Source organism: Gymnogyps californianus, chromosome 1 (genome assembly GCF_018139145.2).
Source record: "Gymnogyps californianus isolate 813 chromosome 1, ASM1813914v2, whole genome shotgun sequence".
Classification (NCBI taxonomy): domain Eukaryota; kingdom Metazoa; phylum Chordata; class Aves; order Accipitriformes; family Cathartidae; genus Gymnogyps; species Gymnogyps californianus.
The window spans coordinates 77061362-77205540 of NC_059471.1; the positions used below are offsets into that span (position 1 = coordinate 77061362).

Sequence of the window (144179 nt, forward strand, 5' to 3'; positions counted from 1 at the left end):
TCTACTAAAATACTGTTTTCTGGAAGGCTTCATATAAAGCAGGCAAGAACGTATTGTTAGCAACAATATCCTAACAACGGACACTGTTACACGCTCATTCCCCTAGCTTTCCCCTTTATGTAGCCATGTTCATCTGCCAGCCGGCTATTCAAAAGGGAAAATTCATTAGAATATGCTTTATAATGCATCCACTGAGATCACATTCATTACTATTCTTGGTAGCTATTTCAGCAATATAAAGCAGACATCATGCTGACTTACCCTTCTCCAATATGCTTGGGGGTCTATTGTATTATTAAAGCAGTGGAAAGTAGTAAAACCACACCTATTTTAATGTTCATATAAAATATTAATCTCTATTGGATAAAGGTTTTCATTTTTAATGCATTACATAACATTCTTGACTTTAGCGGTGGAGGTTACAATACAGGTTATTTGAATTTATTTATATTTTTTGTATGAAAAGACATTTTCTCTTTGGCTTCTGTAAAAACAAGCAAAACTGTTGAGATGCCTACATCTTCTGGGCTCAATAAAGAGCCAAAATATTTGTTTAGTAACAAATGCAGTTTTCATTTCTTAACTGGTATATTGGTAAGTACAGTTCTCCTCAGTTCCCAGGTATAGGGAGGTACCTTAGCTCCATTCTGGAAAAAGATACAGGTATGCACCATTTCCCAGGAGTCTGATTTCTGTAGGAAAGTACATCAACATCTCCAAGAGATCCCCAGGATCAGGGGACCAAGCCTATGAAGCATGCCGATGAGGTCATAGCCTCACTCAAGTATAATTCTCATAAAAAGTATATCCTGGGGTTGGGAGACTTCAGCCCTTCTTTCTGACTCTTTTTCCTCCTCTAATTTTTCTGACTTTTTTTCCCTTTCACGTTTGATCTTTTGATTTAGAGCTGGTACTTGATACGTGTTAAGGACAGACCTCTTCAAAAAAAGGCAAAGGCAGGAAAAGGGAAGGGAAGGGAAGGGAAGGGAAGGGAAGGGAAGGGAAGGGAAGGGAAGGGAAGGGAAGGGAAGGGAAGGGAAGGGAAGGGAAGGGAAGGGAAGGGAAGGGAAGGGAAGGGAAGGGAAGGGAAGGGAAGGGAAGGGAAGGGAAGGGAAGGGAAGGGAAGGGAAGGGAAGGGAAGGGAAGGGGAGGGGAGGGGGAGGGGAGGGGAGGGGAGGCAAGGAAAAAGGGTTTGGGGAAGCTCTGTACCCTGCTGCAGTTCTCACATGCAATTTGTGCACACAAGGTTTCAAAGGCTGACAGTGCATTTTTTTAAAGAATTGCACAGCAATTGAGAAGGGAATTGAAAAAAAGGTAATGTTACTAGTGATTTTTGTTAATATTGTCAGCAGTCCTTGAGTCAAGGCACCATAAATCAGGTTATTTGCTTATCACTAATTTTACAAAAAGATTCTTTACTCCTCTTTGTTTTTGTTTTTGTCTTTTCCTCAATCCTTTCTTTCTCACAATCCTAAACAACTGTTTTTTTCTAGGCATTCTCCTTCTTTTCTATTCCTATATTCCCAAAACTTCATTTTTTTTCTCTCATGTTGCCTGAAGCAGGCACTAGCAGGAGAACTATTCAATAAATTAAGTGAAATGTCTGTAGATGTGGACTACCTGAAACAGTGTAAAACAAATTATCAGAGCCAGCAATGTACAGAAGAAATACAAACTAGATCAAGAGGGAACTCAGCACAACTTTTGTAGGAAAACAGTATACAATGCTGCAGTTAATAGCTATTTTGGAGTGGGTGGGATTATGAGATGCAGATGGCTTTGTGTGCTCTAAAATTCAAATTGTCAGAAAGCCTATGCAAAGTTTTCTCCAATTCAGAAATGTTTTTAAAAGAGAGGAACGTCTGTAAGACAGTATTGCACCTTCGCACAAATGCTTGGTGGCTGTGTGTAGAGAAACCTGGTGAAGTACTATGAGTGACAGGTAATCTGTGTAGTAATGTCACATGTTCGCCTAAACTAGAAGTTCAGCCCTTGGTCAGGGCCAGAGCCCAGCTTTTCTGAACACTGCGCAAGGACCTAGGCAAGAAGCCCTTGCCTCTCTGTGCTTGCAGCCGAGGGCACCTGTATTGCTTGCTTCTTTTACATAGCTTCAGGATGGAATGAGTTAAACAATCCCACTTGGCAACCGGACTAGAGATGCAGAGAATCTAGTGAAGGCAATGATAAAAATCCTCATACTGTCAAGTATGTTCCCCTCGTAACTCATTCCCGATACCCTGATCAAGCTTTTGGAGCCTTTATGTGTTACAGGCTCCCATTCAGCCAACTTCAGACAAATGTTAGGAATCAAATTATAAAAAAGTCAAAACAAATTACTGGTTTGTAACTCATGATTGAGTCTATCGATAATAGATAATGACAAGCAAGGACTTAAAGCCAACGCTCGTGGAGAATTGGCCTCCTCTGTGTATTCTGTTTGTTTTCCTCATTAGTTTTTCCATATTTATGTGCTCCCTTTATGTGGCTTGCTCATCTGTGCATTATGACTGTAGGTTGTGGGCTCTGTAGGGTGAGGCTACCTTTATATGAAACATAGCAGAGTAGGGTCTAACCAGGGTTTGTAGCTGTACTGCAAGGAAAATAAACATGACTAATAAAAGCATTTAATTTTATTGAACTTTTCCAACTTAAGAACCAAGAAAATGATTTAATATGTTATTCTGTTCACCAAGTGTAGTATAACCACGGATATTTTTTTTTCTCCTCTGACAAGTATATTCCTGCATATGTCAGGATTCTAGAAATACTATGATAAAGGACAGGTATTTTGGATTTCTTCATGTTATTTAATGTGTTCAACCCAATGGGATAAAAGGCATTTTTAAATCCTGCAATATATGGTTCTTTACATAAAACTAAACATCATATAACTGCATCTAAGGAATTTACAAGGTAAGTGGGAGTTTCAGAAACCTGTTCTGAGATAAAGCTGTCATGTTAGGAAAGAAAGATAGTTCAGTGCACACATATGTGGTAGAAATGGGATGCTACATCTGGAATATGTCCTCATGCTTATTACAATCTGAAATATCACTTCTGTACTGACTGTGTGAAAAACCCTACAACATCAAAGTATGATTTCGGGGAAGATCATAATTCAGAAAGAATAACTTACTGAATATGGAGTTTAAGTCCCAGAAAAAAATGGCAAGATGAGAAAAGAAATTCACAATACCTTGTAACGTACTTAGACCACCTAAACATTCCTTCTGTTCAGAAATAACCCCTTTTGGATAAGCTTGATTTGCCTATATTGACTACCTTTATTCCCTTTCACTGTATATTCATCATAGTGGTCATTTCTATTTTTAAAAAAACTGACAGGGAAGAGTCTGGTAATGATATGTTTAATTTGCATTTCATATTTTTTACAGTGCCCTTCTTGCAGAACATGATTTTGGAAAAGAGGTTGGTGGAGAGCAGGTCAAAAGCGCTCTGGGACCGGCCTGAGCAACTCTAGTGCAATGGGGTCTCCTTGGGGGCGACGGTAATATAAATAATAATAAAATGCTAACAATTCTGCCTGCCAGGCTTCCTTCTTCAGGATATTACTGCAGTGCATCTGAATGTGCTTTGACCTGGCCAACGGTTTTTGCTTCCCTATTCTGGGAACTATTTGTTCCTTCCTACACATTTGTGACTTTCCATTAAGAGAGAGATTAAATGATTGAACAGATTTAACCTTATTTTTGGTCAGCAAAAGTCAATGAATTGCTGAAGATTTCTTTTTAATTCTTGGTTTCACAGAAGCTTCAAATCTGCCAAGAGAAAATACTATACAAAACTTTCCTTCTGAAATCTTGGGAAAGCCATACCTTTAGTCATTTAGCTAAGTGTTAAGAAACCATCCAGATGCGGTTGCCGTAAAATTTATAACCAGAACCTACCTTTAATTAAAACCTTACTGCAACAACAGAGAAACAGTGGGCTTTTCCACCCAGCCAAGTGGAATCTGCACATTCTGGTTTATAATTCAATTTTTACAGTGCCCTTTTCCGTGGAGACTCTCCTCTCTTTCCTGTCTGTCTTCGATTATTGCTGGGCTGGTGCCACTATCACGGTCTGCGGCGCAAGACCAAATCTGAGTTTACGCAACACAAAAGAGCTGGTCCAGCTCCTCAGTCACTCCAGACTTGCATCTGACAGCACTCTGGAAGCACAGACCTTGCACAAACTGCCAATAAAAGCCAACCTTCCCAACTGCATTCCTTTAAAAGCCACTATTGTTCTCATTCATGACTGAACAGCTCAGCCTTCATTTCAAATGAAAAAAAGAAGTCCGGGCTGCATTGAACAACTTCCAGACGTTTCCTCCACCCTCAGAGCATTTCAATCCTATCATAAGGCTTTTGTGTGTAGTACCCCTGAAAGGGGTATGGTTGTTATTATTCTCTCCGATAGGACAAAATCTCTCTAATTAATGACAGCTCGATATTTCTTTAATCTTTTAAAAAAAAGGTTTTGTTTGTATTAACATGCAGAACTGGAAGGGCAGAGCAGTAAATACCCACAAGGCATAATTTTACTGGCAGACAAGTAGGTGATGGATTAAATCTGGTGATATTTCAGCTTCTTCGATAATAAGCCATTTTCATTGTGATCCTGAATTGTTTTTCTAAGTAAGTCACATTCTGGGTTTCAAAACAAGCGGTTATAATTTATTTTCATTTTACTCAGTGTTATGCTAGAAAAACAATGATGAGCTCCAGGAAGATGTCATGAATAGAAATGTTTTTAACACAAAGACATCTAGATAGCCCTTTTCACCTATTTCTTGATTATGTTTCTTAATTTATCCCTTTACTATAATTATTACCTAAAAGTATGCTACCAACTTCCAGTATGCTAGAAACCAAACAGAGGGCATGGTCCTTACCTGGGAGACATAACGATCTAAAGTACAAGGCAACTGGACAGTTAAATTGGTGCCGTATAAAACAACTATCTGCCAAAATATATATTAAAAAAAAAAGTTGTATTTTACCTCAGCTGTTTTCATTTTTGACACATTTGTATTAGGAAAAGAAAAATAGGGATATAGATTATCTATATTGCCTGATATAAATTTAGATTTGATACATATAAAAAAAAAAAAACAACCCGGGTTCTCTGCAGTGAACCAGCAGAGATGGAAATGCCCAATATCCACAGGCAGGTCAGACAGACTTTGGTGCTTTGCTTCCCATTGGAACAGGGAGCAAAGCACTGAGGCCTCCCTCCATAGCACAAGGGAAAAATCAGGTAGATTCAAATACAATTATTTAAAAAATCTAACCCTGTGAGTAGGAAAGCATTTACAGGAAAATGCTAAGTAGAAGGACATCTTCAATCCTGCCTTCTGGTGCTTAAGTGCCTTTTACTATGAGGAAAATCTCCTTACAGAAGCCTCTGCTAAAGGTGAGTCCAGGCACAGTTTTTCATTAAGCACAGCCTGTGGAGGATATAAAGAAAGAAAGCTTCTGTTGAGCACACTCCTGGACACAGTTAATCCCTCGGTGTGGGAGCATTGAAAATCTCCTTCCACCTGGAGGGATTCAGACCCAAAGTTCCCATGAAGCTGGGGTGGGAGCATGCCTCAGGACCCCCAGTGAAGCTGAGCATAAAAATCACTTAAAGCTCACTCTAAGAGGAAGTGTGGAGAAATATAGTGAAAGTGTGAATCTATAGCACACTGATTAGGACATTCAACTGGGAGGCAGAAGAGTAGTTATTGATTTCTTTTTTGTATCAGGTTGCAAAGTCAAATCCATATCCCCAGCAAAGAGCACTCCTATGAAATGCACAGACACCTAAGCAGGAGATCCGTACAGCCCTGTGGTGAGCTACTTGAGCTACCTAGCAGTAAATGCCAACACTAAGGAGTTGTCCCATGTCATTGGGATATGATGTTGTCCCAAATCACCAATATTTGTCCTGATGAATAGGGCACCTGTCCCAGCTATCTCTGGGAACCCTTTTTTTTTTTTAAATTAGCTACTTGAAATAACCCCTTTCTACACAAAATGAAGCAACTAGCATCTCTGATATCTAATGGTCTAGTTGTTCAGCATTTACATTGGAAGTCATAAAGAAGGACAACCTTGCAGACCAGCTTTCTTCCATAAAAGCAGATAAGCTGGGTTCCATTCCCCATTTGCTTGAGTATTAAAAAATTTTATACATAGTGTAAGCAGCATTAATTAATGAACAGGAAAGGACTTTCCTCAGTGGTACATCCACTGGAGAGGAGGTGATGTTGGTTCAAATCTTGAGAGGCAAAGAAGAAACTGAACTGGATCCTGCACAAATTGGCTGAATTTTCTCTCCACTAAAATGCTGGGAAAGCCAGGAGCCCCTACTTCGGGCACAGTCTTATTTAGTCTAGATACTCAGAACATATCTGTAAAACTAGTCCCTTGGACAACATTAGCAAAAACATACTGATTACTGTGTCCTGCTGGGACAGTGACGGACTAAATGTACCTATGCTGGTTTGGCAGTGGAAGTTACATGCCTATGAGATAAGGTGGCAGCTAAAGGAGAGTTTTGTGCATCTCACGAGCACATGATGCTAATGTAAATTCCTTCATGGCAAGGAGATGCAACTTGGCTGGGAAAATCTGTACATATTGGGATGAATAAGATCTGCTATCCTAATCTCTCCAGAAGAATACTATAGTAAAGCATTGTCTATCTCCATCTAAATTTAACACGAGGGATCCTTATTGTTTTTATTTAGTGGATTAATAGCTACCTTATCCAAACATCCTCTTCCCTCTCACTGTTTCCTTCCCTATTGCCTGTTTCTCCTCTACAGCTGGGAGGAAGCACCCCTTGGTCCCACAGGTCTGTCCACCAGGTCACATTGCACTTGGCCAGTGCCCCTCACCCCAATTTGAGCTGAACACACATATCTTAGAGGTGCCAGAAGCCTAAAATATATAGGCAATGGTAAATAAAGATTAGGCACCAGGAAGGGGAGAGAGAAGGAGGAAGTCTGCCATGAAATAGTGAGCTGAGAAGTTATCCGCTTTGTTCCTCTCTCTGCTGTCAGGAAGAAGGAGAGATGCTCAGGAAGGTTTCTCATTCAATACAAGGCTCTCAGCCCTTGCATTGCTGGAAATGGGTATCAGACAAACGCAGAGCTTTGTTTCCCTTCCCTGCCACCCGTGCCCAGCTCTCCTTTAGGTGCTAGAAGGGAATGAAGTCCCTCTTTTTCTTTCTCCCTGCTTCCCTTCCTCCCCAGACAGATGTTGGAGCACCCTTCAGCAGCTCTGACTGACACTCCCAGGTCACTGGCATGTGTGAGGGACTGGCATCTTTCAGAAAAACCTGGTGACACGGGGCCAGCCATTCTGCATACAAACCCCTGGAAGGTCCTAATGTGTTCAGCATGTGCAAGCTGATTAAGTTCTGACTACAGGGAAACATATAATCGTCTGCATATAGTTGGAGGTAGTAAGAAGAGAAGTTATTAAAGATGGTATGAGGGAGTTTATTAGGAGTAATAGGATGGAATTGAGAAAGCAAACACTTGAACATATGGAAAAACTGCCTGACAATGAGATCAACCCTAAGTACGAAAGGCTAGCGTAAGGAAGTGGTAGAAACCACATTTAAAATTAGACTTAACACTAGAAAATGTGCTGTGGGGAACATGCCTGCCCTGGCAGAGAGATGTGCAGATTGATCGAGTAAATCTTTTCTCTCCGCACCTAGCATTCCTGGATCTGAAAACAGGTCCAATCACAACAGATCCAGACTTCACGTTTTGAGGCTTTATGCCGTCTCTGCTATGATTAGGAGAAGAATGTTATCTTTTTAATATATGTTACCAGCTACTAGAAATTGTAGCTGAGCTGAAAGTCACAGAGAAGATGGGGAGAACAAACAAGGGAGATGAGGTCGTCTTTGCACTGATAAAGGCCAAAGAGCACCATACAGGACTGTAATAGTTATTTATTTCCAGACTTGCCATCACCTGTGGCTTTGTCTAAAGATTTTATTATGCATCTAGTATTTTCTGGATGAAGAGGGGGGTGAAAGGAAACTCAGATGTGTGAGATTAAGAAAGAAAGTCCTTAAAATCATGTCCAGGGTGTAGGAAGTGCAAGCAATATGTTTTGCCTTTCTTGCTTTCAGCTTAAGGGGAAGAGAGCTGTCAGGAAAAGTCTGGCTCGGTTATTTTTACAGCTATGCGACTATTGTTAAACACGGCATGTAGACACCGCCGACTGGAAATACCCACCCACCACCTACGTATTTATTGTGAAACCAAGGCAATAGCAGAAGGCACCAGTGTTGCTGTTATCAAGTCAGCTGGGAATACCAGCAATTCGCACGTCCTCTCAGCAGCCAGGCGATTCTGCAGCTCCAGCTAGGCAGTGAAATCTTGGTTCTCAGCTGATACGACAGTGCATATACGGGTGTAAGGCGGCTTGAATTAACTGTCAGACATTGCCTCAGGACACAAAGATGCATAGATTTTTCCATTCTCCTTTTTTGCAATCTCTCTGCTTAATCCCTCACAGCAGTTTCAGTGAAACCTGATAAGTCACTGGTGGGTTGCTTCCTACAACTCCTGTTTTCTTCCTCTGCAGACAGTCTCAAATGGAGCAGCTAAATCAGGTTTAAGTGTCTGGCACGCAAATAACAGAAAAGAGCAGAGGTTTGTGTGGATATATTAATTGGCATATTGATTTTAATGACTGAATAGTGCTTTTTAGGAGGTAAACACGGAAATAGCTAAAGCTATTGTTGCAATTTGGTATTTTTGGAGCGTATTCTGGTTTTAGGACTAGAGATTTACATTTTTGAAAAAATATCTTTCTTGCTCTATTTTATGCTATGTTGCAGTATTACACCCTCATATATGGACTCTGGGGGCATCTTTGGACTCTTGTACAATTTTTATGTACAAATCAAGAGTATTTCACTGTGTAAACACATACGCAAATGAGGCAAGTTGAATCATTTCTGTTCCCAATCACCTGCTCTATCTCAGAGTCCCTACAAAGCAATTACACAGCTGAATATAACGTCTGTGGAATTTGATGCTTTTTCATTACAAAATCTTGGCTAAGAAATTCTGAGTTTATATTTATCATTGTTACTGTTACAGACTCTGGCAGCATTACACAAGGAAATCAAGTAAGGTCAGTTTCAGTATTTCATCCAAATGATATACATTTTCATCATGTGGTTTGTAGAAAATATTGTAAGTAAAATGTCGTGGGGAGTTGATGGAGTACTTACTAATCAATATATCCAAAAAACAATGGCAGGTGGATGCTAAAAAAACATTCAGAAAATGGTCTAAAGAATTCTGAAGGTGTGTAACTTCACTGTTGTTGAAAAAACCCAATAATATTTGCATTAAACTCAAACATTGCTGTTCTTGATAATACTTCTATTCAAATGCATACATAACCAAAAGAAAATCAGGAAATACTACAAGTTTGTGTTTGTTCTTCTGTAAGTGAGAGAAAAGACCAGCGTGTGTTTACCTCATTCGAGTTATGTTTTCAGTCACCCTGTAAGTGCAACGAATTTGCCTTCACTTCCACGCAATCTGAAATACTTTTCCCCGTCTACGTTCCAGATCTGGCCTTTGACGTCAGCGCCAGGATGTGAAATGGGTTCCTCTTAACCATTGCGGAATGCGTTCTTAGAAGGTTGTCAAGAGTTATCTCAGCTGTCCTGAAGTCTTTGGTAACTCAACTCCATCATATTTCTTCCTTTTCATTTTAACTTAGATGTATGTGAACAGAAGCTACACGGTGCCTTTTTTTCTGCTGCGCTCCTGTGTCATCACACAGCGGTATTACCAAGGATTGGTTAGAGAAGAAACAGGCTTTGGAGGTCAGGAGTCTTGAATGGCAGGCTGAATTTAAACATTTAATTGAGTGACCCTCAGCAAGTCATTTCATTCTGCGCATCAGTTTTCCCTCATGACTGTCATTTGTAATATCCAGGACACTGAGATGTCTGGGTGGGTGGCACTGTTATTAATTATTTGCATGACTCACGTCCAAGAGCCCTGGTCACAGAGTCAACCCGTCTGCGTTGAACACAGTACAAAACTGACAAACACACATATACAGATTGTAAAATTGTGTGTTAGGGACAAAGTAACAATAATCCGTAATGCAAACAACATTAACTTTAGCTGTCTTTCATGACTCTTGCAGTAGAAAATCCTGAAGGAAGCAGAACTTTGAAAATGAGACAAATAGATGAAACATCCCCTAAAAATGACTTAGTCACAACAAGTTCCCTGCTCATCAGCAGATTGTTTTGAGAAGCTGCTATCTGGAATATCTGAGGCAAAGCAGCTGTTTCCAGCCACCCCCCTCCACAGTGAGCTCTGCATAGAAGGCGTACGGCAAGGATATGTGGAGCTAGTGCCTATACAATGTCACCCTGAAGCAATCAAACATCTGAGTTTTGTTTTATTTCATAAGGCTTTTTTTCATTAACAAAGCCAAATGTCATATTCTGTTATCCTAGTCCTTCCCACAAAAGGATTATAGCTGTCTAGTTTATCAGGGTTCCTTTTTTTGCTAACTGCCCACATTTCCTTCTCTTTACACTATGATAAGACATTAATCTTGATTTTCTACTAATCAGTCCAAGAGTTTTAACACTTAATACTTTATGCGTGGAAAGCAAAAGAACTGTCAGCACGATATAATTAAATTCTCTCTCATTGACCCTTAAAATGTTTAACAGCACCTCTTGCAGTCACATAATTACAGTAAATTGCAAGGAAAGCGTCCAAATTCAGTCAGATCTCCTGAATAATAACTGCATTCTGCATTCCTGAACGCACAGCTGTTAGCATTGCTGTTGAGATGTATTTAAAGAACCTTGTAAGAGTAACAACTGTATACCCATAGCAATACTAGGTAGAAAATCCTACTTACATCATTGGTGATTTGTTAGATATTGGAGACCTCACTGCAAAATGTTTGATTTTCCATTCAGAACACAGTATCTAGGATTTAATAGAAATGATTGACTAGATGTTGTCTCTCTGCTCTACTTTCTCAGTAACCAAATGTACACAAACAGACATCAATTACAAACATTTCTGATTAGAGATACTCAGGGAAGTATCAATGTCCCAGACCATGAGTTTCAAAAAAATGAATACCATCTCAGGCCATTGAGAGGTAAGATTCACGAACAGATATATGAAAAATTAAGTATCAAAGCAAGCTTTAAGACTGTCTGTCATTCTCACACACACGGAAAGGAAGCCAGGGTATCGATTGTCTGAGTCCTGGGAGAGCCCACCCTTTATGTCTGAGAGAGCGCCACCTGATACTACTGTTGCAGACATCCTAAAAGAAGATTTTTCTTTTTGCTATTTGTTTAAGATAACTAACTCTCAGTTTGAGTCCCTATATGTATAGGATTGCACAGACAATTTTGAACTGAAAAAACCAAAGTTTTTGTTTACTCAAATGTTCTCTTTCCCAATGCAGAACTTCCATGCAGTGACAGCCAGGATCATCCTACACACCAACCCCCCCCTGCAAACATTGTCATTCAAAATAACTTTGAGAAGACATTGGTTTGCCATCTGCATCCTCTGCAGGTCCATTTCCTGGCTATTGATTTATCAGAAATTCCTTCCCTCTTCGAGTCCTCCGTGCGGGACTGACCATGCATAACTAATTCACTGACCAAGTGAAGCAGAGGACCTGCATTTCAAGGGACCGCACCACTGAGCGAGAGCAGCCACCCTTCTGATTCACACCAGCAAAGCTCTGTTCTCCATAAATCTGATTTCTCTAGACTTTTCCTGCTGATTAAAGTATCGCCCAGTGATAATGCGGAGCAGAAATGGAGGTTACTTGGCTGCTGGATGCAGACATGACAGCACTCAAGGTTAACAGATGTTTTTGCTTTATCAGAAAATGATCTCAGCTTCCACCCCCTAAATTTCTCATGCTAGAGGAAAATCAGACCAAATCAATGGAGCAGATATTTGAGGAGTGGGAGGAGAGCTATGTTTCCTTTAACCTAGGCACCGTCACGAGCCCCGGCCAGCTCCGGCACATCCATCTCCCCTTACTGCTGTGAGCGTTTAGGATGGGCAAAAGCCGTTTTCCTCTCTGTCTCACTCCACAGCGTGTCCAGGGCAGTGTTCAAGGCCGTTATATGCCTCCCCAGCCAGACACAGCAGCTGGGCCTGGGGCCAGGAGTCCGGCTCATTGTTCAGAAATGTGATTCTGATTTGGACTTTGTGATGGGTGAGGGAGCTCCGCTGAGCTTCCTTGGGGAAGAAAAGAGTTTGGCCAAAGCCTTTGTAACATAATGCAAGTGTAAACCCCAGAGCTGGAGAACGTATAGAGATAGAAGGAGCTTTGGCCAGCCTCATTTATATCACTTGCAGCACTGCTACAGCTTGCAGCTGTACCACAACTGCATTGCATGTAAATGCTAATAGATCATCACTGTGTTCACAACTGTGAAAGGGCACAGGAACTCTTCGACATATGACCTAGAGCAAATGGCTCGCACTGACCTCACAGCTGTTTGCCCCTACTTTGGAAGAGGATTAAAACCACACAGAGAGCAAGGGAAGTGGCTCCATGCTGGTATTCTGCTTGTGCGGGGCCCTCCCCCTTGGAGACTGTAAGTGTGGAAGAGCAGAGAGGCAGGCAAGCTCCCCTTCCATGAACACTGGCTCTTTGCAGACTTAGTGGGGTCTTAGGTGGATGGGGACAGTGAAACTCAGTAAGCCAGGCTGCCAAGGCTTGGCAACACAGCTGTAATTATTCGAGCTGTTTGCATTTTGTTTATCTTCTTGATTGTTATATGATTATGTAAGTAAGTAATCTGTTTTTCATTATTTATTCCTTATCCTTTCAATTTCCTCAGGAAAGAAAGGAACAGAAGAAATTTAATAAGCAAAGAAAGGAACCTGAAGTATTTCCAAGGTCTTCTGTCCTACAGGCTCAGGACTAGAAAGAGAGTAAGTTCCCGAGTGTACAATTACAAACTACAACTACTACAAAAGTAGTTAGGATGCTGAGAAAGCAGGGATATGTGCTTCCCAGTTAGACTAGTTTACATTGCATAGAAATAATCTCTGCTGCAGGGATGGAGCCCAAGACTCCCTACCAGGCTGCAAACCCCTGAGCTTTTGCTCTCTTCCTCATCCATTCATACTAGATCCTTGCCCCTATAATATCACCTAGCTTCAAGAAAAAACATGGTCAGAGATGAGAAAGTAAATGGTGGCCTCTGAACTTCTGTTTTCATTTTTGGGGTAATCACTCTATTTTACAAAAGATGACAGTAGCACCATTTCCTTGGGAGACTGTGTTTTCATGGTTACCTGTGCCAACCTGTAAGAGAGGATTTGAGGCTTTCACTCAGTCAGACTGAGACATCTTGTGAGCGTGTCTGTGTGTGCCTGCCTAAGCTCAAGAAAGGAGAGGAAATTCAGCTCCATGAGAGCAGTACGCCTATTATTTCTAGCAGGAGAACTTACTTGCTTTTTCAGATACACACCTAGTTTTTGCCAGTTTGCCAGCCCTCCAGTAATTCTTACTATGTGAGTAACCGCATGCCCCATTTTGGCACTTCTTCTAAGGCGAAGTGAAAGTTTAACTGTGCTGGCCCTATGAGCGGGAAGAGCGGCATTTCGGATAATCGGGACTCTTTCCTCCGTCACAGAAATCTCTAGGAAATTCACAGCTCCACGTCTGCAGGTTGAGTCTTTTACCAGAGTTATCCTCTCAGGAATCACGCATCTCTTCTCACACCAGTGGAATCTTTCTTGACCTTGTAGGGTCCTAAAAAAGAAGGATCATTCTTTGTAATTTGCTAGGATCAGACAGGATCTGGTTATTACTCTAGGTAGGATATGACATTTTATGCTTGGAAAAAAAGACATTTATGTAGAGCAAGTAGAAGGTCTGGATTCATTTACACAGTAAGAATTTAGATCATTCTCTTTCTAAGCTCATCGCATTGGATTTTTGAATCTCATTTTAAAATCTTTCAAATAATTGCCCTATAATTTATGCTGATCTTTGCTTCACTCCTCCTGACCCGTACTTCTGCCACCACACTATCATTCTGCAAACAAGTGGGCACAGCAGTTCTTCTGTAGGAAGGCCAGAAAAGAGATAGAGAGACAGAGCAGGTAAGCAACAGAGCAGAAATTGTCCTAAGACTTCCAGAGAGGTTTTGTTCAGCTAACAGCAAAAGCTAGTTATTAGCAATTAGCCTGCAAAACCAGTTGCTTGCTTACCCCACACTACAATTTTTCCGGTGTTTTCTCCATCTCTGGCTACAGAAAAAGATTCGGTATCCCTGGCTCTAAGTAATTTTCTCTTCCCTCCCATTACAGTATTTCTACATAATTTTATCCCAAGAGTACAGAAAAACATAAATTCTCACATGGCAATGAAAGCTTTTAAGTACGTGAATGTACTGCTAGGCAAAGGTACCAGGCAGACACATGTACCCATAGGAGATACAACACAGGCAGCAATAATATAGGGTCTCACTATAAGAAATTACTACAGCTAATGAGATTAAGCTATCTATTTATACTAGGAAACAAACTGTAATTTACAGTTCTGGTGCTGCACAATGGATAACTGATACCTAATAAGTAGGCTCAGTTTTTATGGGAAAATCTGTGAGAGTGAAGGAGAGAAGCCTATGTTATTACATATGTAACTACAGTAATATATATGTTTATCTAAGTTACCCACAATAAAATAAAACAGTATTCATTAAAAGCAACCAAAAGAGAGAGGACTACATGGAGAGGACAAACAACTGCGCATTTACAGCCTCCAGAGCCAAAGAAGCCAGGGGTTCCCAGCAGGGCAATTAGCTTTGCTAAAGTGACAGCAGCAGCCACCAGAAACAGGAGCCCTGCCTGCTGAAGTGAACGGGAACACACTGCCGCAAAGCTGGGTGGGACGAGACGGGTCTGTCCTCGCTCCCCAGCTCCCCTCGGGAGAAGGGGATTTCTCTGCAGACCGACCTACGCCACAAGAACAGGCCTACTCCTAGAGAGCAACATGCTGAAAACACTTCAAAAATATTTTTCCTAAGGAGGTTGCTTCTTCATCCAAGAAGAGGCAAATGAAATCTCTCCATTCAAGTCTTTTCAGCCTCATTCCTTTTTAATTCATTTTGGCTTTGTGACAGCTTCCCTTTCCTACCCTGTTGCTCTTTCAGATCTCGCCTCTTCCCCCAGCTAGCTGTCAGAGCTCTGCTTTCTCTCTCTGTCTGCTATTTAACATCTTTGTGCAAGCCCCAGACCACAGGCTCTACCCCACAAGTTTTTTTTTTTTTTTCTTTCTTTCCCTTGGACCGTGCTTACAGACTCTCATCTTACTAAAATACAATGGAAAAAGACCACTCCTTATTTTGGCTCCCATATTTATGCTACCATTATAGAAACGGTCTGCTGAAAGACAGAAGAGACGTGCGGGTGTTTGGGTTTGCGCATTGCACAGCGGGGTGCTTCGACACCTCCACCACAAATGTACTTACTAAAAACGCCCTTTCGGGCTGCGCGTCTGCGGTTAGCAGGTACTGAGAGGTGGAGGTGGAGGTAAGTGCTCTGCGTCAGCCGGCCGGTCCCTGTCCCTCTGGTCCTCGCCGTGCCGCGCCACCACCGGCAGGGTTTTATCCTCCCCAGCACTAGCTCATCCGCCTCCTTCCACTTCATTAACGCCGGCAGATGCTTGCAGAGATAAAAGTATCAAAGAATTTTAAGTACCGATTTGACTCCAGAAGGACATTTACAGGGACTGCTCATGGCAGATGCTGGGTAACTGCCTAGAGGGTACTAAGCCTTGACTCAGGCTGAAATACGTGACTCAGGGTGCCAGGCTCCCTTCAGTACAGTGTCCGACAGTGCAAAAATCCAGCATACCACAGGCATTCAAGAGAATTTTTACCCACTACTTGGACGTATCTAGGATATTGTGTAAAGCTCAGATTGAAAAGGTCTGCAGAAACTCTTTATTGGATCATGGCACTGTCATTGTACATGAGGATGACAGATTTCCAGCCTGTTGAATCATACTTTTTTAATGATTGCATATGGGACCTGGATATGAAAATATTTCGGTGTATTAGTAAAGGATTTTCTTGTCTGTGAAATCATGTGTTGAAGCATTCTTATGAATCGAATCACTTTGTCCTTAATTTATCTCCCAGCTACTTCTCTGGGAGACTATTTAAAGCGAAAACCAGAAATTTTGATTCAGGTTTGGATTTTTTTTTTTTTCCTTCACAGTACTCTGGTGCTAGCCCAAGTACCATACATTTTTCCCTTCAAAATGCCTGATTTATACATTCAAAGTTAATAATCATTGCTTCATTCGGTTAAAACAGAAACATTATGATGTTAACCCACTATGACTGGCTTAAGGGCGATGGACTTGCAGACACAGGACGAAATTTATCTTGTTTTTGTGAAGTGCTTTGAAACTCCTAAACTATTACAAAAGAAATAATCTTCCCAATCTCATTACCACGTTCAAGTATAAGCCAAATTTACAGGTGCTGTTAATGTAACGACAAACCTATTTTTCAGTGAGTGAAGGCAACCTAAAAGGCTAGCAGAGCATATCAACATCACAGCCTTCTTAAATCACGTCAGAGCTACTTGTATGACCTTGACTTACCCAAACAGGGAGTCTTTAATGATTACTCAGTTAAACAGCTGCATAGTTTTCATCTGAATAAACCTACAATTGCCACTCTAGGTTAGAACTTCTTAGAAAATACCAGAAAAACAAATGAAAACCAAAATTACCTTTGTTTTTGAAAATGCTCCCATTAGATGCCTCCCAGTTAAATGGACTGTTTTGTGAGTGATGACTACCACACTCACTGACCCCAGTGATGCTGTCACTTTCAGAATCACTAGTATTTGCAAACATAAATATCACAAAATATATATTTCAATTATAAAATATCAAGTTTGGCAGGCTCACAAGCATACAATAAAAAATCTTGTGACCGAAGTCTCAAAACCCTTGAGCCTCCTTATACTCTAAGTCCACACTTAATGTCTCAAAGAAATCCTTGATGCCCCACGCGAGCGGAGACACAGCCCCTCCAGAGGTCCGTGCAATCTCCTTTCATCTAAGGACATTTTGAAGCTCCTTGGCCATGTACTTAAATTCTTGGGGCACAGTCTCCATCTCCTGATTAATTTACATCACTCCTTTTTGAATCAGGACCATCGGGAGGAATCAGAGCACTTGGTGCATGACAGTTGATGTTCCTGTTATCTCACTGTGCCTTGCTGTGCTTTTATTGCTATGTATTATACTTCTAAGATTGTGATCAGCAGCATTAGAAGGCAATACATAATGTATTCAAAACACAGCAAGCTGAAAGTGGAATCACTTCTGTACACAGTAGTATAAAACCATTAAAATGCTTTTAATAGCGCTGTGGCTCATTTTTAAAGAAAAAAACCACTTTTTTACAACACACACTGGATTATAAATTCATGCTTTTCATATGAGAAGGGGACATTCTGTGACCCTTGACGAAAAGGACAGTTCATGGGGGAGTAATGCTTGCCAAGTTAACTAAAGAGGAGCCCGAATTCTCATCAATTCAAACAGGAAACGAGAGAGGAAGTGTTTTGCTTTCCTGCACGTCTTTTCAAGATCAATTCTTTAACTCCAAATTTAGAACTGTTTGGAACTAAGCCTGGTTGAAACAATTGAATGATTTACTATTGTTTAAAAGTAAATACGACTCTGGAGTATACTATAAAAGTACTTCTGTGGTTATTTTATTCCTTTTTTTTTCCCCCTTTTTTTTTTAGAGGGAGAACAATTCTTCCTCTATCCTCCTGTCACCAAAAGAACAAGAACAATTCAGGTTCTGTTAATTAACAGTGGTCAAATGTTTCTTGACTTTGTCTGGAATATTTTTCTTTTTCATTATATGGTATTTCAAAAGAGGGGGATTAAAAAAATAGATGGTGTTATTACTGTATGTACACAAACTGATTGCTAAGTAAACGAGGAGTATATCACAAGACAGGCATTACTTGGAAATGGCATCAGTCTTCCTCTGTTTTCAATTAAACATATTCCAGGCCAATTCCCATGGCACGGTTTGCAGTGGAGGAGGAAGGAGATGTACTCTCTGTATTAGTAAAAGCCAAAATATTACAGGGAATTATTTTGTTGACATGAGGCACCCTGCATGAGCAATATGGTAGTTATACATTTGGGGTGCTTGAACAAAGCTGAGTGGGTGCAGACACGTCTATGTCTTTAGACCTATTGCACAACTCTGTCACGCAGCCCAAGGAACAGACGTGAAGCTGCTTCAGCCTTTGCCTTGAAAGCCTTTCCTGCCCAAGGTAACATCTTCTTTTCCGAGAGGTCTTGCTGTGCTCCATTCCTGTCTGCCTGTAATGAAGGAGTTGGCTGGCAAGCTGAATGCGATCATACTTGGGCTCATGGCTCCTGGAAGGGCTTTTTTGCGGTGACGCATTCTCTTCCCACAGTCCAGCTAGCCGTACGGGAGCTCCTCAGCATTTATGAATCATCCAGACAACCACGTCTGGTGGAAATGCAAGCACAATGTTACAAGACTTCCATTATTTGCCAGCTTGTCGCATCACCATAGAAAGAACTGGGTGGAAATAAGTTTCACCAGAAACTTCTTTATCTGACAGAGGCGTATTTTGAGCATCATCCAGTACTTTTTGGATTCAGTGCACATCCAGCAACATGTGAGCACGCCAGTCTTCTGTCCCTCAGTTTGCAAAGAGCTGGGTCCTGCACTGATTTCAGCCCCCCTCCACAAGCCAGAGAAAGGCCACACTAGCTTTCTAGACTTGAGAGAAACGAGGTTGAATGGCATGGCCATTTAAAACACCTCTGAGATAAAAAAATTTATGGACTGCTGGAAACTTGGTTCTACACATGGAAGTCAATGAGGTAGCATTCTTTCTACCATGAGCTGGTTGATACACAAAATCAGTTTTCTTCCAAACAAAATTCCAAAGCTGTCTATAGAGACAGCAAATCAGCACCACCTTCCAACAGAAGAACTTGCTTGTCATGAGCAACCAGTGTGCAGCAGTTGACATCAACACATAGTCCATTTCACAACTTCAGACCTCCATTAAGTCCAGAGAGGTTAAACAGCCCTTCCACAGCATTTGAGAAGACAAGGAACTGAAAAAATTCCTTAGCTTGTTATTTCAACTCTGCTGAAGTTAAAGTTGTGAGAACAATGAATTTATTAGTTTGGTGGCTGTTCGAAAAACTTAAAAAATGGGGAAAAAAATATCTAAAAATAAATGCTTTATTTTTTAGTGAAATACAAAAAAAAAAGAAGAGCATTGTATATTTTATTTTCTTAACTTTTGAGGCCAGTTCCAAAAATGTCATTTGGGATGAATGCAAAATATTGTTTTATTGTTTTGGCTCTAGATGGCCCTGCACGAGCAGGGGGGTTGGACCAGATGATCTCCGGAGGTCCCTTCCAACCTCAACCATCCTGTGATTCTGTGAAATTGTCAAGTGAAAGTCAAAACTTTTCCTAAGTATTTCCTTCCCCCCTTCCAAATTAATTTACCTAATTTGATCTTTGAAGTCCTGAGTCCCTCTGGTGTAATGTAAGGCACTAAGTATGAGATTCAGATAGAAAACTTTCAAAACCAAGGAAATAACACTTTCTCTCCCGTTCCTGAGACGTTGCTATTCTTTAGTTTCAAGTACTCTCTACACCCGTAGAAGCCGCATCTGCCTTAAATCAACTACTTCATGGGTGGTGGATTTTTTTTAGTTGGCTTTGGTTTTATTCTTATAGAAGTAAGAGGATACAGTATCAAAGGAAACAGGCGTTGAAGTTCTTTTTTTTGCATAGTCCCTTTTCCAATTTGAAAAAAATTAAAACCCTGACCAAAGAAAGGAACACTGCCTAAATGTGCTATGGTGATACCAGGAAACAAATGCAATGCAGATATATATTTTTCCCCCCCGCTTCTTGCCACCGGTAAAATTTGTTATGCAGTGTTACATTTCTATGAAAGCAGTTTGTAGAAAATAATTTTTTTCACTTATTCCCTTACCCAGAGACCTTCTTTTTCCAGCCAATTACATACACCCCTACTTACTGACTTCCCCCATTCAAAATGTGCAGAACGAGATAGATTGAGTAGATGGAACAAGTGACATTAATAGGAGAAATTGTCTTTGATCCTTAAGCTTTGTATCTTAAGACCTTGTTTTAAAGAGCTTTAACTTAATCGTGTTACTGGAAGTCCTTTTAAAGACTCTAGCATGACAGGGCTTTTTCTCTCTCCTTTGGTTGTCTACTTTTCATTCATAGTCTTTCATGTGACTCACAACAATGCATTGTTTCAATCTGTAATTTATTGCTGCTATCTCCTATAACACCTTGAGAAGAAACGGGATCAGAGATTTTTTCAATAGAATAAACAGAAATGAACTCCACTGAACGTCACCCTCAGGGCAACATGGAAACAAGCTTGAACATGAAGCAAGCACTTCCAAAACAATACAGAAAAATACAGCTATGCATGTCTTTAAAGGGAACTAGCTAAAAGAAGCCAGTAAATGCAACAACTTTTTGGCAATATATGAAACTATGCTGTAACTCAAACCTGATTTTCAAGGTGGCTTGTATTTTTCCTTCCAATACATCATATGCTATGGCCCTACGCAGAGAAAAAAAAAAAACACCCCCCACTTTTGGACAACATATGTTCTAAAAGTCATTGACTGTTTCTATAATCTTCTTGCAGCTTTTCTCTTTTTAGCTGCCTAAAGCTATGCCAATCTAAGATCAATTAAAGAGATTTAGAGAGAAAAAAGTTATGGACTGAATTATTTCAAGTAGGATGAAATCTCCATTCAGTGTACAGAATGCACTAGAAGCTTAAAGACATTACAAGGTAAATGTCTCCTCTTTTACATTTTTATTGTATTAATTACTATTATTGTTGACAGTTTGAAATCAGAAAAAAACCCAGAACACACAGACTCATAACAAAGTTAAATACGGAGGATATGTTTGAGTACTGTTCATGATTTTGGCACTGGCACAATAAGAAAGTCTATTTGTTTTTATTTTTTAATTACAATGGCAAAAATCATCATTCCACTGTTTGATCATTGAATCTTCTTATTTTATACTTGGGGATTCAAAAAAATCTTTTGCAACTCTCTTCTATCACCACAAGTCCAATGGAAGTTTGTTTCCTAGGCTGATAGGTTATCCTTAATGTAGGCTATTTCACTCCATGAATCCCATCCTCTGGTAAACTTATTACCTACGAAAAGATATCTACCCTGCAGAAAACCCAGAAGCTGAAAACTTGCTTGTATTGGCAACTTCACTCTTCCTTTGACATCCCTGTGTATTGCTTAATACACATACAGGAACAAAACCACTGAAAAAGCCCCGTATTTTAAAGCTGCAATGCCTCCTTTGCTTAAAATACGTGACATGTCACATGTCGAACTTCAAGCTATTTAACGTTTCATGTAGATACTTAGTAATTTTGAATGTAAAAAAAGATACGGTTAACACTATTAACTCAGCTGCTCCTTTTTCATCCAGATAAACATTGCTTTTGGGGGTAATAACCCAGATTTTACACTTCTATCAAAGACTTGAAAGTCATACAAAAGGCACTTGGAATATCAATGAATGACAACAACCAACAATTTGTTTTCAGGAGGTGACTCCCAACATGTCTCATCTCATCAATTTTTTTAATGAAAGCACCCTAGTAAAATCTGTCTAATAACAAAACAGAGGATAAGCTGTGGAGCATTCACCATGACCTGGATTGTAGTTTTGAGAAATGCCCTGGAGATATTTCAGCTTAACTCTTAGACATTAGCTAGTGCCGTAGCTACATTTTTTTCTACTACATGATTTTTGACACGTGGGTGGGAGAGAGGAATGGGTGCCAACTTCCTCTTTTCATTCCTCATTCAATAGCTTCCTCTTTTAATCCCCAGCTGAAGAATTGAAATCAGCCCACCTTCCTGATACCTGTTTATTCAGACATTACTCTATTTCCAATCTTAAAATATTTTACATCAAAAGCTTTGATATTTTTAAATATCTTGTCCTTAAATTGCAGATTTTCTTTATTTGACTGCCAAGTCACTGTATTAAAGTATTAAAATTTTAAACAAATTAACATTTTAATTTCAAACCTGTCATGTTTGGCATGTAAATAATCACCAGCTGTATAAGTAAAATTTAAAATAGTTAATTACTGACAGAATCTAGAGTCTCCAAAGAGACTTCACAGACATTTTCACAATCCAAAAATTCATTATCTCAAAACCAAGGGTCAACAAGAAAACCTGACTCAAGAGTAATGGTCACTCATGTACTGATGGCCTGCCGGCGGCGGGGAATAAAAATCTCCCTTTCCTCAATGGCCAGACAGTGAAATTAAAGAACAGACTCAGTCCCTAACAATGCTTATGTGACCCACCACCACACTTTCCTTCTTGCATCACCAGGATTTTGCTGGGGATTACATGAGTCACAGGAGCTTTTTGTAAATATTTTAAAATCAGTTCAAAACGTGCTGTTTGAATTTTGTGTTACTTTACAGCATATTGCAACAGTCTTGCTCCCCAGTGGCAAATACCTGCAGAGAGAATAGAATGACTTCAGCTACACACAGTTATTGGAAATTCCTTTTCAGCTCAACTAAGTAGAAGTAGCGCTTTTGATCCAAAGTTCAGTTCACAGCAGGAAAACATTTCTCATAGATCAGTTGAGTTAATGGGCTCACTTATTGCTGCTATGCGGATGATGGCAGACCGGCAGGAGGAAGCAAGTGTCATGGCACAGGACTGCAGCGCTGCATTAAGAGACAGCCCAGTAAGAAAAATCCTAAATCTGAATACTCTCAAACCATGAATGTATTAATCTGGAACAAACTTTGCTGTTACTTGATAATGCGTTTACATATGTGCTCCCAGCTCAGAAAGATGAAATAATTTAGCTACTTCTATTTACTTACCTGTGCTTATTTTTTGCAAAACGTGTTATTAGAATGGGTAAAAGCTTGACCAAAAACTAAGAACAGAATGTTGAGTAATTTAGTTAGCATGCCTCAAAGGAAACTGTTAATCAGAAGAAGTGAAAGACATGCCACTTGTGAAGGTTTTACTACTACATTAACACAGTCTAGCAGCCCTACTTCAGTTAAATATTTTTATAAGCACCTTGACTAGAAGAGGGTGATAAATTAACTTAAAATTTATTCTTAATTGAAAAATTAAAATCAGGTCAGAGAAAGTACTAGATATTACACACACAATTTGAAACACTCCATGTTTATGACATTTGTTCACCGAACTTCAGAAGCACCAAACAGCTGAGAATCTTTTGGTTTTGTATCCTAAATCAAAAATTGAGCTGTCTAATGCTTAACTTCTGAAGAAATGTGGACTTAAAGAACGCTGCCATTGAAAAGCTCAGAGGCTTTTCTAAGGCTCAGTCTTAATATTTGCTAAGGTGCTCAGTTACACTCTCACAAAGCTGCTGAGAGAAAAAAAAGACTTGGTCCTTCAAGGTGAGAAGACTTAAGTTTAGGCTCTGAAGGAAGCCTGACACGCCACATGCTCGAGCGAGCTGCTCTTTTCTTCACGTGAGTTACAAGAGCAGCAGCAGTCAAAGCACAACCACCTCCTCTGCACAGCTTACGCTTGCGCAGAACAGAAAATTAAGAGGATGATGACTGTAAAGCACTTTTCTCCTTCTCCAACCAAGGGGTTTTAGTCTCAAAGATTCTCTAGACTAGACTAATTACTAACTAAAGTTGAAATAAATTCTGGCTCCTACAACGACCTCTTTATACAATATTGGGAAGAAGAGCAGTTTATAGCCTAGCAGCCAGCATAAATCTAGAACAGGCACAATTTCCTCTACAATCTTTAGTGATAGAGCAAGTACCTGTACAAGTACATAGTGTTCAGGCATATCTTTAGTGATAGAGCAAGTACCTGTACAAGTACATAGTGTTCAGGCATACCAAGTTATTTCTTGGATTAAAGTCCAATTCAAGCTTATTTGGTTTCCCCAAATAGTCTTCTCTCTTCCATTTGCCTTCTTTATTACCACAGTCCAGAACATGGACAATATGCTGGAAACAAGAAGAAATTAAAAAAAAAAAAAAAATCTCAGGTTGGTTAGTTGTTTAAGCTGGAACAGACCACACTTTTCAAGGTATCTATGATATACTCTCATAAACTATGTAAAAATCGGTGCAGTAGAAACAGCACCGGCACAGCACCTTAGTTTCACATACTAGAAGTAAGATAGGCCTGCATTTTGGTGCTTCAAGTTACATATAAGTTTTGGAATTTCCCCGAGACACTTCAGTGGCCCGTGTCCTAAATTACAGATGCAGTAAGAGATGCTTGCCTCTCAACTGCCCCAACAACTCATTCTTATTGGCACTGAAACAAATGCAGCAAATCAGATAAAACTGTACCCTACGTCAAAGCTGGTATAATAGCTCTACTTACTACTGAAATTTTCTGTTGTCACAGTTTGGAATATTCTTGCACAAGACTAGAAAAATATCTGGATACATTGAAAGAAATTCTTACAATTCAGCTTGGTAAAATTTTACAATATTCCTGGTTTCAAGGATAAATATGAAGCTTGACAGACATTCACATGTGGCATTTTTTTGAAAGGTAGATGGAAAGAGAGAGCTAAAGAGAGAAACGAAAGCTAGACTCTTCTACTGAGGACAGCAGAGGAGCCTTTTACTTTCCCTGTGAAAAGCTGCCTAAATTCTGAAGCTGAGATTGTAGCAGCTAGCAGTTCACACAAGGAAGAGCTTGATATGTGAATTATATACCAATTCACAAAGTACTGGGCAAGATCCAGAGTTGCAACAGTGCCAGTTGCTTTCAACCATTTCTTATATCATACTGTCACTAGTTAACAGTCAGTCACAGAAGGGTGGGTTCTTGTCAAATGCTCTTTTAACAGTGTTTTGCAGTAAAAAGGGCTAATGAATCATGGAAGTGAGACAGATTTGAGAGTAGTGAGTAACGCTATGTGAGTATGGTCCAGACAAAGTTATACACCAGCAAACCTTACCTGCCCTGCATGAGTGAAAAAGCATATTTAAAATGGCCTTTGTTGGATAAGATCCAGAGTTACACGTGCAGTCAAAAAAGATCTAGTACTCAGGTTAGAACAAATGAACAAAAACTTTACCACGTGGCAAAAGGCTGGGGTAAGAACAAGATGCCAAACGAAATTCTTTACAAACATCCTGGATACTTGCTAACATTCAAAAATTTGGTATGTTTTAACTGAGCAGTTCTTTTGATTCATGTCAAAGACATGACTAAAACCTTGCCAGGGCTCATTGCAGTGTTCCTTCACTTACCATTAGCAGTTTCTTGAAGCACATGACAAGAGGAAAAATGTCAATGCACAAAATTTAGAAATAAGCCAGACAGAAAGAAAGCACAAAGTTCTGTGTTAAAAAAACAACCCTTAACTAGTCCAAACTGTATCCAGTTGGTTCTATGCCTACGTAATTATCTCTGCAAGATTAAGCTACCTAATGTGTAATTAATAAAACACAATTGACCCAGGAGAAGTAATTTAACACCAACAGCTAAACAAATCTTGTTAAAAACGGACTTTTGAAATTCTTGATGGAAGATGAAATAAAGGTTTAGTTAGGTGTGCCTGACATCATAAGAATATTTTTTGATGCCTAAAGAAACAGACTTAAATGAGTGTTCCGGACAGTGTTCAGGTCATTAAGTTGTGAAAATGTTGAAGCAGTTAGGGTCATATAATCATAGTTTAATGAGAAGTCTGAGCTAACACTTTTCATTATTGGTGCACTACCTGAAATGAACTTGAAAATATACTTTTTGGTGTTTCTTCCACGCCAACTGAAATATGTTCCACCACTTGTGTCTTGCTCTGGAAAGACTTAACTCTTGAAAAGAAGGAACAGTTGTTTTTCTACTCCTCTCCTCTCCATCATTTTTTTGGATGAAGAACCTCTACCTCCTCCCAACATAAATGGAAGCAAACTAGGTTTAAACATTTAAAAAGATATAAAGGTTTATTAAATGAATCCAGATTTGACAGATATTACATAAATTAAACAGCAATAAAACTTTACTAGGGTTTATGTACAGATCACAGTGATTTTCATTGTGCAATGAGGGCTGACTTTATAACTTTGAACAGTACTTATACATGTGAGCTACAACAAGCAACCAGCAACATACAACGTTAGTCCAAGTTAACCTCGCAAATCTAGCAGTTCAAACTCATTATGCAGTACACAAATGCCTGCTACCACTATCACTACTTACTACACAATAGAGTATTTATAAAGCAGTCAAGGTTTGCCATAGAAAAGTGCAAAACATGGAAAGTCTGTACACAGTACAGTACAAAAAGGAATCATGCTACAGTCATTGAAAGCTGAAAAATAATTCTATAGCATAGGAAGCACTGCATCACAACTCTTCTGAATGGCAAGCAGATGGGCTGAGGAACAGCCATATCTTAATTGCTTTCAAAACTGCAAAATCCCTGTTCATCCATTTAAACATAGTTTAGTACCTATATTTGATCCATTAACAATGACTTTCTACAGTGGAAGATCACATTAGTTAAAGCTCAGTAGCACACATATTCATTGATCAAGCTAATTTACAGGAAAATCTACAGCATGTTCTCCATTGAAATCATGAAGCTTTCATATCATTTGGTTACAAGGCAATTGAGTTTACAATGCACATTTATCACTTAAAACCTCAAATTGGGCAATTAAAAATATATATATATATATAAAACTCAAAAATAAAGGTTGTTTTTTAATGTTTAACATTCTTGTTCACTGAAGCAGAATACCGAAGGCCTATGGGCTCTTGCAAGAGAACAGTCCTTATGCAACAGTCTATACGCAAAAACAGGTTAACAGAAGCAACCAAAATAAAGTGAACTTCAAAGAATACCATACTTGAATAGAAAATAGTGTTCTAGTCTGCTTAAAAGAAACATAAATCCAGAGTCCTTAGTGCAGCGTGTATCCGGGGACTTCTGCGTGAGCACTCAGACAGAACTATGTTAGTGGGCCATGAAGTCCCAGCAAAGACTTAAAATAAAACAGATTCACTTGTGCAAATAAATAAAATGGGCAGGTAATAACAGCTCATTAAGTTCAAGACTGTAGAGAAAATAACTGATCACTTAAAATAATGCTTCAAAAATGTTTTGGTTTTTTTTTTAGTTAAGGATTTTAATTAAAAAAATTTGAAAGCAGTTTTGTACTAGAAAGCATGTTGACGAGGTCAGTAGTTAGGCATATGTACACATGGCTCTGGAAACAATGTAAAGTCAATGGATTAGCATTATTAATAAGATTGTATTCATTTCTTTAGTCTCTATCATAATGAGTGTCAGTGCATCCACTGCCAGCAATGGATAAGATTCATAAAAAGAAAATCCACGATCTCCTGTTGTTCAAGCATTCAAAACTTCTAACCACCAATGTGGCACATTAGTCAAATGCAACTTCATTTCCTCAGCTTTGAAGACTTAAACACAGTGCAGTTTTTAAATTTGAAAAAAAAAAAAAAAATTATATTTAGCACACTTGCTTGTTGCAATATGTACATTTTTAAATAAGAAATTAGTTTTGTAGTACTCAGATTCCATAGAATACTGTAAGCTTACACATTAAAAAAAAACCCTGAACTGTGCTTGTTCCCCTTAGACAAAGTAAGCTGTGTTTTATGTGCTTCAGTTTTTCCGATGGATTTGGAATGACTAATTCCACAGAAACAAATACAGTGGACCAGATTCATTTTTTCAAGAGAATAAGGTATTTTTACCAGGTTAAAATGATCATTTTCTATGGATTTTCCTGTATTTCATTATACACTCCTACACAGTATTTACCGAGTGGCAGCTGGGGCCATCAACTGGTGGCACTTGCATAACATCAAGAACACCTTGTGATATTCCAGAATTGCCACTTTGAAGTATCCTGATTTTGTTACACATTGTGCATTTTTGCAACGAGTTATGCAATCTCTTAAAGTTAGACTTGCTTTATAAAGAAATAGATCTAATACCCTAGAAATTGCAAGTTCTCAACAGCACTTCTGTACTCTTTAGAGCTAAACAAAAGAAAATGGAGGTCACTTTTCCATGAGGAGACTCCAGCTGCAGATCTGTCATAAAATTATAAACATAGTAATTTCATTAGTGATTACTAGAATGTCTACTTCATAGGCATTCAGGATTTAGTTCAGAAAAACGAATCTTTGGCCTACATTTCCTATGGCATTTCAGATTAAAAATGTGGAGAGCAGTTTGTGGGAGAAACTGTCTGTATGATCTACTTAAACAGTTTTATGTAGAGCCATCAGTCATAGTAGTGGAACTCCAGTGAGCTGATGTGCTTTCAAAAAAATATATTTTCAGTCTAAATATCATAATTTCACTAAAAGTTATCTAAAATCACAGCATCTGAAAGAATGTAATTACTTTTTGAAATCGAAGCACTTCAAAATCAATTCCCCTACATTAACACAAGGGTCCCAATATGTAACATGAAGAAACCCTAAAAAAGATCCTGACTTGTATACAATCTACCTTCATGTTTATGTGTATTCATATACATAGATACATACACATGCACATACTGATATTTGGTGCTACTTAAAATGAAGCAGTATTGCAAATACTTCCTAAATACAGTGTACTCAAGCTGCCAGAAAGATATTAGTACAAGATGAAAAAAGAGACTCCTTACATCTAAGGTTTGAACCCTGTACATATGGAATTCCTGGCAGCAGAGACTTTAGGACATTTCCAAAAGCAGGAGCAGAAAAATCAGGCTCTAGTATATATTCAGTCTTTCCTCTGATATTCTGAAGTGCCAAGCATTCAACAACAACTACTTCAATAATGAAAAAAGTCTGTTATGGCTCATGCTTTACATTTGGAGAAGACAGTAAGCTTGAGAGAGAATAACTCCTGTAAGAGCCAGTTAGAGCCCTTTTATCAGTATGCACTGAATTGCATGTTTACAGAGAGTCTTCATGTGAGGAATCTCATTTCAGACAGTGTATAATCACTCAATATCCTGGTTTGTAAAGAGACATCACTGTAACAGAACTTCATAAATTAGCCATTAAGATGCATCTTAATCAATAATAAAACATGCCCTTGTCTTTCTGCTTTCAAGTACTATGGTTGCAAGTGTGAGGCATTGGAAATTTTAGGTACAAATCTTTTTTAAAACTTAATTATTTTTATTTTTTACAAAGAATTATAAAATGTATATAAGATGATGAAAAACTCATTTATCCTTTTAAGATTTTTATTCCTAGAGAACTTCTTGAAAAACATTATTCGAAAAATAAAAATCATAGACTCTGCAAAGTACAAAAATTTACATCTTTGCACAGTTCCTGTGCTTTAGCTGTACTGTATTCATTATATACATATATACTAATTTGTGCTTTTAATTACACAAGTTTAGTATAAACTTATAAAATTAAGTCTATGGAGTTAACTATGCAAAAAGGATCTGGGAATAGCAGGAAACTTAACTAAACCATAAGTTAAAAAAAAAAAATCCTAAAATATACCATTTTAGTGAGTCTACTTCAGAGTAGACTATCAATATTACAATTTACTAAACTAATGTCAAATGTTTACAGCAAAAAGTTATTCTTGCCTGCCTCCAACTCTTTAGATATTTACTATATACTAATATGCATATCTGAATGCAGTATCATTCTTATCCACAAAAAAAGTCTTCATTTACGTATGAACTCCATTTTTCTTCAGACTTGCTCTTAGCACTTCAATTTCCTTCCAGTTTCTAAGACAAAAAATAATGAGAAAGGAACACAAAATACAATATGGAGCATGTGAATTGAATGACAAGTATCAACCTATCACAGTTATAAGGCAGAATGCAGGGTACAGAATTAATCTGACGATCTTATTCCTCTAAAGTCTGCATTCTTAACACAAAAATCTTGAAATCAAGAACAATCACATTTCCTTATCTGTCAAATCAATCTAGATATTTGCTTTTAACATAATATTTTAAAAGTTTTAAGGACAGAAGGACTTAAATATCTGTACACTAATAACTCTTCATCACTGTAGAACACCAAAACCTGTGAGATAAATTACCTTTGTCATTCCATAAGCCTGCTCTACAATATTTTATTTCAACAGTTTACTTTATACTATCTATTACTGCGATTCATGTTGGTTTTATGAGCTGTGAGGAAGTATTAATCACTGTTATGAATCAGAAGATGTCATTTCTGCATATGGCTCTCGATCACAGACCTGCAATGTTTTGAAGAGGACTCCTGACATTTGGACATACCTTGTCCACTGAAGATGTCGCATTCAGAAGTTCTTGAAAATTTCTAGATCTTTAGGGGGTACTGGAGGCGTCTTGTTCCAGTCATCTTCAGGATAAGCTTCAAAATTGGAAGTATCCCCATCATTGGATACTTTCGGTACTATGGGAGGCTAGTCAGAACAAGCACAACAAAAATGTACAGTTTCGTCAATGAGCTCCTCTCCATCACATTAAAGCAGAAATTCTGTAAAAGACTGATTAAACAAAAGGGGTACATATTTATAAAAGTTCACCTTTTTCGCTAATAACGAATAGCATGAGAGAGAGAAGCTTGCAGCAACACACACGTTCCAACGCTTTGTCTGTATTGCAGTTAAATATTGTGGTGAAAAGACACTTACAATACAGATACCTCTTTTATTTAGCGCTCAAGTTCTAGCTGCTTTGCAGACTGAAGGTAACTACTGCAAAAGATTACTACAACTAAGCTTCCAGGCATGTGCCGTTACAGCATAATCTGCCACTCTCCTTCCTCACTCCTCCCCTCTTCTGTGGCCTATGAGCAAAAAGGAATGTAATCACATTAGGTGCCTTTCAACTAAGAAAGAGTCTTAATAGCAGTGTGGGTAACTGCTTTCTAATTGAAGGAAAAAAGCCTCCTCTTCGTTGCTTTCAAACAGATTGACCGCTTTTAAGGAAGTTGAAATGACTAACTTGTGTATGCCTCACACTACCTACTATGCTTTCTCCTAGCCTAGCAATAAATTCAAGCAGGTAAAGAAATTACTGCACTGTAAAAACTCATTTCACAAGGACGTCTGTAAAAGCATCTTAATTCAAATGGATCTTTTTAAGGAAACTTGGAGGTACCAAGAGAAATATCTGTTTTCTATTTCTTTCCTCAGAGGATCCTTTGGATTTCTAGTATTGCCCACCAGCTTCACAGTACCTGTAGTTTTTCCTTGTCTTATATCTAGCATCGAGATTACTCTGCCCTTCTGGCTACAGGCTATGAGATAAAGTTCCTTTCTGGAACATTTCCTTAATCACAGGGGTTAATGTGGGGCAAAATCCTTTTCTTCTCTCAAGGGACATTCATCTCTCTATCCCCTTCTCAGTAACAGAGAGTTTAGCTATCATCATGAGTCCAACAAAACAATTTAGGATGAGAAAACCTTACGGGTGATCACCAAACTGGCTCATAAAAGTCATACCACAGACAGAACTATAAAGTACAGCAAAATGTTATTCTGCATCTCCTCAAAAAGATAAAAGTCTGGCTTCCGCTAGCTCTGAGATCTTACCTGATCTTTTGGGCTTAGTTTGAAACAATGCCATCAGCAGGTTTTCAATGGGAAAGAAAGGGTCCCTGAGGGATGGTACTTCTAAGCTTCAGCCAAAAGCCAAGTCCTACTTTTGCATGTGGCAGTCACAGTATACTGCCCAGATGCTTAAGAAAATGTGCAGAATCTCCTCTACTCCAGAGAACTATCTGTTCCACTGTTACCCTCACCTCCCTGTAAGCATTTTGGCAGGAAAACCAGTTTTGTGAAGTGACACACAAAAAGAGAAAAATTAAAATAATTTTGTTAATCTAAAATCGAGGATTTTCCTTTCTCTCTCTCTTTTTTTCTCTCTTTCAGCCATTACTTTTTATAATACTGATATTTAAGATCCTATCAGGACCATGAATCAATGCTCCATTTGTACTATAGGCCAATTCACACTTTTTACAGGGAAAATGGAGCACTGTATCCATTATTTAATATTTTCAATCTCTTCATCAGTATGAAATAGAGTGAGACTGTGAAAATTAATTCTGAAGAATATAGCTGCTTCTAGAAATAACAAAGTAAATTTCTGACCCAATTCACATCCTTGCTCTGAAGTATAATTAAGCAGCATTTCATCTTCTAAGAGCTTAATGTAACCATCACAAAGATTAAGAAACAAGTTTTGGATTCATAATAATCTGAATGCCACGGTGACTCTTTTTTTTTTTTTTTAAATAAAAATGCAACACAAAGGATGTTTGGACCTGAGACTTTTGATTTGTACCTCTAACATTCAGGTTTTAATACTATTTGTTTGTTATTTATTTGGTAATACAGTAGGTTGTCATAAACTTCAGAGTTGAAATACTTATAAAACACGTTATCATCCAGTTTGTGTTCTTTGCAGATTTGTGTGACCAGATTTTACAGTAAATAATTTGAAAAATGTGACTTTATTACAATAGACCTACGTAAAACATCAACTGGGAGTAGTAATCATTAAAAAAAGCCCAAACCCCACCCCACACATTTAAAACAATGTAAACTTTTTTTTTTTAAAGAAAAAAGTCACCTACAGCTTTGTATTAGATGTTGTCTACAAGAATACATCAAGAACATTTTCGTCTCTTATCTATATTGCAAGAACTCAGTTTGAGACATCTAGCCAGAAATTCATTGTAAGAAACTAATGCAAAGAAAAGGAAAACATTTAATCAGTACTTGATTGACTGCATATGGCAACCTATGTTACTGAAAATCACTCCTAGGAGTTAGAAATTTGAGGAAGGAAAGAAAGAAGGCAGTTTACTTCCAAAGGACTTTAAAAAGCATTTTGCAGTGTTGATAGCTTTTGCAAACATCTGCCCTCATATAATAGTAGAATTCAGTGCTGTTAAAAAGTATGTTAGAATTACATTCATAAATCCTTCTCTCTCACCTTCCCTATTCCTCCTACTCCCATATGCTTTACATTTTATTAAAGCATTTACCTGAATTGAACTTGGCACACAAATTTAAAGCCCAGAGTAAAATACTTCCACAGATATAAAGGCAAGGGAAAAAAAAAAAAATCAAAAAAAAAAAAAAATCAAACCAACAAACCGCCAATCCCCCCCACCCCCCCAAACAAAAAAACACCTACAACAAGTAATTACTTACAAAACCCTAAAAGTGAAAATTAAATTTTAAATTAACTAATCAACTTCAGCAAAACAAAGCAGGGATTTTTTTTAGACATTTCATATATAGACAAAAATGCAAGTAGATATTCATATAACTAATTCTGCAGTGTAAAAGGACAAAAATACATGTAATTATTGATGTGTGCACAGACACACGTGCTCATACACACATATGAACACACAGATGCAACAGGCAACAAAACCTCAACAGATCAGCTTAAATGAACAATGATTTCTTCTTGTGATGTCCTATATGGTATTTTGCAGAACATACCTTTAGTCTCCTTTGAGGTACAGCGTCCCAATCTATAGACCTGAACCATCGATGTCTCTTCACATCATCTGCTCCATTCTTTAAAGAAAAAATCAAAATAAATATTTAGTAAGTTATATGTATGCCAAAACATGTATTTCATCATAAGAACTGTGGTATCAAGGCAGACTACTGGTCCATCTAACCTTTTTTCTTTTCTCAGGTGATAATCATTAAAAGATTCTAAAGGATAAATTCACAGTATTATTTCCCTAGCAGCCTGAGTTCCAGCAATAAGATCCAAATTTCTTTTTTTTTTTTTTTTAGCAGCATTCTTCTGACACAAGGGAGATCAAGAATAGGCTTTAAAATACCCACAAAACCATTCACTGCAGTTCTATTCACTTCTGTTTTCTCCAACATTTTAGAGAATGCCTCTTATTCAGATATACTTTCTAATTCTTACACTAATAAAAAAAATAACTGAGGGTTGATGGTGTCAAATAAAAATTATGCCTGGGAAGCACGTAGTTCTATCAAATATTACAGATGTTTAGTGCCGACAACAAGAGGTTCTCAATACTCTTACAAAAGTATATATATAAAAACATTTGTTTTCATTTTAGATACACGGTTAAAGGCATATTTGTCTTGTAATGATTATTCTCTCTGGGCTGATTGTTTTGATTATGCACATAAAGAATGAAAATGTCTTTTTTTTTTTTTTCAGGGAAAAAGTTTTTAGGGAAACTATCATGAAGGACAGCATTAATCCAGACAAATAGGAGTATGATTTCCAGAAATACACAGTTAAACTTTGCATTTAGGATTGCACAACTGAAGTAATGTATGGGAAAATATATCTCAATCTCATGCTTATAAAACCAAAAGCCATAGAAGAGCTGTTCTACATCTTTCCTACAGAATTCTTTTGACCTTGTGCTATGTTCTGCATTACACCTAACATTTTATACCGACCTTCATATTGCCTAATCGTCTTGTCCTGTCAACCACAAGCAGCTTCTTAATAAGGTCTCTGCAGTAAAGAAAATGTTCTCTGTTAAACAAAAGTAATTTATATTTGACTGTCATGCAAATGTTACAGAATATGAGCATACTTCCCTTTGACTAGCTAATACCGTGTATAATTTACCCATTCATTTCCTTCATATTTTAGGACACTTAAGAGTGAATGATAAAAAGGAATAACCTGTTCTAAAAGGAACTTGCAGAATTCTTGCAAGTTCCTTGTAGACTCCTTCAAGAAACAAAGGAGAAAAATATCTCTCTCTCTCCTCACTTGCCCCCACAAGTAGTACCATATCTTTCTTTGCATTTGTGTATTTTGCTGGGCATTCCAAACCTCAAAATGGATCTCAGACCTATTTGGCAGAACACAACTCTAATATATATAAAAAATACAGATAAAGCCACACCCTCAACTTTATACATTGACATTTAAATTCTGTGGCAGCTAAATATTCAGAGAAACCATGGAAGAGCTAGTCATCTGCTTAAAACTAGTAAGATCTATAAGCTTTAATTTCATTGAAAATGAAAAGCCTCCCCTGAGATTCTAGTTCATTCAACAGTTCCACATAAAGCTAAATCAACATTTTAAAAGATGAATGTAAGTTTAGAGACATAAAGGACTTCCATTTTTATAGCAAAGCGCTTTAAACATTAAGCACCAAAAAACTCCAACATAAAGTGAGTATCACAATTTATTGAGTTAGCTTGATTACTTTTGAGTTGAGAGAAAAATCTGGCTTCACATTTCTATAAGCAGTTACTTTTAATCTCAAAGATTACTTTGCTATTTATTTTTAGATTAATAGCATTCTGGTCTCATTGCATAAAGTACCAATGACAGGAAAGAACAAAAGTTTAGCCATCCTTCTTTCTACAGCCTCAAATCAACTTGAGAGATGCAACACTGCATGAAATGCTGGGGATGTACAGAGTACGGCTAATTCCAATTTTTAACTTTGCAGAAGGTTTAAAAAAAACCAACAGCTTTATTTACAGAAAAGAATGCAAACATATTAATGACACACCTGCCTCTCTCCATCTCTAACTGTAACACCTACTATCCCAAAACAAAACCAGTATTCTGTCACCTATCCTTGAAATCACAAAAGTGTATGCACAAAGAATATATGAACTGAGAGTGAATGTGCTAGACTGTTTGAAAAGCTGTCGTATTTGGCAGGAATATAGTTCTAAAATTCAACTGGAAAAATATTTAATTGCCAGATAAAAGGAGAATAAAAAAGTCAAGGTAGAAAGCAATTTTTAAAACTCTCATGATCATTCCAGCCAATCAATGTTTGAATTGGATTAAATCATGTGACTGACTCCTTTCGCAGTCACCTTCGCAGAAATACCTTCTCCTAGTTCTTCACGGAGAAGACTATTCCTCATGGAGAAGGCTACAAGAACAGCTATAACCAGACTTTAAAACAGACTGAAAAGAAAACCAGAAACCCAGAACTAGATTCACAGGCTATATGGCCAAAGATAAATCATGGAGTTTCCTATTCCTATATAACCAGAAAACCAATGGATCATTCTTGGCTTGCTTCAAAAATTCATCTTAGAAAAGAACAGTTAAGAGATGAGCTTGCTCAGTGATACTATGTTGTCACTAAAGATGAAGACATTTGCTGCATTCAATAGAACAAATACCCATTAAATTGAAACAAGTAATAGATAATTTATTACATAGTTTCTAAAGAATAATTTAGAAATTATCATGTTAAAGTCAATCCAATAGATATGTTGCTGTGTGTATTTGGGGAATGAAGTTCTACATCAAGGTCTTTCCAGACCAATAATCATTAAACTGTTGTAGCACTGATGTTTCATTTTATGTTTTCCAAAACTGCCTTTGCAAAGAAAAGTTTACAAAAGCAAAGAAAGAAAAATATAAAGAAATAACTTATAAACTCATTAGTGGCCAAAGAAATAGGTGGAGCATAATTAATACTTATGTTTTATCAGAAATTAAGTAACACAAAACTCTGCTGACAGCCTCATTTTGGAATTTCTAGTTGGTTAACTTATTATCATCATCATGGCAGAAGCTGCTCTTCAGAAGAGATCTGAACTAATGGTCAGATATGTCAAGGACTTCATGTATACAGGACAAAGGACTTGGAGAAAACATCTGATCAAATTGCAAGGCGGCTAACAAAAGGGACACAGTAGAGAGCAGTGTGAAGAGCTGCTAGCTCAGGCCAGAAGAAATAGCACTTATACAAGACACACAGCAGTTATACAGCACAGTAAGAGACAGTGAACACCATGCAGCAGGAGGGAAAGCAGAAGTGGTACAAATTCAAAAGGTAAAAAGCGCGGGAGGGTGATAGGGGGTAGGCGGGTAGAAAAATGTCAATCAGTAAGTTTATGTAGTATATCTAGGTAGAAAAGTTTTCTCAGAGTTCAAAAAGGAAAATAGTTTTGCTGCCTAAGAGCACAGAGTTAAAGTTCAATTGTTATAAACACTGTATAGCACTAATACTTCAGACATAGCCTGGATGTGACAGGACCCAAGATAGTCTTCAGCCTTGCTGAGATAACAACTAATAGGAAGAAGAGAGAGAAAGCAAATGGGATCCAAGTAAGGTAAGAAGCAGGCTGTCTTCTTAGGACAAAATAATTTTGGCACTTGGTTTAAGCTAATGGTGCAGAGATGTTAAAGACTATACAGTTCTGCATATAGTGGTTTAAAAAAGGAAGAGGGTTGATGGAACAAGAGAGATACATTATGCTAACAACTCACTGCAGAAAGCAGGTGAATCCACACAAATGAATGAGATCACCCAAAACCAAGGTGTGAAAGGAAGAAAGCCCAAGCTAGAATCCCATGAGACCCCTTAAAGGCAGGAGTGTAATGGGAATGAGCTGCCAAGCATACACTGAAAGAACATCTGGATAAGAAAGGCTGGGAGAGAAGTGTGTCAACAACTATGTTGATTAATGTATCCTACAATTCATTGGCAGTCACGTCTAGACTGAAGAGCAAAACCTGCATATACATGCTTACTACCATAACCAGGAAACTTCACAGCATCAGGCAGCTTCTGGATAGTAGAAATCAATGTTGGTCTGTGAATGTTGAGCACAAACAGAAGCTAACAGCATCTCTACTTTTAAATGCTTTCACCATGTTAGACAGGTTGCTAGTGATAACCTAATTTGAGCTGTTCACCTTCTGGTCGCACTCTTAATACTTTAGTGCACACAATACTATGTGAGATACTCAGTTTTCTTCGTAAGACAGAGTGGGTTAGGAAGATCAGACAATGAGACTACATTGAATTGGAAACAGCATTGACATAGTAAGGGAAAACTGTTAAAAACAGACACAAATACGAGACACTAATCAGCCTAAGGTGATGTAGACATGCTTGCATTCAGTGCACCTGATGATTCAATGGAGGCTTAAAAAATCCTCCCCAAACGATTATTTTTGCAAGAGAATTCATAAAAGTTCAGAGAAAACTGGACAGATTTCATTAGATTTGCCATACAACATTTTATCTATTTACCTAGTGGTGACAGTAAGCAAGTGCCATCTCTAAGGTCACTTCTTCAAAACACCTTGAATGATTAACCTGGGATGTAAGAATAACTTCCTGTCCTCACTCACTCAATCATCTCTGCTTCTGAGGAGAAACTTCATGTTTAGAATTACACTTCTTCTGTTCTAATGTTTACTAACAATTATTTCAATTATGGAATTTTTAAATAGGGAAAAAAGCATTTCATCTGCAATATACCTGTAACGATTGCAAAATACTATGAATAAAACCCACACATGCATATGTAAGACTGCATATTGAACTGGGGCCCTGCTATCAGAAGTGGAAGTTGATTTTACACTGGAACTTCTGAAGTATCAGAGAGTTAATTCAAGCAGTTACGTTGAGAGTGATTTAACTGGTTCGTATGCATACAAAGGAACAATTTAGTGTTTGCTTCCTGCTCTCCTATTTTTTACTCATATTAAAATTATCTCCTCATATTTCTCCTCTTTTCTTTCTTCCAGGCATCAACCTGGTACCAATGAGCTTTGTACAAGGTGGAAAAGCTTTTAATATTCCAAAATACGCAGAAAAGTAAGAGAGGCAGATACTATCTTACAACTGTATCTCCAGCTTGAAGTCTACCAAACACATAATTTTACTTGGACTGCAAGAGTAAATGTAATCTAAAACATTTTCCAACATGGTGTTTTAGAAAATCAGAATCTGGTATCTGGTCTTCTATGAAGATCCTTTAGAAACAGTGCTCAGGAGGTGTCTAGAATACAAAAGACAGTGTTGGAAGTCATGGACTTACTTTACATATAAATCCAAATGCCTCGGGAAATCAATTTTGCCAGCAAGAATCTTCTGATATATACCAAATGGATTGTCATCAAAAAATGGAGGAAACCTATTTTAATACAGCAAATTTTTAGAGGTTAGAAAAAGAATTTCTATAAAAACATATAAACAGTATTATGTTATAGTAATTCCTCTCAGAAATCATTGATTATATAGTTCTTTTTGGTAGGGCATCATCAATCAAATACTAACTTGAAGAATAACTTAAGGCTGCTATTGCAAAACAGAAAACATTTTTGTATGCAACACACTGAACACAGAATTAAAACTGAAGTATTACAAGAGAGATTTTTGTTATATTAATACAGTAAAAATATCAATTATGAAACAAATTTTCAGTGTTAAAGTAAAAAATACTTTGCCTTTATCTATAAAACCCAAGGGTATACTTTCCAAAACAGCATTATCATTTTTGATCTTGTCCTGTAACTGCAGGCATACCCTTATTCACTAGTTTCTATCTAAAGTGTCAAAGGACCCTCATATGAATACACTGTCCAGTTCAGTTATTTATTGTACTTCTTGAATTCAAGTACATGTTTTGTTAGAGAAGGTTTGAAAGAGACAGACTGTTCAGATCCTGAAATTCTCCCAAAGTGCTGCTGTCTTTCTGTGTTGGACAGATAAAGTACTTATGTCATAATCTTCCCAAGATGATGAGTAAATCAAGATGGAATTAAAATTCAACATGTACTATTTTCTAGAAAGTTCTTCATGAAGTTATGAGCTAACAGAGAGACTACTTCTTGTCTTACAGCTACAGTAAGAATTGAGAGAGTTTTCTGTTGTGCTTCCTTTACTAGTATAAGACATATCCTGATTACTGCCAGAGGCTCAGAGTATGGGTGCATCAGTACAGCCGGTATAAGCAGCTTAGCCCACATGCCAACAGGTTTTCAGAGTGGCAGACACCTTCTTAGAAGTTACTACAGGAAACCTTTTAGGGGAATGGAATAACTACCTACTCATTCACTAATCTCAGTCCCACCCTGACTTCCCTAACATGACCAAAGCATCCCTCTTACTATGCTTCTGTCTCAAAACCCCTACAGAACAGAAAAAAGGGATTTTGAATATCAACCATATTAATAATGTCCAAACACTATTACAGTCCAACCCTTAAAATATTTTCACGTCTCCCTAACATTTTATAATTACTTTCTAAGAGAACTTAACTACGTGTGTACACACAAAAATACAGTGTTGGTGGCTTTGGAAATCATTGGTAGCACAAACGGGGGTGAAAACAACCTTTCTTCATTTCATATTCTTTCCTTAATTTTATGCTACTCAAACTAGCTTATTCCTCAACAAGTACTATATATTATTTCCATTATGTGTTTTCAGAAGTACTAATTTCTGCATTATTCAGCTGATGGTCAAGTGGATTAGCATTTCCTTTGAAACACTGTAAAATTCATCCACTGACAAAACCAAATTCCATCAGAATAGTTAAGTAAAGCTGTCTGTATGCATAAGGTAAAAAAAGTAATACTTCAAAGCACAGAAAAGCATGACAAAACTATCCGGGTTAAGGAAAGACTGAAGAACATTTGTTGGTGTTGTTCAGAAAGCCAGAGTAGTTTCATTATGAAAAATTGAATAGTCTCAGCTAGGAAGAAACTGGAAAATATAAGAATCTCAGGAAAAAAATATTTGTGTTTTTATAAATTCCTGCTTTGACACTAAAGAACAAGGAAGACGTGATAGATATTTAACATGCACAAAATTTTCCCACACCAGAGAGACTATCATACAAAGTTTCTTTTTCAGTTAGGCAACATTACGTCCTTCACATTCTCCAAAGCAAGTTGACAAACAGTACACTCAATTTCCAGTTTTGTATTTGTTATTACATATTACCATCTATAAATGCATAAAGCAATTAGAATGAGACGTTGTAACTATGTATTACAAAGGTGCCAGCTGCAGTAAGCAGATTGATATGAAATGCAGGGTTTTTTTCCTCCATCTCCAAACATTCTGTACACTACTGAAGTGTGAAATTAAGAAGAATAAGAAGTATGTATAAGTTTTTACATATTTACATATGTTTAAATTGCTCTTTGCTTTCCCACTTTGAAAATCCAAAATTACTATGTCTAGAGTTCTTGAGAGAAATTTAAGTCACACTTGGCTATATAATAATTTAATGGCAATACTGCTTAAAGTGCATTTGAACTGTATGCAAAATGAGAATAGCTTTGAAAGATTATATAGTTTTCTTATGGACAAAGCAAATAACTTGAATTTGATACTACTTGTAAATGTCAATCTTCAACACAGCACAGATTTTTAGACAGAATAATGTAAGTATTGTGCTGGAAGCTACCTAATAAATCAACAAAACCCCCCTTGAGTTTCAGACTGTCTTCACACCGTAACACAAATACAAACAGCTGCCTTTTTTCCACCAACTGAAAAGCAGCTTAAAAAAAAAATCTCTGTATATGGGACAACAGCTGCAAACCATTCCTTTTGCTAACTGATGCATAACAATGGCACTGACACTGGTCTCAAAGATAACAGATAGTTTTAGCACTGAAGAAGAGAAGTTGTAAAACCTCAAGGGAAAACACACAAGTCTGAGAACATGAAACCGTAGACAGGAACCATTAGCTACCTAAAATGACAGACCAGCACATCACATATGACCACCAAAGCAAAAATGAAAAACACAAAGCCCTCATTAAATGAGAAAATTCAGTTAGCTACACATCTGATGACAGTACAATTATGACATAACATATCTAATGATAAACAACAAGTATATTTTCCTCTATGGTAGATTGTAACAGAACACATTTACTCAAAATAAATAGATCTTTCAACTCCTATTGACAGTTCATTTCGCTTGTTAGATTAACCCTATGAACTCGATATTACTAACCTGTTCTGTAAAGATTTCTTCTCACCCCTGGTTCTCCCTGTTCTTTCCCCTTCCTATATTTTACTACCTTACAACTAAATGGGACCTTGCCTTAAATCTAGTGTGTGCAGAGCTAGAATTCCATGGGCCTCTAGAGATTAAGTTAGAGAAATAAGACACTGCAGAACAGGAAAGTGTGGTTTTGTTTGTTTGTTTTTAGAGAGACCATTTCCTTATGCACACATCTACCAATCTTTTCAATTGCTTTTGGGATTCAGAGAGAGTAACTTCAGGAAATAACTACCAAATGTCTTAAGTAATTTACTTGCAGACAATAACTTAGTCTTGAAGTCAGGTTTTGTTCACCTTCAAGTAGTTTTCATATTTCCTAAATCTTCTTTGAATTTCAAGGGATAAAGTTACCTAGGACTGCTTTTGCATTAAAAGCCTTGATAGTAAATATCAAGCCGCATCTTGAGTTGGTGAGGAAAAGTGTTTTAAAACACTACTGCCAACATCAGTGAAAAGCTGATAAAATGCTAAAAGCATATGCCCTATGTGACAACCTGCCCTCCTAAAGAAAACACACACAAGCCACAATCACTGCCCCCCTCAACCATCCAAACCCCAGAATCTTAAAAATCCTAAGCAAGTAGTACCAATCTATGCCCCCCTCCTCGACCTCCCCCCCCCAAAAAAAACCCCAAGCCAACCCAAAACCTCCAAACAAAAAAACCCAAACAAACAAACTGGGGTGGAGTCCCTATTCCACCTTTGGATAGGGAATCCACCCAAACACTAAAAAATAAAAAGAATCACCCAATCATTATGAAGAGCATGCCTACAGAAATACTGTAGTAAAAACAGTTACAAAATCACTTGCAGCAGACAGCTGCTCTGTCAATCAGCCTATATAACATCTCAGTTGCCTTTTAGAAATTTGTAATTTATCTCTATTGGTTAAGAGTCTCTATAGCCAAAGTGTTTATATTAACCTTGGGGGAATCCAGATCTCATCACTTGAGCCATAGTGTCAGGACACAGAAGATCCTACATAGAAATGATTGCAGCTGCTCCCTTTTTTTATGAAGGATATATACCGGTCATACTTCAGTAGAATATATAGCAGTCATACTTCAGCGCCCTGCAGTCTTGAGGTCTCACTGACTCCAGAGATGAGATCTTGCTTGACTATCACCTGTAGTCAGTATGTTAACTTTGGGAACCATGTTTCTGTTACTGCTCTATCAACATCTCTGTAAGGCACAGAAAGGAAAAACACCCAATATCCACTTACACTGAGACCACACAGACCAAACAGAGAATGGTCCCACCGAAACCCATGGCAGGAAGGTAAATCACTCAGACTACAGCTGGGAGACTGCAGCACCTGCGCTCGTGTTACAGCACCAGGCACTTTTATCTACAGTCTTCATGCTGTCTAGGACTAAGATTAGTGGCAACAAGGCTGCTGGGAATCTCTTGCTCCTTTCATCCCTCTGAGAAGGATTCCCTTGACCAACCTGGGCCACTCACCCTTACAGGGAGCGGTGGAAGAAAGGTGAAGCCTGGCCTCTGCACAGATCAGCCTACATAAATAACGACTTTTTATTAGACCAGTCAGCCAAGCCTGCCTGGGTCAGTAGGTAACTATTAGTACATTTTTATGCTTTTTCTTTCCAGAAGTTGCCCTGAGATTCAAAGTAAATACATATGCAAGCCTTCAGGACATTAAGAAAGCAAGCAGTGGGCAGCAATGCTGTCCTGGGATAAAGTTTTGATGCTACTGGGTGGACTTCACAGCAAACACGCGATGGATTGGAGCTCTGAAGTGATCATCCATCAGGGGAACTGTCTGCTCAAGCAATCTGATGAGCTTGTCGAAACACCAGAAGAGTCACCAAAGTTACCCTGAACTGATAGTACTGTATAGAGAAAATGAAGAATAAATCCATGCAAGGATATTTTTGTTCCGACCACTCTATGGGGCTGCAGATCCAGAATGAAAGGCCACAGAGGCAACCTGACGCACACTCAGGCAGTGAGAAGGCACAGAGCACACTGGGCCTGGTACCGAAAAGAAGTTCTAACGACTATGAAACCAAAAACTGATGAAATATACTATATTTCTTCCAAAGCTATGAAAGCCTTGCTTTCACTTGCATTTGTTCTACTGCACCAACCACGGCAAAACCAATTTCTTTCAAAATTCCCACTTCCCCCCCCCCCCTCCCCCCCCAGCAAGTACCTTCAAAAGATACAGCCAAGATAAAAAACAAGGAAAAACATGCGGATGCCTTGTTCGGTACACAAGCAGAATTTCACGTTCTCCCTAAACCAGTTATTTATTTTCCCGAAAATAGTATTTCTTTTTTGAAATCAGAGCAAATTAAGACAATTACTTTCATCTACCTAATATTTCAAGTCAGAAACAGTTAATTATATTAATGCCAGAAAATGTCTCTTCAGTTTGAATTTCTATCTTTTGAAAACACTGCTTATCAAGCAAATTCCAAAACATCAAAAGTAGCATTTGAGCAAACTGACTTCCAAACAGACCTTTTAAGCTTTTCCCTGTTCTTTTTTCTTTGGTTTAAAGAAAACCAGTGCTCAGTAGTAATACAAGCTGTACTAATAAAAGTCTTCCTACTTGCCACTATGCATTTTTACAGACCAAAGCTCCCACTGCAAATATTATTTCACTATGCTAGAAATTAATTACAGAAGTTTCAAAGAAAACTGGTAGTCCTCCTCTTCACCCTTTAAGTATAAAGGATTTTATGTCTAAAAATCTAAACTTCAACCAAACCTGAATTTCCAAAACAAATAAGGAAAAGAGCAGCTGTTAAAAAATTCTTAAGTAAACAAAACAAAACAAAAAACCCAAAACCAACGAACAAAACCAACAAACTCAAAAAACCTAAAAAATCCCCATAACAACAGTGATATCTGTTCTTTTGTACAGCTTCCCAATTCCTTTCTTCAGAGTCAGAAATGAAACTGGTATACCAATAAGTTTAGCCCAAATTTGCTATTCCAAATATCATAAACGGAACTAGTAAAGAATCCTGTATTACTGTATTACATAATATTGCTGTGATATAGTAACCATTATCACTTACCCTGACAACATCTCAAATATAAGAATTCCTAGGGCCCACCAATCCACAGCTCTTCCATGGCCTTTGCTTTGTATAACTTCCGGTGCGAGGTACTCGGGAGTACCACAGAGCGTCCATGTCCTGGGAGGAAAAGAAGAAAAAAAACCCACAAAACAAACAACAAAACCAGACTGAAGTGAAACTGAAGTAACAGTAATAGAAAAAAAAAACAAACCACACACACACATAGGAAGTACCCAACATATACCTATGTATTTATTGTATATAGGAAAAAGAGAAAGAAGAAAGACCTCTACAAGATCTAAAAAGACTGCTTTGATGATGCTCTCCAATTCTCCTGTAACAGAGATATATGGAAATTAAGAAACTTCTTGGCTGCAGGAAATATCTGTGCACTGAGTTTCCCCACTGCTGGTATGGTACTCTATCCATTAGGCTATACGTTGTTCTGAAATTAACAGTGGTTTTCACCCTGTAAGCTGCAGACCCCGGAGAGTTCACAGACTACTTCTGACAGGCCCAGCAAAAGGCAAGCTTATTGGTCTTTTCCAGCGAAAGGAAAAATTTTTGTTTAGAAAAAACAAAGGGAAGAGGGGGAGATAAAAAAGTAGTAGTTTAAATCAGTAAATAGCTGCAGACATAAGTAAGATTCCTTTTACAATCTAAGTAACGTTTTTCAAATAGTGTTGAAATGTAACCTGTTATCACTTCAACAATATCCATTAAAAGGAAAACATTTTGTATTTCTAATTATTTAAAATATTTACAAGATGTAGTTAAGCAAGTGTGAGATATGTAAGTAATACTATTTTTGATCTATTTTAATGTCATTTTTAGTCACAGCTTTCTTAATATAAGCTCAGGATATAAAAGTGTTATACTGCTACCTAACTGAAAAGTGTATTTCAAGTTCTATAAATTCATGAAATAAATTGAAGCTAAGCAGTTAATGTTTACAAAGACCAAATTACAATTTGAAACAAAGAATATTCTGAAACCATTTCTTTCAGAAATGTGAGCTCTTCTTTGTAAAAACACCCATGTAGAATTTGCCTTGCTTCACTACCTTGACTTATGTTTAAATACGCATTAGACAAAAAAAAAACGTACTTTCATTCTCAATAAATTACACTTCCCTGATAGCAAGTCAGAAGATGAAACTTGGAAAAAGTGCTCACCAATTCAAGAGAGGATGAAATAACAGCACAGAATAGGAAAGAAAAAAAGTGTGTTGCATTTTAAGAAGAGTTCTAGTAAGATATGACAAAGAGTACAGTCACAAAATTAATGGTCACTGCACACGATTTCTAACTTGCAGCAAAAGAAACTCTAATTGTTTTATTTGTGAGTGCAGGAAGAATCTTCTCCAATTAAATTGGTAACATGGTCCTGAACAAATGCATTAAGATGAATAGTAATCACCTTTAGAAGTAATACACGCTCCTTTCAACTTCTAGTTTTTCCTTCCACTGTTCTGCTAAACTTAACAAACCTTTTTCCTAACTGTAAATTGATATTCAAAATGCACCTTATGGAATCTCAGACTGTCAACATTTTTTTTCTCTCTTTTTGTTTTTTAAAGATTAAATAATACATTTTTCTGAAATTGCAGAATTATTTTAAACAGAGCTTTGGGGTATTTTTTTCTTGTTTTCCTGTTGTTTGGTTGTTTTTTTTAAGCCTTATCCTTGATTCATAAAAATACTTAAGATCAAGGAAGAGGAGCTGTACAGTCAGTCAAGACTTTAAATGAAGATTTATGATGCACAGAGTTGAATTTCTTTAAGCTTGATTTTAATATGGCAAAAGCTAAATTACTCCAGATAAACTGTCAGAATGCGTTAGACACACTATGCACCCATGTGCTCCAATGGTTCTTGAAACTACATTCATTAGTGTAAAGAATATATCTTTAATTTTTATCATAAAAGGGTGGCATAATTTTTATTGCTAGAAAATATAAACTCACATTTTCTAAATCAAGCATACTCAAGAAAATTCTTACATACAGCACTGCTTTACACACTACTGCCATCTAGCAGTTGCCTAGATCAGAACTAGGTAATTAAGAAAAACAGCAAATCTTTGTTGTCTTTTAAAACAAAACAGCCCCCCCTCCCCCACATTTAAAAAGCTGTATTACAATCCATAGTATGAATTTTTATTCATATTGATTTAGCCAGCTCTGCAAATGAAGCCGCTGCCAGTTTTACTGTATTTGGGAAGAAAGGCTGTACAAATAAAGCAGACAGGGCAGGCACATTTGTTTTAATGGACAAACTAGACGATTTGCAGGACAATACCCGACAATGGTCATCCTTTCCTCCCCCAAAATTGCCAACACTATGAATGCCCAAATTCAGCAAAGATGCAGCCTTTGGTGGTTTTCATCCCTTATCAAGGTCATTTATATACAAAAAAAAAAAAAAAAAAAAATCAGTCTAACGTTTGACCATAACTCTCAGGACACACATAATTTGATGGTGACAATGTAACTAAAATGACCCTCAACTACCATACAGGTTAATAACAGGAACTTTTTTATTGAAGCAAAAGGAAAACCACAAATTAAGGAAAGGCCAACATGACTTGAAGTCCCCTAGCTGCATTAGGAAATAAAATTTATTACCGCCAGCAGGTAATCTACTTCTCTTAATTTCAATCAACAAATTTATGTTTACTAACTACACAAAAACTTGGAGGAAGCTCGAATTCTTTGTCAAGCTGTGTATTTGTGCCATAAGATCATGACTTGTATTTCCTCTTTTGTTGGTCATGAAACAAACTATTTAATATTTTGGAAAATGTATCAAGTAAATTCTATAAAAAGATCAAATCGTCTTAAGTATTTTTTTTTATCATTACTATTTCATGACTGTTGCATATTCATCTGAAAATCTAGATCACCCTTTTGAAGATATATTATAAAGCAGAAAAATAAGAATAGACTGTTTCCTTCAAACTGCTACAAAAAGTCCACTGCTCTGGGTTTTCAAGATAAAACCTGAAATACAGGTAAGCAACAGTTGATAAGGTTGAACATGTAATTTTAAAACATGAAAATAAAACAAAGAATCTACTCTGGTCACAAAGATAAGCTACAAAATAATATTTGCATGACTTGTTAAACAGTATTATTTGAAGAAGTTAAGTCTCGATGGTTAAGGTATTTTAGTGTTCTACACCATTCAGCATCCACCTCTGTAGTCCCTGACAGGCTTCTCGCATATGAGCGAGAGATTAACAACAATGTCCTTTTTGGTATTCTCTTCTGGAAGTTTCTCCATAATTATATTCAACGGAGATTGCTTTGTTTCCAGCCCACAAAAGTTTGTTCTGCAAGACATTCTTGCTTCTACGGTGACAAACAATACACTTTGCAAACAAGACTTGCTGTGTCTTGTTTCTTCTCTTCAATCCACTCTGCAGAACAGTCATGAGGCACATCCAGCTTAACAGTGCAGAAGTATCCCCAGTATCTTTAAGGTTAGTCACTTCTCAAGTTTCTAGGAAGACTTTCATAGTTTAAAATTATTTATTTTTTTTAGGAATGTAAACTGAACAAACTAAAATTAACAGTGAATAATATTCCGCAAAAAAAAAATCATGAAAGTCCTAACTTTACCTAAAACTTTCATAACATTCTGAGTGAAATCTGTGCATAAAAAAATAAAAAATTCTATGAACTTTAGTTTTATGCTTCTCTGAAAGACGACAGGAACTAAAAAAAAAACCCCAAAAAACAAGTGAGAAAGATCAGAAACATGTTTAATGGACATAGTATACCCAAAAAGTGGTATATGCTTTCCAGAAAAAGAAAGGTCTAAAAATGTAATGGCTATAAAGTTCAAAGGCTATAAAGTTCAAAGCAAACCCTTTCTACATCCTTCAGGTAACAATCATTTATAAACACGCCCTCCCCATCTTTTTTTCTTGACATTGCCCTTTTTTTAAAGTAGTGGCACATCTATTTTATGTGAACATAGTTACAAGAAACTGAAAAGGTTATTAAGTCTTCAGTTAAGCAACACCAAGGTGGAAAAGAGAAGAAATAAACAGCAGCTGAGGCAAAGACACATTGTTTTGGAGAAAAATTTAGAATTTTTAAAAGTACACTATGACCGAAAAGGGAGGAACAAGGATAAACAGAAGGACATATCAACAAGGAACAGAAGGAGCCAAAAAACCCCTCCTTTCTTTCCTCTTTCTCTAGGAAAAAAAATATTAGAGTCTAGCCCTTCAGAAAATGTACTAGTAAGAAAGTAAATGTGCAGGCTGCTTCCCACAGTGGGAACGTGAGCTACAAGCCAGCCACTCTCTCTAAAGAGCAGCTTAATTGTAGATGGACATGGTGAACACTTCACCCTTCACACATGTTAATGGGAAGAAAGGAAAACGTGTACAGAAAAACCTCAATTAAGCAACTACAGAATCATTCATGGGAAGTATTATATATCAAGAATGTGCAATTGTATTGAAGGTCTTCTGCAGACCATGTTTTATTTTACATATCTTCTGTTCTCTAGGAACACATTTGTTGGTCCTAAGTGGCAGGCTTCCTCACAGCTGTTTGAGAAACATACATACTTTGTGTTTTATTTTCACAATTCATATATACTATATATATATATGTATACATATATACACATACTCACATACATACACATGTAAGTACATGTGTACTTCCTGTGTACACACTTCATTTTTACACATAAAAATGACAAAACATCTCCTATACTTTTGATCAGATAGTCTATGAAACAAAACCTACTGGAGTGCATTAGTGGATAAATCGCTGACAACTATGTATTTTTACAGTGACAAAACCAGACTTGCATAGGTAACTACCTGTGTTCTAACTGATAAAGTCCTTGCTCCTTCCAACTTTATGTTCTGTATTTATATTACCCGTTGTACATTTATAGGTAAATCAGCTACAAATATAAAACTACTATAGTGTTCTATGATTCAATTCAACACAAATTGATCAACTTCACTGCTCCCCGCCCCCAGCAATACGGGACGCAAAAAACCAATTAAAAACAGTAGTGATAACTTGTTTTGATGTCCTGAAATGTATTTGAACAAATTTACTCTTATAGATTCATCTTCCAGATTGAAAAATATGCTCTGATGTGAACTATCATCTTATTTCATGAAGGGTTACTTCTGTTGTGTCTTAAACCCACAGAAATCCAAATTAAGAATAACCACTAAGTGGCAGTATCTACATGTAAAAAGGAAGTCATAAGAATTTGTATGAGAATGTCTTATAAAGAGATCATCCTACTTTCTTACATGGAAGTAGCCTTACCTCTTCCTGCAAAGAATTATTTTTTAATTAAAACCAAAATATTAAAAAAAAGCGCCAACATTTGTAGACCTATCTGCTTGCCCAGTGGAAACTGAATTCAATCAAACATGTTGATATTAAAACACTATGGTTTTAAAACAGACTTTTAGACCTTAAGGGTGAACAGAACCAGCGTACTTAGTCGCCTACCATTCTTCTGTGCCGAGGCAACCCAGCACTGTGAGCATGTAACCCACAGGGAAGCAAACTTATGACCTCCATAACATGATTTGGTTTGTCTCATCTGATGTTTATTTCATGAGGGATCCATTAAGAGTAGCTCTCTCAGATCCACCTTGATTTCAAGTTGATCTTGTAGAATTTCACCCCCACACTGAACTGTTGCAAAAGCAGCATCAAACAGGTAAACAGATTAGTAAAGGGGATGAGCACCTATGTAACGCCTAATTTGCTTACTAGGCTGCCTCAACTAGAACAATCCGATATGGTCTCCCTCAAGAGGTGGCCCAAGGGCATAATACCAAACCCTGTCACACTGCTTTTCTAATATGACAGGCTAGTTTTTTCCTCCCTGTTTTTGAATCCCAGTGACAGCTCTTGCTTCCTTTTAAGAACATGTATTATCATCTTGGAAGGGTAGTTCAAACGGAGAGAACAGAGAATTACTGGGGAAAAAAACTGCAGTATCAAAAAGTTTACATACGCTAGTAAAATGGACGTAAGGCTGACAGTATTGTAGAAGTTACAGTTAAATAAATCACTGCTGCTGAAGCTGGCCTTATTGTTTCTGTCTAGACTCTGTAGTTTCATTTTAGCAACAGGCTACTGAAAACACAGTATCCAGTTTTAAAATGTTATTCCCACATTTCAAAAATCTCTCTAAAAGGAAAGCAGAAGGAAACACGAGTTACAAAACATTTAGCAATTCAATGTGTATGGAGGATTAATGTCCCATTTAACATACTGATGTATATATCTCAATATTTGCTCATATTACTTCACTGAACTCCCTTTTTACAACATGACTACTGAAAACTTAAATATACAAAACTACTCATATAAAAATATTTTTCTACAGTAGCTCATCTGTGATATTGCACCTAGTTATACCTAAGGTGTAATACTGGTTTCCATGCAGCCATTTTAAGACGATCATTTCCTTCATATTAAGGGATTTGACATGTGTGAACCACACAGAGTATTAGGTGAAATGCTAAGCTCTGAAATGAAACTTTTTTCTTCCAACTGTTTAACATGCAAAACGTAATTACCATAACAAAAACCTACTTACCTATCCACCAGTTTTTTAGCAAATCCAAAATCAGTAAGCTTGATATGTCCTTCTTTGTCTAGTAAGATATTTTCAGGTTTTAAGTCTCTGTAAACTATTTCTTTGGAGTGCAGGTATTCTATTGCACAAATAATTTCTGTAGAGTAAAACAGTCCTGTGCTGTTGTTGAAACGCCCCATGTTGCGCAGGTAACTAAAAAGTTCTCCTCCTGGCACATATTCCATTAACATATATAAAAAACGTTCATCATGGTTGGTCCAAAATCTGTAATAAAAATATTATTTTATTGAATAAACAAATTATCTCTCTGATTTGCTTTAGAAGTAAATTTCTGTAAAATGATCTCTGTTGCCCGAACTATGTACATAATTAATTTATGGTTCCTATTCCGCAAATATCAAAACCCCAAGAATCTAGCAGGATTATGTAACAGACATTCAAGTAGCTGACTTAACCTGAAAAGTAAAACAGATAGTTCAGGATGCGCGCAGCACAGGCCAAGAAAGAAAATCTAACTGATAGACTCCGTTGTACAAAACGGGTCTCTGATAAGCACCTAATAACTGACTTAGAATACTGCCAGTCTGCTAAGACCACACAATTCTTACGCACCTTACATTTTATTTAATCAAATATTGCCAAAGTGATGGGGGTGAACAGAATCTGCTTTTGTAAAGATGTTTATGACAGTATGTTCAAAAACAGGACACCAGAGAGTTCTCCTTCCCCTCTCCTATCCCTTCCTCCCTGGAAATATACAGCCCCAACTATGGCATCAGATCACAATGCTTGCTCTTCTATGGTATCTTTAACAAAAACAATAGAAAAGCAAGAATGACAGCAAAACAAGATTCATTTCTGTACCTCAGAATTAACGTAATGATAAGTACCTTCCATTCCTCAGACTGTTCCCTTTAATTTAAGAACTATTATTGTGGTACATTCATTACTAGAGTGCAGTAAAGAGCAGCTAAGGAAGAAAGAAAATCATTCCACGTGGCTTTCAAACGCTTCATTACAGAATACAGGAATCTTCTCTCCCACATTCCCCAAAACTAAGCTGTTTTTCTTTCTACCCACATTAAATAACTCATATACCACACACCCCAATGTAACTCAACAGTTAAGAAGAAAATAAGTATCTGGTAACATCTTAAAGAATATTCTTCCATTTTAAAACAAAGAGCTATCCCTATTACTATGATAATAGATAAAGAACACTGTATCCCTACCTACTTTATTGATACAAGAATAGAAGTTACTTTAGCTTCTAGCAACTGCTTCTGCAGTATCACAAGAATGGAAAGATCAAATATCTTTTTCTTTGGTTTTTTTTTTCCTTCATTAGCTGGTTCCTAATCAAGGCATAGAGTCTCAAGAAAGATAAGCAGAGCAAACTGAGCTTCCAAACCCATGAGTGACTTTTGCTCAGTAAGATTTTCTTTCTTGATACCAGTGCTGAGGCAACCAAGAACATGAGACAGACTATCAGACATCAGCAACAGCTCCTCCATTCCTTCAAAGTGATGAAGAAAGCAGAGCCCAGGCTTGCCTTATGCTTTTATCTACCACTTCCCTATCACAAAGTCATCAACATCATTAATTGGCTATTGATGATGTTCATAATATCTTTATTGACTATGTAAAAACACTCCTGAGATGTATTTTAAGTAGTTAGGCAAAGTTGCAACTACAATAAACAAAGAAAGAGGAACAGGAATGGGCAAAAAAAAGCAAACCACATATTTAAAAAAACATGTACCGGGGAGAGGAAGGGCAAAATCTGACAAAGAATACAGAGGAAAAAAATGGAAGACCTAGACCATTAAAGTACACTATTTTTACTGAAATTAATTTATTTAAGAACTGACTCTTTAAGGTTTGTCTATCCACAGAAAAATGGATACGTTATTTGGTATATCTGAAAAACTGCAAAAAAAAGAACTTTAATATTTGCAATACAGATTGCTTTAAATGGTATTTTAATACAAAAAAGGAAAATATCACAGAACCTGCGATTAGAATAATATGCATGGTGTCATGTAACTTTACAATTCAGCTTCACTACGTGAACTTTGGATGCCATTGTGAACTCTTACAGACAAATAACCTATATTAGCTTATAGGACTGTAAGACATAGTTGATTTTTATTAATTCTTGTTCTCTTGAAAAAAAAAAAAAATCAAAGATACATGTCAAAATTACAGCACAATATGAACTGCTGCACCCACAGAGATATGATACGTCACTCAAACATGTCAGTAAAGATTGCCTAGGAGTCTCCAGTGACCAGTTGTTGCAAGAGCATTTCCAAACAAGCATTTCCAAAAAACAGTTTAAAAAATAAGCAGATAAATAGCTTCAGTATCTACACAAAAACAGGACCTCCCTATATGCAGGAAAAACATTTCTCAAAAGTAACAGGAAAAGAAAAAAAACCTCTTATATAGAAGTCTTTATATATAGGAAGATACAGGAAGGATGAACATCAGAAATAAATTATGTGCAGCATTACTTTAAAATTCTCCATCATAAAGCGCTAAAAAAATATAGTATTATGCTGCACTGACACATATTCCTTGTTTTGCAACCAGAGGAAGATACTATCCATGTTTAAAACTGTGAAGCTAATTGAAAAAATAAAAACCAGACCATGTAGATAACACAGTTCAAAGGCACTGAAGCAGAACTAGATAGAAAATATTTTCCCCTTTTTGTTGATTAATTATAGTCAAAGAATTCACGGAAAAAAACCCATGTACTGGGCAGGGGAGGAGGCAGCTGAAAAAAGCTGTTAGCCACACAAAAAGCTGCAGAAATTTTTATTTGTCATACAGTCAGTATAATCATCCATGAATGCTTGTTTAACCTAAAGCACACAAATATTAACATGACTTAAAATTTCACTACCTCATTTCAGCCAGGTTGCTTTGAGTCAAAGGCATCACATGGACAATTACATGAGCATAGCTGATGCAGCATCTCATTGAACATGTCAACAGAAAAGGCAGAGAGCTAGAAGACATGAAGAATGTTTGCCTTGCACACAAGTGAACTTCCATTTGAATTGTGTCCTTCCTTTGGTGATTTTAAAAATCTGATACTTTGGAAATAAGGCATGAATGAAATCCAAGACAACGTATCAGTTTGGATTTTTGATCACTTCTGTATGGACACAAACCCTCGCATCTCTGTCTCTGACTTCTCACCTAAGTTTCGCTATTCCCACACTTGCTGCACTGTTCCAGATGCACAGACGTACTGGGTTGGTTTTTTTGTTTGTTTGTTGTTTTTGGTAGGTTGTTTTTTTTTTTTAATTTATGTACGTACATAGATATATATATATAAAACCCTGTTCCCCTTGTTCCGTCCATATTTTAACCAGTCTAACCAGATGTACTCAGCCTCTCCATCTTGCTTTCCTGCATGCGTCTCAAACTCCACATACCCTAGAACTCATCTTACTGACACTATGCCACACACAGGATTTCTGAACACTGGCTGGAAACTAACAGCATCATGATGCTGGAAAAAGCAACAGCACAAAAAAAAGCCTCCTCCTGCAGGGCTCTTTCCATCTTTTGGATAACTACCATGCTTTTGCCTCTTCTTTTCCCGCTGATACTTTCTTAGCCCCGGGAGGAGGCTGCACTCCCCGCAGCTAGGGATTAACTAAGGCTAATTTTGTCTAATTTTATGTAAAACTGATTAAGACAGGTAAATGCAAAACAAATCTTGGTCAATGGCCCTGTATCCACGCATGAGAACACATAAATGGAAATTAACTGTGCAATTACCCAGAGGTTTAGTTATCCCATCAATAGATATGGACTCAGATACAGAAAAGGCGTTGTGGTGCTGTGAATAGAAAAGTATGATGCCTCCTCTCCTAATAAAGGGATCATTGGGATCATCAGAATCACCACAATTCCACAAAAAAAAAATATTCTTCATGAACTGTGTTTAAATCATGTTTCTCAATAGGTTCCATCACTTAACCTCAAATACGGGAATAACAAAGCCCAAGAACTGCTGCAGTCATTTAAACTCTTTAAAAATAAAGTTTGCAAAAGTAAAGTTCAGAAAAGTTTTCAAAAAGCAGATACTTAAATCTAATTATATCTTTATCTAGGTATCTACAGGACATATGTATGTAGAAATACTTCTTTTCTCACCATTCTAACATCAAGAATCATTCTAGAAGTCATTCTGATGAGCTAATCCTAACATTTCTTCATTAGTATTTTCCCCTCACTTAAGAAAATTTCTCTTCTGCAGTATGAAAATAAGCGAGAGTAAAGCTTACAATACATTATTGCTTAAATGTTTAAATTATGCCTCTTGATTTTAAATTCTCGATTCTTCTGTGATAAATATTTCAGTCTGAAGTCTATTTTAGTCTAGATTACATAATAGAAATTAAATGGTTGGTGTTGGTTAAGTACGTAAGAACTTGCAGTGAGACTCTGGAACACTTTAACTGTACTTTATATATGAGTTAAATGAATTTAAAAAATACAACAACTTACAATCTGATCAAAAAGGGGTGGTTGACTTCTTTCAAGACTGACTTTTCATTGTGCACATGTTGCTCTTGCTTCAGTCGAATGACATCAGGAATGCTCATTACTTTCAGTGCAAAGTAACGTTTGGCCATTTTTTCCTTCACCAGATGAACACGCCCAAAGGTACCCGTGCCTGAAAAGTTGAAGAAGAAATGTCACTTATTGTAAAAAAGAAAAAAAGCAAAGATAATTTACTAAATTAAAACCTACAGGAACTCAATTCCTGTTTTGTTTTTTTTTTTTCCCCTCATCAATATATCAGTATTACATTTTTTACCTGTTTTCATACAATTTCGTTCTTGGGATTTCTCAATTTTTAGTGATAATGATTTAATAAAAATAATGGATTTGCAATACTTCCACTCTTTGGATAGATACCTGAAGCATTTCTTGCAAAGAAGAGAAGTGATCCTGAGAAGGGGTAAGGGAGATGTATTTAAAAAAAAAAAAAAAAGTATGTAGTATATAAGATTCAAATGTAACCAATATAAATGAAACAAGCAAAACCATTCTCAAGTGCAGAAGAAAGGTGAGGAAACACTCTCTTAAATTTCAGAGATCAGTTTTAATTTAGATCGAGTAGGGAGGGGTGGGATAAACTCAAAAGTCGCATTCAGCTTATTATATCCACAGTGTGTGGCATAAAAGAAAAAAAAAAAATCATCACTGACCAAGAATGTAATGTTCAATTGTAATGGATTTAATAATTCTTCAACACAAAAAAACTACTTAACTTTCCATGTTTTTATTAAAACAAGGTAGCTAAAAATCAATCAGGGTTTAAAATGTAGGAACTCCTAACGTGAAAAGTAGAGAATATACAAAAATGGCAACAACAACAAAAAATATCAAAATATTCATCTACCAAGGTTCAGTGACTGAGAACAGCTGTCTGCAATTATTCAGGTGAGGAGATTATTCCCTTAAATGTGCACAGAGAGGTGAAGTGATTCAGTTGGATAAGGGAGTGATGGGAAAAAATACTTAAAAGTTGCTGACCCTTCTAAAAACAAAAAAAAAGCTGCTTATAGTACTGCATTGTTATTTCACATGGAAAGAGTAGATTTTGGGCACCCTTTTTTTTGTAGTCAATGCATTCTTTTTCAATTCACTCTTAAAAATATAAAAGGAAAATAAAAACGTATTGCCTTTTAAATAATGTATTATGCATTTCTCTATTCAATACAGTAGTCATTAAAGTTCCTTTTAAGTGCATTGCACTCAAGACAATTATACATAACTGAACTGAGTATTTCTTTTCATTTGAAATGAAAACTAAAACTAGCACATTTAGCCACACTGCTATTTGTACTGCAGCACAGTGTTATACATTTGAAGATGAACACACATTTCAGCTCGTTGGGTGGCTGCTCATTGTTTTGTCGCTCATTAAACAATGTCATGTATGTTCCATTGGAACAGTACACCAGATATTTTTAATCCTATTCTCTGACAGAAATATGTGCCACTATAAAGGACGCTTGGCATTCAAACCAATTGCCTAACTTGTAAAAGGTCACTCTCTTGTTGAGAAATGCCTTCCAAAAAAGTCAAAATCTTATACTTAAGCTCACAATCATCCCCTTCTTTGCACATACCCTAGGAGGGCAGCCCGTAGACCTGTTTCAGCATTATTAACTGGTATGTCAACTGATTTCAGACTGCGCTGACCCATTATGATCAATCTATACTACAAGACAATTTTCTAAGATGTGTAGTGGGTGCAGGGAGATGAGTATGTACATGAAAGGAAATAGATTTTTGAGAGAAAGGCGTGGGGGAGAGACCAAAAAATGAACTTCCAAAACCGCATTACTTGGGGAGGGGAGAAAAAACAAGGGAGTTTTTGCCTCTAGTACGTTCAAGAAACTTGAGAATTTATTAAAAAAAAAAAGTTTGTTTTCTGTATGTGTAGTCTCATTTAAAACATTTACATTTTATTTAACAGTTAGTCTTTCCAGTCACTTGTAATATTGTTTAAGAGCATGATGTTTACTAAAAAACAAAACAAAATACTCATATTACAAACTAGATACTAACAAGTTCAGCAATCCAGTTTTACGGAACTTGCAGCTCCGTTACCAACAGAGCTTCCAAAACCAGCTTTCGAGATAAAACTTCTCACTGCACAAACCCACCAAGCATTACAGTTGTCCAAGCACAAAAGATTCTATCAAAGCAGTTTTAAATTCCCACCTGTCCTGAGTTACAGTTCTTTAACAATGAAAACTGTAAACAGGTCTCAGATAAAGCCTGCTGCTATAGTTAAGTAACCCATCACGCTACCCTGGAAAATCTATCATGCAATTAAATCCTTTAACAATGCAGTCACATTACATGACTATACCTGTAAACAACCTTATTTGCATGGGCATGGGCTTATGCAGTAAAAAAAAAAAAAAAAAAACATACAAAAAAGGCCCAAAAGCTTCCAAGCAGAGCCATCTGTTCAAGCTACTTAAAATACTGATTATTTACATCTATATTGAATGCATAGACAAAAAATTAACTTAGGTTATTTCAGAATTAGGAGCTGAAATTTCAAGTTCTGAGTAAAAACACTGTCAAGAATAACTATAGTTGTACTGCACACGGAAACTAAAAATAATCTTAAATTTTTAAGTCTTCCAAATGTGGACTCAGGGAAATTAACAGTACCAACCCCATAAGTAAATGCTGGTTTTATATGCATTTTGATACTTATATGAACAAAGTGCTTCCATAAACATATTCAACAGGGAAGTTAGAAGTGAACACATACCTAATTGTTCCTAGGTCTCTAGTGATCTCATGTTTCACGACTTGTTCTACTTGTCCTAGAATTTTTTATTTTAGAATGCTTTAATTTTTCCTTATGCTATTGGTCTAACTTTACAAATGGTGCCGCTCAGAAATAATAACAGTAATAATAACAGCAATCACAAGTTCCATCCATTTTCAAAGAAGGACCTGTCAGGGACTTATTCAGCAATAGTTCTAACTTTGGAAACACGGCCTCTTTAAAAACGTCTCTGCCAGGAATGGCAAAGCCTGGCAGGCTATTCCAGAATAGTGGCAAGCACCTAATCTAGAGAGCCTCCGGGAAAACCAGAAGACCACACAGACAGGCGAGAACATACAACCTCCCTAACCAGTTTTATTGTTGAACTGATTGCAGGCAGTCTTTTTTTCAAACATCATTAGCCCAATTTCAAGCAACTATGGAAATCAAGAAGACATTACAGACCAAGAAGCCATCTAACATTTGTTTTCAGACGTCTGTTCTCATAATATGAATTTTCTCCCATTCAAGTCTTCTCAGAAAATCCATTAGGCCTACATCAGTTGTAGTGACAATACCCAGACACACAACCACCACCCTTCCAGCACTTTTGACAAACAATATGCTTTGTTAAAGCCCTAAAGAAAAATAATAGTGATGTTCTGGAATTTACTTACACCATTTAGGCTGTTCAGTCAAACTCTTCTCACTGCAAAGAGAAGCAAAGAGCAAACATGGCGAGTACCACGTATCTTTTCAACCAAGAAAAAAAAGACTTTAACCACGTGGGGCCATCAACAAGGGGGAGCATGGGAACTTGCTGAAACTTAAAAACAGTTGTATAAAGTATGCAAATGGGGTTTAATTTATGCTTTTGCACAGCCACATACAGGACTACTTGTTGAGCTTTTTTTTTTAATGCTTCGCCAGTCTTCAGACAACCAGATAAAGTTCGCATACAAAGATGACTACAATTCAAATATCTCACTTCAAACTTTTGGTCTGGATCTCCTGCTCATGCTTTTAGCCATTTCTGCAAAGATTTTAAAAATCCTCTTCCTTGCAAATGGCTGGGGGAGAAATGAGATGGGACATGATGGTCAAGGTGGGAGGCTGCAACAAGGTGTTGTTATGGTTGTTCAGCACAGTCAAGAAAATCTAGCTGTTTTATAAAAACAGGTCTTATTGTTGTGAGTAGGTGGAAATTCTGCCCCTCACATTCATGGAAAGAAAACTAAAAAATTGAAGCAGTGAAGTGACAGCGTGTAAGACGGAGGCCCAGCTCCATAAATTTGAGGGAAGGTTTTTTGGAAGCAGAAAAAAGTAGGGTTAATGGTTTTCTACCAGAGCATCACTGCCTTCTGCCCTCCAGGAAGGAGCTCATGGAACAGTTTCTGTTAATCCCCATGAAAGAATTGTTCAATTTTTTGCCCTGATCACCTCAGAACTCAGCTGTATGAACCGGCTAAATTTGACCTTCTGTGACAGATAAGTAAATATTCCTTAGGATTACCTTAAAACAGAAATATTCTGTACTTGCCCATCTTGCATGTAATAATAAAATAAAATACAGTGTTTACAGATTTGCACAATATTCTACTGACATTAATTTAATGTTTAGTTCAAACGAAGAGAACTTCAGGGACTGTGTACCATTCTGGATGAGTCCTGGGATCTATCAAGCACTATCCTGCTGAAGGAAGAGCAATGGCTACACACACGCACACACACACATGCATATCCCTACCTGTCTCTCTTTATTATAGCACATAATGCCAGAGTTTCAGAGAAAAAATGCACTTACATCAGAAAATTATACCTCATGAAAACAGCTGTTATTAGAAGGTTTGAAGGAGGATTTGTAGTTTATTTGCGCAGTCCCCTTCTCCCTGCTAAGGCATATAGCAAGTGAAGGTTTCTGGCCACAGTAACAAAAGCAAGTGAAGACTGCCTGTGCTACTTGCAACATGCAATACAATTCAAGATTTTCAGGACTAAATGGGCAAACAGAATAAAACGTGCAAATGCTAACCACTAATCCAGTATAATCTGTTTACAACAGAAACAATACAAATCTTGGATCCCTTTGCAAATTTAATGTGGTTGCAGAACTTGAAGGAATGCCAGCAATCTTCTCAATTAGGTAACCTTCTCATGTTAAACACACACAAAGGGAGGAGGCCAAAAATGGCAGAGGACCAGCTCGGCCTAGGTATCAAACGCAAGAAGGGCATTCTCAGTCTTACAAAACAAGCTGGATTCCCTAACGCCATGCCAAAATACCATAGCCAGTTTCCAGGATTTTACTCTCTTTGAAGACTGGTAGAAAAGAATAAAGAATGTGGGAATATTTCTGATGCAATTTTAGATACTTTTGATGCTAGGAAAAGCAATCCTGCAACTTTTGATCAGCTAAAACAATTGAGTGAGTAGTCATGTAGTGACTATTTCACTATTGATGTAGGTGACTAATTTAATGCCCAGTTTACCTCTTTATTTGCTCCCATTAATTAGGCCCAGCTGTTCCAGCTTCCCAGCTTCCCATTCTTTTAATCCCCAGCTCTTTCTTAAAACCAAGTTTGCCTTGCTCAGATAGGTACCATCTGTTTTAATGAAGAATAAACTAGGTCATATGAGATCCATGACCCTGAGGGCTGCTTTCTGAGTCCCAAAGGGGTTGGTCCTGACTTCCACAGATGCCTACAAAAAGCATCAGATGTTATTTGCTTTTATTTACAGTTAGAAGAGACATTTCCTACTGTGCCACATATTAGTCTTTATTGGTAGCCACAAGCACAACAGACTTAATTCTGTTGAATATCAGAGATAAACTAAGTGAATTGTATCAGATTACAAACTCACTATTAAATGTCAAATTTGTCTGCCATTTAATCTCTGTCTCATCTTGAGACTCAAACTTGAACAGCCTAGCAATACATGTCTTAAAACGTGGAGTGGGGGTTGTCAATAATTCTTGACAAAGAAGAGGAAGAAGTGCACAGCAAAGGAAACCAGTCTGCCCAAATAGACCAGTAATCAGAAGATTACCACTTGAGAGAAAGATAGGGGGAAACCACATGACACAAGCAACTGTGGGCTTCTACAACAGATGATGTAGTTGGCACATAAACAGGGCAATACAGAACGAGGATGATTTTGGACATCATAGTAGCCAAGTTCACATTTTATTTTTCAACCCATAGACCAGTGTCAACTGAAAATGCCTTGCAGACTACCACTCCACGTTCTCAAATTCAGTGTCTTCACACTGTTCCACAAACCAGCTGTAGATTGCTCACCATAACTCTTAGACCACTGCTTCTATGCTTCTGTACCACTCTAGAGGGTTCTGATCTAAACCTGGAAAACATGCCAGAGAAATAAAGAAATTTAGAGGAGGTTTTACAGGCTGCCTATTGTTCTGTCTAGAACTGCATCTCTCATACTATTGAATATAAGAAGTAAATGTCAGACAATACTTTTTGCAAAGCTTTTGTATATCCTTCAGTGATCATATATCTGAGGACACAGTCTGATTAAAAGAGCTTAAAAGCATAGAAAATAAGAGATGCCTTGTGTAGTGTTCACCGTGTGCAGCTCTGCCGGAGCAGCTTGCTTCTATGACTTTGTTCATTCATCCATTGTGCTATGGTTCAGTTCACACTAGGAACTCCTGGGATAGAGAAAATGTCTTTCTACTTAGCAATAATGTGAAATACTACACAGTAAGAAATATGCTTGCTACATTCCAGGCAATATCATCACTTTTCAGACTACCTGTCCCAGAAATTTTATTGCCAGTGGCATAACAGTGGTTCTCTTCTGTTTTGGATTCTAGATTCATCCCTTGTCAACCCATTTTTCAACTGAAAGCTCAGTATCATTAATTCTTTATCCCAGCTCAGCTGAAGTCAAAAAGAAAGCAGCAATGCATGTTCGAAGTACAGCCTAGCTTTTGACTCAGATGCTGCTGTAAAAAATTTCTACCTCTTTGCTGCTTCCAGATTCCAAAGGTCTGCCATATTTTCAGGTTCTTTCTTACTTGGTATACAGGGAGCCTATAACAACACACCACTAAAACTACATTTAACAGTCTGGAATTTGGTATAGTCTCTTTTCAACTTCGCACAAGATTTGATATGCCAGAGAATAGCAAGCATTTATGTCAACAACTCTTGTTTTTGACCCACCCAATTAAATCTTTCTGAATTACAATCCTTAAGAATTAAGAACACAGGAATCACCAGGCTCATTAACACCCATCAGTCAAGCTTCCCGTTTTTCACATAGTTCAGAGACAGGTTCCTGATTTCCAAAAAGTGCCATTCAACAGAACACCCATGACAGGAGTTCCTTTCTAATTCCAGATATTTTTTTTTTTCTGGCTCACAACTTATTGGGTCTCTATAAAAATACTGTAAATATCAGGGTGTCTTTACACAAAATAAGCAGAATCCTTGAAAGTTCCTCCTCTCTCTTTATTCTTTATTTATTTATTTTGAAATACCAGGGACCAATAAATAAATGAGACCAGAAAGTCACCAGCTTGCTGGTGATAAGATAACCTTTAACCCTTTCCATTTCTAAACAGCTCTTAGAATACTGAATTTAAATGCATGTCCATATCCCTTCACAAAACATCCACAATCTTCAGAACAATTTCATAAAACTGGTATTTCCCCACTTGATTTTTCAATGGTATTTTTGTAACTTTCCCATGCTTTCTGCTACCTGTGATTCATGACATGTTGATATCAAGAATATGAACAGATGAGTGGATGAAAAGTTTTTCCTCCGTATTGAAAACAGGACATTGCAAAGTCATTATTACTCCTACTTTTACCTATTTAAATATTGCACATGAACTGCTGATAGGCCTCAACTGCAAAACTGTTTTTTTTATAAAAACAGCTCAAATAGAAACCTTTAAAGATGTACTCCTTTTTCACCTAGAAACTAAGCTCTATACTACTTTTGCTGAACTAAATTTAGGAGGCCTGTTGAAACAGCATATTTTAAATGATACCAAACCCCTGCTAAAAGTGAAGCGTATCAATCTGTATTGACTTGATTTTAAAAAAAGTTGGTCTATCACGTTTTAAAAGACAAGCACAGTTAAGCTAAGAATCAGGTACCTGTCTGGCTAACAACACATTCCAAGTTAAAACACCAGAAAGCATTAAATTATCTATTTAATCTGGTAAGAATTTCAGGTAATTAAAGCATTATCAAAAAGTGTCACATTTTAATAGTTGGAAATAAATCTGTAAATCAGAAAATATACTAGCAAGATAGGCCATCTTTGGACTTTTTAAAGTTAGAAAACGTCATTCAAATCCTATTCACAGAATTGCTTCTTTCAGGTAGGGAGAGATTAAAATAAGCATGTTAACTGAGAACTTCTTGGAATGCAAATATTAAAGAGAAGGATGTTTTTGTGTTGTTTTTTTCCAAAAAATCTATCAAACAACAAAAGCCAGACATACAAAACCCAACATCTAGCCACCTCCTGTCCATTAACTGGTGCTCAAAATTCCCATCAAGTTTAAAGTAATTCAGGATTCTTTCTGAATGAATTTGTGCTCAAAGTTAATCTTTTATAATTGCTTTAATTATTTTTTCTTTAAGTGTTTAAAAACACTATGAAACAGCTTCCTTAAAATGAAACCTAAAACAAATTGATGGACATTGTCGTGGTTTAACCCCAGCCAGCAACTAAGCACCACGCAGCTGCTCCCTCACTCCTCCTCTCTCCCACTAGGATGGGGAGGAGAATCAAAAAAAAAGAAGTAAAACTCATGGGTTGAGATAAGAACGGTTTAATAACTAAAGTAAAATAAAAAATAATAACAACAATAAAAATATAATAATAATAGCAATAAAAATGAATATAACAAAAAGAGAGAAATTAGACCTAAGAAAAGACAAGTGATGCACAATGCAATTGCTCACCACCCGCTGACCGATGCCTGAGCAGCAATCCGCCCCCCCTGGCCAACTCCCCCCTGTTTATATACTGGACATGGCGTTCCATGGTATGGAATACCCCTTTGGCTAGTTCGGGTCAGCTGCCCCGGCTATGCTCCCTCTCAGCTTCTTGCACACCTGCTTGGTGGCAAAGTATGGGAAACCGAAAAGTCCTTAACTTAGGATAAGCGCTACTTAGCAACAACTAAACCATCAGCATGTTATCAACATTATTCTCACACTAAATCCAAAACACACTGTACCAGCTATTAAGAAGAAAAGTAACTCTATCCCAGCCAAAACCAGGACAACATTTAGGCTAAAAGTTACCATTTTTAATTAACGTGTGTTACACTTTCCCTTACCATAAACAAAATAATACATGAATGCATCACAAAGTAACCAGACTCATGCACAGCTCCTACTTCTTGAGTTGGGATTAGTACTACATTCAAAATTTTGAACTGGATGTACCAGAAGCAGTCTAAGCTAAAAGGGATTGACCTCTAATTTTCTATGAAGACGAGTAACTTGCAGTTTATCTCTGGTAGTACATAAAGAATCAATTCCAGTAAATCATTAATACACCATTTTTCACTTATTCTATTCTGATGATGAGCTAGAAGCGCTTCCCAGTGATTTTCTTCCCCTCCTACTGAAGGTAAGACGACAGATGGTGAGTAAAATCTATGCAGGGACATATTAAATTGGAAAAACCAGCTCTGTTGCTAAGTTTAATTCCCACAATCAAATCTTTACCCAAGAGGACAGGAAAGCTTTCTCTCTCATTGTTTGTCAGCACTTCTATCTTCACCTTCAGTTTCCCTGTTTACAGGAAGCATTTACAAAACTGATTTGGCTAGTTGCGTTACTCAAATTCAGCATGGAGATATGTAGTTTGGTTTTACACAAAAAAAAAAAAATCAAAACAATTTGCTGTGTCACAAAGTCAAGGACAGACTTAAAACCTTTTCAAGTAACTTCAAATAAAAGAAACAGTCATTAAGGACTTAAAAGTTTAAAAGAGCACCTCTGTAGAAGATACACCACAGTTCAGGTACTTAATAGATTGTTCCAGTAGCTTTTGCTCTGTCAATGACTACAGTTGAATGTATTAGGTCCTATATGTTGCTACGAAACTACTGTATGGACAAAGCTTACAATCATACCCAAAGAAAATAGAAAACCTTAAAATAAAGTTGACCAGCCAAACAACTACAAGACATGGCTGTGCCCAAAATTCATGTTCTCATCTAAGAAAAATAAATAAAAATAACATTTTGATGACTAAACCCCAAACACTTACAAATGCAATAAGCCATGAAGGACTTAAGAGAGTCACTTTGTTCCATAGGAGTTAAAGTTACATGGAGTCTGATAAAGATCAGACATACATGCAGCAGCATGGGTTGAAACTTTAACAGCAGTCCCCTCTGAACTATGTGAGGCTAAATAGGGGAACTTAGTAGGTATCTAACACCTGATTAGCCACTTTCCTTTTCAACCCAGAAATATGTGCCTCTACACACTTCTAGGATTTTTACATTATCAGCATATTTTTGCCTGTCCTGAAACTCGGCTCTTGCAGATTTCTTCCTTTGTTTTCTCTGAAAGAACTACTTGATGCAAGTCAGTCCCATATTAATGCAAAGAAAGTATCAGGCTTAATATCCTTGACTGTGTCCTTTTAAAAAGCAAACAAAAAAATCTTGTTAAAGTACAAAGGTTTATTATTGCTGAACGAATGTAATAGAAGCCACATTGTTTGTATTTGACCAATTTCCTCCTTCACCAGTGCTGGAGAGAAGCCTTTGAGGGACTGGTACCTCTTATAATACATTCCTTTCAATTACTTTTCACTTCCATCTTCATCTAAAGTAGTGCTAAAGGAGAAACAAATCGAGGGGGACACGTCACACAGTGCACAAACACTGTATTTTGAAATACTTTTGAAACAGATTATCTATTCACTACTTAATATGGTATTTCTACAATGCTTTTCAAGGATAAGATTGAAGAGTAAATTATGTTGAAGAGCTCCTGGATGAAGACAGATCAAAGACTTTGACTTAATTTAAATACACTCAGCACGTTTTAGTTCTCTTGTATGTTTCAGGAAATAGCTAAATAGGCAACTAATAGAAAACTGTTCAAGATTACCTATTCCCTGCTATTTTGTGTGTTACCACAGAGTTAGGCACAGAAGGCTCTAGTCCGGAAACACACTTGCATATTTACGCACATGTATACCAGCAAAATTGAGATTTAGCTGGAAAGGCCAGCTTGAAATCCAGATACAACAATATTCAGAAAGCACATTCTATCAAATTAGCAGTGAAATTAAAGTTCAGTGGCGGTCAATACCTACTTTTCCAGTTTTTTTGAAGTTTAACCTTTTTTCACTCGAGAATTTTGAGTTTCATTTTTAAAATTTCACTGACCTAGAGCTAGCTCAGGGTAACAAAAGAAAAAAAAAACCTCTGGACATTCATGTTGAAGACAAAGCCTGTCCACTGAGTAGTAGTTAAAGGCCTCAAAGCATCAGAAAGTTCATTCTTCACATTCTACCTTCAAACCTTAAGACTGGTATTTTTGAAAAATGACAAACTGGAGTTCTTTCTTCTTTCAAAGATACAAGATTACCAGAGGACCACGTAGCCCATATCATCTCTTCATGGTTGGACACTAAAAGATACAATGGATATATGTCCTGAAAGGCTGCCATTGTTCTTGGCCTGTTGCAATTTATGGTGGGAACTTACAAAAAGTCTTTTCACAATACAAAAAAACGGAAGTAGTAAAGTTGCACGCCAACAGTGTACATGCAGTAACTCAACAGCTTGTTTGCACCCCAAACACAAGCTGAGAGACAGAATTTCTCCATCTTTTAGGCAAACAACCAACAGCCTCCCCAGACACCTTGAGTTGGAACTTCCTCACTTATTACAGAGCTCACCTTTGGACCAGCCAGGTGGAATTCTTTCCAAGTCAACAGAGGGGAAAAAAAGGCACTGCTATATTCAGTTGAGCAGTTTTACACATCCAGTTTATGAACTCAGAAGTACCTATTTCCCTCTGCTGATTATAAAGTGATTCTACACATGTAGCTTTGATAGTCATTTACACTGCATAGGTTTACATTCAGACAGAAGAAACCAACCTCGAAGTTATATGGTCTGGTAAGTGCACATGGGATTTCATGACATGGAAATTATTGACACAGAATATGCTCATTTGTATAAGGAAGTATACATTTGTGAGGTTTAAAAAAGAATTGTTAGCAACTCACTAAATTCTTCATACATGTCACCAAAGCTATGCCAAATGATACCTATACAACTTTATAATCTTCAGCACCGTGACCCAAACAAAACTTACTGGCACAATATCATGTATGTGCTATTAAAAAAGCCAGCTCATTCATCTAGCAATTTTTTAAAAAATACTGATAAAGTTAATAAACAGACATTACACACCAGAAAGAAGAGATATAGTTTTTACAAATAATCACAGCTCAAACCACATCCAATTTGCAAACTTGCATTTACCCATATAATCTGTAATTTTACATATGTTATTCAAGTTTATACAGCACAAGAGAGTCTTAGAAGGTACTTAAAACTATTGTTGTGTTTACCTTACACTTGAGCTGTTATGCAGACAAAAAGAGAAAAAGATTTCTGATACAACTAAGCCCTTTTCTGAAAATTTTATTTAGGTTGATCTTTGTTCTGAATGGGTTGTACTGAGTACTAGAGATTTTATTATAATATGCACAAAGGACTTAGTGTTGTAACTACAGCAAAATGAATATCTTCCCAAAAGACTCAAATAATTTCTTTGCATCTATAAGCTATGAACAGTGTGCTGGGCCGCTGAGACCCTGTATTCTATCTTCCATAAATTAAGTTTTACAAAACAAAATCAAGCTACAAGCCAGTAAGAATCTTCTCCTAAAACACTATTTCAATCTGGAACAAGCACTGCAAATGGATTTGGTTTTGGTTAAGGGTTAATACACTGAGAATTCACAAGTGGAACAAAATATTCCTCAAAGGGAAGGCTTTGTTTATATTCATAAGGCAGTATCAACTGATATTCCTGAGAGACTACAGAGTGAAGGTGTGTTATGTATCTAGAATTTACTTCACGTGTTCATTACCTTTCCAAATTCTCTCATACTATACCATACAAAAAATAGTAACACTGTCCAAGGTAAGGTGATGAAATCACTGTTGCTTGGCACTAGAATGGACATCATAATATTCTCCACATAAAGAGCTATTATGCGAGAAAGAGGAAGTAAGTCTAGAATATCCAAATAAAGTTATATCTGATATGGAACTGGAACAAATACACTAACACAAATATTAAGTTTCAAAATCCCAGTCTCCAAATTCCGTTCTCAAATATAAATTAAACATTTCAGAAGAAAATCTCTATAGTGCCCAGGCATTACATCAGCGATAGAAGTAAAAACTATTCTTTGTATAAATACCTAATGTTACTGAAGACATGCCAATGTTAATTTAACAATTATGTTTAGTGTAAACACTTAAATACTCTAGCAGAAAGACTGTGGTCTTTAAATTTTTCACGCTATTCAGGATTGTATGGACCACTACACTGTTGTTTTTCTATAATGCATAAAAATAAGTCTAAACTCAATTAAAATTCTGCTCTAACTTCAGTTCAGCCTGCTATGCAACTGAAACACAGAATGGATAGATTAGTTTTTTCTATTTTTACTATGCAGCTTCTTAGTAGGAAAGAAAAGCCACTCTACCAAGCTTCCATAGTTAGAAGCCAACGACCCTTGTCAGTTTTACACACACACTTTCCTTTCCCTCCCATCTCCAAACTGGGATCCAGTCTCTCTCCAATATTATACCTCTGAATATCATACCCAAGAAACCCACCCAAGCCAACAAATAAGACTTTAAATAGAAGGTTGTGGATAATTGACAATTATTTAAAGGGACAAAGATGAACCAGGCTGAGAACATTTGAGAATTTATGAAAGAGTACACTCAAACAACCTACAATTAAATTCCTTTCATGAAACAATCTTGATTTTCAAAGTGACTCTCAAGAAACAAACTGTACAAGAAAACGGAAATCAAGAGGTGAATGGGTCGCTACAGTCAATACTAAAGTAAGTTTCAGAGGTTACGGCATATATCATAACAATCATAACAATATGATTAATTTTGCAACAGTAAGGATAGATTTTTTGGCTTATACCTGATGAATTTTTTTGTGCTGGACATTGTTTCTGTACAATTTTTCCTTTTTTTTTTTTATTAAAGCATAAAATCATCTAAGGTACAACATTTAACACCATGTGCATTAAATATAATTTACTAATTTCATACATCTAAAAACACAGGTGGGAAGATGCAGTATGTCACAAACAGGCAAGGATATAGGTGAACTCCCTAAACAATAAATTCTTCCCCATCCAAAAGCAAGATTGACATACAGGGTTATAGAAATAAATCTCATTTGCAATGACTATTAGCCGCTCCTGAACAAAAATATTTAAAGAGTAAATATACATGTATAATAAAGAATTTATCAGATTCGAAGTTATTCATGTGTTACAATATGAAACTGAGAATTCTTCATACAGTCACATGAAGAGAAAAGAGAAGGATAAGGTTCAAAATTAAACATCCATGACGTAGGAAAATAAAATATCCTACAGTACCTATGCTTCAATCACACATAGGCCAAGGCTTTTAAGATTCCCTAAAGGATGCTTTGTTTGGACAGGTGAGTACAATTTAGCTTACCTCGATTTACGCTTACCAAGCTGCAATATTCACTCCTAAATTTCCAAGCTAATATAAACACCGGAGAAGAGCTAAGCTCGTTACTTCTTGGAAAATGTATATCAAAATGCAAGTAAGTTACTTCAGACCCATTTTACACTATTCGATAGCTATGTTTTATAGAATGACCAACTTACCCAATATAAAACAGTATGTGTAGTGCAAGAAGGCTTAAATCTAAGAAAATCAAAACCTGTATTGCAGAACACTACTAAGTCCCATTGATGGCACAGTATATGCTTCTTCAAATTGTACATAATCTTTCAAAATACAGATCTTGAGTGTCATTTCTGATGCCAACTGTGTCCAAATTTATGATTTCTAAATTGTTTATGAGTAGGCCTTTCTTAAACATTATCTGTCAAATCAAGGACTGGCTCCATTAAAATAAAAAAAAAAAAGTCACCTCACACTCATGTTGTAGGATTTGAACAATACCATAGACAAAAATCCGTATAAATCCAGAAGGAAAACAGTAAGCACATACATGAGCACGTACCCTACACAAATCTTTCCATAAGACCCGAGAACTTGCCATAAAATCTGAAAGTGCTTAAAACACTGTCAAACAAATTTAGTTCAGTTTTTAAATGCATTGAGAAGAAAAGACCACGTAACTCTTCACGTGTATTGAGTTTGGGCTGATAAAATCTCATCCTTACTAATGACCTAGTGTTCAAGACACCTCAAATTGCAGAATCTCAGCTTAACAATTCATTGGATTCACCCACTAACCTGATGGTGACTAAGCTCAAAGTAGTACTAGTGGCAAATCACTTAAGATGTGTACACAAGAGATGTGTACATCAATTGAGATGTTAAAAACTGCTTTTCAGGACAACTGTTTGGACAATACACTGACTCAATACACACAGACAGCTCTCCTTCCTAATTGGACTAACTAATCTAAAGAACGCCTCAAATGGAAAACAAAGCTTTAACAGAAAACAAAACAAAACCCCCCAAAATCCCTCTCCATTATCTGCGACAGTCAAAAGCTTCAGAAGATCAGAACCTTGAGATCTAAAACGGATCAGTCCATGATTAGTGTTACCTGGTTACACCCTTTCTCACAAACCTCTACTCTAGACACAAGAGTTTAACTTTAACATATAGTGTATTTAGAATACTGCATGGAAACCAATTCTCAGCATTAAAGACATCATTTGCTCTATTCCACAGGCCATGAGGAGTTATTTCCTAGATCTTAACTCATAATGCTCTGTATGGTCATAAAGAGTATCAAGTATATTATATAGTAGTAATAATGGTGAAGACTACTAGATAGACCTTACTAATAGAAACAGAATTTCCAACCCATCATATCACAGTTACAGTTACAAGCTAGTCAGCCATACAGAGCCCTTTTTATATCCCCAGTGTTCTTGCTTTCCAGTCACTGAAAGCAGTTAGTCATTAATACTCAAATCTTGAAAATAAGACCAAGTTCTCTTTTTTCCTAAGAATCAATATTCTTTTTTAGATTTTCAGTTATTTCACTCTGCTATCCTACGTATGTCTTCATCATATACCAAATTTCTTAGCAACATATACCCATATATGTAGATATATGGGTAATATATATACACATACACCCATTTACCCAACCACAGGTTAATTTATTTTGTTATTTACTGTCATAGTTGCTTCTCACTTCTACTCTCTCCCATCCTCTCACCCCATAAAATCTTGGAATTAATTATCTGAACCTAGTCTGATATATTTAAAAACAGGATCAGAGTCTGCAGTTAAGACACCAATGAATAGCAAATCCAACACCACCTTGATAGGATAGATTAAATCACAGCTAATTGAATTCATGAGCTGTAGTTCACATGCCAAGATACTTGACATGCCCTTGTAGACTGTTTATCCAAAATTGTAGCATCATTGCTTACTAAGAGGTTCACTCGCTATTATCGTTGACATAGAACACCTTTCAACAGAAATGTATTTTAAATTATTCATTTTAAAGAATAAGCATTTCAATATAATGTATAATTTAGGACTTACTCTTAAAGAAACAGTGCACAAGCACAAATGTGCTAAAATTAGAAGGCAGGGCCAGATATACAGATCAGAAATGAACACAAACCCAATCTATCTGGGCCGGGTCCTCGGTTCATATATATAACTGAAATCAGTTCTAACTGAAAGTTACTGGTATCTGATGGTTATTAGTTTATCATCCATTAACGCTTTTTACAGAAGCTGAAGTACACTAAGTTTTCAGCAGCAAAGATAAAAGGCATACTTCTGCCCTGAAGAGAGATGAAATATGCCTAACAAGAAAAATTATTAGGCATATTAGCTATTTACTGTTCTATGAAGTGAACTGCAGTCTGTTTCAGATGCTTGCGTGTTTCCTAGGAACAAGTAACAGTCTCAGAAGACAGGACAGAGACTGATGAAATTATTATTTCATATATAAGAGGTCCTCCTACATCACTGATGGAAGAGGAAACTAGCGTTGCACTATCCAAAATATACCTCCTCAGGAGGTACCAGAAGAAAGCTGTGCCAACGACTAACACAAATATCTTACTTCTTGACATAAAAACTAAATGTTATCCTTAATAGGATTTGCCAGTACACAAGTTAAGTACCATCAATGTTTAAAGAGCCCCTCAGCACCTGTTTTCACTGTATTGCCCTTTTTAGTCAAGTCAAGTTTACTGAGTTCCTCAGTCTTTAAAATGAGGTCTGTGTACGACATGCGAAACTCTTTAGAGATGACTGTACTTTATGGTAAATTATTCAACAGTTTGCACCAAAAAAAAAAAAAAAAAAAGGTTTAGTTTTATAAGCAATACAAATCCAGCTATGCTATGGAAGGATCTCCAAAGCAAAGTGATCAAATAGTACGGCTTTTTTCCTTCTCTCTGCTCTCCCCCTCCCCCAAGTGTCCTCATATTTCTAGGTTGGTTTTTTTTTTTCCCCTTTTACTACAATCATTGTTTAATTTTATTTCAAGAATCATATTTCAGAGAACCAAGGGAGGCCAAGCAACAAAGTTGTGTTTGTTCTCAAACAATGCAGCTCCTAACATCTCTATCAAAAGTGAAAGCCAATTAAGCTAGAAATCACAACTAGTCTGGGAGTATCTGGAGTTCTGAATCTCTTCCTAGCTGTTACATCCAATTGCCAGCTGGAGAATTTTTTCCTCCTACGAATACTTTAAATGCCAAAACATGTGAAGATTAGAAAGAGTTCATCAACGTATTTTATTACGGGAGATAAACTGGCAATATATCACACAAGAGTGCCCAACTTTAGGATATCAGTGATTCCATAGCTGGCTTATTTCCAGATGAAGCAATAACATAAAGTTGCTGACATCATACACTCAGTATTAACTAGCAACAACTACAAGTTCAGATATACCTACCAAATCAAGCACTAGTAACATTTGTTTCCTCACATACAATCATTTAGAATACCCAACCGTGCTCCTAGCCAGAATTTCACTCTGTTCTACTTGTTTTCCTCTGAAAAGAAACAATATCAAGGAAACACAAATCTACCTGAACAAAATGGAAGTGTGTCTCAAAACAGCATTAAGTCCCCTTATCCTACTCTCTTTTTCCAACATCATTTTTTGGTTCCAACATTCTGAATCAAAGGTACAGCCTCACCTATGCATTCATCTCCGTTACTGCCTGCCAGCCTTCACTGACTATTCATCCACTTTGTCAGTCCCCATTTCACTAAGAACCCTCTTTATTAAAATACAAATAGCCACCATGCAAAGAAGTCAGTAAAATTCAAAAAAATTTAAAATTAACACAGAGGTGTGAACCCTTGTCTGCAAATACATAGTGTCAAACCATTTCACTTGCAATTAAACATTTAAGATCAAGATTCAAAGACAAAATTATTTATATGGCAGGCTTTTATCACCAAGGTACACTCCTAGGAAACTCTTAAAAGCAATGTGAAACAGGCATACTCTAACCTATGAAATCAATAACTATGCAACCAACTCCTGCTTTAGTTTTAAGTTAGATGGGTTTACCGGCAGACCTGTCAGAAAAAATAAAGATAGCTGAGGGACTGGCTAATTAGCCACAAAGCCAGTTGTCTTCTGCGTTTCCCATTTCACAATGTTGCTTCTCTGTTTACTATTAGCATGTATTACAAGCTCTTCTCAACAGATAAAGAATTCACTGATAAGTAACATCACCTGCAGTATAGTACAATTCATACATATTTCATGTTAAAAGAATATTAAAAATCCTTGCTAAACAAGATTTTGAGTTTCTATTTCTCAATCTGCCTCTGATGTCAGTCAGGTTGAATATTTACGGAATTACACCCTAGCCACATCTTCTGCTCAACTTCCGCTCACAAAATTAAATCATGCTACACTTTTTTTGGGGGGGGGAGAGGGGGGTGGGGTGGGGAGGGAAAGGCACAATTCCAAAATACCCTTTAGATTTCAGAGGTCAAATACTGCTATTTCACAAAATGCACATGACCCACTCAAATTGTTCTATCACTGATTTCCAGAGCATTGTTTTCCCAGAATTATCCCAAATCAAGCCAACAAGGCTGTACTCTGCCTAACCTACAACCGACAGTGCAGTAGGAGCATTGAAAAATTTAGGCCTACCTAACAACAAAGGCAGCAAAAAGGTCATCTCTACCACCACCAAAATAAATCTTTTAGCTCACAATAAGTCAAGCGTTGCAGATAAAAAGAGTTGAGATAATTCTAGAAACTCTCTTCACTTAAGACATTCAGAACAAAGGATATAGTTTATTTTATTAAACACATAAAAGGGATAACTTTCACAGACTTTACAGCATGAGGAATTGATGTGCCCCAATTTGTTTCTACTTTTCAACTGATGAAGGATGAAATGTATACAACTGAAATCCAAAAAATTAACTTAAAAAACCACCTTTTTTCCCCCAGAAGAAATATATTTCCGTGTCTTTTAAAATATTTTGCATTAACTTTGGTGTTAGCTCTTTTTTTCAGATTCCTTCCAAATCTCAGTCACTTTGTTTTCCTTCTAAAGCTTCTGTCTTGTAGGACACATTGTCTTCCTCACAGTTTCTTCCCGGCTGCTTTTTCTAGCAGAAAAAAAAAGTAACAAAACCAACCTTAATCAAGGAAAATTTTCCATGAACAGATCCAAGGAATCACTGCTACTCACTGTGAAATTACTAGAAGAGATGCAGAAAGCTTTTAAACAGAATAATTAAGTTGCAATAGTGGGAAACTTTTATAAATATTTTTAAGTTTATTATATCCCAAATGACATTATTTCCAAAGATATTAATGAATGAGCAATTTCTACATATATGGCTGCTAACATGAATTTATTTTAAGTGGATTGAACTATGTCAGTCACTAAAAAATGAGGAAGAACAACGTTGTTCATTCAGTATAACTTCTATATCCACCACTTCTGAATATGACAACTGCGTTGGTTAAATAAAGACACACTGCAGAAGTCTTCATAGGCCTTTGAAAGTCACAAAAGTCACAAAATTAGTGGCCTCAGAACACAAATTCAGCATACCGACATGCAACCTGAAACATTTTGATGAAAGAGGGGACAAGAATCCCAGTTTAGAAACAGACTGACCAGTAGCTGTCCTCATTGTTCGTTCTCCAGGGACAGACAAGGAGTTACCCACTAATCTTCCTGAAAACAAACTAAAATTTTACAATGCATACTCTGAAGTTATTTTTGGCAGGCCATGCAAATTAAAACTGTACAGGCTATCATCTCCTGCATCCAAGGCGCTGTAAGAAGCCAACACCAAGCTGGGGGGAAGAGGTCTGAGACTAGAAGTCTGTCATCGGTTTTGGGGCAGGTGGCTAGAGGAGTCTGCTATTATAGCACCCAGAAGTTTTACATAAACACAGTCAGCTCCCAGCCTCTTGTTTTTTATATTTGCCATTCATATAGCTATTACAGTGCATCCTAATTAGTAGATCAGCAAAGTAAAAATCTCACACCCAGTTTAGCCTGTTTTTGAAGAGTCTATGGAGGGATAGCTCTCTTTTAACGTCTACCTAAACAAATCTGGAGCATTTAATTTACTGACTGGACCACTACTGGAGAGGCATAAAAAGCAATACTAACTAGACATTTTGCTTTAATTCAGAGAGCTCCCTGCACCTTCAATAATAATGGCAGTGTCACTACTGAAAATATTTCAGATTGCTCCGAGTCCCCATATTCCCCAATACAAACAGAACAACACTTAAGCAAACGCCACGAATGCTGTTTAAGAAGCTACGTTTTAATGAAGAACCACACCAAAACTCAAATACTGCATAGTGGGCACCCTAAATGGTCACTTTATATGATTTTGGTAACAAACCATTACCTCCTATGTAAGAATCATGTTAAAAAAACCCAAGCCAAAAAAAAAAAAAACCACCCACGCCTTGGCAGCTCCACATGCTTTCCTCTTGTATTAGACAATGTCAGAGATTATATAGTCGATTTTTCCAGGCAAAATAATATATTGCATTGACAGCTTTAGTGCCTTTTAAAAGTATGTATAAGACAATGAAAGTGTACACAAGAAAAACAAATGCACGTGTAAGTCACAGGTTACAACTGCTAATGATAGTTTATATTATATAGCTCTTCTGTCTTGAGTTGCCTTTCCCAAGTACTCCAATAAATACAAAATATAAATCATTACACCTAAATTCTTGCAAATTGCGTGGTAGAATCAAATTAACAAATACCAGATATGTGACCTTTCATGAAAAATTAGCTCAGAATCAATCCTTTAAGGAAGTCAAAAATATCCTAGTTAAAAAAAAAAAAATTGCTACATGCTGTATTGTATGAATAGTTTGCAGAAACAAAGAACTGCTAAGTGCAATAGATAGCCAATTAAGAAGTCCTATATATGCTGACAGAGAATGAGCAGAAGACTTTTCCATATTCTCACTCTTTTTACATCAAGCTGTAAATTGTAGAATTTATGTTTTATGAGTTTATATAAATTTAAATACACATGCATATATATATATATATAAAATTTATAATCCAATAGAGAAAGCTGTAGCTGATACTCAAACTGAATATCCAGAAAACAAACAAGAGCAAAGAAGATTTTACACAAAAATTAGTCTGTTTTAGACACCATAAGCTGTTGGCGTAAGAGCTATGAAATATATTGCAAACCAAATAAAACAATATAACCAATCTACTTTTACTTTGGTATTAAATAAACACTCCCCAACAAATAAAGAGTCACAAGACTAGAAATCCAAATACTTCACAAAGTATTCAAATTGCCTGAGGGGTGCAGTTCAGATTTACTTAACTGTAATGTAGGTCAAATTGAGCTGGACTTCCCTGCTCCCTCAATAGACTAAGAAAAGTTGAGGGTCAAAGCAAGACTTTGGGAATGGTTCCACTGACCAGATCAACCCAACAGATAAGTCTAACATTCCCTCGCCACTGTTATTACGCAGAAATATGTTATACCATGTAGTTTAGTCACATGGAAATGATGCTTCCTGCATTAATTTTAATGTGTTTCAGTTATAAATAAATAAATAAAACACACACACTAGCAACTTTTCTGAGGTGAAGCCTATCAAAGCAGACCAATTGATTCCCTGGAGAAAAATGACCACACATTTACACAAAAGTTACTGCCAATCAACTAATAGACCAGCTATCAACTGCTCCAAGCTGGGACTGAAGTGAAGAAAGAAGGCAGAAGAAAGAGAGCAATAGAGTGGAAAGTTTTTTATGAGCAAATGCCACAGATCACCACAATTTAAGACTGGATAGGGCAGCTGTCAGAATTCACCAAAAGAAAATTTGAGTGTCCACACATTTGAAGAGCAACTCTGCAATGCAAACATCTTCAAACTACCTTAAAATAGGTATGGATCTTAATACAAATCCTTCAGCATGAGTAGCACACAGCAGCTCAGGCAAGCTTATTTTACTAACCCAAAAGCACAAGCATTTTAGCTAGCAGTTATATTGAAATTAAGTGAAAACAGCTTAAATCTAGTTTAGGTGTGTCTAAAAGGAGAACTGTAATTGTATATTCTACAACGTAGATATGTCCAGAAGAGCACATTCTGAATACTTCTAATATGCTAGGACTTACAGTTTCAACACTCTTTTCCCTGCTCCAGTCGTCTTTTAGCTTTTCAGTGAAAGAGCTTAGGTATTTACATAGAACAGTTAAGTTGCTTAAACTGAATTGTAAAAACACAAAATTTAGAGTTCAATAAGACTGTGGCCCTTAAACTGTGTAAAGACAAATGCTTAAGTTAATCCTCATAATGAAACTGCTATTTTACTATTTTCAGAATGCTCTTCAGAGTAGAATAAGATGTTTTCTTCAAGTTCAAAGAAGCTTTCCAAAATGATAAATCTGTATTATTCTCAGAATATTTTTTTTTTTTAGATTATCAGTGGGTTCAGGGCAAAACTGCTCACAGAAACACTGTATCTATTTTTACACCCTGTCCCTCTAAACCTTTAGAAGAAAGCAAACATCATTCACTGCTTCAGAGGTAACATCTCTTCAAACAGCATCCCCTGAAACCCCTCAAGAATGAAGTCTTTAATTTGCCAACTTACAGTCTTACCATCACAACTGAAATTATTTCAATAACCTTGAAATATATTATTTACCCAAAATAAAATGGTAAACATAATACAAAGGGCAAAAATCTGAACATTTCTTTTACCAAAATTAACAAAGCAGGACTACAATTATCCACAGAAATACAATAATGAGACTGACATAAGTGTTTTTTGAATATCTTCTCATTCTGTAACATTCCACTCACTTTCCAAATATAATGTGTTTTGTTAACTACTTTCACAATTTACTCACCTGTCTCCCAGGTGAATTCCTCTAAATTTAGTCTCTATAGTAAAGAGGAGGCTATACTAAGGGAAAATCTCTGATTTTTTTTCTCTCTCTTTAATACCTTCAGTATTAAAAAAGAATAATAATAAAGCAATACGTATTTCAAATAAAAACTGAATCACTGCTCTAATGTGAAGTGCAAACAGTGGTTAAAAGAATGTTGTATCATATACTTTCCCCTCCCCCCCTTAAAAAAAAAAAAAACCAAACACATTTGTTCATTCATTTGAGAGGTAGTCTTCCTGTGGGAAAACAGAAATACAGTCTAATTTTAAGAACTGCTCTTCCCTATCACCTGAATATCCCAGGTGCAAACTAAAACACAGAACTCAGCAAAATTTTACTTACCAACATCTTTGAAGCTGCTAAAAAACCTCTAAAACTATGTAGGAATGGGAAGATGCTTTCCCAAGTAAAGAGAGCGTGTTAAACTACTCCGAGTAGTACAAGCTAATGCTGAAGCTGTTCTACACTGATAAGCATCAACAGTAAGGGAATTGTATTGTTTAACCTAAACTAATTTGGTTAAGAACAGCTTATGCCCAGACAAGCCCTTGCAAGGCAAACACAAAGTTCCCATCTTTTACTTCACAAAAATTCACTCTTTGTTGCTGTACACATGTCTATGCTTCATATAACAAACAAAAGTGGTACATAAACTCCACCACCCTTTTCTTTCTTCTGATATTTACATATTCCATATCACCCTTGAAGTGGACCACACCAGGATTAAGTGCACTTCAGCTTGGGGTTCATTTCCCTAAGTTTTCATGATGTAAAGGCCAAAATATCAAGACATCCATCTCCAAAAGGCTGCTCTCCCTGTCCACTACAAACAGTCCAGACATGCAAACTCAGGAACCTAAACACAGAAAAGGTGAGTCAAGCCCTAAGAGCCTACACGCTGTCAATGACCAGTACTTTAAGTTCATATCTCTTCCCTTTGAAGAAAGGGAAAAAAAAAAAAAAAATTCAAAACTCTATTTCTCTTCTATCTTTTTCAATTTGGGCTGACACACAACACTTTTGATGGAAGAATTTTTCAACAGGATCTTCACCTGAAACATTAGTTTTATTTAAGCATAAACTTGGCAGGGGGAAGTTGTGGTGTTAGATGCTTTCGATTTTGTGGGAGAGGAGTTTTGCATACTTCTTATTTCTGAAATATTAGCACTAGATGGGTTCCAGATTATTTGATTATTTGCATTGCAACAGGCACTTTTGGGCATCTCTGGGCTATTTATAGGACTTAACAAATTATTTATCTTCAAGAAGCATATTTGAGTGTCAAAGCCCATTTTATAACATACCATCAAGTTCACAACATCAGAGAAAGAATGCTGAACTTCTTTCCGCAATGAGTTAGATATCTAAACAAGATGAAGGCAAAAGAAACAGGTGACAGGCAAACACTACCCATTTACCTCAACACTGATTTTAAAGACTGAAGATACAAAAGCAGAAATGTGAACTTTCAGTTTTCACATGTTCAGACTTCTTCCATACACTCTCCCTTTTCTGACCTTTCTGAAAGATAAAAGAGAGTATTTGTTTCAATCTATTTTTTCCAGCCTAATGGGAACAAGAACCTTATGGGAAAGGACCTGTTGCTGCCTACTCCACAATAAACATTATGCTACTGAAATTCCCCTCAGTAGTGGATAACAGGAAAAGCAAGAGAAGAAAGCTGAGTCACACCTGGTCATTTTCTCTCTAGAACATCAGCCATAACAATACTAAGGATTTATTTTGGGACAAGTATGATCTTGTGGGAGGGAAAAATGAAGCAAGAAAGACATTCCACAGACAGAGAGTGAAAACAAAATCCAAGTCATTTAGCTTTATGACTAAAGTCTCAAAGATGTACAAATGTAATGGTGAATTCAGGTCACCATTACAGTCACAACATTCAGACCATGTTTTCTTTCAAAACTTGTGGTATTTAAGGACATGGCCAAGTAAAATCATGGATTATTATTTATCATTTCAGTATCAAGAAAAGGTGACAAACCAGGGAAAAAATGCTCACACATCCCTTAGAGTATAATATTTTTAAATAGGTGAGGACCTTGGTAGTGAAACCAAAAATAACACTTGGTAAGAAACAGAACTAATTTGAGCACCTTTTAAAAAAAAAAAACAAAAAGCCACCAGTGTTCTTTGCTAGTAAAGAACTTAGCTATTCTGGTGCAGAATTTCTTATTCAGACTATACACAGGGAAAATAGCACTGTAATGTCCTATACAGGAGCAGATTCCTTCTTACAGCATTAGACCACAGTTCTGTTTCTACTATCCTGCTGATATAATGCCATTTGAAATATATTTGGCTAGCATATTTTGTGTGTGAACACAGTGAAATTAAGTATTTAAAAATATGTTGCACCTCACTTTTCCCATGTACTTTTTAAAATTTTCCCATGGTCATAAAAATTAAAATACTGGTTTGCCCAATTTTTTATTCTGCATTTGTTTAGTGTAAAGCACTTCATGGGAACAGCTGTTTAAAAGAATCTTTTTGAATGAAAATACTATTACTGAAATATTTCAATTAATTGAATAGATTTAGAAAACCCAATTTACATTTATAAAGCCTGCTATGGAATTCATTGCGCTTTGAAAAATGGGCAGGAAACAGATCTCACAGGAGAGAGGGCAAGAATAAGTTTGTCATCTTTCTCCTCCTAGAGTTCTCTTCCTTCCCCCTTCCCTATTACCATACATTTCATTTAGGAATATAACATTTGTCCTCCCAACTTCACCTACCCAAAAGTGAAGAAATATCTTCTGGTTTTCTTGAACTTATTATTCTAGTTTATTTGAATTACTTCTTCATAATGGCGTAATTAAAAATTTAATGTCTCCATTTCAGGATATATCTCGGGTGTCCAACTGCAGCCCCTCTGGCTACTGGAATAGGAAGGTTGCACTTATTAAATGCTCATCAAAACCAAGGATGATTCAGAAACTATGCCACTAGTGTTCATAGTCTCTCTCTTCCACCGACCAGACCTACAAAAAGTTTGAAATGGGTTCAGATAAGCATGGGTGGGCCATGAACTTTCAGCAGTTAAGTTTCAACGAACACAGTGGTCATGGCATATAAATTTTTGCTTCTGTGCAGCACAGAACTACCTCAGTCTTGGCACAGCTGAGTATGTAAATTCAACTGAGATTCACAGAATATTTCAGCCTGGTCTGAGCGGCAGTTTCTGAGTGTGCTGAGCAAATATTCGTATTTTGACCTCCTTGAAAGGATAATTAATTCAAAAACAGAAGTGGACAACCAGCCATCTTCAATAGCTCCAGCGGAAGAGCACTCACCTTTCATATAAGAGGACTAGTTAAAAAAACCATGCACCTCAAAGGCTGAAAGCCACATCTTCAACCTCTCCGGAAGTACCCTCAAAGAAATATTCTTCCTGTTCAACCTCTCTTAGTGCCAGAAACCAGTATGCACCCCACTCCTGTGCCCTCACGAAACTTGTAACTTCACTTTATTGACTAAACATTAGGGTACTTCCCCCAAAAGCATACATGTACTCTAGTCTCTGCTGCCAATGCCTTTTACCAAAGAGCCCACAAACACCAAAACAAAGGTCGAGTCCTGGGATGTTTGGGGGAGATAAATGTCCTCCCAATCATTATGCTAAACTGTTCTCCCCTTTTGCTCTTTCTTCCCTCACAGTGAGTTCTTTGCTAAACCAGGCACAGTGTCCAACAGAAATCACACAGAACACGTCCAATCCAGCCTGCATTACAGTGGTCGGATTAACAGAGGTATTTTAATCCTCTTAGACTATGAAAGATATTTAAAACAGTAGCTATTATATTCAAAGCAGGAACTGCTTCCAATTATTTTTTTTTATTTTTACATGAACTTTATTCCATCCTCCAAGAGAAGGTGCCTGAAGTCAGGGATGACCTCAATCTCACAGACACCAGCATCATTTTGTTACCTTAAATATTACTCATAAACAGCTGTAAGAGCATGGAGCTCACCTCCCTATTTTGCCACTTTCTCAAGCTGATAGTTTCCAAGGCCATACTGTTTCTAAGCCTGGGTATGTCTATAAGCAACAATGATTCTAGTAGGGAAGATACCAGAACTTCCTGTCCTGAAAGTTCTGGGTATCCCCCTCCCCTCCACAAACATCTCCAAATATCTCAGACAGAGCACATAGCTTTCGAGAACATCAGCAGAAAGAAAATGGCTATTCTTATCACAGCAATCAAACTGTAGACGACTCTAAATTGCTGTAGTGAAATTGATGACAATACATTAATCTCATCTATTTGTGCAGGGAGATCAAAACAGATAGGGTAATATTGACTTAAACCACTGCTGAAAAAAACCCTGTAGATATACTCTTTTAGTACATGTGATATAAACCTAAACTGTACTTAACTCAGTTAAAAAAAAGGTTTAAGCCAAGCAAAAATGAGCTTTTCAAGCTAAACTACACATCTACATAGTATTCTGCAGTATTCTGCACCGATTGTAAGTTGCAGCCCATTTAACTCAGGAATGCAGTGTAGCATATTAGTAGGTGCGTACAGAGCAGCCCAACCTCACGCAGTTACTGGCTCAGATCTCAGATGCACTACAGACACATTAGCAGGGCACTGCATCTTTTATAAACTCTGCCACTCAGAGGCAGGTGTAAATGTGCTCAGTTTCAGTATCACTTTGAGGCTGCTGTATTGCTTCCTGGTCAGGAGCTAGATCCCTTCCCTCCTCACAGCCGTCTGTTGAGGTGCATAGGCATGTCATAAATTCATTTTAAAACCAACTTACAATAAGCCAGCTCAGCTTCTTTGATATGGTAAGGCCTTACATATTTATCTGTGCGCATTTTTGTACCCGTCAAGTTTCGTGTTTTGTCTTCCTTCCTACAAAACAACCAATGCCACGGTTCATAAGAGATGCAAAGAATGGTCAACTTCTCAGACCTGAGAGCTATCCGAGAGAAGAATAAAAGAAAAAAATCAGGCGAGGGAAGACAGAGAAGGGAGGGATACTGCTCTTTAAGTATCCTGTCAGTGCCCTGATAGGCAGTTATCTGCTCCTTTTACATTTTATTCCCTTCTCTGTGTCTTCATATCAAGCAGCCTCACTTTTTTTAAGTCTCTCTCTATACGTCATGGAATCACAACTTTCCTCTATCTTAACCTCTAAGGAGCACCTTAAAGAACACTCTACAAAGATACGCTGTTTAAAATTGACACCAGGATTATTTCCACATTTCTTCACTGGCCTCAGGAACATTTCCATTACTATTATGCCTTCTTTAAAAATTACTATTTTTCTGCAGCCTATGCTTCACTTGAAGTCATAATCCTCTGTGATGACAATTGTATCCACAGCAACTAGTCATGATGTAACAAACAAGATTAACCACTTCTGGTGGAAAAAAAAGCATCACAAACCTTTCAAGCAGTCTATTAATAATCTCAATTAATTTCTCAATAAAATGCTTGTTCACATTTCAAATTGGAAAAATTATCTCAAAAACCAATACACTTCAAGAGAAGATAACGTGGTCTTCACTGATCACAACATTCTCGGGCCTTTCCGACTTCATTTTTAAAGACCTATTAAAACCATCAACTTCACTAAGAAAGGGTTTAAATCCGACCTTTTTGGCTGAAGAGAGCTTAGGGGAAATTAAGATTTACAGCACTTACTAGAATAAATCTATCCAAAATCATCTCACAGTCCTATAAAGAAAAAAAGAATAAAACTTCCATATAGTTGAACACACAAGCCTTCAAACCAGGTGCAAAAATGTATGTAACTACACGTACATACATTCAAATACAATGCACAGACAGATAGAGTGGATATGAACACAATGAACATCACTGATGTCTGAAATGCCAATTTATTAAACACATGCATTTACGCTGCAATGCCGCTGATTACAGGCGGTTTTTAGTAAGTGTGGCAGATGTGAGATGCAACCTTGCCTTCTACCAAAATTCTACACACGCAACGCATCTTTGCGTCAATATTCAGGGCAACAGCGTGTTGGGGTTCTGAAATATACTTAGCTGTGTTCAGTTAACCTGTTTGATCTCTTCACTGGCCCGACAACTACATTTAAAATGACGAATTTTTTATCATGATGCAAGTAAATGAAGTTAAACCAGATAAATCAGGGTTTTTTTTGAAGTCTTTCGGCTTCAGCAGTGACTGCCCCCGCTTCACGGACAGGCCAAACCCGCTTACAGGCTCGTTCAGCTGCAGATCAAAACCAGGACCTCGCAGCCAGAGACGACGACACTGGCAGCACGGGGGCCCGTCCGCGCTCCCGCACAACCGCGCCAGGGGCGGACAATGCCAACAGCCTCCCGCAGGCTCGGAGCACAGCTCCCAAACTACACGACGGCTGCGGCGCGTCCTCCTGAGCCGCCTACAGCCACCGCCGGCAGCCCCGCGGCGCCCAGCAGCCGTAACACCACCCGGCGGCCCCCTCCCCAGCGCCGCGGTTGTGTGTGCGGGTGTGGGTGCGGGTGTGGGTCGGGGGGGGGAAGGATCGCCCCCAACGGCACCTGCCGGCCGTTAAACGGCCGATGGTCCAACCCCGCTGCCTCAGAACAGGCCCACAACGCCCAGCGGCCGCGGCTCCGGGGCGCGGCGGGGAAAAGAAAGGAGAGGAGGACGGGGGGGCGCCCAAAAAAAGAGGGCGCCCAGGAAGGGAAGGGGGCAGACGGCCGTTGGGGTATCTGCAGGGGACGCGCCCGGCGGGAGGAGGGCGGGCAGCTGCCCGCCCTCCTCCCGCCCGGCACGGCCGCAGGCAGGCACCTGGGCAGCTCCTTTGTTCCTCCCCGGTCCCGCCGCCTCACCCCCTTCCCGCACTCACCCACGGTGGCTAGGGTCTCCAGGTCCTCCAGCTTGTAGGCGGCGGGCTCGGGCGCGGCGGGCGAGCCGGGACCGGCGGGGCTGGGGGCCGGCGCGGCGGGCTGAGGCGCGGCCAGCCCCGCCGCTGCCGCCGCCGCCTCGCCGCCGCTCTTCGCCCCCATTTTGGCCTTGGCGGCGCTGAAGGCGTCCATGGGGCCGAGCGGGCGCCCCGCGGCCGCTCAGCGCATGGAGAAGGGCGAGCCGGGCCGGCGAGGGGAAGGGGGAGGAGAGGGAGCGGCGGGGACGCAAAGTTTCAGTCTTCAGCAGGCAGGGTGGCTGCTCCCCGGGGCTGGAGCCCGTTCCCGCTGCCGCCTCTGAGGGGGCGCGGAGCCCTTCAGCATCGCGGCCAGCCGCCGCGCCGCCCGCCACTCGCAGCAGGGACCGCCGCGCAGACAGACAATGGCGAGGGTGAGCCCGGCCGAGCCGCGCTGTGCCGTGCCGTGCCCTGCCGTGCCGTGCCGAGCCGCGCCACACGCGAGGCGGAGGGGCGGGGTTTGCCTTCCTGCCGCTGCGGCACGGTCCCGCAGAGGGCTGGCGGGGCGGGGAAGGGGGGGGAAGCGCGGCCCCGCCGCACGGCGGGAGCGCGGAGCTCGCCCCCCGCCGCGGGCGCAGCCCGGGGGTGTCTGGTAGCGCCGGTGCTCTTTGCTCGTCCTTCACCACCCCCGCGTCCCGCCTGAGAAGCAGCGCGGCGCTGCCGCGGGGGAGGGGGGGGGAAGATGGAGGGGGGCACTGGCGGCTGCCGCGCCTGCCCCCGCACTCCCTCAGTGCTGCGGCTGCCGGGGGACGGGGGAAGGTCCCGTCCGCTCCCCGCGGAAAGTTAAAAATGATTGATGGGGCCCTTGCAAAGCGGCTTCCTGGCCCGCCTGGTTTCACACTGACAGCTCCGGGAAGAGTCAGTCGTTCCCCACGCATGGGAGCGCGTGTTCGAGTAGCTCGGCTGTTTCAGGGTTGGCGAGTGTCCCTCACCCGCAGCTTTCAACGGGTTTCTCCCGCGTTATTTTGCTCCCTGCTTTCAAGTAGGTGTGGATATTGCAGCGGCCACAGCCCCTCCGCGTTCCCTGCTCGAACCTGCAAAATATTTAGGTGACTGGGGATGGCTGGCGGGTGCGATGAGCTGTGCCGAGCTAAACTGAGAAGGCACCTAATGTAGCAGCAGTCGAGTACCGAATATAGCTCCTTCCACAGTGGCCAAGAAACTGTTGACAATTTTGCTGAAAGACGGGGAAAATTGGGTGTGTGAGCCAAGTCACTGAGAAGCGTTCTTGTCAAAATTGGGAAGGAAATCCTAATTTTTTCCATCCCTTGTTTTGGCCCAGTTTTATACTGTTCACAGCTCCTACACTATGCTCTAATAAGCAGGATATCTGTAAAGCTGATGTGTAAATCAAGTCACACAGGCGGCATTTTGCATCTCCTTTTTATTAAATGTGAAAGCATGGGAATATAAGGCCTACTAGCTTTTATGTAGATTAGGTTCAATAATAATGAGAAATAATTATGTGTTTACAAAAAATGAGCATGAATATATAAATTATATATAAGAGTTACAAATTTATGTACATCTTTCCTGAATTTTAAGAGATCCTTACAGTCTCCTTTATAGTCACGATACTCAGAGGATATAACATGTATTTTTATCTTTTAGCTTGTTGACATGAAGGGTTGTGACTAATTCGGAAAAATGCTAGGTCATCTCTGCTTCCTGTCAGCCTGTGAAAAGAATCACCAGTCAAGGAGGATGACGTCATTTTTGCTACAAAATTTCAAATTTCATTTGTGTGCTCTTCAGAATGCAAGTTTTGCGCTTCTGTTTTGCTTCACTACTTAATTTCCTTTTGTATTGTGTTTTGTACGTTATATACAAAAATTATCGTGATTCGTGCCCTGAATGGAATATTTTAAAGATTCCTTAAATTGCAAATTGTAAATGTTCTGGCAGGCTGTAAGGTTAGTTCCTGTTTGGTCAAAAGACGAGCAAGCCAACAAACCTCTCTTAACTATAACAGAAAATTTTGTTTAAGATAACAGTTTGAAAAATAAACGTTCATACATTGAAGAAATCTCAGTGTATATAAAAATGTAACTTTGGTTTTTAGTCAAATAATTGCAAATTGAGATGATTTTTAGGAAAAGGTACAAGCTAATTGTGATCATCATTTTCAAGAGAGAGTGAGTACCTTAATTTCAGTCTATCCAAGAAGATCAACATGTGATCTTCCTGAAACCTTTTTTTTTTCATAAAACCTAAGAAATCGTTCACTGCTCAGATGTTAAAAAGGACATAAAATACTTTACAGAAGGTATTGATGACTTTCAACTGATATTTCTATTTGTGCTACAAACTTTACTTAGTGATTAAATTACTTGCTTTCAGGAACTTAAAACTTTCTTTAAAGAGCCTCCTACTGCCATGCTTTAACAGTTGGTGGCCTGTATGACAGCACACATTCAAAAAGGCTATGATTCAGCAAGGTTTGTAAGCACAGGATTAGCTCCATTCAATGCAGTGTCTCTTTTCTTATGATTAAAGTTAGCTTCCTACCTTGCTAGACTGGCATCCAAAGCATTCGCTAGTTGTAGTCGTAGAAATATAATTGCAATGTTTATATTTAGAATGTCAACATATTATCAGTGTGCTTTACCACCTCTGTATAACCTACTTAGAATTTATCTTGCAGATACTGATTATGATTCACAATATTTCTGGGAAAGAAAATGCTGTTCTTTCTAAATACAATGAGACTAAGAATCAAAACTCATAACTTCATAAATTGCATGTGGAAGTAGAGCTGGCCACTGGGTTGCAACAGTGGATATGAAACTTAGTTTCTTGCCCAATTTGGCCACACTTCGTAGGAAAATCTGCAGCCCTGTTCTCGTTTTGTCTTTCATTTTTGCCACTATTTTAACTTAGTATGTGAACATTTGGTCACAGGTACTTTTTGAATAACCTTAGCCTTTCCCTTGCCCTCGGTAATTCATACTTCTCGTCTTTTTCACTTTCCCCACACAAGCAGTAGATGCCTACAGCCAGGTTCCTTTAGCTTAAAGCAGACTTTAGTGCCTTATGTTTCCATTCCTTTACCTTGCAGGTGCTTACACCAAGGGTTAGCTCTATTTTCATTTTCCCTTAAAAGTGCCAGATGTTACAGATGATTCTTTCCAAAGATAATGAACGCCTTACTAAAAGAGATTTTATTTAAAAAAAAAAAAAGAGAACAGTAGTTTAAATAGTTTGCTCAATATTCTTGATTTTAAGTGAGGTTTTTATTCTTCCATTTCAGCTGCAAAAAGTGTTCAGTGTACTTATATTCCTTTATAAGCTCAGAATTTTGGGGGGCCAAAAGGGTCCCAGGTGTCAATTTGGTTACTCCATGCTGCCTTTCGTGTATGTACATTTGCTGAACTTCAGTTTGCCGCACGTACAGCCACACCGGTAGTTCAATGATTCTTTGGGTGCTAAATTACTAACCTAGCTCCCATTCCTTCCTTTTTGTTTGCTTGTAGGGTTTTTATTCCCCCCAGGAAACCTTTGGTTAACAATTTTAAACTAATGGAAAGGGTGACAAACTTTCTACCTGACTATCTATGAATTGATATAAGAGATTATTTCTCTGTGATTTTGAGGGGCTGTTGTGATACACGTATGCAAATGGAGTATGATTTAAGCACCTAACTCTTGGTCTTTTGGTTCTCAGAGAAAGGAATTGGTCATTTAAATGTCTCCATGACTGCAGACAAAAGAGTCTTTCCTGTGGTCTGAGCAGGTTTGCGTTTGTCTACCTGAAAGCATGCTTTTTTCTTCCCTGCAAATATATAATTTTCCTTACAAATCTTGGTAAAGCATATCTTTACCACCACCGTCATAGTAAAACTACTGCAACAAGTTTGTTAGAGAACCTGTTCAAACCTGTAGGGAGGAAATGGAGAAGTCCTTCAGTGGTGGTTATTACTATTAAATAGCTCCCTATCTTCTCCTTTTGTCACGTTATGTACAGTGCCTAAAAACGTGGGACTGCTCTGAGGAGGAAGAATAACTAGTAAAGATAATTAGTACTGGTATGTGCTTTTCATTTGTTTTGTTTTGCTAAAGAAGCTCATGATCAGGCAAGTTTTATGAAGTAAACAAGCAGCCTTTCGTGCAAGAAATCCCTGCCTGTGACAAAGGAAGGGGGAAATTGTTCCACCCATCTGAAGTAGTGCCTTCATAGTATGGAAATAAGACCATTCGTATAATGAACAATCACACATCGTGTGAATGTATCTACACATTCATAAGGCAACTATCACGCTTGTATTTTAATATGATTATGTTCAATGTTTTTTTAAAAGCATTGAAATGATTGTGAGTATAGTGGCTGAATCCAAGTGAGAATTTAAGCACCAAGAATATAACATAGATGCCTACATCCACAACCGTGATTCTGTCGAGTCTTGCCGAGTTGATGCCTCGCTTCGGAAGTGCATCGACTTAGCCAGTTCAAACATGGAAATGCTGTTACTAGGGTGTCTAGACTTCCGCCCAGTCTGAGCAAGTTTGTGCCTGGCTTCTGCCAAAACTAGATTGAGATCTGGAAACAAGACGTTGCTTTGCCTACGTTTGCTGAGGAACTTGTTCTGTTAAGCATTCTGAAAGCATATCTCACATGCATGCAAAACTGCTCTCCTCACAAAATTAGGTCGTGACCGCCTTTTTAGTAAAAAATGTTGGAGGAACGCTGTGTTGTCTAATCGGAGACACTGAAATACCAGTGTGCTGGACAAGCTCTTCAAAGACAGATGGTGATATTTTCTTCAGATGGAAGACAGAATAGAGTAGCAATGCGCTAGGACATCTTTTTGTTCATTCTTTTCCCCGAAGAACTAGTTATGTATATTCATACTAGCACATCTCATTTTGAATATTCAGGATAGCGTGCTGGTTATAGCAGCTACTCAGCAAATGGAATATCCAGCATTTTTGATCTTAACCGTACGAAGGGAGTTCTCATTCCAGCCTCCTTCCTTTAAATTACCGAAGGCAACTGCAGGACGTATTCTCCCGTATTGTGCATTCCTGCTTCACAAACACTCCTTTTTTACTGTGCCCGTGAGATGAGGTGTTTGGTTCACTGCTCTGTGGAATGCTGCAAAAGTCGTAGAAATTAAATATAGTACAAGTCACATTTATTTATACCATTTATGGTATGTAACTGTGGTGTGTTTTTACAAATCTTATCCAGGTTCTGCAAAGATTACTGTAAAATAATAAATTCCACAAATGATTAAATTGGTATGAGCTTTATCAATTTTTTTTTTTCTGTAGCAAGACATGCATTATGTGAACTTTATAACATTCAGGGTAATCAAACAGAATAATAAAACCAATCTGTTGCTACCAACCTCAGGGAACTAAGCTATCTCATCAAGGAGTCCTCAGTTAGATAAATGTAAAATCTCTGTGCCAAACCATTTTCCCCCCTATATTTACAGTAGTTAAAGAACTTTTAAAGTGAAGTTGCATATGATGTCTTTTCTAAGGCAGACACATCTAATGCATGAACAGAATAAATCTTGTAATTCAACATTTTTTGAAATTCTACTTGGTTTCATGTTGGTATCTTCATATCCAAGACTAAGGACTTGCACAAGGAAAAAGAAACAGCTGAAATCTTCCTTCAGTCACAGGCATCAAAGTGAGAAAGATGCCAGGCTTAAGAGTCCATCGTATCTTCATTGATTTAGTGTCAGGTTTCCCCCGTGTCACAATTTATGCGGGCTTCAGGCTTCGAAAGGTGTGGTTCATTTTAGGCTGATCCAAATCCAGGCTGCCACAATTCCGTCGTCCTCCTCCCTCTCTCGCATCAGCAGTCCCACTCACGCCCTTCCTTTTGCTTTTGCCATTTAGGTAGCTCCCTGGTGAGCCAGTTCAGGAATTACTTCAGGGATTTATTTATAAAATAAAGTTATTAGGGTTTTTAGCCAGATCGGTTCCCCAAACCATTGCCACGCACAAGGTTTTAGGGCATTCAGTGCCCTAATCACTCAGCTGTGGGGAGAGCTCAGGCAGGCTGTGCTTCCATCAAGCTGGTTCAGCTTTATCCTCCAGTTTCTTCTCCTTATGCGTTTGCTGTCCCTCCCACTGCCCCGCGAAAGAAAAAATCAGCACTTTGAATACTCCATGGATGTACGTGGCTGCTGCTGAGGTTGGTGTTTCCCGTCAATGGTTTTTAAAGAGATCTTCAATCAGTGTTCTGGGTGAATAAATCACTTCACAGTGGCATTGAGGCCGGCCATAAAACCAGAAGAAAGAGATGGGCACCTCATTTAGATTATCAGGATTTCTTGTATTCTGGAGGTATCTGCCTAGCTCTATCAGGAAATATGTAGTTAGATTTAACCCAAATTAGCTCCAAGCAAGAGGCTGGCGTTCTCTTTCTTACTTTTGTAGCACTTAAAATCAGCTAAACAAAGTCTGACCCTTACTTACTCCAAGTTTAGGCAAATTTCTACAAATCTTTGCAGTTTATCTGTAAAATGAAGATGACACCACAGTCCCCAGAGTTTTACAGATACTATCCAAAGATGTTTTATAAATATTTATATTCATGGCTAAATGTAAGCAAGTCTTGTTACTTATTTTTTGAAAGCAAAATGCTTGCATGCATGATAGCTACATCTTTAAAAATGGAATGGAATTGTGAAAAGAAAGGACATTATCAGTTGAATCCAGCAACATTAATTATGCCTTTATTATCCATAACTGATATCTTCTGCTGTGAAGTACTATATTATTTTCTTAATTTGTTCTCTGGTGTTCAGTAATTCATTAATTTAGTTTAATTAAAATATTATAAATTCTGTGAATTCATTCTGTAATGACACACTTACTTACCACTTTAACACTCCAAGCTGGCCTGATTTATACTTTTGTCTTTCACTATCAGTTAATATCCTTATAGAAATGTGAGCTAAAGTGGATAGAAAAGCCTTCAAAATATTTCTGCTGATACTCTTACAATCTGATCACTGCTGAAGGTGAAGAAATAGATTTTAGATTTCTTAGAATTCATTTTTGTATTCTTGTGTATGAAATAAACTTTACGTATGATTTTCGAACTCTTTTTCTGCTAATCAAATATGTATTTTGCCAAACAAATATAAAGTGATATAACTGTGATTCATTCTTCTGTTTACAGTTCAGTGCATGAACTGTTCAGTGCATAAGAGTTGTTGCAGACTCATTAAGCAAAGCATTTAAGCACCTACTTAATTTCTGTTAGTTTTAAGCCACTGCCTAGATTCTGTTAAAGCCAATGGAATTAGTCACAAGATGCAATGTTTCAATGACTATGGTTGAGTTTACATGCATAGTTAAAGTAATGCATGCACTTATGTGCTTTTATGAACGGGAGCATAAACCAAAAAGCATAAAACTTTTCAAGCAATGAAACCGAGAATGAATCTATTTTCAAATATAAAATGGAAATAAATTTTACTCAGGCATCTTGCCCATTTAACTATGAACTTCAGCCGAAACAAAGCATTGTGGCTCTTGGGAAAAGTCAAGTTAATATATGATCATTATAGATCTGTGCAAACCCTAGGTTATGTCCGAGCATATATACTACATAGCTGGTCACACTCACTCCTGAAGAAGGACAATTTACCATCAAGGGCTTTACATGTGAATTCATTTAGTGCTCTCACATTTTTTGCTAATTTATGGTGCATTTTATTTTTCCTTGTATATTGCTTTTGTGTAGTATAAAATCTGCAAAATAGTCAACATGACAAATATATAGTGCAGTGAATGTTGGGCAATACAGAATATGAACGTAGATGAGTTCAGCAACATATAAGCAGACCAATAGTTCATTGATCTTGCAAAATACCTAATTACATAACTCCCCTACTATACTCAGCAGCTGATCTCTGGCCTTTGAGCTGATCTTGTTTCCAGTCCATGTGTTTGTTGGAAGGCAATGGATCATTTCTCTGGACAGCTAGAGTGGATCACTTGTTCATAGTTCTGTTAAGGATGAGAACTTTTAGAAAGCCAAGGTTTGGTGCACAGCCATTCTGGTATCCAGGTTTCAGACTGATGTTAGTTTACAACCTTTATACAGATGAAATTAGGATTATTTAATTAAATGTAAAATCCGACAGCTGGAATTCAAGCTAATATCATTTCAGGAGATAGGAGATAGTGCATTCAGCTGACACACTGTCAATGCAATTTCCTGCAGGTCCGAGGAGAACGAGGAAGACAGTGGCTTGAATCAGAGGAAAAATTAATTTAGGAAGAAGAGATGCTTTAAGTCAGCTAAAGATAAATGGAAGTTTTCTTTGCCAGCTTTGAGCTTAGTATATCTAGGAATCAGATCATGTCCGTCATGAGGCAGAGAAGTTATTCTCATCGTTAACAAATTCACTTTATCAAGGCTTATACCCAGTGTTTTGGAAAGTTTCTCAACATGTTTATCTCTTTTTGCCATGATTATTTTTCTTCTTCCATCCATCTACTCCTCATAGGCACAGGGATATTTCTGTGATGACAGAGGCTTTGTATCAGGTATAATCTACATACACTTGGGGTGGGTTGGTTGATTTTTTTGTTTGTTTGCTGTGATTAGTTAATAATGACACACTTCAAGTATTAAAAGATGGTTGTTTAGATACTGATTCAAACCTAGTGGAAATTAATGTGAATCTTGCACTTACTGATATCTGAGATTAGTAGATAATATGATTTTGTAAAAGAAGAAATTCTTTTTGGGAGTCTCAGCTTACAGGAAAAAGATCTTTAGTTCTGATGTTTCCCTCTCTCCATTTTAGTAAATTTCTCAAAATGTATTATGTGCTTATTCACATTTCCTACGATGTATATCTATCTCTCTCTAAAAAAATGACAACTTTAAGTTGTATTAAACATTACTTTGATTATTGTAACTTGGAATCAAATTTTAAACATTACCATTTAAACATACCAAGTGTTTTCCTTGCCATTAATATAGGCAATTCTTGTAATACTTCAGGTTTGTCTGAAATGCTGTGGATGCCTTTTTGCATGCATGTGTCCATTCCTCTTGTGCAGAAGGCTCTCACTGGCTCCGACTGTAGCTTTTTTCCTGTTTTGGTATATTTGCAGGTAAAGGAAACTGCAGGTAGAAGAGATGTTTAGGAGAATGTACTGGAACCGCAGATAATCCTTTGTAGCTGCTGCTATCCTTTATAAATGTGATGGGCAATCCTGCTCATGTTGAAAACAGGAGGAGTTTTGCCATTGATTTTGCTGGGCTCACCATTTGGGGCATGGAGCTGAGCGCTAATCAGCGTACCACAGGGCAAGAGACACCTCTGTTTGAGTTTTCTATTGGAATGAATTGTGAGGTTTTGTTTTCAGCCATGGCTTGTCTCTTCACAGTCCCCAGCTGCTCCAGGTGGGTTTCACAAGGTGAACACTTGGGTCCACAGCCTCTGTTGAACATCTTCCTTCTCCATTTCTTGCCATCCTTGAGAAGGGGACACAGCAATCCCCTAGAACCCCTGTTCCTTTTGGTCTGATACTGCGATGCATAAACGGATACTGAAGAATAAGGCAATGACCTTTCTTTTAGGTATGGTGTAAGGTATGACATTTCTTTTATTTGTGCACCCTTACTATTATGTATTAATTTTTAAAATATATTTTACATAATGTATCTGTAATCTATTTTATCTGATATATCTGCACTCACTTTTTTTCCACATATAAGTTTAGTTCTTATTGCTATTCTGCTTTCAGATATGCCTGTGCATGTCTGCAACCTATTAACTAGAAATAGAAGGATTTGGGATGGGGGAGAGGACAAAAACCATAACAATGCTCTTTCTGCACTTATTTCAGAAAGAATTTTTTTTTTATTTAATCAAATTATTTTCATTTTGAACAGTTCTTTTTTCATTCTTTCTCTTTCCTGTATATGTGTCATGAAAGCCACACAGACTTATATATAATCTATTTTACTAAAAAACCTCTAACTATATATATTTTAACAAAAATATAGGTTTTTTGTTAACTCTGTTTTTAACTTGGGCTGCATTTAACTACTTGGTAGGTCCTGTAGCATGGGGATAAGGTTTTGATCTTTGTATGGTTACTCCTTTTTTGTGACTGTTATTCTTCAGATACTTTACTGCCTTAGCCACTTTATCAGTGGTGCTGCTTTCATGTTATAAGAAGCTGTTCTCCTCGTGTTTATATACTGTGAGTTTCTTATCTGCTTCTGTTTTTACACACCCTTTCATCAGACAGCCAAGCAGTCTCCTTGCTTAGAACAAGGTTCATATCTCCCAATGACACTTACACAGCTGAGAAGGTTACTACTAAAAAATGAACAGAAAACTGTGCCAGATGGCTTCATCGTTTTCACATTCTCCATTAAAAAGGATACCCAAATTCACTGTAGAAAAGCATAGTATGTGAAAAATGACAAATGTAAATAATGAATAATAGCAGACATATAGGCCAAGGAGAAAGAGTGTTCCTGTTTGAAAACTGAGTGAAATGCAGGGTGGGTAGGGTAGTGGGAATCAGGGCAGCGCTTCCAGGTGGCAGTGCCGAGGAGGAGGGCTGCCGAGGATCTCTGAGCCCAGGAGACAGCCTCTCGAAGGAGCGTGTTGGCAGGGTTTCCTTTTTCAGTTTCCTTCTGACCTTCTCGTGGGGAATGGCAGATTTACATTTCACTGGGGACTGAGAAGCGCAGTCCATAGAAACTGCTGAAGAGATAAATTGGATTCGAACATACCATGGCTCACGACATGACTTTTCTGGCCAGCTCTGTCCATTTCAAATCCCGTAGGTGGAATGGGCAGTAAATGCACATATGGTAGCACATGACCATTTTTTTGTGTCAAGGCATCTGTGCTGCCTGTACTTTATGTAAGCTTTGGTTGATTAAGACTCCAGATATGAATCTGATTCTAAAATTAATGGGAGAAGGATGAAGTTCTTTAGCGATGACTTAGCTGGGTTCATCAGTTGTTTTTAGGATCTGAATTTGAACAGCTGGAACATGGGGAATATTGAAAAGTAGAAAGTTACTGCAATTCAGAAAGAAACGTAGGTAAGGGGATACAGGGATTTCACAAAGAAACAGTGGTGAAGAGACAGAAGTGCTTCCCTAAAAATGCAGAGGTACAAGTTTTAGGGTATAGGTGATTAGGGGAACACCTGGTGAGGTGTGTCTGAATGAGCATATGCTCTTCAGGCTGGACAGCTGACCACCTCATTTTTCTGTCAGCGGTAATACCTGACTGTGCCAGCCTATGCCCCCAGTGGATATCACGTAGGATGAGCAAGGATCTTAACAAAGGGACATTTCAGGAGTTAGGAAATCAAGAGCTGAATATGTGAAAATCATATTATGGTGGTGTTACGGATAGTAGAGTAACAAGGCTAAATTGGAAGATGGAGACATCAAACGTTTCTTCAGGTTTATTCAGTACTCTTCTACTCTGTTATGTGGGATGGAGTAACTTTTACCTGACCATTGATAGATATTCCATTCACTAGAAATATTAAAGATCTTCAACAGTGTAGTCTGCTGTTCTACTAAGATTATTTCATTTATAATATTTGATGGGGAAAAAAAAGACAGCACAAAGATGACTTACGCATTTGAGAAGAGATGTGAGAATAATTGGTGATATTATTTCTGAGATTCAGTGAGAAGTGGTTATCACTAGCTAATTTGAAAAGCACTACTAGCATTTATTTGGCAATATTACAAATATTGCATATCTTAATCTCATTACATCATAGATTATTTTTATTTCTTAAAAATCAGTAGTTATTTGCTGAACATAATGTGACAACTTTGATACTTATTTAAGTTTTTTGACAGAAAGGTTTTAACTTTAAATAAGGTTTCAAAAGTTGACAAATTAATCTCCCCAGCTATACTCAGGGATTTTGAGCAGGATAAAATCTTTAATGAATTTTAATGGAACCAGATGGCAGCTTGAAGCTTTTCTTGGCTAAGTCCATTTAAAATGTATTTCTCAGTTTGGCCTTGTTTCATGAAAGCAAATATGTGTGTGTTTCGGTTTAAGCTTATATATGATTTGAAGTCAGTAGGAACGAAAGAAAAGTTTAAGTAAGTAAGTAAGTGCTTTGTTGACTAACAAAAAGCTAAGCACATGCTTAACAGTAAGTGCTTTACTAGATTGAAACTCCTATAATTTAAAGATTTTCTCCAGTTGTGGTGAGAGTAGAGTGAAAGAAGAAGAGAAAAATTACCTTTGATCTCACTGAACCATTTAAATTATAGGCATGGCTCTGTAGGAACCATTTGTACCAAATCAGGCCAATTCAGCAGAATGAAGCTTCAAACTACGTATTCTTATTACATGTAACACTAATTTCACTAGGTGTGAAATTGTTTTCTGCTAATTCAAAAGCATGAAATAAGCACAGAGCAAGGAATGCCTCATAAAAATAAAGTACCACACTGATGGTTTCTGACAGTGGGTAATGATTTGACAGAGGGAAAGGGTGCACTAAGACACCGGTTTGCTGGAAACTAAAAAATTCACTTTCAAGTATTTTTTAGCACCCCAATTTATTCTTTTCCAAAGACGTACTAAATTTTAGTTTCACAAAGCAGTAAAAGTATCGGAAGTGAACTATTGATGCAAAGGAAATATGATATTAGAAATGTACATTTTTGTGTTTTTATACATTTGCTGAAAATATGAAATCGTTTCTTGCCAAATGAACCCTACAGTGCAGGGCAGAAATAAAAGACTAACAAATGATACATCATTGACACATGTAAATCTCTGTGCTAAGGCCTTCCAAAGAATTAAAATATTTTCTATTAGTGCACATGTGTTAATATAATCTAAAGAACTGGGTTCCCCCATATTACAGAAATACCATAAGTTGTCATTAGAAGTGATTATGCATTAGACATCTCAAAATAAAATTGCAATGATATAAATATCTTGAAAAGATTATTCTTTGAATGAGAGGAAGGTCTGCCTCTGTTCTGAGAAGTCTTCCTGCTGAAGCTGTGACAATCATTCAAGGCCATGAGAATACCTCCTCTGCAGTGAAGCCTGGTAAGGTCTAAGGAGGGAACTATTTTAACATGGGGAAAACTAGATGACCTCTGGAGCCCTTCAAGACCTCTTGCTATACCACAGAAAGATTTCTGGTGGTATCTATTTGTCCTTACTTAGCAAAGTTTCATATCATTACAATAAGGAAGTGTTCATATCAAACCTTTTACGAGAATTTTTTATGTTGCCTCCAAAAAACAACTCAAATTAATAACTCACTATTTTATTCTTTAGTTTTTGCATTTGTAATGTAAACACGAACGTAATCTACCACATATTTCAGTCTATTTCAGTATTCCTGGTTTTATCTAGGTTTATGCTAATGAAAATCAGACATTTTCTAGTAGTTCATTTATCTGACGCAGGGAACTTTAAAACCAGGTTAGAATCAGAATTTATATTGCCATATTTTAGTTTGAAACAAAATGTTTCAAATTTAAACCAAACATTGCTTAAGGGTCTAACGTTTTTCTTCTAGAGACACATTTGATAATTACTTGAGTGCCTCTATGACACTTATGCTTTGCACTTTCTCAAAAGCATATAATTACATCGTAAAATGGCATGCTGTATCTTTGGTTCTCTTTTAGAAATCTCATCTAAAATTGAGTTTTTTCACTGTTTAAATGTTGAAAACAGGCACATTTATTCAAGATAGCACACAGCTTTCTGAACAAAATTCCATTTCTGTGAGTGCAGGGGAATTACTTGGTTTTGGTTTTCACTCTGCAAAATTCTCTTTGTTTCTCCCAGTGAGTAGAGGTCTGGGCAAAGCTAAGACTTTACCTTTGATAGGCAGATTCGTAGTATACAAAATCAAGATGGAAATGCAGGTGCCTTATCACTTCAGCCATTGGGGCAAAATGGGATTCAGGCCAAGTTAAGCAGCCCTCAGCTGATCGTTTCTTTTTCCCCCAGCCCCTTCCACTTCTCCCCTCAGTTGCACAAGCACCCAGTGAACTGTCCTGGCAAAGTCATCAGGCTGAAAACTGATGTAATAGAAAGAGAGGGCTTTTTTCAGCCTCACCAGTTCCTTGGTTTGGGTCACCACACAGCTGCAAAAATAACTCTCCCAGAAAAATGGAAGAGGTGGTCAGGAATAGAGGATGTATGTGAGCCATGTGCGATGGTGCTGCAGCTGAAGAAATTCGCGTAAGATGATGACCTCACAGATGTATTTTTGTTAAACTGTTTCTTGCCATTGACTCACTACAGAATGTAGTGGAGTAACAACACCTGTGTTTCCTCCTCTAGATATGATCTAAAGCTGTTTTATAAGACCACTGTTCTTAAAAAAAAGAAAAAAAAAAAGCTTACGTTTGCTTATCTACGTTTAATTATGAAATTGGTTGTTTTACCTAAGAAATAATCTAGTTCATCAAAACTAATGAGAATAGTCAGAAAAGACACAAAGATAGTGAAACCTGTCTTTAGTGACTTCTAGCATTCTTTGGACTGCATTCACAGTTGAATCTTAAACTGTAGTCCTTGACAATATATTCCATGAGTTGATTCCAAGTGCAGTGATTTCTTTTGTATTCCTATTTCTTTTGCATTCTTATAGTGCATTATCTAGCTTTTATAACATAGATATGTCTTTTGTTGTTGTCTTTTTTTCTTATTTTGGCCTTATCCTCACAAGTATTTGGGAAGAACCCATCTTCATGCAGTTGAAAAAGAAATCTGACATTCTGATGTCTATTTGTTTTGTTGTAATCTTATTACTGCAATCTCTCATCAGAGCCAAATTCAACCCAAGATCTTGCCAATCTTGACTTCTTTTTATCATTCATAATTCTTTACTATCTTCCTTTGAAACACATTGCCACAAATATTGGACAGGTCCCTGTATGAATTTCTCAACAGTTATTATCAAGGTGCTATTATCTTTTCTGATTTTTCACATTTTTTCATTCCTTTTTTCCATTATTTCACTTCTCTGTTTTTCCTGTCTTTAACAATCTCTTTTCTTTCTTCTGTAATTGCATCTCACCTTTTATAATATCAAATATGTGAAATCTGTCATGCCTGTTAGTTTGAAGACTAGACCCTGCACTACTGTAAAATACATCTTAACTTACCTGTGTTAGGTTTTGGTCTTCCTCATGATGTATTTAACATTTCTATTTCTCCATATTTCTCCCTATCTTTCATCTATTTCATGATTCTGGAATACAAACAGTCTGTTTTGGAGCTTTCACTACTTTTTGTTGTTTAGTAGCCTACAAACTTACCCTCCATTCTATCTAATTTTCATTTCTGTAAAACATGTAACAATTTCTGGCATATTTCACTCATTCTCACTCACAACTGTCTTTCCTTGTGCTGTTTTAGATTTATTTCACCTTCTGTAGTGGCATTTCTATCTGTTTAAGTCTTGCATATATGCCTTTAAAAATGTATTGATCCCTAATGATTCAATTTTTTGCTTATTTTGCAGGAATATAAATATTTAGCAGATCTCCTATGCCATTGTCCTTCTCTGTCCTTCTCATCCATTTCACATATTTATTTTATCAGCTGAACCCTTAATTTTTTTCAAAATCTGTTTAGCAAAAATTCCCTTTGGGTGATTAATGGGTTGATTAATTGTTGCTATGATTGGTAATAAATGAGCATAAGGTAAATACAGCAGCTGGATTTCCCTAAAAGGATAGCAAATCAGGAAAGAGTTAGAATTTGTTTTCACTGTGGATTGAAGGGTGGAACAGAGTTCATAGTTATCCTCACTCAGGATTTTGGAAGCAGTGAAGTCATGCAAACACCCAGCTGACAGGGCTTTTTAACTCAGGTGCAGTGATGGCTAATGCAGCAATGCTGCTTCTGTGTTGTACCAGGTGAATATATTAACGCTATTGGCCCTGTAGTTGTGACCTTAGCATGGGACTGTTTTTAAGAAAACATCAGTGAGGACCATATGGAAATAAAAACTCAGCTGAAGAGGAGAAACATGCTGACAGAGTATGATATAAGCTATATAAATAATTATAAAGTCTGCTACTTTAACTGCGTCTTGCAACCCAAGGTATCCATTTCCACCTCTGGCCTTGCTGTTCTCTTCACAGCAATACTGGAGTCACTTCACTGCTAAGCTTTGTCTGGCAAAAGGCCTTGGAGAAAAGCCCTGCTGAGAAGGTATAAAATATTAGCACAAAATGAAAAGAAAAAGCTTCAGGCTTCCTAATCTTTTTGAGGTTGAGAACAGCCCTGGTTTTGATCCATGCATCACTAGCTCCAGAAAATGGGCTACTCAATAACCATTTCTTCTCTGTGTGATTCCTCGGCCCATGACTTTTCTGTATCAGCTTAACGAGGCTGGAAGATGCCAGAGAGGCAACTAAGCCAGTCTTCTGCACTGCAGGGGGAAGAACTGTACATGCCAGGTCTCCTCCCAAGCTGACTCTCAAAAGAAATCTGGCAGTTCTAGAGTTTCAGAAATAATTCCTGCCTTGAGTAATGGAAGATTCACAGATCAGATGATGCATGTCCTGATTCTATAAGTGCTCTTCACAGTTTATGAGAACTGCTAATTGATAAGCAGAATTCAGCCTTTGTGTAAGAAAGACTTTCTGAGGCATCTTCCATAGGGCTAAGCAGCCCTGGACAGTTTAATGTTCTCTAGCACATTCCCAGGTCCTTATTAATATGAGAATGAAGCATGCTATGTCAAATTGTTCACTTGAGAACAAGTCTTTTGATCTTGTTTAGCATTTATAGCTAGAACTTAAAAGTCAAGCTGGTTTAGGCAGCTACAAGTGTGGAGTATGGTCCACACTCCTTCCATATTATTTCTCATTAGATGTTCTTTCTCCCATACTTTATTCTTTTTACTAAAGTTTAACTTTTCCATTCTTCTAATTACATTCTGCTGAGTGTATGCTCTGTTCCATTACGTCTTTTGCTCTCTTTTCATGCCTGTTACAGAGTCTCTATTGATTTTAAAGATCATTGTTATTGTTTTGGATTGCAGTAGGAAGCAGACATTGATAAATGAAGGAGTGGATATGGCAGTGGCTGTACAAATGTTCTCCTCTATTGCCCAGAAATTACCCACTCTTCTGGTTTTCCCAGAAAATAAATTATCATTGTTTTAAAATAATCATACTAAAATAGTGCTTTATGGTAATTTCTTCTGAGGATTGTTTGTAAGGCTGTCTAAACTTAAGACTGAAAGTTCACTTTTGGCTCCTAAATTAAGGTCTGAGTTTCATTAATGCTCAGTCTCTGGTAGTTTCACCCAAGACAGTTGCTGCATACCCTACCACATCAGAAAATCATACTATTGGTGTCCCTGTGTGGACATAGGAAGCCAGTTTTATATTTGGTTGAATTAGAATATCTCATAAATGTTATTTTTACATTTTCAGGAAGAATTCACATTGGGTTTAGGTTCTTAAGGATGTGCTCTCATTTGAAAGGACAGAGATTGTCCTATACATTGCTCACTGGAATTAATTAGGAGTGACAGTCACAAAAATACCATGTGTCCATCATACTGCTTAGGCTTTCAAATTTTCTCTGAATTGTCCTTTTTCCAAATTAGTGAAACTGATACAGATATTTTGGTGGTCATGGTTGTTCAGTAAATTATGAATAATATTTTCTACTAAAGCTTGTGCTGATAATCTGCCTTGTGGTTTTTCAAAAATATTACTTAGATGCCTTATTGTTCATTATTTTGGAAAAATGGATAAATAATGAAAAATATTTTGTTTTAAAAATTATCCGTGTTTGATCATGTATACAATTCTAGGACATGCTACACCTTTAATTTATGTTCTTTTTGCCAGATGATTCCATGGTCATTAGCGTGCCTTCAGATTGCTACTATAATTAGTCACCATGTAATCTAGAGCCTAATAATCATATATAAATTCCCTACTAATTACCCTGTAATTTACTATTTGTTGATTAGAAGAGCATGGGATGAGTATTTCTACTATTATTAATCTCAATTTACATGATAATTATAAGGCTGTTACAGATTTTTCTTGTTTACTTGCTTGGCTATATTGTGCGGCATCTTTTTGTGTTAATAAAATACTGCCTTTTTATGTTCATCCATTTTAATCCCTACTCAGCCAGCTTCTCCTTACATGCACTTCTAGTCTGCATTGTTCTTGGGCTGGTACACATGCAGGTCACTACAATAGGTCATCTTTTGTTTTCTCTGAAAAGTACGCAGGCAAGTTTTGAGGCTTCAGGATATAAGTCAACGTTTATGTGAAATGGTTACAATGCTCATGTCTAGTTTAAATATAGGGTGAAACCCTGCCCATGCTGAAGGAAAAACACAGGGAACTGTTGCTCTGTGGATCAAGAATGTACACATACCTGCTCTGAAGTTCAGGAGGAGGCAGTGTGGTTGGATACTTGGGTGAAGATGAAAGGGGAAAAGAATAAGGTTAATTTAATGGTAAGGATTTACTGTAAACTGCCAAACAGAAGGAGTAGGTGGATGAGGCTATTTTTGTGTAGCTATGTAATGCATCGAAATAGCAGGGTTGTAGTAGATGGTTTTAATTAAGTTTGTATCTTTGAAAGAGTAATTTTGCTTTTCACACAAGGAATAACAACCTGTCAGATGGACACAATATTTTTATTTGAATAAATGGTTAGTACTAGCAGTTTTAGATGTGATTCTAACTAGCCAGACAATACCACTTGAAAATCCAAAGACAGAAGACATGTTGATGTAAGTGATTATGATGTATCTGGGATTCTAGGAAGAGGATGCATGGATGGAAGAGGAGGATAAAGACTGACAGAAGTATATTTCAACAAAGGAGACTTAGCAAATTCGAAGTGCTGTTAGGCAGGGTCTCTTGGGAAGATAGAATGAAAGAAGGATAACTGTCAGGGTAGAAAGCTATAACTCACTTAAAGAATTAATGAAATTTTGCAACAGCAAAATATCTCTATACAAAAAAAAGTGAGAATTTAACAAATAAGATAAATTAGAGAAATTATCTGAAGTCAGTAAGATGAAATCTGATAAAGAAAAATGCATATTAAGGTACTTGGGGATCAAAAAAAAAAAATACAAATACAAAATGAGGAATCACTCCTTAGGCAGAAGAATTACAGAAAAGGATTTTGGAGATATTGCATACAGCAACATAATAAATGTAAATCAAGAGTGTGATGTGGTTAAAAAACCGCAAACTTCGTTCTAGCGGGTATTAGCAGCTGTGTTATACATAACACAGGTAGTAATTATTCTGCTTTTTCCAGATCTAGTGAGGCCTCAGCTAAAATGATGTGTCTAATTTTAGGAATTACTCTCCATGAAAGATGTAGGCAAGTTAGAATGAGTTCAGAGTAGAGCTAAAAATGCTAGAAGATTTAGACAATATGATCTCTGAGGACAATTTGAAAACACTGAGTTAACTTAGTCTAGAAAAATAAGACTGTTAAAAGATACATCCTCCAGCATATACAGGCTGTTACATAGTGGTATTCAGTTATCTTCCATGTCCACTGGAGGACAAGGACAACACTGGCTGAATTTGCAACAAGGGAGGTTTAAATTAAATGGAAAAAGATAATATTCAAAACACATTGATAATTAATAACAGGAACAAGCTGCCTAGTGTAAAAATAGTATTTTTATTATTAGAGGCTTTGAAAGAGAGACTGGGTGAACATCTATTAAGAATGGTCTAGCCTGCCTCAGTAGAGGGAGAGGGACTTGGTAACTTTTTTGTTCATATGCCATTCTGACATTTCCATGGTTCTTTTAAATTAATGGCAGTAACACCTTGGACTTTGGAGGGGATTTTACCCCCTGAATGAGTTGGATGTGGCTAAGAGTGGAGTTACAAACTGGTATAAAACTGATATCCTGCAGCTGGACCCTGTGGGGACTAGGAAGCTAGGTATTTGGTTCAATACATGGAAAATGTAATGGCAGAATACATGAGTGAGCTTTATGCCTCCTTACCTCTTACTAGTTTTTATACTGGATCACTGGATCACAGAATTTAGTGTATGATCCCCAGAAACTGGCTAATATTAGATGAAAAATACACTGAGTGTGTAGTATGAAATCACATAGCTCAGCTACATCATGGTATTTGAAAATTTTCATAATTATAGGAGTTCAGATTGATGCTAACAATTTAAAATAAAATAATTTCCAGTTGAGTGCCTTCTTTCAGATTCAAATTATAAATTCTTATTATAATTGACTCATTCTAATAAGCTTTTATTCTTGTGGATGATATGTTATCAATCTTATTTGAATCATTGGGAACAAATGCAGAAATTAACATAAATAAATGAATAAATCCAAATGAAACTGTACCCTTGGTAATTAGATAATGTTCTAAATAAAAAAAACCTCACCCACCTTAAATATTGAAGAGAGACTGACTTTTGAGAAAATGCTTGGAAAATTTGAATGCTAGAGCCTTCTTCATCTTAAATTTTTTCAATGTAAAAAGAAAATTTTACTTACATCTCCCTATCAAATCAATGTCACAGAGAAGTCATCACTCAAGAGCTAGTCTTGTACAATGGAAGCCACCAGCACATAACCAGTGTTATAATTAATACAGTGACTTAACCGCCCATTCAGATCATCATCTGCTTGTAGAGAGGGTCAGAGCTGCTACCCAGGAATTTTCTATTAGTAATTTTTATGGTTCTGAAATTGAGTGTCCAGCGATGCTGTCTGACTACAAGATATTTTAGAACTTTGCACCTGAAAAATAGGTGTCACCCAAACACATTTCAAATTACAACACTTCTTATGGAAAAAAAAAAAAGCCGACATAAAACAACAGTAAACTTTGCATTACTAATGGAAGAAAAAAACAACCCTGCAAAGTGTAATGCCACACAAATTGTTGAACTGCTCTGAATAAATAGAAAAATGATAGTTCCACACAGTGGCAGTCTTTATGCAAGTAGTGATATATTAATGTACTCTTATTGTATAAGATGTTGTGAATGATCACACTAAGATACCTGTCTAGAATAAGTTTCCCATTAACTTCTGTTATGTAGAAGAAAACACTAGGAATATTTATTTTTATGATAACATAACTAAGTCTCTTTAAAAGCAATGCGCTCATTAGTACCAGGCTGTGAAAGGAGTAAGAAGAGATGTATCCTTAAATTGCTGTAAAATCTATTTGTTACAGGCAACATAATCCGTATGTATGGTTGATTGTTCAGATATGATAGCAATATTCAGAATGTTCCTTCTTTTTGAACATTTGCTCATGAAAATAGAGGTAGTCCACTGTGCTAAGTTTCCATCATCTTTTTCTGTCCCTTTTGAAATTCAGCCATTCTAGGTTTTGAAGAGCTGTCGTATAAAACCACTGGGTAGATTTCTTAGATTTCATCAGTAAAAAACTTAAGATAATGTTCCGGGATAAATAAGGGAACTCGCATCACTGCTGTCACTGCCCAGGCACTATAGATGATGTATGTACCACTGAATAGTAGGCTTGCAAGTTACAAAGCCATTTTGCTTTAAAATCCTGTAGAGTTCGTGAAGAGAGGCTTCTAAATTAGGCCTCTTCTCTGAACCAGAGGATCATTTTATGAAAATCTCTCAGAGTGCCTGCCTCAAATACAGAAGTGGAAAATCCTGGACAGTCAGCTGGAAGCAAAGGAGGAGGCCGTGATACACAGCTCAGCAGAACTGGGACAGGGCAGGGAGGAACCCAAGCTTGGTGGCTGGGATCATCAGGGACAAATCCGGTTATTAGTGAAGTATTGAGACAAGGTGGACAAACTGTGGGAGTGAGATGCTGAAAGGGGGAAATCATCATTGTGCAGTCAAGAAGAATGGATAAGGGAAAAACTAGGTAACCCATGGGGAAAAGCCTGGCGTGGAACAAATTGGAGAAGATGGAAGAGAGTGGGTAAAGACTGTGACCACAGTCACATGCTCCTATTCAGAAATTAGGGTTGAAGTAGATACGCCTTGAGTGTCATCAACCCTCTGTCGTAGTTCCCGATTCTGCTGACGACCTATACAGACCATCAACATGATACAACAGTTTCTGTTTTAGTTTGTTTTACTTCAGTTTACATTTTAGAAAATACATACAGAGAAGGACACATTAAGGAAATACAAAGTTTCCAAGTATTCAAAATTAAGAAATGCCAGAGGCTTGCCTCTTATGCTATAACATTACCTTTATTTGCACGATCACAGGACTTGGTCCTGTGGGCCTGCTCTTGTAATGGAGACGATTGTCATCACAGCACCTTAAGTTTCATTTTCACTGCAGCTGGAGGCTTTGAAAAATTAATGTCTCGCTTTCTATTAAATAAACACCATCTACTCTGTGTACTGCAATTATTCACTGAATGTAGCAAAAGAATAATGAACATGTAATAACATCCGTGCTAATGCAGATGATAGTGGGAGATGGGATCAAGGTGGCATAGGTGACCTTAATTTAGTTGCTTGATTTTTTCTGAGAGCTTGATTTTGTCCTTTGAGTTCTTCTAGTCTGGGCTGTTCTTTGCCTTGACCTTAGATTCAGCACTCTAAAATTGTCTGTGAAAAGTATGAATTATCATGGGTAAATATATCTCTGCAATCTAACTGTTTGTTTTTTTTTTTTTATCCTGAAGAGGAAAATTTGCTTTTAAAAGCTGCTTTCTCATCCAAGTTTCGCTGGAGCTTGTTATACTCATCCTCATTTCTAGGCAGTTTTATACCAACATTTTTGTAATCACATCTATTTGTGATTATTTCTTTTTCTGTTTATGTTCATCCCTGCTTGATAGTAAATGGTTCTAGACAGTTCCATTTTTATGATATACGTATTTATTCAGCCAGGATTTCAGATTTCTTTTGCAGTGCATTTTCTCCTTGTTATTGTGACAAGAGAATATTTTTCTCCAAATACAAAAAGTTTTATTATTTCTTTTTTAGTAATTTTAGCTGTTTCTCTTCTCTCTATTCCAAACCAACCTACAGTAAAGCTTTTCAAGAAAGCTATAAACACTTTGTCTGGCAGAGTAATTTTGCCTTGCTGCCTGATTTGTATTGTTCTTGCAGCTTTATTGTTGTGGTTATAGAGTTTTTACAAGTTGCACTTGGGATGCGCATCTTGATTCTAACTAGACAATCAGTGGCAAGATTTTATTCTTATAAACAGTTCATGAATGCAAAGCAGAATTTTTGATTCAATTCTGTTCTTTATATGTTCCTTGACCTGCCCTCCTAACATCATGGGAGTGAGAAGCAATCTATTTGCACATATAGGGAAAAAAGTCCCTCACGATTCCCCCCCAAAATTTGAAAAAAATATAGTTGATTGAAGGAAGAACTAACAGCAATTGAATGAAAATTTCCTTAAAATGTAAGAACAAGTAGAAAGTAAGAGAATAAATGAAGAAAAGAAGATGGAAGAAACCTGGTGAAAAGATGAAGGTGTCTCAGGAAGAAGGGAGAAAAAGGCGAAAAGAAGAGTTTGAAGGACTCTGTCTCAATGTCTGGAGGCCTCAACATTGGCAGCATGCAACTTTACTTTTTCCTGAACATTTCTTTTGTACACAACTGGGGGAAAATTTGTCATGACATGTGTCCTTGGAGCTGTTGTGACAGTACAGGTAAATCAGATACACAGTCTAGCAAAAAAGAACTGGTCTCTGGAAGATATATAAAGCTATCCTCTCCAAGGCTCATCACCCTCCTTTTTCATCTGAACATCTGTCTGCCCTGGGAATGCTGCTGCCCCAGGACTATAACTGTAATCCCAGAAGTTTGCTCCCATCGTGAGTTAGTCCTTCATTTAGTGGTGCCTATATCTAGCTTGTAAACTACTTTGTTCAACTCATCCTCCACAAGTATAAGAGTTGCAAAGGATGTGACAGGGAAATGTTCAAAAATGCTCCGTGTAATGCAATTTCACTCATGTTACAAAAATAGCTACATGTAAACCCTGTGGACAATAAAAAAATGAATTATTAAATAGTGCCAGAATAATTCATCTACTGGTAGATTTGTTGTGTGGGAAGAAAGAAGATGACTGGAACTACTGTGAAAGCAAAACACAACTGAACAGGAGACAGACAAACAGACAGAAGCTGACTTGCTAATTATCATTACTAAGAAACTGTTAGTGAGTTGTCTGTGTGCCAAATGCTGCTTTCAGAGGGCAGGATACAGTTTATTCTACATTGCTTGCTGCCTCCTTTCCCCCCTCTTTCCCTTATGCTAACCAAATGAAACCAAATGATCTTCAAGAAAAAGGCAGCATATGTTTTTAGTAAATAAAACTGTTTCTCACTTTTTTTCTCCCACAGGCATGGTAGCACATTATGGAGTAACCTATTCAACTGTTCTTGAGGAAAGCGTGGTCATAAATTTGTCAGAAAACAGAAAGGTGCCTGTAGCACATTCATTGCATCCTGCAGTATTTGCTGTGTATTAGAAAGCTGGAAAGTTTTCTGGGGAGGTGAGGAAGGTTTAAATGGTGTCTCTGTGGACCCAGCAACAACCTCTCCTTGGAGCAGTATCTACCCATGGATATCACTGACAATTTAGATACAATAGATAAACAGTGACTTCTGACACACATTGGGTTTGAAATGTATGGTAGGCACCATGAAATTAAGTAGCTGGGTCACTCAGTGTGCTTGCTTTCTTGTTTTCCACTTTCTTGCACAGCCCTGTTGAATAGGTATCTGTTCCTCTAGTATTACATTTATATTAAATATCATACAATTAAATTCAGCAACACAAGACATTTGAGAAGCTAAAAGAAAACTGAAGGTTGGCAGTTAGAGAAAGGATAATTGGGTCCTCAGGCACCTAAAACACCATAAGACAATGTTTGGCTTTCAGTATCGAAGGACCAGTTTGATTCGGAAGAGACATATTTCTTCATTCCCTGACTTTGCTGGCCAGGTAGGGAATTACTTTAAACACGCAGTGAAAAGATGTGAATGTCTTTAACCTCACACAGCGAACATTTGCCAAAAGCTGTAGGTATGTCCAGTGTGGGTGATTACCTAGTAGGGATCTAGTAGAATCAGTAGTGAAATAATTGATGTTAGGAGAATTGTCACCAGACTTCAGCAATAACATCCTGCCAGGAAATGAGGAAATTTATGCCATTTCAAGCCATTGTTCCAGACTGTAAACTCAGAGAGACATTGCTGCATTGATTACACACTCATTTTATGTTTTAAAGAACTGGGACTAGAGACATTTTAAATATTAATCATGAATCTGGAAGATGGCAGTTTAAAAAAGCATCTGACATAGTACAACAATGTGCCCAGGTCTGTAATCATATTATACACATTCCCTGGCAGTAAGACCTAGGCAAAGTGGATGGGATATATCTGGCAGTTATTACCCTTGGCTTTATGTGGGCAATAGAAAAATGAATGTCATTATGACCGGTCTCTCTGGTCCTAATGACATTGTGGATCTTGTGGCTAATTATTGTCAGGCCACTGATGACTTTTTTAATAAACTATATAATGTTTTGAAAAACTTCTTTACATTTGGACAGTGCTCTGGCAACCAGAAACCAAATCTGCAAAATCAGACACTTGGCTCAGTGGAGTACTGTGACCTCAGTAACTGGTGATCAGGTTTGTTACCTGTCTGAGCATGGATTTAAATCACTGGTGTTAGATGTACAAGCTTGACATTTTAGAGCTGCTTTTTTTTCTCCTAACTTTGCATTTCACTATGGTATAATTTTGCTCTAGTGGATCAGAACTATAGTAGTGACCAAATACCGAGTGACTTTTTTGTTCCATTCATTTTCTGCAACCAGGAGAGAGCAGGCCAGTATCCTGAAGCTTATTATCACCTCCAACTACTCCTAAAATTATCTGGTTTGTAGAAAGATTTAATGGGTAGACTTACACTATTAAACAACATTATAACAGTTAGATATAAATCATGCTAAATCTTGTATTGAGATCTGTTGCTTGCAAGTAGAGTAGAGACAGCGTGTACCGAGCTGGAAGGTATTTTGGACTAGGAGCTCCTGAAGTGTTTTGTGCACATGCAGGCCTGGAGCAAAGTAAAATCAAGTCTGATAGCTAATACCAAAGAACAGGAGGCACTGTGTTTTGATGCATACCACATGTCAGTGTCACCCTTGCTGGCCCTTTGAAGGAGCACAAAGTGAGCTGCTTCCATGACTTTGCTGGGCTGGTTCTTCTGGCCAAGGCAGAGGCAGGCAGAGCCAGGATCCTGACCTTTATTTTCACATCTGTTTCTTTGTGAGAAGGCTCAGGCTGTTTTCAGTACTAGCTTTAAACAAGCTTCATGAGGGGAAAAACCACCTTGTATTCTGACCTCTTTGTCTTTTACAGGATTGCTGTAACTTAAGGTATAGTGTTAGGTTTATGACTTAAAAGAGGAAAGACTGGCAATCTCAGAAGCACGTGTCAGAATTTAGAACGAAGATATGTTATTATTAGACATTTTTGTATTCTCTTAACTACAAGTATGTTGTCTTTCAAGGCTGATGTTTACATTAAAACTCTTATCGGTGCCAACAAAAACAAGGCTTGCCTCTCTAACAATAGGAACCCTGTTATTACATCTTGATGAGTGCTAGGAGAAAAATGTCTCCCTGCTGCCATTGCTCACTTGGGCAGGAACAAGCAGTGTGAAAGGAAAACATATGACCCATCACAGCTTATCTCTGAATGTGACCGTATCAAGAAAGTAGGGATGTTTTTTGCAGCCTGTCACACAGAAATACTCCAGCATCTCTGCCTATTGTTAGGAGCTGTCAACGCCGTGGTAGCCTGGCTCCACTAGACTGCTGCCAGAGAATGTTAGCAGTAAGGGGTTAATGCAAAATAAAAGAGGTGGAAAACGGAAAACAAGATGAAAGAAATGAAAGTAATTAGTTAGCACAAATGATGCTGAGCCTCTATCCAAAAATAGCAGATTTAACATTTCTTACGAGCAAGAGCAGAAGTATCTCAGTGACATTGGCTTTGCGGTAGGAGAAATATAAATAGAAGCAGGCGGTTATGAAAGCTGTTGAAAGAAGAACTAGAAAACACATGAAAGACCTTGGAATCACTTAATCTGATTACAAAGAAGTAGGAACCTCAACATTAAAGCTAATGTTAATATTCTCAGAATTAATTAACAAAATAAAAATAATTAAGATGAAATAGGAAACAGGCAGCCTCACTAGTCTGTTAACCTAATTTGGTTAGAAGAGGTTTGGTTGGTTTTGTTTTTTTTTTTTCTTTTTTAAATGAATGAGTTATAAAAGCCAGAAGGATAGATGGACTTGACTTATTTTCTTTCTTCCTTTGTCTGATGTGGCCTGTAAACCAGTTGTCTGCATACCCTTTCTCATTTGGATCACCTCTTTGTTTAGTGGGAAATGGTTTTAAAAACTCCTCCATTTTCCTTCTGTTTCCTGATGGCTTGTACCACTGCAGTTTTCTTTTACTTAGGAAAAAAAATAGAACAAGGAGGAAGATGGTAGACACAATGCAGAGTCTTATTTTTAGGTCACTGGTTTGTTTTGGCACAGTTCAAAACTGACAGTCAAGTCTTTGGATGTGAACCAGCCCTTTGAAACTTCTGCTGAGGTTTAAATCTGATGAATCCCGCCCTTAAATGCTACCCAGCCTGTTCAGTTTATGCCCACATTTCTCACATTATATCTTGAGGCAAGATCCAGCGACTTTCTGGGAAGAAAAGAGGCTTACACAGAGCCACTAGCTTCCCCACCGTATGAAGAGGTAATGCATTTTTATCGGTCTTCTTTGAACGTAGTCTGAGGTTTGAAAAGTCATTTAAGTTCAGATGCAAAGCAACAAAAACACTTAGAGTTGGCATGCTTTTGGCTGAATCTTTGGCTGTAGATTACTTTGGCACAAAAGCAAATGGCTACGATATACTAATGATGTTGTAGGGAGAGTGTTCAACTGATCAGCATTTGTGGATGTGGGTGTGGTATGTTCACAGGAGGTATGGTTTTGGGTTTTTCTAAGGTACTCTTAGGGTTTGGAGGAATAAATTATTCAAAATAAAGGATGATGAGCACATCAGTTTTTAATGCAAGAAATCCAGCCTCTTTTGCCAGCAATAAACTCACTTGTAATATTTAAAAGGCTTACATTAAAAAAAAGGAGAACCTAATAAGTAGTATGAAAAACCCTACATAAAAATGGGGAACAAAAGTACCCACCCCAAAACCCATTGTAGAAAGAAGTATTAATACAAGTAGCAGAGCGAAGAATGCAGAGATGTCTGATGGATCGAAAGTCACCATAGAAAAACAGCTCTAGTTTTGTCCAGTGATGAAGGCTCGGCAGGCAAATGCAACCTTAGACAGAAATGGAACCTAATATGAGGGGTGTGCTCTATGTATCATGTTGCAGAGAAGCCACAATGTTTTACCATAACCTAGATTTACTGAGAGTCAAGTAAGGGTCAGCCTAAGGTCATGTAAGGACTCCTGCGTTCACTAAAGCTCGTCAGACTGCAAGCAACCAGCTAACTCCTGAAGATAGCTTCTCCTGGCTAGAAATGTGGGGAAAATGCAAGTGCTTACAATTGCAGAGAGATTTAAAAAAATAAATATAGATTTATTAAAATTATCAAGTAATTGCTAACTACTAAATTATAGTAAGATGACCCAGGAAAAGTTCCAAGATTTTCCATTGAATGTGCTTTCTGTGATAGACAAAAGGAAGCAGGCAAATGTATGCTCTGGATGCTGCTGCTCAGGTAATCCTCATACTGCATCTTATTCTGGATTTGCAGCGCCTTCTGATTGCTCCGACTAGAGCTGAGTTTGCACCTTGTGCTGGGTGACTGAGGCATTTAAAACTTGCTGCTGGGATAGGCCCATGTGTTCAGAAGGCAAAACTTTTAGGTTTTGTGCTCTGCTTCCTGTCTTTCCATAATAAACTCAGGAAAAAATATAGGTGACAGGGAAATCAGTGCAACAAGTTGATGTTTAATAAGTTGCTGTTCAGTTGAATGAAATGAAACAATTAGCCTCACTAGTGTGATTTGCATTTTGTTTCATTCATCTTGTAGTCTAAAGTAATGCATTTTGGCTATTTAGATAAAATTAGTTCTGCTAAACTAAAATAGAATTTAGTTCTGCTAAAATGACATAGAACAGTGCTGCTAGGATATAATACTTTAAATTTTCATATATAGTTAATAAGCAATTTTCAGCTGCAAATAGTACAAACTTCACTGTACCATAATTGCATTTTCAAAAGGAAGTAAATGATGCTCGTGGACATCTTTGACTGTTGCTGCCTTCTAATAGAGCTGCAATGCCCTGCAATGTAGATTGCAAAGAACACAGCCCATTTACAGTAAATATTTTGCTGATCAGAATATGTCCACTGTATCCAAATGGATCTTTCTTCTCAGAGGAATGTTTGAGGTATGACCTTGAAACTAAGTGATGAACACTTGAACACACTGAAGCCTTAAAAAAAAGAGAAAACCAGATTTGTTTTGGACTTTTGTCTCCTGTTTCCATTGCTAGAAATAGTCATTCAGCATCAGTACATGAAAAGCCATCTTTGCATTCAAGGGATTATCGGTTCAAATCCAATTGCAAGTTTCTAAGCCATTTTCCTGTTAAAAACTATCATGGCCATGTAATCACATTAGTTGTTGACTGGCTTCTATCTGGGCAAGGCAGAACGTCATGATTGATGCAGAAACTTGGCACATGCTAGCTCAGGCCAAAGAGCATTTTTAAATGGATTATCCACAGAACAGCTCTTGATACAGGATCACAGAGGAATCCACAGCTGTGTTCGCCCATCTCTATGCCTAATGCTTTTTCATGGCTATTCAGTGGAGAATTACTGAAAAGCATTTTGTAGAGCTATTCTGCATCTCTTGTGTATGTGTTTTGGTTTTAGGCTTTCTTTGTAGATTTACAGTGGATCTGCTATACCACCAGATACTCTTTTTTAGGTCTAACTATCATTGCATGGCTTAAGACAGGAAGAGCTAAGAAACTGTATATTTAAAATATGTAAACATTTATGCAAAATATACGTATGTATTCACAAAATAGAGGAAAAGTTGAATTCATGATGCTGTGTAGATTACCGTCTAGAAAATAGCTCCATGGTGTAGGCTAACCCACATCAAAGATACAGAATAGATCAATTTGTGGTCATCCTGTTAAGATAGGAGGGTGACTGTTAATTACATACATGTTTCCATGCATTATTCCTTCCAGCTTAGTACCAGAACAAACTCTATTAGCATATATTAGCATATTCTAATACACCTCACACCAGCCTAACTCTAGCATTCCTTTGTAACATCAACATTTCCAGGGGGACTGAATCCTGATGGCATCAGTCACATTCTCTGATTTTTATGGTGGTGGCTTACATTCGAGAACATCTCCAAGCTTCCTTCTCCTTTTAGGGTTCTGCATTAGTATAGTTCTACCTGTGGTCTTCATATGGGTTAACCTAAATTAGATATCTTGATCCTGGCAGCGCCAGATAAATTCACTTCCCAGGCCACACCTGTAGACCTGGAACTATAATGAGAGCACTCCACCAGCTCAAAATTGTCTGCATATGACTTGTACTTCAGAAGTGCAGTATGAGGAGAGTCCTTTTTATTCAAAGGAGCTCTAACACGAATTGGGATGCAGCCTGTCAGAATGGATGACCCTGTTTTCTCCAAGGCACGACATGCAGAAGAGCAAAATTACACAGGAGACACACACAAAAAAGGAAAAAACAGGCCAGGAGAACGTATGGAGCAGAGTAGCAGGCATACAGAACATAGCAGGCACACAGAAAGCCAGTATGCTGGCACGGTCTTGGCATTACATCTATGCTGTAAGAGAAGTGTGTGAGAAGAAAGGCATTTTTAGTTCCTTTAGCAGCTTACTTATTGAAAGAGCCTTTATTATGCTAACTCTGTGATCACTGCCCTCTGAAAAATTACCCAAAGAATGTATTTGGAATTACCTGTTGAACTTTGTTCTGGGTTGCCAGCATATTTCGTTTGAACTTCATGCATGAACATGCCCATTTCTCAATATAACACTCTGAATTTTCTTTCTCTTCTCATGTAATTCTGCAGTTGCTTGAGAGAAAAAGCAAAGAGAGCCATTTGGTCTTGACACTTATGAATGCCTTGTTCAGTCACAAGGAGAAAAAAAATCAGTGACAGGACACTCAGACTGTGTTTAAGTCATCCAAATCTTTAACTAGGTCTTGCACTAAAAATAGCATCAAAAATAGTGTGTGTTTATGTGAATAATTTACATTACTCTGTGTGTGTATAAAAGAAAACACTTAAATCACTGATTTTGCAAGAATAGAAAACTTATTTTCCATCCAACATTACACTGACTCTAAATATTTCTAAATTTATATCTTTGGCATAAAAATCAGAGAAAAAAATTAGGTGAAAGGATGAGAGAAACTTGACTCATGCAGTAATGTGATTTTTCAAGGTTCAGCATGTGGATGCTCTGGCAGACAGAATTGGATTAAGTTTGTCTTTTGAAATGCTTTCCAAAATATTTTGAAAACATTTATGGCACAATATAATACAAATCTAAATAATTCAGAATTACACAATAAACATGATTAACTTTGTAGTGGAAGCTATTGAGAATGTTTTAGGTGAAAACTGTTGCCATCCTGCTGAATTAAGGAAGGGATAATATCACTGTAATGGATATTTTTGTATTAGTGTATGTCATAAGGGTTTGTAATTAAACAGTCTATGATGAAATTGCATATGCCTGTTTTGACAACATGTTGTTTTAAAAATAAATTCCCTTTCATCATTATCTTCAGACACCTACACACTGATAATCTGTAGATAACTCTCCCCTCTGCCCCTCCAAAAAGACCAGGCAAAAAACATATGTTTTCCTCTATCATCTCCTGGATCAAGACTGTATTTTATCCCCCAAATTACCTTTTAGATAAATGTTCTTTTTTCCTTCCGAATTATTACTGTTTTCTTTTAATATGCACACAAATAGACAGATGGGCAATTTGATCAAAGACAGCCTCCATTTAAACTATGAACGTGAATCAGAGTCAGATTATCCCAGACTTTTTTGCCTGTATATATATCTGAACTATTGTTACAGATTACAGCTAGTAAAACTGTAGTGACTTCTTTGCCCCAGAGGTACACGGATTTCAAGGTGCCCTTGTGAGACTGGAGACCAATCTTGCAATGAATGTGATATTATCTAGTGCTAATAAAAAGAGCTGATTATGAGCTTTCACTCATGTGTCAATACCACTGGGAAAATACCAGTACAGCCTCATGTGGCCAAATCCTTCCACTCTTAACTGCAGAAAGAAAGATTTTCCTTTATAGTATCTATTAGTTTCTTCAGTTTGTATCACAGGGAGTTAAGTACTCTCTATATAAATACACAAAGCAGAATTAAGTAAATACCAATCACAAGTGTGACTGGGTTTCTTTGCCATGAGGGTGTTATACTTCAATAACAGATGAATAATAAATAAATGACCATGGATCCAGAGTGGCTAAGAACTTGAGGCTGGACCAGCTGCCCAGAGAGGCTCTGGAGTCTCCACCCATGGAGCTGTTCTAACCTGGGCTGGACAAAGCCAGAGCAACCTCACCTGCCTTGGAAGTTCACTGATTCGGGACCTCCAGAGTTCCCTTTCATCCTACATGCATTTATGCTTTTATGTATGTATGTACATGTATTTCTTAAATGTTCATCTTGGCAAAATCAGAAATCTAATGATCAGACTTTTCACATTTCCTCTTTTCAATGATGTATATGTCTGGATATTTGTAATGAATACAGTATTTGATAATAATTTTTATGAACCATTTGTGATCACTTTTTTTTCTTTTTTCTTTGCTACTGCTGTATTTGCTCCTCACTGCTGTCCAACTAGCAGCCTGTGGTAACAAATAATCCTGTGCTATTTTTGCTGACCATTCTTTCCAGCTATTCCTACAGCTTTAAGGATGGTGCTGCCTATGTTCAGTCATGGAAGAACACAGACAGGGACATTTTGGCCATGCAGTTCAAAAGACTATTTCAAAGAAGTTATAGTTGGGGACTTACTTAACTGTGTAGCAGAGGTGTTCCTCTTACAAAGTTCAGCAATTAAGCAATGTTACTGTCACTCCTGAGCTCTGTAACAGGAGTGACATAGGACTATCCTTAAATGGAGTTTGACCCAAAACTTGTGCATGTAACAGTAACCATCCCAAGCTATTCAATAGCTTTTGTATACAGCCTTACGCCAAGCTGGTAATTTATCCCTTTGTTCTAGTTCTGTTTCTGTGAAAGGTGCCAGAGTTATGGCAGAGGCACGACTGGCTTTTTGGATGACAAAATATTAGCCTGCTGACTTGGCCATCACAGAGGAAGATATTCAAATGGAAGAACTGATGTTCGTGTGGTAATGAATGAGAAGTCCTTGGGTAGAAGAGGACTGCTTCATTATTATGTCACGTCTTATGAGCTGATGTTTGATTTATACTACTTCTCTAAATTGCTTTTGGCACAGGATAAACTGGATGCAGTGCTCCATGTTGGTGCAAAACAATTTTGGAATAAAAAATTGTTGACAGAGAATAAAAGATGAAAATAAAGCACAAAAGTAGAAAAGGCAGTGATGAAGGTAGGCTGTTACTTCAATTTTCTGCCTGCATGTGCAATATAATACTGTCTCTAATGAAATAAACACACACAGCAATATTTCTTAACAAGGCTGTTTTATTAAAGCTTAATGCAGAAGTCTTCTGCCTCACTCCCTTCGTCCCTCCTTTCTCCCTTCCTCCCTCCCGCACTCCTGCGGCCCTCGCAGCCTGCGCCTCTGTCTTCCCCATGCAGGACCCACCTTTGCTGCCTCCCTACAGGGCTGGTGTCTCTGACGCTGTTCCTCAGCTCCCCGGGCCTCCGGTGGCCTCCCTGAGGGGCTACCCTGTCCCCCCGGTGGGGCCTGGCCTCCCTCACTGGCCACCCTGGCTGCCCCCACTGCCCGGCCTCCTTTGTGGCGTGGCCTGTGACCGCGGCCACCTCTCACGCTGGTGTCCCTTACCCCAGCAGCCTCCCCGGGCCTCCCGGCGGGCCTCCACCTTGCCCTCTGGCCAAGGTCTCCCTCGCCTGCTGGCCCCGTCGCTCGCCAGGGGCAATTTTGGCAATGGGATTTCATTAGGACATGCCAGGTCGCGGATGGACATTTAGTTCCCCATGCGTGTCTGGCACGTTCAGGGGCCTGGAGATGGCTGTGGCACCGGGAGCAGCCAGCTGGGGTGGTAGCGTGCGGCGCTGGGCTCGTAACCCAGCCGGAGCGGGGATAAACCCCTTTTCCTTGTGCTTGCTGTGACAAGTTAAATGGTCAAGGAAGGAAACTGATTCTACTAATTCATTTCCTTGATTTTCTTAAACAAGTAGTGCTAGACAAATGATATGTTTCTGCAGCTTACCACTTGTAGTGACCTAGGTATGCATAAACTGGGTGGGAAAAAAGTAATTATATATCAAAGTTTCTAGCTACTGAATAAAAACTCTGCTTAAAGTTTTTATATTGAAGGCATTGAAAAACAGCATTGCAGCTTAAAATAACAACCTCTTTAATAAAATAAAAGATTAAATTAAAGACTGGGACAATCGATTCTGTCTGACAGGTGAAAGTAAGTAGTTGTTGGGCTTACTGTCCTTCACCAGGCTGAACCTCCATGGACAGGTATTGGCTGATGTTGCATAAATGATGTTGCATTATTTTGGATGTTGCATAAAAAAAGGATGGCCTCAGTCTAATATTTAGGGATGAATGTCCATGCTGCTTGAAATTTAAGCTAAAATTATACATATTGTTGCATTCATTAGTGGACAGTTACATCCCAATTGGATATTTCAGTTACAGTGATAGAGTGATACTGACTGTTTGGTGCCATCATTCCTGTGTTCTTGCTTTATCTTTCTCTGAAAGTATTTAAGGTAAGTATTTCACTTTTACTGTTACTTTTTATTATGAAATACAGCAAAATCTGATACCAGACAATTTTCAGTTCTGCAGTCCTTATGACTGAATTGAGATATTCTGACCTCTAAAGATAAAAACAAAGCAAAAAAAAAAAAATTAGATTATATTTGGAGCTGTTGAGGAGGGAATCACCTACTCACAAGTAATGAAAATGAATCTGACAGTCTGACTACCTGTCCCTAACCTTGTGGTAGCCTTCTGGCAACAGCTAGCGATATCAGTTTAGTGAGCTTGAATTGCACAAATATGGAGAGAATTTACAAACTTGACCCTTGCCAAGGGACCAAGAGGCAATAATCTGTGATTGTTGTGTTAAATGAGGTTGTCAGTGGCAAAGCACAACTATAACTTTCCGTCTTAGTCTGAAGAAATTTTTCAGAGGAGAAGACATAACAAAAGTGCAGCACCTTTCCTGCTGCTGTGAATGGGCAAATGCACGTTTTAGTAATTTTGCAGGAAATGAATACTGAATATTCTTATTTGTGAATCTACCTCTACTTGACTACTATTTCTTTTTTTCACTACTTCAGAAATCTTCATTCAGTGGAATTTGTATGAAGTAACAGCGAATATCCATTTGACCAACCCAAGTACACAGTATGATGCGTAGTACATGCCAGAGCCTGCTCTATTTTCCAGTCATCTGTGCTTTGAAATAAGTTTTGCTCTTCATTTCATTGGCACAACAGACAGCACAACTCCTCACAGCTGTTACAACATTTTCATGGCAATGCATATTATTATGGACCCATAATCTGTGCCTTATATGCATTACAGTTTTGCTTTAAAATCCTCAATCAATAGAATTTTATCTACTTTACTGAAAAGAGCACCTCTAATCCATGTATAGTAGGTATAAACATGCCTAACATTTTAATGAAAAATCGTTTCTGCACAGTGATGCTGTTGTTTCTTTTAAACACCAAAAAATTTTGCTCTTGGATTTTTATTCATGTTCTGAAAAATTTTGCATCCTGTTCTGCTGGCTCTCTGTTCCTTATGTTCATTTTCCACATAATTTAATATGGAATTGCATTCTTTAGTATAGGATTCTTAAACCATCCCACAAAATTTTCTGTCTGAGTTATCTACTAAATCTTAATTGATTTAATAACTGCTACAAAATATGTTTAGTATTAATAGAAACATATATACTTAATTTCTAATGCGTTTTATCAGGTTTTGCTGTAAGGCACAGTACACAAGGGAATAAATAAACAAATAGATTGGGTTTTTTATAAACAATAAAGTCTAAAACAAACACCGAAATGAAACATTGATTAATTATTCCCTTCCACGTATTCTAAGAAGCTTCCATAGGAATACATGCAGCTGTGAGGCATTTCTGAACAGAGACATGCAAATAATTGTTTGGGTTTTCTGTTTGTTTATTTGTTTGCTTTGGAGTCAAAAAGCTCATTTCAGCCTCTGTGCTGCTCCAGTGGAACCCTCCATGATTCTGTTTTTAATGGAAGCAAAATGGTGGCCTTCATATTCCAAAATACTTTTCAACTAACCTACTCCTAAAAACTACCACTTCTAAATCTGCTTAGCTGTTCTTGTGATAATATGTAAGTTCATTTTGTTAAGAGATGCTTTAAAATAGTTGATATGACCTGTTTGTAACTGGAGCTGTATTTCAGGAACTATAAAAGCCCACAAACAAACCTCTAAGAGGAAACAACTGTTGCAATTATGGTACCTTTATTTTGGCTTACTGGATATTAATTCAAGTACTTTGCCTTGTGCATGGTCTAATAATTGGGCACATAAAAAAATGAAGATTTCAGCAGCAGAAATGTATATCCATACTGCTATCTGACACAAATATGTGCAGCAGTGATTATTTTTGTTTGCTTATCCATGAAGCTTCACAGATTTGAAATACACAAATACTTTGCACTTCTGTAGACACAATGCAGCTTACACCTCCTCAACACGCTGGTTTGTAGGGAAAATGAATCTACAGTGTTACAGTACTAGTGAAGGTATATTTCATTTTCATTAAATAAAACTCCCCCGAACTTTGGGTAGCTGCTTACATTATGCAATTACGTATTTAGCTGATCAAACAACTATTAAAACCGTGAATTTAAACAGGGAGAGATAAAATGTGTTCTACTTGAATAAGCATCTAGCTACAACAGTTCCATAGATGAGGAAATACTTTAAGGAATATATAAACAATTTTGTTGTTTTGTTTGCCCCTTTTCTCATATCCAAATAATTTAAACATTTGTTACTGGAAGAGCTTGAAAAATTAGTGGGACAACCTGATAAACTGTAAATAGCAGAAACTCTTATATTTGGAGAACATATTTGTCCATCAGTGATCTTTGACGAGATTAAGAGATGAGTTATTTACACATTGGAGTGCCACATATAGACTTTTGTGGATTATTTTTCACTGTGTGACTCTGGGTTCATGAAAGCAAAATTCCTTTTTACTTGGGCCAAGTTAACTGGTTTAAAATTACATTCATACAAAGGGGATGCAAGTACACCATTTTGTATTGCTGAAACACGAGAGAACCATATCCATTTTTTGCTAATAGCAGCAGTCAGCTCTGCTATTGTCCAGCAGAAAATTCGTAGGAATATATCCATAATCCATGGATTTTTACATGCTCATTTTCCCTTCTCTGTTCATGTCTCTGCAGAACTAAAGTATGAAGGACATCCATACAACACTTCATGGGCAAGCTGTAAAACACTGGCTTAAAAGTTAATACAGCCAAGAACATATTTCATTTTAAAAGAAGTCTGGGTGTAACAGTACATTTCAAGACCAACTGGAACCGTATTGACACTGAAGCAACAAGGAAAATTGTCTGTAAAAATGTTTGTAATTCATAGCTTCTGTAGAACATACTCTGTTGTATCAAAAAGCTCATTCAAAAATCAGAATTATCAATATTTTGATACAAAACACAGGTACTGGACGTATTTTCTTCCACAAATTTTTCAGAGATATCAGAGAAAACTTGAAAGAAGTTTTAAGTTATGAGTTCGCTTAATAGATACAAGTGTTACCGTACTGCAGAACTGCTCGCTGGGTATTTGACAGAAAACTTCTGTTATTTGTGTGTGAATATCTGTGTAGTCAGTTGTGGTTGCCATAAATGATAAAATAGTTTGCACTGATGTTCAAGGAGTCTTTTTTATACCTGAAGGTATAAGAATTCAAGGAAAAAGGGGCTACGAACTCTTCCATTCACAATGCATAAACCATGCTGTGTGGCTGAAAGAAGTAACACAGAGTGAACCGTGACTGCTTCCACTGAAGTTTTCATAGTCAGCTCCAAGAATGGGCAAGATCTAACCCCCACCCCGCCTAGGGTGGCCCTGCCTGAGCAGAGGGGTTGGACCAGATGACCACAAGATGTCCCTTCCAACCTCCATCATTCTGTGATTCTGTGACCGTATAATGTGTGTTTTCTCAACAGGATTTTAGAGTTATGGTTTGTTTCACTGAATCATTGTTCCAGAGATTGATATCTAGCTCTTAATACCATGGGGTAGGGAGAAGTACTACCCAAAAATATGCATGTGGCACTATTTTTATCTTATAATTTAAATAAAGATATAATCTCAACACTTGGCTGGGTTTCTTGGGCAGGAATGTATCTGCTAAGTAGTGCAATCACTGGAACTAAATATGCTGTGCAAGTTGGAACAGGGGTTAGGACAGGAAATGGGATGGGGTTTTCCCCTTCTGAAAGTGTGGCAAAGAAATGGTTTTCCAGCCAGTAAATTCCAAATTCATGAGATTTCCAATCTACATTTATTTTCATTCAATATTTTAAAAAAAGTATTTTACATTAAATTCTTAGACATATTTGTGTTGTATGACCAACTTGAGCTTTACATTAACTGTACTTTGTTGGCAGAAATCCTTTAATGCTAATCCATTGGAGCGTCATTAGAAGAGGCACACTATGAAGCTAGTATTTGGTTATTGCTGAGTTGTAAACATGCAACATCATCTCTACATTGCAAATGTCTGTGTGTTTTGCATATTAGTATATGGCAGTTAAATTGTATTGTGTATTTCCATCCCGTAACATGCTTTTTAGTTTTTTTAAAGTCTTTTTCATTGCTGAAAGTTCCGATCTCAAATACTCTCTGCAATTTCCTTGAAATGTCTTTGCTCTTAAATTGCTTGCATATATTCTTAGTCCTCATTCTGTTTTGCCATTAAAGTCAACGGATTATGACTGTTTTCTTCAATGAGGATGAGTAGCATAGTCTTTTCTTAAAAATACCAGTAAACAGCACAGAGCTTACAGACCAGTCCTAGGCTGACAGACCAGTGATCTACCACACTGAAGGCACAGACAGTGCTAAGCAGAGGACATGGCTCAGGTAGAAAATGTCATTCCACATACACTTTACTCCTTGTTTTTTGTAAATATACTGATTTTAGTAATGTGGATCACAGTTTCTTCCCAGCCATAGTTTTCCATTACTGTGTTTTGTAATTTTATGTTTTGTGAAGACTGCAATACTCTGATTTTAAGAGAGCGTATGACTGTCTAAGTGGTGCTTACTGGCTTTGGTGAAGTTATTTACAACTCTGCAACATGACCACACAATGAGTGATTCATGGCAGTTCTGCTTGGGTAGTGTTTGGCGTCCTATCCCACCTGCTTCAAAAAGGCATAAGTGATCACACAGGAACAGACTTACAGGCACTAGGGGATTAAGAAAATCACAGAATATTCAATTTTTTTTTTCTTAAATAAGACTTATACCAAATAGGTGGAAAGGAAAAAAAAGCCACTGTAACATTAAAAACAGTTCCATTATACATGCAATTTATCACTAATAATCACAATTGTACAATGGTGATTTAAATAGTATCGGGGCAGATTATCGCTCCATGCACTCCTTGCATACGTACACTCACAAACATACATGTGCACACCTGGCTGGGAATCGGAGGAAAATACAGGCTATGACAGGGCGTACTGATCACGCGACAGAGGTTCAGAGGAACACAGTTCCTCTACTGCATGAGAGTGTATAAGAAAACAATGTTCCTTAGTACAGTTCAAAATCTGACCAAGCATCAGACTCCCCTGAAGTGATGCTTTTTGTCTGCATGGTATTCAGGGTTTGCTGAATTACTTCACAATTAAGTTATTCATGAGCAGCTGGGCTTGTGGGTGAGTGTGGTGTGTGCTTGTGATTTACACAAAATGTGATGCAACGCAGAAAAATAAAATAACCCCTCATCAAGAGCAACCAGCCCATCAGAACAGGGTTGGTGTGACTTTACAAGAAATGCACCCAATGCAAAAGTGCATGTTTCAACAGTGAGAGCATTTCAAAACGTTTGGCTGTGGTTTGGCATACTTGTTAATGAGATCCAAAGAGAAAACTCTGGGTTTCTGGGTTTTTTTGGTTGGTTGGTTGGGGTTTTTTTTGGTTTTCAACCCCTTACCCTGGTCTTATCAGAGCCAATTGCAATACTGACATTGGACACGCAAGATTTTCACTTTACGTGAAAATGTGTAAAGATGCAAAAGAAAAGGAATAGCTATTGTTCCCCAAGAATAACATAATTTTAAGCAGTTGAGTTTTGCCTGTATTCCCTGGAAGGGGAGGAGGTATAATGATGTAGTGACAAAATTATTTCTGCGTAGGGTGTGCTGTGGAGACTTAATGGGTAATGTGCAGTGAGGTGAGAACAGAGCCGCTGCAGGTGTGCAGCTTTGCAAGGTGCTAATTAGAAAGCAGGTGAACATAAGTAAGGAGCACAGATGGTACTTCCAGAGGTGGTTGGGAGTGAAGGTACAGTGCAAACTCAATGCCTTGTAACTTACAGTGATAAAAGGGTCCTGATTCTTCTCTGTTTTACCTGAGTTAGCCACAGCTGAACAAATTGAGTCCAGAGTACATGTTCAATTAGAGATCTTAGAAACCAGCAATCCCTACTCTATTATAAAATTCTGACAAGAAACAGAGGAAACACCTTTCTTGTTAACTCACATGTGGGAAAGAGTGTCAGATTTTAAAATCTGTTGGGGGAAAGGGAATGTTGACAAAGAAAAGAGATTACTTCTCCAAAAGTTGTGCAATAGGCTGTTTAAACTTAAACTGTCATTTGAATGCCAGCTGCCAAACAAATCCAACCTGATATTTCCTAAGAAAAAAAACATTGACTTTATCTGTTATTAGGAAAGCTAAATAGGAAGAAATTCTCTCCCATACTTGAGTATTCAAGTCTAAAATGAATGTTTCCACTGAGACAATAAATCAAAGTTCCAAACATTGGAACAGTAATCAAACAGGTCCAGTAATCAACAGAAAATTGTGACTGACCAATCAAATACTTCATTTTGATTGTCTGAAAATCCTGAATTCCAATTTTGATAGCTATTTATTTATTTTTCATAGAAATAAAATTGACATTTGAAAATCGTATTCTGAATCAGAAAAATGAACTTTTTATTGAAGATATGAATTCTGAACTATAAAGTTCAAAAAATGTGGAAACATGGCATTATGTCTTCTTTTGAAACGTCATGTCCGTCAGCATCTGTCGTACTTTTACAGAGATCAGTTTTGAAAAGAATGCTATCACTGTGCTTTGATGAGTAGGCAGAGTGTATTTCCTTTAGGGTGTATTCTTTGCATATAGTATTTTCACATTCAACTTCTATAACAGGAGTTGGTGAAAATAACACAATGAAATAAAGCAATTGTTTAGTCCTTTTTTTTTCTTAAAATATCCATGGAGGAATATAATCTGTTATATTTTGCAGAAATGTATTTGTTGCTGTCAACAGAATTTGATTTACTCGAAAACCTGTGTAGCTTGGCTATGTTTGAATGTTTCAGATAGATAGTTATTTTGTGTGGACTGTTTGTAAATTTGCCAAACTGCAGTGCTTAGTTTTGATTAGTTATTCAAGTTAGCTGTTCAAATGTAGAGTACATTGATTTCAGCACCTAAACTTGATTAATATAACTTTCTTAGTTGAAAGTTTTTTTATTCTTGCAACAGTTCAGTTAAATAATAAAAGTCACCCCATTTTCTAAGTGAAGAAATGAGGCATGGAGTGATTTCAGTTCTGATACATAGAAATCCGTTTAAGGCTAGGTAAGTACTGGAATAGCTTTTCAAGAGAAATCAAGGAATTTCCTTAATGAACTATGTATAAAAGCAGGTCAAACAGGTGGCAATACCAAGCAAATGTCTGTAAGTAAGTAATGCAATAGATATAGATGGTCTTTTTAAGTGGAGTAGGGAATATTCTGAGATACCATAAATCCCTGGTTATTTTCATAGGGTTATTTTTAGTTCTGTGATTTAGGCAGCTGACTGAGATTGAATGAGATTTTAATGGCAGATAATGAAATACCTTTCAGAATCTGGGTATATGCGATTCATACAAAGTCACAGAGGAGGTACCTGGAAAAGCAAGGAGCTGAGTGGCAGTCTCCTGAGGCCCGGATTAATGCTCACTCCATTGCACAGCCTTTCCTCCTTCAGGTAAATTAACAGAACTGGTCATGTTTCTAGTTAGAGGGACATTAAATCTTTGCCTTGTGATTGAGTAAGTGTACATTTCACCTTCAAGGTCTTGTATATAAGAATTTGAAATAAAACCCTGTGAACACTTTGTCTATGAAATTTATATACAGACTCTGATTCAGATATATGCTGCAAGTGATCTCAAAAGATCATGGCTGAGGTAAACTCATATTTAAGGGCCAATTATTTTCCAGTTGCTCGTACAAAATAATAGCATTAACAGTACATTATGCTGACATGGAGGCTTCCACCACAGGACCTCACAGAGTTAATGCTAATTAATTAGCTTAACGATAACTCTGAGAAAACCAAGGCAGAGTTTGGTGCCCAATGTTAAAATCAGCAGAACCACATAGTAAGCAGGAACACAAATGTGGCCCAGAGAGCAGAAAGTTCTACTTGAACATCTATTGCAATCAATGGGAAGACGACCGTGAAATCCCAAGTCTTTCTACTGACTCCCAGGGAAATTAGTTCAGGGTCATGCAAAACTCATTTTTCCTTCCGGTATTGGCTGACTGATTACAGCAATAATGTTTCTTTTTAATTAATGTTATTTAAAAGACTTTTCCTCATAGCAATTAGCACAATCACATGTATAAGCAAGGCAGAGCTACCCTGAACTCAGAGAATTTCCCTGAAGTCAGTGTCAGTTTTATGCGCTCCATAAGATAGTGACATGAATCAGTGACTTGATTCACAACTCTCCTAAGCCAATAAAAAGAACTCTAAAATATAAGATTTTGAATCAAGACTTATTTTCCAAAATCAGGAACATTCTTTATCTCTTTTGAGCACAGATATTTTCTTCTTACTTTAAGGATTTAAAACAGAATGATTTGGGTATAAATGCATGTGTATCCACAAAAGCTATGAAAATTGGTCATTAAAACATGACATTTCATCCTGCAGTGATTTAAAGGGAATTAAAATGCAATAATTAAAAAAAAAAATAAAAAGGATGCAAAGGTAGGACACACAAACCACAAGAACCGGTTCTTCTTGTGCTTTTGAACTTTCAGTATTTTTAAGATACAATAATTTTGTGAATTAAAATCAAACCATTCCCACTGACATGTAAGTGATTTCTACAAAACAGGTGATAAATGAATCAGCCATACATATGTAGTGGTTTGCCTGTTAAGGTAGATATCTCACGCTGAAACTCACTGGAGGTCAGTAGCTGATTGTGAATTGTACATATTGTGAGGTATGGATTGCTTTATGAACTTACATGCTGTTCCTAGAGGAGGGTCAATATTGCATGGCATTCCTCCTACTCGGGATGGGAGTACCTACCTCTGATCTAAATTAATGTTCAATTCTTAAAAGTAATGTACCATGCAGTAGTGGAGCCTTTGGTTAGTGTGGTAATAAAAAGAAGCTTAATTGCAAATTCTTTTGAGAACTTGCATGTACTGTACATTATTAGCCTGGGGTAGGTCATTCTCACCTCCATTAGTTCTCTAACTGATAGAACACATTTACATTCTTCAATCTCTGTAAGTAGAGGATATGAGTTTTTTCCCCCCTGCTATTTTCCTCAATACCCTTGCACTTTTTTCTTGCTCCAGTAAAACAGGCTGATGTAACAATCTGGTATGTATTGCTTAAAACTACTTCCATTGTCTTTAGACAGGTTGGCTGCCAGTTCAAATGGATTTGTTGAAACAGCGTGCTTTTACCAGGCTACACTCACTTCTCTTAGCAACAAGAGGTTCTGACGTAAGGAAGCTCATTTTGGAAAGCTGTGCTCTGTTCAGTGCAGGATCAGAGCACCCCAAGGGCTTGAAGTCAAACTTTATAACTTGTAAATTAATTGACAAGATGCAGAATCCTCCTAGAGACAAAGCAAAGATTTGTTTCCCATTTAAAAAAAAAAAAAAATCTGTAAATATGGTAAATAAAAGACTTAGAGTAACAATTAAGATGCAGTAATGGGTCAAATATCCAGTTTGCTATTGATTTACACCGACACATTAAAATAAAAATAGTATTAAATAACCTAATGGCATTGAGAAGCCTGTAGCTGAAAATAAGCAGTATATGTTAAAAAAAATCAGTAGGAGATTCTAGTAAAAATAGAATAGTTGTACAAAAAGAAAAAAAACAAGGAAAAAAAAAGAAAAGAAAAAAGTGGGAAACTGTGTCTTGCCACTTTACTGACCCCTTGTTTCCCCCAAGAATCAGGTGAGTAAGATTTTATTTGTGAAAATGCTTACGGGAGGGACAAAGCTAGAAATGCAGGTAAATATTCCGGAGAATTCTCAGCCTGGGAAAGCTCCCAAGTGCTTTCAAAGCTTGTTCTGTGGGTCTCAGGGGAAGGGAAGGAGAATTTAGCTAAGAAAGGATAGAGGAGAGAATAAATTGTAATAATAAGGGACAGTAATAGTACACATTTCAGTGTGATTTGAGCGTGAATATTCACACACCTAAATTTAAGCACTTGCCTCAATTGTTTTGCTGAGCTAGAGCCTAACTGAGGACAGCCTTGAATAACTGAGAACTGGCAGACTGTACGTGAAGGAAAATACTCATGTTGTGTGTCTGAAACTGTGTTTTGGCTGCACGTCTAGCTTTCATAGATATTATTCATGTCTGAGTCTTAATAATGACTCTGACCATCAGTTTGGGCCTCCCTTTGGCCAGGCTTTGATCACTCTTAGAAGCGAAGTTCCCACTGCCTTCAGCAGGACTTGAGAGCACCGAGTGTTTTAAAGGTATGCACAGTACCATGAAAAGACCAAACCCATATACTGCTTATGCAAGAGGCGGTTTCTCAGAATTGGAAAGAGGTGGTCATTCTTTGGGAAGAGGAATTTGAAACAATCAGATGTTGCCTCTGGTGTGCCATCAGATGTGTTTCCCTTTTATCTCCAGAGTGTGCATACGTCAGCATAAGCGCTAGAGGGGGAGCAGACTTGATAAACCCTTGAGGACTCTATGCTCATAGGACAAATATTGCTATGGAGAGATTTACAGTCACTGTCTGCAAACAAAACAAATTCAAGGGGAAAATGCTTCTGAGCCAACCTTTTTAAAGTAATCCTTTTAAGATTTAGTGTTGCTTCTGTTTTGCTCAATTTCTTTTTTAAACATGTGAGACTGTCGTTCTGAGAAAGTTATTTTAGAATAAAATGAATGACAACAGGTATTTCCAGGGCTTTTAATGTGTAAGCTACTGCACAAACCTACAGCTCCAGCTGCTGGCAGATTTTCCTGGATTTTCTCAGCCATACTAGTAGGAGAAAACATGAAGATGAAAGAGCCCTAAGAAAACATCCTTTTCTGCACAGAAAAAAGTAATACATAAATAATAGTAATAAATGTTCCTAATTTTTCCTATACCCTTCTATGTTTAGAGACCATCCAGTTCCCTCTTCAAGGCGAGCCTTGAATAATGTAGCCAATGGATCAACAGGTTTTATTACTAGCGTGGCACAAATCACAGGCTAGGCTGATACACTGAGTCACAATGCTATGTATATGACTTATCTAGATATCATTGAAGTCTCCTGATTCATCTTTGTGCCTGGCTGCCAAGAGGAATGAGTGGATTACAGGTTTCAAACTAAAAGGTAAAACAAAGCTGCTAATTTAGATAGAACTCATTGCTTTTATTGTCTCTTGACAAAATAAAAATGCAAATAAATTCTTGCATATTGGAAGACTGGACTCATGCCACCTGTCCGAATGATAAACCAAACCCACAATTAAATCACAGAAGTTGTTAAAGATAACAAGAGCAGTGACAAGGAATAAAATACCTTCCTTGAGGAATAGATTAGCAAATAATCAGAAACATTTTTTTTCTTATATACTTATTTCTTTTGTGATTGATGTTGGTTTTTTTATAAAAGACTACTATGAATCTATGAACAAATGAAATATATTTCAGTACACAGAACAAATGTAAAGTTTTTATATGCAGGTAGATATTTGTTGCAATTAATTCTAGATTAGCCCGATATCATTGCTTTGTTAGCCTGATACGTCTAGTAATAAGGAAAAAAAAAGATACAGCAATTAATTCCAATTGTGTTAAGCACTACTAGTAGAATATGTGCTACAATAATACTGCAGATCATGCGAAACTAACTTTTTGAACTCGTTTTTCAACAGATTGCTGACAAGCACTTCATTTTGCTTACTCAAGAGCAGATATTTCTTTGTCTGTAGAAGTTCATTCAAAAGTATTCCCAGTAGACTTCTCTTCAGGGAATATAATGCTGAGTCCTAGGAAAAGAGAGCAATGGGTAATGCGTGTGCTTTGCCAAATGTACAACAGGTACTGAGTTCTTGAGAAATGTGCAATTTGTCCCAATGTGGAGCAAAGCCTTCCATAATTCAACACATACAAAGGACTTCTTTTCTCAAACGTTCTGTTTCCTAAATGAACTAGTTTTCCCTGTAATAGGTTAATCCTATAAATTACTCACTTAAGAAAACAATCTCTATTTCTACAAGAAGATTCATTAAGATTAATAAACTGTTTTATTAAAGGCAAGCCTAGCAATTGTTGGGCTTGCCTCACTCTTCCATTTTTCTGTGTTTTCATTTTCTTCTAAATTTGCCAAATATGAATAATTTGAGTGCATCTTTCTGAAGCTAGGTTGATCCTGGAACGGGATTATTTTTTAAATTCAAGCCACACAAGTTTGGCTATTATTGAGACAAAAGCTAAGGAACAAAATACGGCCCCCAGTCTGTCTATAAATAATAGTAGTGCTTGAAAAGCCTTTTGTATAATGGATTGTTATTATAGCTGTACGTATCTACATAGCAATAAACGCTGTTGACCTTTCTTCCTTGCGCTTGAAGAATGAACTGGGTATACAACATTGCCATGGACATGCCTTCTGAAACCCAGGTTAGAATTGGCCACGTTCAAATCCTAAGAAAGAGAAGTGGTTTGTGGAGTGGAGACCTCTTCTATTTTCCTGTGGACTTCCTTGAATGTTCCATATGTGGTGAACGTGTGGGTTTGGACCCACCTTCCTGCAGCTATAGTTTTTCTTCAATAGCTATCCTGACCTGGATACTTGAAATGAGGGAAGGGGGTTTATCAGTTTCCCCTGAGTTCTGAAGTGGATGCAGGATCTGTGTAGGGAGAAACAATGTAATCTGAATGAAGATGGGATGGGAACCAGACCCTCTTTAGTCTGCAGTTGAGTGTGTTGAGACCCTCTTTAGTCTGCAGTTGAGTGGAATGAGGAAAGGTGTGGGTGAGGAGGTTGGGCACAATGGAGCTGATGATAAGAATCTGAGGAAAGGGTAATGAAAGAAGTCCCCAGGAATAGATAGGTTAGGAAAGGAGTAGGCATTGAGTTGAAGACTGGGGCTGATTACTCAAGAAAATGATTAAGCCCAGGTAAAAAAACTTGAAAGATGGATGGAAGTGGCAGTAGGAAATGAAGAGCTGTATCAATAAGAAGAGGAAAAATGGGAACTTGCTAGGTGAAACTGAAACTGAGTAAGATGTTCAGGGAGTGAGTTTGCGACTGGAATCCAGTGAGCTGAAGAAATGTAGGCAGGTGAGTGACTGCCCAGCTAACAGAAGTGAGCACTTAGAAATGGGTGGACAAAAATATGCAGGGTAAGTACCTGGGGAGGGGAAAAGGTCAAGGAAAATGATCATTGGAGTGGGAGCAAACTGAGATTAGGGAAATCATGAGCCTAATGGGATGCTATGTAGCACATAACTACATTTATACTTCATTTCTAGTGTATTTTTCACTGTATTTCTTCAGTCTCCTCTCGTCTGATGCCTTTATCTCTTATGCAGTGATATCTTGCAATTCTCCTAATTTTAGGCCAGGTTCTGGAGTACACTACTCTGTACACAGTGATTGCCTAGTAGATCTGACAATGTGAAAGATATGGGTTTTTCTTTTAGGAGTCTGCAGGCAATATAGTACTGTTTTCATGAAACTTAACTATAAACATAAGCAAAGTAGGAGGAGAAATGTTTTAAAATAACTCAATTTCTGTGTGTTGATCCCACACATATAGGAGCCCCAAACCTTCATTTTGGGTTTCAGTATTTCCCACTTTATACCTCTCCACAAGACAGTATTGCTCCAAGATATCCTGAAACTTTTGAAAGAGGACATTTAATCCTTTGAAAACCTGGCAAGCCACTCCAGCAGAAGAACCCGTCCAAGTCTTCAAATTAAAAGGCTTTATGAATTGTTTCTCAGTGAAATTGCCAGAAGATTAAATCCAATTCTAACCACCTTAACTCTCCTTCCTGTATGCATTACCTGAGAATTCTGCTTTTCAATTCAATGAATTACAAATAGAGAAAGCACTCTGCAGTATTTTATTAAGATGTTATTAGAAGCAGCTCAAAATGTGTACGATCAACAGAGCCCAAGGTGCAAGTGCAACATCAAGGGTCATATTTGGGAGACTGAGAAAATCAATACCTTTCTCTTCAAAGCTGGGAATAAAACTGACCATATCTGAGTCTCTGATGTTATAAAAAACCCCATGAAACCTGCTGATAAAACAGTATCTCTGGAACTAATGCTTATCCACAAAAAAAATATAATACTGCTACTACTTTAAGTCGTGGTTTCATAGCACCTATCTACTGTGGGTGCTCATTGATCCTTCACTGATAATCCAGAAAAGAAACTGTGCAGTTGTTTTCCTCTCAGATTGCCTTTTAGCTAGCAGCAGGTGGGTCTAGACCTCCACAGAAGCACACAGCCTGTGGCAACCTAGGTATTGTAGGACTATACTGTGAGGCTGCAGGCTCACACCCTTCTGATGGCTTGCGTGAAAATCAGGATAATGAGATCTAATGAAAATGCCTTTTTTCTGATTTTGTGGGGGGTTAATCCTACAGTTTGCAAATATTAGCTGTATTAAAATAACATAATTAAGGACCAGAAATTAAGCTTGAAAGATTAGGAAATGTCAGAATTACAGCTGATTGAGTAACGTTCTTTTGACCCTATCGGGCAGTTGTGGTATGACTTAGTCTTTAATTACATGATCACATACTATTTTTCCACATTAACCCTACGTCATTTAGTTAATAGGTCAGCCCTGTTCCAAGAATGGTCCAAGCTTGTGTAGTTAAAGATGCTGTAGCTTACACGTGGAACCACAGTTTCTCATACCTTAGTTCTCCACATCTAAATTGGGTATAATAATACCTTGCTGTCTCACTCGTGTGTTGTGAAAATAACTTAATTGGTGTTTGTGCATCACTTGGCGACCAACAGCACGCTACAGGAAAGCCCAGGAGGAAAATAATAATTTTGTATCTAGGGAAGGCCTTGAGTCACGTGCATTATACAGGATGTGGTCCACATTTTGAACAATGAATAATAAACAAGATGTGGAAAGAGAACAGATCAGCAGTGGCATCAGATATCGCGTTGGCTGCACCTGATTTTGGCAGGTAAGCGGATCCTGGCTCATCTACTTGGAAGGCAGAGGAGAGGAAGCAGCAGGAGCACAAGAAGTAAAACAGTTCAGTCTGCACACTGAAAAAGACAGACATTTACTGGAGGGAGAAAAAAGCATATACGGCCAGGGAAGTAGAAACTGCAGTGTAGTCCAAGATTTGCACAGGATACATTACTTTGCCATTCTCTAGCTTTTGAGTGCTAGAGCTTATAACCTAACCACACTTCTCTGAACTTATCTTTCTTTCTTTTGTATATACTTACTTAGGTTCCATCTACTCAAAGAAACATCTTAACTCCACTCTAGATTCTTCTTTGGCAATCCTTAAACAAACAGCCGTGAAATACAAACCTCATTCCACAGAAACCACTGATAACCACAAGCATTCAAGATCTATATCATAATCCATCCCCGCTAACGGAAACCTAGCTGGTCTTGCAGCAGTCCTTGGAGTTTCTCAGCTAAGTCTTTAGTCAATTATGCAGATGAGATGGCTGATGAAAGAAAACCTCTGCAAAAGCTGAAAAGCCCTACAAAAGATTAGGGTGTCTAACTGAAACATCTTTGTGATCATAACTGGCAGCAGGAAAACTGGGTTTCAGGTGAGTCTCACTCTTAGGAAGTTCAGGATTGTAGAAGACAAAACAAATCCCTAAAAATCCACTTGTTTTTCAGAAAGCCAGAGGCAAAGCCAAAGGCCATGTCACAAATAATAGCATAAAATGCTCATAATGAAATATGACAAGGCAAGCTGTTAAATTTTGCACTACTTTTGGTATCAGTTGGAGAAAAAATGTAGTCCAACAGTCCAAATGCAGTTCCATAGAACAAATTACAGTTCTCAATCTAGAAATATAAAGTATTTGAATTACAGCTGTAAATTCTCTATTGTAAAGAAACTGGCCAAACCTCATTGACATTTTGGTGAAGAAAACATACTTCTGCAGCTGCCACATGATTTGATAGCAGTTGGAAATTAGACCAAAGAAAAGTCACTGCAAATAGCAACAACTGTGTAAAAAAAGATAGGGTCTTTGGCTCATAACAAGTTGAGAGAGGGAAAAAATGCTCAATATGTTTAAAAGCATTATCAATTTCATCTCAGTTCTGTCTGTTTTTTATGTAACCCTTATTTAACTACATTTAATCCTACTTATTTCTCAGTAATTATGAGAAACACCTAAGATGACTATCTAAAAGGTAAGAGCTCTATTTTGTCTCTTCATTGTCTTTCTGTCCAAGTCTATAGTGAATTCTATACTTCCCATCACATTTTTCGTGTTTGTCTTACATAGAGTCACAGCTAAAAAGACTATTTAGAAATGAAAGTGTAAGATGACCAATGCTGCCACATATTAAAGGTGCTTTTATAATTATTTGTAGCAACTATGTCATGCCATGAACACCAGTTATGGTGCTGTGATTGGCTGGAGTAGATTCAGGTGACAGTGTTTTCTTCCTACTCTGTACCAGAGCCTACATCAACCCCATTACACTGTTGCCAAAGGGGAAATCCCGTATTTCAAAACTGTATGTGTCAGGTACAACATGTACAGATCCTAGGATGGTTTTTCCAGGGAAAAAACACCAAAACAAAACAAAAAAGGAAACATTCAGTAATTTTCCACCCTCTATTTTGTAGAGAAGAGGAAAAAGTCATTGTGAAACTGCTATAGCTTTGCCTCTGTGTCTAGCGAGTTTGTCTGTGTAGCAAACAGGTCAGGGTTTCTCTTGTGCTCACTGTGTCTCTGGCCCTTCTCCCGCTCTCTGGCAAAGGGAAATACCAAAGCTGAGGGGGAATTCTCTGCTGTGAGAACTGTGTCACCCCAGATGTGAATAAGGTGAGGATGACTGCAGGCAAGAGCCAAGCTGGATGGAAACTACACGGAAAGCTCTGGGGAGCCAGGCTGGTGGGCTCCGGCCACGGCAAAGAGAGAAGCAGTGCCAGCGAAGAGTGCTTCTCCAGGGGCAGTGCTCCCGGTAGGAGTCAAAACCTCAGGTCCTCGTAGCAATACAGCGGCCAGTATCACTTTCCAGTGTCCCAGTGCAAGCAAAGCCCGCCAAGGAGACATGGCTGTTTTGTGTCTCTGCCAGTTAGTCTGTCTGCCTCCGCCTAAAGATGGTGCTGCTTCTAGTCTGAGCCTGCCTTGAGTTACAGACGGGATGAGTAGGGGAATTTTTTTGTTTCTCTACTCCCTGCTTAAGGCAATAGAGTTTAAGCAAAGTCATTTTAGTTTTGTTTCCCAACTTCTCATATCTGAGTTCTGCTTTTGATTTTTAAACTTCTATTAATAACAAGGCAGAAGGCAGGGGAAAACCAACAACAGCAACCCAAGGTCTAATAAAATCATTTGCATTCTAAAAAAGATCTCTTTCGAGTGATCTATATTAACGTTTCTCTTCTGCTATGTATTTTGCTTACCATTGTGTTTCAGAAAGAAAATCAATTTGTCAGGTGTTACATAGTGAGGCTAAATTCACATTACTGCACTTTTAAAGGAGGTGTGCCTTTACTGGCTGAGGTGGAGGGGATTTCAACTTTTGTCTATTAGATCTCAGAAGCCCAGCTGAGCAAAATATCTTCCCCATTTCCTCCCCAAGCAGATTAGGCTACGGCCCAACATGTAGTAAGCCAAAATACACCTGGAAAAATACCTGCTCATTCACCCATCCAAGTTGTCTTTGAGTTTTGGACCCCATATCTGAAGGATTATCTCATGTCTCAGAAGAAGCATATGGAAATGCAGATCAGAGTGCTTGAGAGGAGATTCTGGTCTAAGAGAACTGCATGGCAAATAAGTGAACGTTAAGCTTACATGTCTTACACAAATAACCTCACATTTATTCTTTCCCTACACTGTTTCAGCTGTTTGTTTGCATTTTTCTTCATAAGGAACTGGAAAGTTGCATCACACCATGATTTTCTTACTCAAGTAAAAGTACAGTGGTATAAATTTAGCTTTTTTTCCCCCACATTAAATGGGAGGAATAATGAATAGGAATTAGTTCTCTTTACTCCATCAAGTAGTCAATTAACTAAAATTTGTTCAGAATGTAAAATGATTCCTCTCCTAAATCCTGTGCCTGACAGCATTATTTTCCCTGTATTTCCACCTGTTCCTTCTTCCACTTCTGTTTTCTCCGACTTTACATTGCAGAGAAGAGGCACATATGCTATAGAGGAAGAGATTCCCGAGATCCCCAGTGTCACCAGTGGTGAGGTTAGCTGTGTGTTAGAGTATGAGGAGTAAAGATTATGAGGAGTTACTTTGCGCCTCTAAACAGGAGTACCCATAAAGGCTATAGGCTGGCTAGTTGGATAAGAAAAGTGAGGAGAAAAAGTGGTCTCCAGACTGTATCTCCACTCCCTCCTTGTGATGACTGACGTATAATTTCCACCCAAACACATGTCCTTCCTTTAATCTCCTGCACATTTCTGCTGCTTCTTCTCCCCTCTCTCTCGTTCAAGTTTCCTTTAACCTTTCAAATTTCTTAGTCTTTTTTAAAATAAGAAAACAAATCCAACTTCCTTTAATTTTCTATTTGGTGTTTGTTTCCTTTAAGCCTTATGTATAATCCCCTGTAACCTTCAACTCTCCCACTACTTTCCTTTTATGAAGCATGTTTGTAGGGACTGCCCTATTAGGATGTGTGGGCTAAAAGGTAATGACTCCTGGGACACTGGGCTCTGTTCATTTTGAGCACACAGAAGTATCCTTGCCACCAAGGGTGACGAGAGGAAGAGTGGCCTTGTGTGCACCTCCAAACCCAAAGTGGGGGTTCCACTTAAAGGTATATGTGTACCTGTGTGAGTATTAATATGGGCTGCTTCTGTTCCACATCAAGCCCTCCGACCCCAGAACTGCTTCCCATCCTCTTTACCTTTCCACCCAGAGACCCCTTACTTGTGCCACATCCCCCTGCCTACATGTGGCCAGTTTCTCCAAAGTGCTGCCAGTAACCTTTGCTTCCTATGCCTACCTGAGCAAACTCCCTGGTTCTGCGGAGAGTCCCCACTTCTTCTAGAGCTAGTGTCCTCTCTCCAGTCTTTGCAACCCCCAAGCTTCTTCAGCTCTTTTTCACTTGCCCTGTAACAGCCACCACTGCTCTCTTTTACCCTCGCTGTGCTCTCATTGATTGCAAGCCACCATATTTGCCTCTCTGCTCGTGGAAACAAACCGTTAGACATTACCTTGGTAAACTCTTAAAAACGTAGACATAGACTTCGCTGAACACCAATCTGTCTATATGGGATTGATTCTGAAAAAGGATGGAGAAACAGATATTTTATCTTCTGTTTGTATTCTGTTCCATAATGGCTTCCCTTTCCCCTTTTCCCTTTTCCTTTTCTCCTCTTTCCTTTTTCCTTTTCTTTTTCCCTTTTTCCTTTTTCCTTTTCCCTTTTCCTTTTTCCCTTTTCCATTTTCCCTTTTCCCCTTTTTTCTTCTTTCCCCTTTTTCCTTCTCCCTTTTCCCTTTTCCCTTTCTTTTGATTTTGAAGTTATTTTATGTTATCTCACAGCCATTTCCAAGTCAGAGTTTTCATTAGACATTACAGCTTTGTCTTTTGACTCCCAGGAGAATCGCTAGAAACTTGATTGGGCCAACATATATGAAAGTAAAGACTTACCAGTAATTTGAATGAAACGCTCTCACAAGCTCGCCCAAAGCAGGGAGACTGGATTGGCTTTCCACATGCTTTTATGACTGGTTATGAAGCAGCCTTAGATTGTTAGTTCTGCTAGGTATATCAAATGTGTTTCTGTATCTTTCCTGACAATTTGTGAGTGTTTCTAGTTCTCAACAGTAAAAAGCTTAATGGGAGTGAACATGTGTAATATGATACAGTGCTCCTCTACCAATGATAGTATTTTCCCCTCTGTTGCCAAAAGGATTGTTTTGAAAGTGAATTTTTACAGTGAATAGAAGTGACATTCTCCAAAGGCATCAGATGCAAAAAATGCTTTATAGAAATATAATGGCAAGAAAGATTAATAAAACAAAATAAAAACACATTTAGCCTGACTTTGGCAGATTTAGGCAAAACTCAATCACTTTTTTTTCTTTTTTTTTAATAAAACTGAGTTTATAGTCTCAGAAAATGTTTTTAACAAAATATCCTAGTACAGTTTGTCCAAAAGCAAAACAAAATATTTAATTGAAAACTATAGAAATATTTTGCAGATATACTCATAAAGTTTCCCCGTTTCTATTTCTGGCTGAGTGAAACTGAAGGAAAAAAATTCACAGAGTTTGGGTTTTTTAAAATAAATTTTCTCATGCATCATTTGATTAATATTATTCGGTCAGTTCTACCAAAAACTTAATGAGAACACTGGTGATGATAGAGTGTTGACCTGGTGCTAAGAAACATGTTTTTGAAAAGCCTATCACCTTTTGCTACTACAAGTCAAATGAACAATACAAAGCCAAGGGAACAGTCTTGGTTCAAAGAACAAATTCAAATAAAAATAAATGTTTTCAGTTAGACCAAATTTTATTTTTCCCTGAATTCGTTTAAAATAGTTTTTTACAAAGAACTGAAATAACAAAAGTAAAAGCCAGAAACTACAAGTGAAATGTTTCAGCTTCTCACAATTCCCCCTTACTTCTGCTGAAGTAGTCCCAAGTCTGTGAATAATCTTTTCAGTCAGTCCATGTCCATCCTTTTTTTTTTTTTTTTAAATAAATGAAATGCGATATTTGTAACAAAATTATGGAGTTGCAAACAACACTTACATCCACAGATGACTCTGAAGTCCTTCTCCTGGGAACATCTACTCAGGTAGGCATTGGGGGAATCGTGTGATGCACAGAAAGCCCATATGACATAACCTGAGACCTGTCCTGCTCCCCACGTTCACTAGAAGAGCACAACTCTCAACTGCACCTGCCCCCCCCCCGGTTCCCTCTCTCAGCTTGCCGGAGTTCAGCTGTTCATGTAAGAAAGTCCAGCTCAGTACTGCACAGAGAGAAAGAACAATGACGGATGAGCAGAACAGAGGTTTGGATGGGAAGAAGGAAAGAGCAATGGCAGGCAGGAAGAAGATGGTGGTGAACCAGCAGAATGGCCTGACTCTGCAGGAGATATCCACTAGGCAGAGGGCGAGAGCTGTTGTCCCCTTCTTGATCCTACAGGACCAAGACTCGATTTACAGCAATTTAAGACCTTCTCTTCATCTTGGCAGAGATAAGCTAAATCCAGTCGTGTGATCAGTGAGGATTCAGGCCAAGCACATTGCCCCCCTGCACCTATGGCTGAGCAATACATGAAGCAGTGAGTCGCTAGCTCCAAAACTGTGCTGACATCATGTGCTGAAAGAGTATCAGTTTTGGTGTGTGAGGTTTGAGTGGTTTAAAAGGCCAAGTATCTATCAGAGGGCAGAAAGAGGAAGAAGAGGACCCAGAAAAAGACCTGGGGTCTCATGAAAATCATCATAACGTATTTTTCTGGGGAATGTTCAGCCGCTGGCTGTGGAGAGGTTTTTGCTACAGCAGTTTCTCATTTTGAGGAACTCGTCACACAGGAATGGGGAAATGGCATTGCAGTGGCTGTTGGGTACAGTAGAAGGGCCCTGCTCCTGTGTAGCTGCGGTAGAGCCTGCTGAGCTGGAGAACACTGAGCAGCAGTCTGTAAAGATAATGGAAAGCAAAGATGAACCCTATGAGACCATTAGGTCTTTTCCATTCCTTGTGCTAGGGTACTTACCAGCCAGCATACCCCATTTGTAGGGAGCCAAAACTGAACTCTTATTTTCCTCCTTCAGTTAGCGTGGACTCACTTCATTGGAATAATTTAAGCCACTGACAACCAAGTGTATCATCTGGCTGAATGTTTCCTTTATAGCCCCACCCAAGTTTCACAACTCTGAACATAACCTCTTGTTTTGTACAGAGAACTCCCACCAACTGAATTGCCTGGAGTTTCACAACAAGGACTTTACATTTGCATAGTTTTCCTCATAATCCATCCTGCATAATCAGGAACTAAAGCCTTGTCATATTGAATCCTTCAATGTTTCTGTCCCATCAAACCCTGCTACAGGCTAAACAAATCAATATACTATTTTTCTTAATAACGTCAAAGAGCCTGGGAATTTTGACTTGCCTTTTTGGTCTTGAAATCAATGTAATACAAAGAGATATAACCTGTTCCTTAAAATCATGTTTATTTCTTGCAAGGACTAATTGCAAGTTTGTCTTGCATCATTGGGGAATTTGTAAAGGAAAAATTGACTTTTTTCTTCCTTTTGGAGAACCATTGTTGCTGTCCCCAGATGAAAATAAGTTTCTCAAAGGCGTTAATTATCAAAGTAATCTGTAATATATTAGCCCTTGATTCACTTGTGCTGCACAATTGTTACAGAGAAATATCAGCTGATGTTAATGTATAGCTTTATTGTTTGATCAGCCAAGAGTTTGATGCAATTCTGAAGTATAGACGACTTCTTTATTTTGGTAACAAAGTACAATAGTGCTTTGTCTGCAATTACAGAAGTAGAAGTGAGAGAGGAGTTGTGGGTGGGTGGGTGGGTGTGTGGTGTGCACTGAAAGGAACAACACCATAAAGAGTTGGGACTGGGAAAGTTCTCTGAACTACATGGCA

General features: G+C 37.7%; 1 protein-coding gene across 1 annotated transcript; it reads right to left on the reverse strand.

Annotated features, from left to right (window-relative positions):
* Positions 1-29779: 29779 nt before the first annotated feature.
* On the reverse strand, positions 29780-86872 carry PRKX (protein kinase cAMP-dependent X-linked catalytic subunit). The gene is made up of 9 exons (XM_050902625.1): positions 86499-86872; positions 56153-56321; positions 51623-51886; positions 45018-45137; positions 38980-39075; positions 34612-34669; positions 33655-33732; positions 30446-30594; positions 29780-29923 (listed from the first exon to the last, which is right to left on the reverse strand). Exons 1-8 carry the CDS (start codon positions 86686-86688, stop codon positions 30469-30471), a joined length of 1101 nt encoding a protein of 366 aa, XP_050758582.1. The 5' UTR covers positions 86689-86872; the 3' UTR covers positions 29780-29923; positions 30446-30468.
* Positions 86873-144179: the final 57307 nt, after the last annotated feature.

What these genes read in the sequence shown, in the direction of transcription:
- PRKX (XM_050902625.1), bottom strand. Translation starts at nt 86,688, where the DNA reads ATGGACGCCTTCAGCGCCGCCAAGGCCAAAATGGGGGCGAAGAGCGGC. An exon ending in GCTAAAAAACTGGTGGATAG is followed by an intron (nt 45,138 to 51,622) that starts GTAAGTAGGTTT and finishes TTTTCCTCCCAG; the next exon opens with GACATGGACGCTCTGTGGTA. An exon ending in GACGATTAGGCAATATGAAG is followed by an intron (nt 33,733 to 34,611) that starts GTCGGTATAAAA and finishes TTTTCTTTAAAG; the next exon opens with AATGGAGCAGATGATGTGAA.